Raw genomic sequence first — 141170 nt, forward strand, 5'->3', positions numbered from 1 at the left:
ATGTGTACTCTGCTGAGCAGCATCATTAAAGATGCATGAACTCTCAGGATCTCAGTTTCCGTGTGCTGCCCAGGGCTCTGAGCAGCAGCTCCAGCATTAAAAGTCTCCTTGTGCTCTTTTGCTTCACAGATGGTCAAGATCTGATGAACTCAGAGCACCCCTGAAGTCCGAGCAGGCAGGTACCGCTCTGGTGCACTGATGGAAGGACTTGCTTGGAGACGAGGCGTGTGGTGCTGGCTGTTCATGGGCTGCTCGTTGGGGTGCTGGTCCAGGAACCCAACAGTGTGTAGTCGCTCTCAGGAGAGGAGCAAGACCTGAGTGAAATCACCAGAGCTATGGGAATGGATGGAGATAAACTCCCCATGAATAAACTCATCTGGAAAGCCGATGAAGCTCCTCGGGCAGCAGAACTGGGGTACTGAGCAGGCTTCAAGATGTAGCATGGCCGGTTCATCTCAAGGGTTACGTGGTGCAAGTGCCTGCCCAAACCAAAGGCTTGGGGTTATGATTCTGGAAACTGTTTGCAGTTTCTCTGCCCCAGAGTTCTCCGAGGCCAAGTTTCTCTGGGAGCTTGTATTCAAAAATACGTTAAACAGTTGTATATCTAAAGAGAAATGCCAGGCACACCTTAAACACTTCAGCTTGTCAAATACCTGAATGCCACAGAGGATTTTATGGCTAAATGTTCTGTGCACTTTGTGTAAATCAGATTATTGTACAATATTTGCTTAAACTGGGGAGAAAGTTCACAGCTGATGACAAAGCCCCGATGAGTTTCAAGTACAGTGCACAGGAGATACTTGGAGTCCCAACATAAGGTGAAAGGCCATTTAATGGGACCTGTATGTGATAGGTAGAAAATGTCATGTTTCTCCTCTGGTAGTGCTCTGATCTTCCTTCTAACCACCACAGTCCTCTGCAAAATGGATGTTTGCTTTCAAAATCAGTGTTGCTCTCTGTATTTATCACCAGACTTAATAACGCTGTTAGGATTCTGTGATTTTTTGGGGCCTGGATTATCTCCGTGCATATACATTTTTTAATGGATGAAAGAAGCCAGAGGTTAGAGAAATGTGTAGCGTTGCAGGTGTTTCTTAGAATGATATAGACCCCATTTTGGTGATGTACCAGACTTGCTAGCATGGCTCTGCTCTGGGTTTCTGTGCAAGTCTCTGCTTTCTCTAGGTGTAGCCTGTGGGCTGGAGAATAGGAGCATGGCAATTATTTTCCAAATTTCTACCAGCTTTGTGAAATAAAGGTGAAGAATTGCCCCTGTTCCACAAGTGAATTATAGGCTGGATGATTTCTTCAAGGCCAAAACCTGAGAAATTCAAGGACACTATCAGGAGTGATGGCTTATTTCAGTCAAGGGAAGGGAGTGAACATGGCTGCAAATAAAATAGCATTGTTTTATCTCAAAGCTAAACCATCCTTCAGTAAAGTGCAGTGCTAAGACCTTTTAGGAGCATTCTGCTTTGCCTAACGTGATCTTTTCTTCCTAAAAGCCTTCAGCACTCCAGAAATGCCTGTTTTCAGGTAGCCAGAAGGTTTGCTTCTGATTCAAAGTCCTTTTGGAGGGTGTTTTTTGACATTCCCCTCCTCATGATTTGCTGTCACTTTTAGACTCCCAGAGACAGCATACATTGCTAATATGTTAGTCCAAGGAGCTTGTGCAGGACCAGAAGTGTTCCATGCTTTTATGTCTTGACTGTAAGTTTTATGTAGCCCTTAAAGCATCTTCCCCTCAAAGCTTCTCACAGGCACCGAGATACCGGGTTAAACCACCTTATTTCTGACCTTCAAAATTTCCAGCCAGATGCAAAGTTTGCACCTTGAGACAATCTTTGTAATTAATCTTCCCAACCTGCTGTGAAGAAGGTAAGTAACAGGCACTAACTGCCATCTGAGGATTGGAACAAAGAAACGAGATGCAGAGCTGTGGTAACGTAAAAGGTTTTCAGCCCCCAAACCATAGTCAGAAAGAAATGCTGTGCTGTCCAACTGGTCTTCCCCCAGAAACTGCTGGACTGGCACCTACCCCATGTTTCTCTGTTCTGCTGCTGCAGGAGGGGGGCCACAGCAGGGGATTTTATGCATTAGGGAAGATGTAGGGATTCACTGTGAGATTAAAGCTGCTGTTACCGAAGGTCTGCTGCGGCTCCGGCGGGCTCTGCTCCACTGCAGAGTCATTCTGGCTTGTGGCTGCAGCATCTGTGTGGAGTTGGGAGGAGGAAACCACCAAAGCAATCCTCCCCTTCCCTCACCCCGTCTCCAAAAGCGAGCCCCCATGGGATTTCATGCCGAGCACTCCAGTGACCCTATGGCCATGCTCACCTGACACAAGGGCACTGGAAGTGCCTCTAACAAAAGCTCTCGGTACAGGTATTGGTGACGAGGTGGGGCGAGAGGTGCCCGTTCCTTCAGCCGAAGGTGGAGGATGAGGAGGAGCACGCTGTTAATAACGGGAATACAGTTTCACACTCGGCGCTGGGCGGGCGGCCAGCTCCTAACCACAGGGATTTTAACTCATAAACTTGCAAGCTGTGGATCTTTGCCCACCAGTCTGTAATATTTCTTTCCTGTCAAGGCATGAAATCTTTCACAGGTCAGCCTGGTCCTGGCTCTTTACGCATTTGGAGAGGTTTACTCTCCAAACCGGCTCCTGGCTTTTTTTGTTTGCAAATGGGTTTTCTTCTGGGAAAGTCCTGGATGTTAACGCTGCACCACTGCTTTGGGTCAGTGCTGCTGATGGAGCTGGTACTGATCATTTTGAGGATGTCAGCCTTTGTGCCTGCAGGAAAGAGGAGGAATGAGTGGCAGCCTTTGATAAGGGTGAGTTGTACAAATATTGAGGGTTGATCCATTAATATTTTTCCTTCATCTGGTATATTTAAATGGTACAAACTGCTCTTGGCACCATCCCAAGTCTGAATTTTTCTGTGGTGGTGAGGATGCACTTGGATAACTGGTTGGACTGTTGGGAAGTCATTGTGCCAGTTTACTGGCTCATGCCCAGTTTGGCGTAGGCTTTCCTAGTGTGGATGGGGAGTAATGGTCCTCACGGTCAGGGCCCCTCCTGCCAGCCTTTGAAAAGTTGTTTTTTTGATGATTTGATGCTCAGGAATGAAAGATAAGTTACTTTTGACTTCTCTTGCTACAGTACTTTTTTGTTCTGCTGTACCACATTGGAGCCAGATCTGTGCACCCTCTCTTTTTGCCTCCTGGTCTATTCTTCATTTAATCTTTTATTTCCTCTCATGGCCTTTTATTGAAATCAGCATGAATATTCCAGATCTATCCCTCTATCTCTTTTAGTTCCACATTTCAGCTGTTACTTTCAGTTTTCCCTTGGTGTCCTCCTGTGTCATCTCTTCTCTTACTGATTTCAGCACTTTCCAAGCCCTTGAATCTGTTGTTTGTTTGGGTTTTTTTTTTTTTTTTTTTTTTTTTTTTCAGAGAATAACCAATGTCAGTCGTTTTGCTCATGTGTTCTTTCTCTAAGATAGTTTCACCACTGGCAGCTCCCTGGTTTGAGCATCGTTTCCTTTTCCTGTCCCTCATTGCTTCCTTTTGAGACAGTGCGCACCCCACAGCTGAATCACTCCTCCCCTGTCACCACCCCATGATTCCCCTTGCTCTGCACCACTGATTTCACAGAATCACAGAATCGTCTAGGTTGGAAAAGACCGTGAAGATCATCCAGTCCAACCATTAACCTAACATTAACCTAACACTGACCTTTCCTCCCGCTGTCTCTGCAAGGTCTTGTCCTCACCATTAAGACTGCAAGATTGCCCATTTCCTTCTGTTTCCCCATCTCCATCTCTCCCACCCTCATCTCCCTCACCCTCCCAGTGCTTTCTGTGCCTCCCCTGCCCAGCTGGCTTTGCCTCCTGCGCTGGACAAGCCCCAATGCTCAAAGCAGCCCCTGTTCACCAACTGTGACTAACTTCTGCCTTCGCTTCTTGTCTCATGGCTTGTTTCTTCTCTCCAGCCCTTACTGTGCCACCAGATGTTGCCCATGAGCATTGCCCAGCAGTGCTGGGACACCGGAGTGTCGGTTGCTCCTCTGCTTTGCAGAGACCCGTGCTTATTCACAGTAGGATTAAATATGGATATTCTCTGCTTGCTTGCCACAAGCCTTGCTTCTTAGTGGCAGCAACTCTTAGCTGGAATAAAGCACATCAGGAGACCTTGAAAGATCATGAAAAGAAAACTTTGCCAGGGAGTTAAAACTGTAGAGATGGAAGTGTAAATTGAAGAGGAGAGGGGAAAAATGGGGCAGCACCTTCAGGTGGTGCATGGAGCCACTGGCACAGCTCTTCCCACGGCACTCGGCTCCCGCTGCAGCCTACCTACGCTCAGCCAGTTTCTGCTTTGACAAGCTGTCACCACACAAGCGGACAATGAAGCAGCAATCACAAGCACACAGGCTCCGGATGCCTGCAGAATGAGGATGTGATTTTTACTGTCCCGTCACTTCTACATTTTCAAATTCCCAGCACAGCCCAAGACTGGCAGCCCCTTCTGTGCGTCCGAGTTACAGGGTCTGCTCAGTGTCCTTTAATCACTGCAGTTTATTCCTGGTTGGTGTTTTTTGTTTGTTTGGTTGTTTGTTTTTTTTTAATCCAGAAGACTCAATTGGTTGTCAGCATCTAGCCTGACCACTGAGTAATTTAGGTATTACAAAAGCACAAGAGAAAAAATCCTATTCTTAAACCTGGGTGAAATCTTTCCAGCAAATAGTGAACTTACCAAAGGAAGGAATTTGAGGGACCAAAACTACCTATGAAATTGGATTGAACCCTGGATGAGGAAGGAGACACTAGGACCTGGGTCTTTGAAAATGCTGGATGGTGCTTTTTATGAATCTTTACTTTAGAAATACCTGTTTTCTTAACCTAGGTCTTTGTAATCTTTTTAATTTGTACTCCCCCCCCCAATAAAAAAAAAAAACAAAAAACAAAAAACAACAAACCAAACGAACTTGATGCAGTGAATTCTGACTGTGTCAGAAAAAAACACAAATTTTATTTCTGTTCTAGCTCCAAATCTTTGTATTGGCAACCAAAGCAAGAGCTTTGATTTGCTAGCAAAAATGAGGATGACATGGATGCCTGTGGGCTCTCCCCAATGCTCTCACCCCTCCTTCTGCCCTGAAGATCTTTACCTTCTCCATTCCTGGGCTCTGGGCACCACAAGAGCCTGCTGACGTGGTAGCTGTCCTTATCTTCCCAATCGCAATGCTCATACCCAAATTTGAACAGAAAATGGGTCTCTTTTTTTTTGATCCTTTAACTGTTAAGATGCATTTCAGGTCTTTAAGCTGACTCACTGGTCTGGCATGGAGCCAGTTTATTTATGTGATTCCCCCCATCATTATCATACGAGCTTCAGAAAGCAGCTGTGCTTACAACACATTTTAAATAAACAGACAACTGAATTATGGACTTCAGAGACTGATCCAAAGTTGCTCGGCTCTCCAGTGCTCTGGGCTAAGGCTTCACCTGCCAGAATCGTGCTTCGGAAAGCCTTCTCCACCCCGTGCAGCCCAGGGCTGCCAGGGTCTCTGGCTGGTTAGGATCTAAGTCTAGTCTCAGATCCATAAATAACCTTTAGCTTGGTTAAAATTTTCCCATTCCTCCCATCCTGCACCTACATCTCTTTGGATCCAGTGAGAAGGAGGACAAGGATGTACTTTCTTCTCACCATCTTTGTTTCCCAGATGTTTGCATGTACAAATGCAGCAAAAAGACACATTTGTACAGTTAAGGCACATCTCCATGTGTCACTTGGTGACTCTTAAAACATGGTTCTGCCGTGTTGCAGCAGTAATATGTGAAATCTGGACAGAGCTCCCGGACATTCATCAGAGGGTATCTCCCACCTTAATCAGACCTTCACACTCTGGATGCTCTCTCACACTCATGTACAATTGCAAAGATCTGGGTTTATTACCTGTAAACAACATATTGTTGTGTTCAAAGGAGCAAGTCACATTTCAGACCAGAAGGCATTAGGTGAGCTAGAACGTTTCAGTGAAACCCCACAGCTCGATGGTCAGAGCTGTCTCCCCATTGATCTGTTAGGTCTGGGCGGGGGCCCTTCCCCGAGGAGAAATGATTAATCCTCCAAACTTTCCAGAACGTATTTCACCCCAGAAAAGGCAACCGATCCCAGACACAATATCTGACAGCAGCATGAGGAATCCTCTGTGCTCCTGTCCCAGCCCATGCAGGGTGAGTGTTGCTTTCTGGCCCAGGAGGCTTCTTGGCTTCGCTCCCAGCCCCGGTGACTGGCTTCGACTCCTGGCAAAGACTCTTATCTGCCTCTCTTTGTCTGTCTATAAAATGGGCATGAGGCATACTTCAGGAATGGTATTTGTTTTCGGCATCAGTCATTGTACTTTAAATCCTGATGTGAATGTTACATTGTGCTGGGGGAGGGCTTTGAGTTTCTCCTAAAAAATGCTCCGGGACCCCGTTCCTAGCACTGCTCTGCAGCAAACAGGAACCTGCTGCTGGGCTCGGCTATTTATGCTGAAAAAAGGGCAAAACAGTTTCTAACCCGGATTTCCTCCCCAGGCTTCAGCGCAGGCAGCAGCATCCCCCATCCCGCGCCCAGCCAGAAGTCAGGGCAAGTCCCGTCCCCAGCCACAGGAAGGCCGAGGCGTGGCTGCAACCTTCCACCAAAACTTGAAGACATTTTTTTTTTTTTAATATTTTATATTCCTTTTAATTACCCCCCCACCACACAGACAGCCCCACCCAAAGGCGGACGAGCCCTGCTTTCCCAAAGGAAGGGAGTGAGGAGGGGCGCTCCGCACAGGCCGCTCTCGCGGCCGCCCCGGGGATGCTCCGCCGCTCCGCGCCTTCCACCTGCCGGGCCGGGCTGCGGCGCGACGGCTCCGCGCCCCCTGCGCGACCGCGCCCCCTGCGCGGCCCCACCCCGGGGCGGAGCTGCGGCCGCAGCCGGAGGCGGGCGGGGGCCGGGGCTGTGCGGCGCCGCTGCCTGCCCGCCTGCCTGCCTCCTGCCTGCCTCCTGCCTGCCGGGGCGGCCGGGCCCGCTGCGCCGTGCGGAGCTGCCGCGGGTGAGTGCGGAGCCGGGGCCGGGCCGGGGCGGGGGATGCTGCGGGCGCGGCGCCGGGGCTCCCCGCTCGCCTCCCCCCGGGAGCGGGGTGTGTCCCCGGGCGCAGCCAGGGCCGCGGAACGCTCCGCGGGTGCGGAGCGGGGTCCCCGCCGCGGCCGGGGCAGCGGCTGCAATCACGCCGCGGAGTTTCGGTAACTCCAGCCCTGTGCAATCCTAGACCGGGCTGGCGAGAGTGGCTTGAATCAGGTAGTCCGCTGCCTTCCCCGGTAGCACCGGGCACCCGGCAAACCCGTCAGTAAATTCGCTTGCCCTTATCTCGGACGCGTGTACTGATGAGGACGCAGTTACCCCTCTCCAGGCAGTTTTTACTCCGTCGAGCGATCGGCGTTAGTGTTTAGGTGCGCGCTCGTACCCTGGGTCATCACGCCAAACCCACGGCGCTGAAGATGCGTTTGTTCGTGGATGGGTTTTGCTTATTGCGTTAAGAAATCCTCTCCCTCTTGGCGTGATTTGGGTGTGGAAGAAATATACTGGAGGTAGCATAAACATAAGCAACCGTAATCCCTGAAATGGCATCAGGGATTGCCAGCGCTGGTTTGTGTGAGGCGAAGGTCTTTCTGAGTCTCCTTCAGACACTGGCAGACCAGGCGAACTTCAGCCTGAACTTCAGCCCCTTCTCCAGCTCCAGGGTCTGAGGTGTCGGTGGTAGAGATGCTGTCCGTTCACTCTGTTGACAGGCCGACAAGTTCACGTTGTATCTTTGCTTACTTATTGTGAAAAGATCTGTGCTGTACTGTGGTAACTGCTCGAGGAGGAGGAGGAGGATGCTTCAAGCTACAATGGAGTAGTAGAGCAAGTGGCTTCTCACAAATTGTCAAGGAAAGCAGAGGGCTCACAAACCTGGGGGGGGAAAAACAAACAAACAAACAAAAACCAAGCCCGAACCTCTTGATTTGATCCCCACTGTGTTCCCTAACAAATGCGCAGGGAGCCCCGGGGAAGCCCTGCTGGGCTGCCCTAGCTTTCACCTTGACCCAGCCTTCCTTGACCTGGTGCCCTCAGCCCTGCCGTTACTGTTAAGTGCTTTTTCACAGATGGAAGGGCCAAGTGCTGTTACAGCAGAAAGCAGAAGGGGTTTTTCTGACTGGAACTGAATTTAATTTGTCAGGGGATCGTGTTTGTTGTGAAAGATGTCATGAATATGAGGAATACTTTTTCATTTATGTTTTTCCCTTCCTTGTTTAATCTCTACAGTATGGGTTGCGCCAAAAAGTGGTGGGTGATATTGAAAATACTCTTATTACATTATTTTTATGGGTTTTGCTTCATGTCCTGAGATCTCTCATGAGGTTAAAAAAAAAAAAAGTGCTTAAGTGCTTATTTTCCTTCTCACTTGAAAACATAAGTGACTATTTCATAAGAAAAATATGTTTAAAGTGTTGAACTTCAGATATCTGTGGTGGATGTGATGAAATGCTGAGATATCACGTCTTCTTTTTGCCATCAAGACCACGTGTCCAGGCTGCCCGTTTCTAACAATGTCTTGTTGTTGAGTCCGTCGTTCTAGGAAAAATGACTCTGTGTGAGTGTGCTGGTACCAATTGTACCGGCTCCTTGGTGCTTCTGCAGCCACTGTTGGAACCTTATTTTCCCTTGGTTTAATAATTTATAAAATGCCTGTTGCCTCTAGGCACATTTCATCCAGTAAGAAGAAAAACATCAACCAGTGTTTACTGGTTATGGAGCCTGAGGTTGACAAATAATAAAGCTTTTGTGGATGAGGGGATGCCTCATTTTTATCTTATATAAACTCATGAAAAGGCAGGGTTTGTGCTAAAAGTCTTCTAGGGATGGTGTTCCTTTCTTATCCTCATCCTTAGAAAATTCTCTTGCCTGCTGGTGACAAAGTGGGTTTTAACTGTGACCTTCCTTAACCTGTTTTTGGATCTGCTTCTCCTTTTTGCTTTTACTGATGTCTGACTCAAGTTTGGCATCTCTCGGCTATTTAATGGTTGTGAATTAAGATAGCAAAATCAGGTCTTACATCTTCACAGGCTTTGTTTCTTTAGCATGAAAGAGGTCAATCTCTTTTGGGGCAATAAATTACCCTCTCAAATCCTCTGCCAGATACTTATGAACCACTATCATTAACTGCGTTTTGAATCACTCATTGAGCTGGTGGGGGAAAATTGGCCTGCAGTTCATCTTGCCTCCTTTGAAACTGCTAAATGATGATTCAGTGACCTTAGTGGGCAAATTATATCACCAGCTAATTGGCTGAAGAAGAAAAACTTGCCTGATATCAAACAAACTGACTGCTACTGTTCTTCACTCTGAAACCCTCTGCTGCCCCAGGTGATACCTCCAGTTTCAAATACTTGTTGGGTTTTGTTGAGGCGCTGGAAAGGGGACATAGTAAATTCTTTCTGTTAGCCATAGCTATGCATGGTATCCATTCAAATTCTAGTGGATTTTGAAGGTATTGTCCCTTAAAGTATAAAAATCTTAACATTTCAAACTTGCCTTCCCCTGTGGATAGCCCTCTCCTCTTCCTCCTCAGATGATGAAACTTCTCACTGGGGTGTAATGTTTTTGGAGGACTTGGCTCTGCTGGGGGTCCCAAGCAGAGCTGAATTTCGGAAGGAGGTGAAAGCATGATGCAGGGATCGTGCTCATCACCTTGCTGTCTCCATCTCTGCTTTGGCAAAGACTTTTTCAGGAGTGATGATGTGCCTTCCCCCGATGTGCCTGGCAGCTGCATGGCAATGTGGGTCAGGATTAGCCCTGGCATGGGCAACCAAATGTGCTGTACGGCTGGTCAGGGCCAGGGAGAGGGGGACGGTGAGCTCTGCTGACGCTAACGGTCAGCCCGACCTCGCTGCTTGTTTGCTTGTTGAAACTAATTCAGGGCTGGTGGCTTCTCTGCAAGGAGGGCTGTAATTGCAGGTGAGTGCCGGTGTAGAAGCATTCACGCTCCATGCATTCAGCCTTCCTTGCTTAAAGAGCTGCAGGAGTGAGCCGGGATGTGTGAAAGGGGTCAGCTGTTGGCTTTCTGCAAAGCTGTTAGTCGAGTTGTTACACCACCTCCTAGGATGGCCCTGCCAGCTGGCTCATCCTTTAGGGAAGTTTAAAGAGGCTTATCACAATCTTACTAGAAATCTGTCGTCTTCTATTAATCTACTTGTCTCTTTTCATCTCCCTTCCATGTGCTCCCTTCTCATTCATCTCGATGGCACTGTTCTGCCTGCTCTGCTGCTGGTCGACACCAGCTGTGCCGCTTGCCAAAGTCTTGTTTAGGGCATGTTCTTTTGGAGATTGTCGCTTTGCTGTCTGGCATGTTTTTTCTTTATATATATATATACACACCGTATTTAAAAAAATGTTTTTTGAAGGTGATGCTCTTGAAAGGACAGCAGAGCCCGGGTGCTTTGCAGGCTGGGGTGGGGGTGCAGGAGAATCGCGGTACCCAAGAGTGGTCAGACTCCAGCTCTGAGTAAGCCAAAGCCCCCTCCTACGCCAGGTCCTGCCCAGCAGCGGGCTCAGCGTGGAGCACAGCTTGCCTTGCTGCTGGCAGCAGCATAAGGGACAGGTAATTGTGGATGTGAATCACTGCCGGTGCCTTCCCCTCTGAAATCAAGACAGTTCCCACTGGGGGGGGGGTAACGCTGCACTTGGTGGGAGCAAAGAGCACAGATGAAGGGCAGCAGAAAAAAAAAAGCTAAACTTTGAGAGGTGAGAGGAATGAATGCTACAGGCCAAGTCTCATGGCAAAGTGGGCAAGGCCTCATCAGCGAGAACTGGTGATACTGGACTGAGTCTGAACTCAGTGGTGCCCCTGGGCACCCCCGCTAGCTGGGACAAACGTTACTTCCAGAGTAATGGGGTTCTTAACGGACCTGTTCCTTGCAGGTCTCACAGAAGTGTGTCAATACTGGGGTTAACAGCCACGTAGGCACCAGGGAAGAAGAAGAATAGCTTGAGAAAGGCTAGCCTTAATACCCATACAAAGCAAACAAATGGTTTATCATTTGACATGGATTAGGTGAGCTGTGAGATGCCTGGGTGGGGAATGCGAAGCCTTTGACAAAGGTGGCTTGGCCATCCCTGCTTCCAGAGACAGATCCGCCTGCTGATGCAGGTACTGTGCTGCCAGGAGCTGTGTGTCTCCTCGACTTTCACAGGGATGCGCTTTCTCCTGTATAGCACATTGTTTGCTATCCTTGAGTGTTGCTGGCTGGCAGGGAACGTGATCGGTGTGGTTTTTTCCAGAATAGTCAGCTGATTTCATCCCATGGGAAGTGGTTGAAAAGCAGGAGACAGGTGGATTGGCATTCCTGCTTTGTAGCCTTCCCTAATTCCAGCAGGAGAAGGATAAACGGAGAAGTGCAGTTGCTGGGTACTTTTCTATGTTTGCATTTGAAAGAGCTTGATAGGCTGTGATTAATGAGGCTAAATGGAAGCTTGATAAATGGTAAATTCAAATGAACCTCAAACAAAAATGGCTTTATAAGGCTTTTGGTTGTGTGCAAAGTGCAGATTGTGGGTTTCATCTAGTGCTGTTTGGTTTGCGGTTGGCAGAGCGTGGTCGTCGCATGGGCTGTCCCGGTGCCAAGGTGTGTCCGTGTGTCTGCTGCAGGGATTGCTGCCGTGCAGGGGTCCTGCCCAAGCCGGGTCTGTGCAGACCCTCCTGCAGGCAGTTGTTTCTTTCCTGCTTTAGGTTAATATAATGTTTCATAATTTTGACTATGACATCTGCATCCCGGAGCCCCTCATGTCCCCATATCCAGGCTCTAATTAAGTATGCGCTAAAAGCAGCAGGCAGGCTACCATGGCCTTGCAGATCAGAACCATTGGCCTAATCTATTTTTAAAGTGAATTAAACTAGAAAAAGGTACTGCTACTCTAGAATAAGAAGCCACCTGGGGAGTTAACCCAGAATAGTTGTTCTGCTTTGAATTCACACCCTATCTCACTTCAAGATAACTTTCCTTTCCAGATTCTGTAAGCACAGAATACAGGGCATCACTTAAGCAAGATCACCCAACAGAGTCAGGATAATTTTCCTGAGGTCTTCTCTGCATCATCTTCCAGTGATCTGCACTCACTCCTTAAGTTAAGCATCCTTTTCTGTAATAGATCGGCCTTGTTTCTTGCTCTCTCTTCTGCAGAGATTTGCACTCCTTTCCCACCCCTGCCTCTGTGGTTTGCTGTAGCACCCCGACTGCCAGCTCCCCGCAACCTCTGCTCTCCCCCCCTGCCCTCTGTCTGGCTTTTGTGTTAGCTGAAGGCGGTGAAATGAGCATCCCGAGTGCTCATCTCCCCAGAGGTCCACGGCAAGATTGTGCAAAGATCTTTTCTTTAGGCTGGAAGGGACCTTATCACCTTTCTCGGTGAGTCAGTGTGAGCACTAGGTAAGAGGCAGCATCGGGTGCCTTTTTCTGAGCTGGGGCTGATAACCCGAGCTGGGCAGAGGTGGCAGGCGTAAATTATTTGCAACAGCTGACCTAGGCGCTGCTCTTGTGCTGCTCTCGTCTTGCGTTGGCTGGGAGGAGGAGGAGGGGGGATATTTGCATGATGTTTTCAGTTGTGCTGAGACACTCTGCTGTTACATTGCTCCTTCAGATTTGTCAAGCTCAAGTTAAATGTATATAATTTTAACATCTCATGATTCTTTGGGGGCTGACTCATGTTTTTTTGGCCTGAATGAATCATAGCTCTTGAACTCCATTGCTAAATTCATTATGCAACAATTACAGGGTTGGAAATGCCACCCTAAGTGCACACAAACAAGCTGGCAGCAATTTTCCCCTCCTTTCCTCTCACCCTGTGTTGCCAAGAGACCTCCCTTGTGAATTTGCTCATTAGCTCTGGCCTCTGCTCTGTAGGTAAGGGGCTGCTCAGCACGCTCTGGTCTTGATGCTTTGCCCTTGATCTGGAAGGGACAGGAGTTGCAGGTCAGGTGTTTCTGGAAGAGAATCACAGAATCATCTAGGTTGGAAAAGACCTTGAAGATCATCCAGTCCAACTGTTCACCTAGCACTGACAGTTCCCAACTACACCAGATCCCTCAGTGCTGTGTCAGCTTGACTCTTCAACCCCTCCAGGGATGGGGACTCCACCACTGCCCTGGGCAGCCCATTCCAACGCCCAACAGCCCCTTCTGCAAAGAAATACTTCCCAATATCTAGTCTAAACCTTCCCTGGTGCAACTTGAGACCACTCCCTCTTGTCCTATCACTTATTACTTGGTTCAAGAGACTCATCCCCCCTCTCTGCACCCTCCTTTCAGGTAGCTGTGGAGGGCCATGAGGTCTCCCCTCAGCCTCCTCTTCTCCAGACTAAACCCCGCCAGTTCCCCCAGCCGCTCCCCAGCAGACCTGTGCTCCAGACCCTGCACCAGCTCCGTTGCCCTTCTCTGGCCACGCTCGAGTCATTCAGTGGCCTTTTTGTAGTGAGGGGCCCAAAACTGAACACAGGAATCGAGGTGCAGCCTCACCAGTGCCGAGTACAGGGGTAAGATCCCTTCCCTGTCCCTGCTGGCCACGCTATTGCTGACACAAGCCAGGATGCCATTGGCCTTCTTGGTCACCTGGGCACACTGCTGGCTCCTGTTCAGTCGGCCAAGAAGAGAGGCAACAGTCTAGGAGGGAAGGCTGGAGATGTGCAGCTTTGCTCATTGGTGCCAGTTGCCTTAATTTTGTCCCAACAGCCCCACGTGACATTACGGCATCGTCATGGCATCTCTAATGAGCCAGATGGGGAAAACCCCAAGTATGAGGCATTGCTCTACAGTGACTCCATGTGGCAATATTGAATGTTGGCAGCATTTCACAGGCACAAATTCTTCTTGGTTACCTGCGCAGCAGCTCAAAGGTCAAATACGCATCTGAGGAGGAAGACAAAGGAAGGCATGAGCCCCATGCTGGCTGTGAAGTAATATCTACCATCATTTTCTCTACTTTATGGTACTAAGCTGAGATTTGGGGATTTGTGTAGGACTTGGTTTTTTATTACCGTGGTCTTGAGCAAGAGTTCATCTGGTATGTGAAATTACGAGGGGTTTTGTACTGGGTGGGCTTTGCTTGCTGACTTGCTTAACCCACCACAGCAGCTGTGCTGTAGATCTGTCAGTGGGATGCGGAAGGGCCATCTCTACCATCTGCAGGATCAGATCAGATTTCTGGCTTTAAGATGCCCATGCTACCAGAATTTGACTTTCACTACTACTTCTCAGAACAAGTATTCAGCTGAGGTACATACCGAATGGCAGGATGGGTACCTGTGCCCAGGAACACTTCCAGAAAGTCTCCCTTAAGAGCAGCCATTCTTCCTAGCTGAGCTCTGGCCTTTAAATCTCAGTATCTTTGGGAAGAGTGTCTCCCCTGGGCAGGTCTGGCTGTTTGCACATCCAGGCATGGCTGCACATTGAGGCCGCAGGGAAGGATGTCTAAACCTTGTGATTATGGGTGGATGAGGTTCTCCTTGGCCTGTGGCAGCAGAGCCTTAGTGGTTGTCCCAGAAATGGCAGAAGCAAAGTAAGAACTAGGTTGATGAGGACGAGAGCAGTACCAGCATTTCTGGTACCGTGTTCATAGTCAAGTTAACCTGAAGTATCCAAAATCATATTTTCAAACTAAGAAGTGGTAAATATTTGATGAAACTAAATGTCAGAGCAACAGTGTTGTCAGAGCAGCAAGTCAAGCCAATGTACCATCTCTGAGTGTGGCCAAGAGTAGATGCAGAAAACATAGAAAGTAGGGCATGTATGGTGACGTGCGGGTTGATAACTGCGCCTAAAAATAAGGTACTTTAGAAACATAAAATCTGCCTCGCAAGCAAGGCAGTGGCAAGCTGCTCTGAGTGTCTGATTTAAGACTGAAACTGGTGATGTTGGCACTGCAGAAAGCTGCTAACGTTTTGTTAGCATTTTGCTAGCAAAACATTTTGTTTCAGTCTGATGGTTTGCATCTAAGATAAGGCAAGTTATTCTGGAGCTGTGCTTGAGCAGAGGTGGAAGGAGGAGGCAGTGGTGGGGCTGTTGGCAGAGATGCTTTTCCTCAGCCCAGGCCCGCCGGCAGCAGCCTGCTTCTCGTGCAGGGTTTCTGCTGATCTGCATTTTAAGGAGCCTTTTCCCCCTTGAAGTATTACGGTTTAAACTTTCTAGAAGATGCACTTAGAATATTCCTGCAGGCTTCAAGGGAAAACAGTCTCGACTGCTGTGTGGAAACCATACCTGGTGGTGCTGAGCTTTGGTGCTGTTGTGAATGGGCTGATACTGGTACCCTGTAGCACCTATATGGTGCTACTTGATCGCATGGTGCAGGGAGGGAGGTCTGTTAGTGCTGGACCAGCAGCCTCAGGGCCCCCTTCTTGTGTCCTGATGGCTGACCTTGACCCGCAAAGGCTAGGTGAACAGGAGGATGAATTTTTTGTGAGTGGTGGCATGTGTGCAGTTTAGCTTTGAAATAAAGTCATTGTGGAGTTCATCAAGGTAAGGTATAAGGGCTGTGACTTAGACAAGAAATCCAGATGTTTGAGCCGTGTGGAGCAAAGCACCCCACACTGTAGTGTGGATAATTAATTTTTTCCAAAGTCTCACCTCTTTACTCTCCCAGCAGAGCCTGCAGGCACCCCACAGTTCCCTGCACAGCAGAGGCAGGTGGGCAATACCAACTTGGGTAGCTGTACGGGCTCCCTGATGGATGCAGGATGGGTCAGAGGGCACCTTTTTGTGTTATTTGGTTAAGATCTTTTGAGGATTATTGGAATGGTTATAGATAGGCTCAATAGTGTCTGTAAGCATTAGTGTTGAAAGCATTTTGTTAGCAATAATTAAATACGACAGCTGTTTAAAAAGGATAAATCAGATTGTTGGGAAGAGCAACCTCTCTTAAATCTCCCACAAAATCAATATTCCTTCTGTCAGGTGTGTAGCAAACACTTTCAAATCTTGCCAGTCGTTTCCAAGCCCACCACATCATCCTGACAGCAGCACTTCTTGCCAGACTTTCAAAACCTCTCTCCACGCTGCAGCGGGCTGTTTGGTGTGGTTGGCTCTGGCACCAGGGTGCTCTCAGCTGGGTGGTGGTTCTGCCCAGCAGGTGACATCTGTCCCATGGCCAGGGGGTGGCAAATGCCTGGTGCTAGTGGGCTGCATGCTCCTGTGGTCTGGTAGTCTGGGGACTCTCCTACCTTTTGCAGGAGCTGATGCATCCCCCTGGAGCTGACCTTGGATCACTGTGTGCTATGTCTAGGGGTCCAGCTTGGAAGTAGTTATTATCTCTTGGTGTTAATGTTGCTTGGGAGAAAACTCCAGTATGGATGAGCAGGGATGAGTCTTCTCTTGCACACCAGTACCATCTCACAGCATGTGATGTCCACTCCTCCTATCTGATTGTTGTTGTGGTGGCTTTCTTGGCCACTGACATTGTCACCACAGTGCCATAAAGCTGGCAGAATCAGGTCTTTCATTGGGAAGAGAAGAGCAAGGCAGGACTGTCTTCTGGTGGCAAAGAAACCAGTAAAAAAAATTAAAATAGAAGCATGTAGTCCCATCGGATGGTAACTCCCTGGGGGGATGCTGTGTCCCCCAGCCTGCTGCAGAAAGGCACGGCCACGGGGGCTGCGTAGCTGTGTGGGGGCAGGTGGGGTGCCCACTCTCGCTGTCACCTCCGGTGCGTGGCGCAGAGGTGACAACGGGAGCCGGTGTCCCCTAGGAGAGGCACATCCCTGTCAATAGCTGAGAGCCTGCAAAAGCCCTGCCGCTGAAACATCCCGTGTTGGCACGGCTTGAGCTGCTTAGGAGCTGTATATGGAAAATCCAGGCACTTATCTAGCTTGTTGCTGTGCCAGAATAGGGCTGTTCCCAGGATTACTTTTTTTTTTTTTTTTGTTCCACGGGCCAAAATGTGTGTAAGTGGCTTTAAACAATGGAAGGATTTCTGTTAAAAAGACCGGGGTGCGGGCGAATAGGGCTTTAATTTGTATCTTAAGGGAAGGGTGTGGGCTCTTGCAATGGTGTTTTTGAGATTATGTTGGATATTAGCTTTGGGGTTTTTTTCTCATTTTAAAGCCTGTTTTGGGGAAGAATTTGTTGTCATTTTTCAAATTACAGATCTCTAAAATGTAGTTTAAAATGTCAGGAAGGGGGATGCAGTTTTGGAAGCCTCCATGCATCTGTCTGTTGCAGGGCTGATAAAAACCGGAAGCTTTAACCAGAAAAACAAATAAAAGGAGGTAATATCACTGTCACAGATGGATCGGGCTGCTTTCCCTGCAGGTGTCTGCATTGCAACACACTCTGACATGTAATGTGCTGTGGAAAAAATAAACGGAGAGCCGAATCGGAGACTTATGCCCTCAATTAATTTTTGTTCCACATAATCGGAGCTGCTGCATGCCTTTCCTTCAATATTTAACTGCCTGGCTCAGAAGATGGGGCTGCTCTTGTGTGAGGGAAGTTGGGATTCTGTTCGTGTTTGCACAGAAATCCCATTCTGATCTTTCTTTTTTTTGCCTAAGGGCAGGGATCCTGCTGCTCCTCTGATGCTAGAGATAAATTTTGTTAGCAGATATTTTTCTTTGGGAGAGCAAAGGGGAGAGGGGAGTGGTGTGTAATGAATTCTTAAAGGAATAAAATTTCCTTGTCTTCAAGCATCGTCTTCTCTGGAGTCCTGTGTGCTGCCTCGAGCCTGTGTCTGTCTGTACAGTCTGCGGGGAGCAGAGGGGAGAGCTTTGCTCATGGCTTGATGTATACAGCCCTCATCTAAGGAAAAAAAAAGAATTGGTACAATTAGTGTGTGCTCTCTGTAGATTTACAGGCTCTTGAATAGTTTTCTCTTTTTGCGCTAGGTTAAAAGGAGACAACTTGTTTTGGTGTGTAGTTTGAAACTGAGCCCCGAACTTAGTTTCTGATTTTTTTTTTTAACTCCATTCAAAATCGGTGTTAGATTTTCAAGTTCAAGCTAACTGAAATATCCCTCTCCCTTCTCTGCGTGACAAGCTGATGGCCAAGAGCCCAGAGCATCTGTTTTTACTGATTCGCCAATCGACCTGAAAGCAGGAGGCAAACCCGAGGTTTCACCTTAGAAAGCACAAGGGGGCCGGGTGGTTTCTGCAGCTCGAAGGTACCCTCGAAGGTGCACCCAGCACCTGGTCTGGAGCTACACCTCAACCCGGGGGCTGGAAGGGCCCACGCTGCCCATGGGTGTGGGGGTGAGGCCAGCGAGAGCAGAGCTCGGCTGCCGCGCCTCGAGAGCCTGCTTGGTGAGTAGGATGCTGGGGAATTAAAATGGAGAGGGGAGGAAAAACCCCAAACTTCTCTGTGGATAATTTTTATGTTCACTACAAGTTCTGGATTTGAAAATCTACCCAGGCAAAGATAGTTTAATGTAGAAAAGTTGGCAGCCTTGGGAGCGCTGTGTGGAGCAGACATAGAAAAGAGCGTTTGCTCTACGGATTAAAGTTTTCTAAAACGCCTCCAAGTCCTGCTGCCTTGCACTGGGAATTGGGCTTAAGGAGCAGCTTTGCACAAGAACCATGTGGAGGGAAGCACTGAGTCGGTCCAGCTTTAATGCTCTGGCTTGCTCCTAAATCGTGTGTGTAAGCTGTGCTTGGGCTTGTGTCGTACTAAAGCAAAGCCCTCCGTGGCTGCGGCCACGTCCAGTGAACCCCAAAACACAGCTCTCCAGCTGTTGATAAGAGCTTAATGGCCAGCGTATATATGTCTGGGGACCACTACCAGATTTCTTTTGCTTGTCACTGAGGTGCCACTAGAAAGAGCAGCGTGTTTCCAAGCATGCTGATGTGGGGGAGGACTGCTTGGCGCAGAAGGTCCTTTTTTTAAGGAAGCCCACGATGAAATATTGGTAGGATAAAGAATGTATATTGTGCCGTGTTGAGTGTTTAGAGGAAATATATAGTGAAAATACTGAGGGGTTTTGCTCAAACAACTGCCAATATTGTTAGGAGTGGAACAGTTGGGAGGAGAAAAGAATGAATCACTTAAAATGTTCTATTACCAGTACTGCCTCCAAAGAGATCTTTTGACTTGTTGTTTTGCTTTTTTCTTCTTGGTTGTATTTCATTCCCACTGCTAGGAAAGAGCTCATTGAAGAGGGAGAGATTATCTGGAACTAGAGATAAAGCAGTCAAGCCAAAATGTTTTTAATTCTCTGGGGAAGAATTTGGCTTTAAATTTTGAGCTTTCCATTAAGCTAGAAAAATAACTTACACTGATGCACCTTCACCACCCAACTTACCTTTGCATCAAGCAGCAATGAAACTTCCTTTGCTGCAGATGCGTAAAACAGTATCTTCACTTTAAGAAGGTAATTGGGGCACAGATTAAGTTACTTACTTTGCATACAAGAAACCTGCGGGAAAGCCAAGAATCTCTCCCGAAACTCCCAATTTCTGATGAGATCTCTCACCCAGAAGACTTCTGTACCTGTTGTTCCTCACCAGCACTCCAGGGCAGACTGTAGGAGTTGTGTTCCCTGAGGGATCTTGGCTGAAAGAAATACCTTTTTTTTGTTTTGTTTTTTTTTAAAGTGATGTTTCCTGCCACTTTCCTCTTTATTTCTTCAGGAGGAACCATTCGTTTGGTAGGGCTGAGCATTTGCTGCTTAAAATGCAGCAGAAGCCCCAAGTGAGGAAAGGAGCTGTTTGCTTCGAAGATACCAGTGAAATTAAATCATGCATCAACAATTCTCATAATTTTCACTCCTCTGTGTGGTTAACCTGCGGGTGCTGTGGGACTCGCAGCACGGTACAGGGAGAATCACATGGAGCACACAAGAAGAATTTGCTACCAGAAGCAATAGCCAGAGCTGTTGGAGTAGCACCGCGGGACGAGTAGGGCTTCACCAGTGCCTCACAGCTGGAGCACAGGACTAGAAATAATAATCCTGAGGTGTGGTGTAGCTCTTGCAGTGAGTTTGCTGGCTGAAGTCAAGCAAGTGACTTTGTTCTGTATTCATCTGTTCATCAGTGGATGCTCTTGACCTCTGGAGAAGGGTTTGTTGCATATTATTTTGAAAGTACTGGCTTAGGTGTATGTCAAGCTGTTGTTTAATGTGCTGCCTTGGGCTGTGTTCAGGGTTCGTGTGTTACCAGCACCAGGTTTCTGACTTCAGCTTTGCTGTCGTCCCTGACGTGGCGGTCAGTGCCCGCTTGTATCGCAGGTGTTGCATAGAGATCCAGACAAGGCAGATGGTACAACTTGTCTGGCAAGGTGTGATGATACTAGAGAAAAAAATATTTCCATTTCGGAGAAGAAATGAAACCCTTCAGGAGGCTGGAAATGCTGCATTTTGAATTGCTTACCACCGCAGCCTTTCACCATGGGCATTCTCTCCTCCTCCTCCACTGGGCTTTGTAGGAAGCATGTTTGTCTTGTAGCATTGCAGGTGAAAACAGGTGTTTTGGGGCTGTGATTCCTCAGAGGGGCAGGCATGTCTCTTGTAACATGAACTCCCCTTCCCATTTTGCTGTATGGTCGCTGTTGGTGTCTGACCCTCTGTCTGTCTTCATTTGGGAGACCTGGTGGCTGAGTCCCGTTACAGGTGTGTAAGGCTACAACGGTGTGGGTAGTTGGGTGGTAGGGCATGATGCAGTGGCCTTGGTGATGATGCTCTAATGAAATGTTTTTCTGAAAGGCAGGAGGCAAGAGAAGCAGTTATAATAAGGAAAGAAACCCTGGTTCTAGGCTATGGTTGTCTTAGTATAAAAGACCCTCTTGTCTTGATGCACCCTTTACTAATTTAAAAAAAAACCCAACCAAAACTGTGCAAACCCCAAGAGCTCTTGATCCAGAACAGGGTTTGCTGTTCCCATCAGCAAGCCAGAAAAGGTTGAGTTTCCCATTTTCCTGGAGGTATTGCAGATTGCTGCAGGGAGCAGCTTGCGTGCCGGTGGTGGGGTGGGGAGTGCCTTGGCAGAGCCGGCACCGTTACGTGCTCGGCAGTGACACAGTTTAGGAAATGACTTGGAGCGAGTTCCTCTGGGGAGGGCGGGAGGGGGATGCTGCTGCCCTTCTCACCCCTGGTCTGGGCTGCGGGGAGGGAGGGAATGGACCTTGGCTCTCTGTGTATGGTCAGCTTCATGATACGTCCATGCTTTGGGCAGCCCCCCCATGTCCCCTGCTTTTTGTCTCTTGGGGGCAGTTGTGCCTTTCTTTTCCTGCTACTCCTGCCTGTCCCTCCATCTGTTACCTCCTTCTCTCAGTGGCTCTCTGGATGGTGTTACCCCTGCTGGGCTGCCAGTGAGCTTTTCCCTCATCCGGGAGAAAGTGATGAAGAGCTGCTTTGGTGCTTCCTCCAGACCTTGGGGAGATCCTGGCCAACAGCAGAAACAGCAATACAGCACACACATCTTTGGCTGCTTTGTATCACCAAGCAGTGACAATCCTGAAGATGATTCCTGGAAGAGAAGCCTGTGTGTGAATTCTTCACTGGTGCTCATTGCCAGAGAATGGGTTCAGCAAAGGGGCTGCAATGGGCTGGTTATCTAGCATTTTGTGGGGGACAAATAACACAGATTGGCCTTGGCCCTTGTATAAAGCAGAAGGAGTAAATATGGCAATTCCTCACCTTGCCATGGTGCAGGAGTTGACTCTTAGTGAAATAAATAGATCAGCCACCTCCTCTGCAAGCTGCCTATGTGCTCAGATCTGTGATGTAGGCTTTCGTGCTTAGTTTCCAATTCCAGCTGCGAGAAGATTTGCTTGAGGTGGAGAGGACAGGGCAATTTCTGTCACTCTTCGTGCCACTGACTTGACTTTATGCTGCAAACGCAGATGCTTCACCTAATCAGCTGGGCCCAATCCTGCAGGTGCCTCCTCACAAGCAATCCAGTGAATGAGAGTGATCTCCTTGACTTCAGAAGTGGCTGCTCGTGTACCTGGGTCTTGAGTTTTACCTTTGCTTGAAAGATGTACAACTTAGTTCAGCAGCTAGAGAATTTTTCTATTTCAAGGTGTCCCATTCAAGGGTTGCACTTCCAAGGTTTGTGTTTATTTTTTTTTTTAAGTGCAATAAAATCGATGTCAGTTGATGACACTTAAGTGAAGGGCTCTTGTGTTTATGTTCTGCTTCAGTGCCGTGCTGTGCTTTAAGTGCCTTGGGGAGATATGATGGAGGTTTTGCAGGTCGTAGCTCCAGGCTTCATTGTCTGGTGGGGAGATGAGGAGGCTCTTCAGCATCACTCAGCAGTGTGGCTGTTCTAATGGATCCAGCTCCAACCTCAGCAGTATTATGGCATAGTGTCTGCAAGTTGAATCCTTCATAGGAAGGTTGAGGGGGACAGCTCTGAAAGTGTACTGGAACAGGAAAATTAGTGCACTCAGTTTTCTCCTTTTCAGGATGCAAGTGCCAGCCTCTAAATGTGAAATGGGAAGAAGGGGAAGGACCCCTCCCGGCAGGGTTGGTGGTACAGGGTAGGTGGCTTGTTGCAACCACTGACTCAGTAAAACTCTCTTCACAGAATCACCGTCTCTTGTTGTGTTGCGAGAGAGTAACCAGTGCCCTGAAAGTCCTTTTGAGCTTAGTGAGGTGAGTCTTGTACTGAGGTGAGACAAAATATACAGGAAATGCAGACTTTTTAAAAAATGATTGTGTTTGCCAACCCTCACACGCCTTTTGCAGGGACTGATCTTTGACACAGTTCAGCAGGTCTTTCTCTGCCACAGCACCGAGAGGACAGCGATGGCACAAGCGCAATACAATAGCGAGCATCTCGTCTTCCTTTTGGCCCCTGAAATAGTCGACTGTTGTCCCTGCGGGGCCGTGGGCTGCGTGTGTCTGGCAGGATGTGCTCGGCACGGCAGCAGGCAGATCTGCTGAGCTCATGGAAACTCAGCTCGGTCGAACGCAAGGAACGACACTTTTTTTTTTACTTCTTTAAATAAAACAGAAACCAAAATGTGATGCCTTGCAAACCACAGGCACCCACACAGCCAGCTTCTGTGTCACTTTGCAGGTAAACAAATGCTGGGGCCTGAAACCGTGCTATAGTTAGACTGACCAGTTTGTACAATGAGAAGTCAATGTGCCATTTTCTTGGTACAGGGAAGAAACTAGGTCATCAGAAAACAGGCAGCCAGAGTGACGGAACCAAAGTCTGAGGCTCTGGGGTCTGTGGAGGGTGCTAGGGGACTTGTACCTAAGTCTGGGAGAAGTTGAGCTGTCACCCTTTCAGGAAGACCTCTCAGGGTGTCCTCTCTGCTCCTTTAGAGCTTCATTTGCTGGTTGGTTTGAGGAGATGCTGGTGTCTGGTGGTATAAGATGTTTCTTGGTGTTTGTGGATCTCCTCTCTCTGTTTCATTCCTCTCTGTAGGTCACTCAATTCTCCCTTTTGCTCTATTCCGAGAGGAGCTGTTGGAGGACAAGGTACATGCAGGAAAGCTGGAACATGGGCAAGCAGATGCTTTTGCTCTCCTTATAAATCTAATGTCCTGTTGCTTTTTCCAAAGTGCAGTCCTAATACCACCAAGAAACTTCCAGGGTTTTTTTTTTTTTTTTTGGGTAAACAGGGAAAACACTGAAATAAGGTTTCTTTGCATTAATAAACCTTCAGAGTTAGGTCCTCATTTCTACTTCAGGTGTGTTTTGGAAAAATATTTGTTCGTCTTGCAGCGAACAATGGCAGAAGTGGCCTGGAAAAGGATCAGGGTGGGAGTGCCGCGTGTGGTATGTCGAGAGGCATTTCCTGCCCTTATCTCCCCTCCTTCGAGGTATTGTAAATGGGGCTTCAGATCTGCAGCCTGTGTTACTGGAGTGGAGATCGCCAAAAAAGATACCTTCCCGTGAATGCCTGCAAGGGGCAGGAGCCCTGCCGAGTTCACCAGAGGTGGTGAAGAGCTTTCCAGCCCGGTACCTGTGCTTGGAAAATGTGTCTGCCCCAGAATAAAAGCTTTTTGGAAAGTGGGCTGCGTTTACACCGCTGTGTTGTCAGCAGAGTTTGTGGGGGCCGTGGTGAGTCCTGGCTGGTGGGGGCTGAGGGCAGGGGTCGGGGGGAGCTGTGCTGGGCTCTTATGCCATAGAGAAGCCATGACACACTTCCCTTGCTTTCCAGTGGCATGCTAAAGTTATGAGCTGGTATTTTCCATCTCAGGCAAGTGTTTCAATTTCTAGGTAGCATCTCTCATGAAAAACTTAGCAAGGATTTGGGTTTGCCCCTATGTGGAACTAAAGCTTTTTTTTTTTTTTTTTTAAATCTTAAATTCTTATGGGATAGAACAGGGTGCTGCTGGAGCTCCCCTTGGCCTTCTGTTGGCCACTTACTGGGTAAAGCAACTGCCCAGGACCCACCTGCATGCTCTGGCTGAGTTTGTTTGCTTTCAGTTCTCCAACCAATTATCTCACAGAGGAAATGGTGTGCCTCGCTGTCAGTCTGCTGAGATATTTATAGGTAAGGTCAAACCCCTGTGGAAGGTCTGTAGCAGTGTTTGGAAGGAGTGGATGTATCAACCTTGCAAAATTCACTGGGACGTGGAGGATGTGCTGCGTGCCATGGATGTTTCCCTGAAGCTCCTCAGAGTAATGCCTCCCCGACTGGGCTGCTTTGCCCTCTGAAGACGGATGAATGGTGGCTTTTCCTGGCTTGGCTGGATGGGAAAGGTTTGGTATCCTCACCACATCTTTCGTCTGGGTCTAGCTACCTCTCTTTTGCTGCTATTTTTCCCATAGATGCTTTGCATCCATTACTTACAAGACAGTTGCTTCCTATCTTTTGGGCAGGAGAGTTGAGCAAGGAATGGTTTCAGCTGCCTTGCTGGGGCTTTCTCAGGTACTTGTGAATATGTGAGCTCTCCACAGTCTCCCTTCCCCATCAACTCTTTTATTTCTTCCCCCCCCTTCAAGCTGTTTGAACCATAAAAGCTCTCGTTTCATACATGGTTATTTGCAGCTTACCTCGATTTGGCATGCTCACCTTGATGTGCTTTGCATGGATCTGTTTGGAAAAGACTCATTCAATTTGCTCGTGACATTGGCTTTATTTCAAATGCATTTTCCCCTGTTGGACTGCTTCTTAAATCTGGGACATATTTCCTTCTCCTGTGCAGCAGATGATTGGGTGGCTGCCCATGGGTTCTCTGGCTGATGGCTCTGTGGGTAGCGCTGCTCAGAGGTCGCTGGTGTCATGGTCACACCGAGAGTCTGGGGTTGTGATTTAACTGCTCTCGTTGTTGTGCTTGTGGACTCTGTACAGCAAAACCAAGATGAGCTAGTGTGTGATGAAGAAACCCTGAAAAAACAGAGAAACTAACACAACCTCCCATGTTTTTAAGTAGCTGAGGCAGTTTAAGTGTTAGTAATACCTGTCTGGGAGCCATATCCTATCTCTCTGCCTTCGGCTCGGGCTGGGGTGAGAGGGGGCCAATGGATGAATTAGAAGAGCACAGATGATGCTCCTGGTGGAGCTCCTCTGGGAAAACCTGCCTGGCCTTGGGGTGCCGGATGGGTAGCCCTGTGCATCTCCAGCCTCTGGCTTCTGGGTTATTTGTGCTGGGATGGCCTGATCTGGTGTCTGTGGCTGCCCTGGGCCCTGCCACTGCAGTCTTGGTCCCCTCTGCCCTGTGTTGTGCTACTCAGACTGAAATGCTTCAGGGAGGTGGCTGCTGGTGTGCGTCAGTGCAGCACAGTCCTGGCTGCTGTGTGGAGGACACCTGTAACGAGGGGTGATAGTTATGCTGGAAGGGGCCAGCTGGAGGGAAGGATGTGTCTCAGTCCTTGAATCTCTCCTGAGTTGTCTGAGGAGTGACATCAAACACTGTGAAAGATCTTTGCTTATTAAGACTTTCTTCTGCTCATGAGAGGGCTATACTGAACTACAGACATAAATGAAGTGCACTCTAAAATTACTGCTTAATCAAGAGGGTTTTGCTTGGGTGTTTGGAGAGGGTGAAGAGCAAAATCACAAAGGCGAGTGAGAACAACCAAGCAATTAAAGTGAGCTGCCTTTTGAGATGGTAGGTGTTGTCTGCCATGTTTTCCAACAGGCTGGTCATAGTTGCTTGACTGCACAGGATGATGCAACTTGATCCCTAACACTTTCCTCCTCATTTCAGGTTTCTACCACATTCTCATCAGAAGCTGGAATGGGCCCTTCCCAGCTCAGCCTCAAGATGCTGGTATAGCAGCAGGCAGCTGTGATCCCGAGGACCTGTGGTGGGACATTGTTTCCCGCTGGGACATCCTTCACCCCCTCTCTCGTGGCAGAAGCGATGGATGCCCACGTGGACCTCCTGACGGAGCTGCAGCTGCTGGATAAGGTGCCCACGCTGGAGAGGCTGCGGGCAGCCCAGAAGCGGAGGGCTCAGCAGCTGAAGAAATGGGCACAGTATGAGAAGGAGATGCAGCACAAGAAGCGGAAACATGAAAAGAAGAGAAATGCTGTTAACCGAAAGAAAGTGTCTTTTGAAGCCAGTGTTGCTCTGCTGGAGGCTTCTCTGAGGAACGACTTGGAGGAAGGTAACGGCGTTTTTATCTGGCAGTTTCTTTGTCGGGCTGTGTGTGAGGTCTGTGTAGTGCTGTGGTTGCAGAGGCATCTGTGTTGGCATCCATGGACTGGACTACCCTTGATGTGGTGTTGGTCTCTAGAGTGTTGCCATCTCTGATATAGCCGTGGGGTCCTCCAAGTGCTGCGTGACACCAGTGTTACCTAGATTGACATCAGCAGTGGGCACACGAACGCCAAGATCGGGCAGGAGTTATGACTGAGATTTAGGGAAAGGGAGGCGGTTGTCATCTCTTTCCTTTTCACACTTTCTAGTTCCAGAAGGTGTGATGCACTACTTTGCCTTCTGGATGTGCCTCTTAGTGGTTTTACAGAAGTCTGTCGCAGGGATTTACATGTCAGTGTAAATCTCTTCAGTTTCCCTGCTTGGGGGGATGGATTGAGAGCTACATAGATGTATGAATCTTTTCCCTATTCAAAATACTGAAAAGCATGGCTTTGCTTAATGCTTCCTATAGAAGAGAACTGAAAATTGTTCAGAAATTGGTTTAATTGCACCATTTCAAAGTGGATCAAAGTGCTTTGCTTTTGATTTAAAATCTGAAGGGGGAAAAAAAAAAGTCTAAAACTCAATCCCCATTAGCCTCAGCACAGCACGGGGGAAAACCTGTAAACTCTGGAGAGCTAGAGCTTACTTCTCTGCAGAGAAGTAAAAACATTTCTTGGAGAAGACTTGGAGCAGCCTTTGGGGTTGCTGCTCTGCCAGGTAGCAAAATCGATGTGATCCTTCTGATCCCTTGGCATGGCAGAGACAAGGGACATGCTTAGGAAACCTGGCCAGTTGAGTTGCATCTCTGCTGGTTTTCAGCATCTTTTGCAAGAAGCAGTTTATACTTGCCTGGTATGTGGGTGGAGGGCAAGGACCTCATCTTGTCTTGTGAGGAATCTCCCCAGGGTGATTCTCTGTTTCTGAGAACGCCTTTTGAGCGCTGTAACTCGTCCTCGTGCTCGTGTTTTGTACCTGTTGGGAAATGGAGCACTTTGGTGGTGGACAGTGGTGCCTGCCCGGGCGGTGTGTTACAAGCGTTTGCCAAGCCCTGCTGTGAGTCTCTAGTTTTGTGTGCGTTTGTAGCCTCTCTCTGGGAGAGCAGACCTGTGATAATGCCCTGGAAACTTCAGGCTTTTATTTGTTTCTTCCTTGCTTTAAAGGTTTAACAGTTGTTTCCAGCTCTTTGCCTCAGTGCATGTGTTTCTCACTTTGAACCATTGTAGTCTTCTAGGAGAGCCCTAACAGTGAAGCCAACTAGAGCCCTACTGTGAAATTGTGTCTATTGGCATTGCCTGTGCTGGCAGATTTATGACTTGTATCACCTCTGCCTGTGCTGGCAGATACTTGGCGGGTCATGGCTTTGGGTTTTGTACCCAGCTGTCCACCTGTGACAGTGCTGGGGTGGTAACAAGCGTTTCACTGTCCTCTTTGTGGGCAGCAGTGCCTCTGCTCAGTGCTTGGGCCGGAGGGTGCCGTAGGGCTAACAGGTCTGTCAGAGACCCTTGTAGTTTTGATTTCTGCACTTTCTGGCTTTGGATCTGGGCAGTTTGAAAGGAGGAAAGCTCCTTCACTGTCTGCTTTACAAATATTTTCTTATTTTGTGAGATGCCCAAATGTCGGAGGGTGTCTGTGCACCCTGACGGCGCTGAGCAGGCAGGGCTGGCGGCTGCTCGGGCCGCGGCACGGACGCTCATGTCAGAGGTCCTGTGCATGTCTTGCACCGCGTGTGGGCATGGATACTTTGCTGTTGGGGGTGCAGGAATTGAGCTTTCAGTTCACAGCTTCGCTCTTTGCCTCCTGTAAGGGAAAACCCATTGCTGCAGGTCTCTTCTGGTACTATAACAGTGTTGACCTCTTTCTGCAGGCGAGCCCAGGTAGTGGGCTTTAACCACCGGTCACTCTTTCTGATGTGATGCTGGTTACACCAAACGTGATAAAGGCACTTCCCTGCTTGGTGGAAAATCCACCTCTCCACCCACCAGAGAGGGCAGGGGCAGTGTCCCTGATGCCACAGGTGCTTCCCCTCTGTATCTGGATTTTTCAGATGCCTCAAATGTTTAAATTCTGTTTGTTTTGTGATCAATTAGTTTAAGTCCTAAAAATAGTGTGTGGGCATGTTCTGCTCCCTCTGTGCTGGGGACCAGTATGAAGGGGAGGAGGGGACAGAGTCAGACCCAGATGCCAAACTGGGAAAATTCCTTATCAAGTTCCCTAGACCACAGTGAGGGAATTTGTGGGCTTTTGGAGGTCCCAGGTGATTATTTTGGTGTGTGAATCATCTTTTGTTTCCATGTGGGAGGTGGAGGGGGAGGTGAAATATAAATGATTAAGAACTTAAGTTAGCATGAGGAAGGTTAGAGAGCGGGGGGTACAGCTGGCACGTGTCACCTCTAAGCTCCCTCTGAGCGGGTGTGCCATTTCCATTCTTTGTTACTTCTCTGTACTTTTGTATTTATTTTTAACGTTCTCACTCCTGAAGTGAGAGAGGGGATGGTAGTAGGCGCTGTGCAGTGAAATCTGGGAAAAGAAAGCAGAGTTGACTCTTTGTCCAGAAGGTGTCTTGTGCTGTGGCATAACCTCCTGATCGAGGGAATATGTCAAGCCCTGTAGGATGGAGTCAGTGGGTACAAAACCCTGCCCTGCTCTTCAGGGAGCAGCCCTGTGTCCCTGAGGCCCTGGACATGCTGGCTCCACTGTCTGCCTCTGCCTTGCCCAGGTGTAATTGAAAGAGCAGCGCTCGTTTTGCCGGGCTCTCATGTGCCCACGGGTATCTGCAGCACCTTCCCTTGTCCCCGTTTCCTTCTGCCATCAATGTCATGGCCACTGGGCTGAGCCACCCCAGCTTCCCACCTAATCTGTGACATCTCTGGCTCTGCAAATGTGACAGCCTTGGAAAAGAGGACTTCTTATCCCTGTAAGAAATCCAGGTTTGTCTATGGCTGATGAGTCCGCGGGTGACCAGGCGTGTTGCACAACGGCTGTATCTCAGTGTGGTGGCAGAGCAGGACTGAAGGCAAGGGCTCCTAGGGATCACCAGCCCTGGTGTGGGCAGGAGCAGCTCTTACCTGCTTGTTCCTCGCATCTTCTGTGACAGATCTGTCAAAGTATCCCAGGTTTATCAAACAAGCTGCTATTAAAAGCTCCTTTGGATCAGATCTCTGCTGACAGAACCAGGGTAGGGAGCATACCACAAACATGCTGGTGGCAGATGTGAGTGGACAGTCACGCTGGGGAGAAGTAGGTGATGGACAGCAACCCCAGACTGAGGGCAGCAGTCCCCCTGGGCTGCAGCATGCTGGCTGGTGGTTTGGAAAGCTGAAGCATGTACAGACAAGACAGTTCATGGGTGAGCTCTGAGGTGACAGCAGAACGCTCCCAGTTGCCACACTGGACCCACTTCGCTCTCCCCCACGGAGGAGCTGGGGAGGGCATGCTGTGGAGGGGCATCACACACAATCACTGTTTTAAGTGGAAATGTGTTCAGGCCCTCACCCAGCTCTAGGCATCATCTGAGCAGGTGTCAGGGGGACGGTGCCTTAGAGCATTTACAGGGAGCTGCAGTGTCTGCAACCACCTCTGGGCTGTCGTAAAGGTTGCAAAGGAGAGTTGCTTCATAATGCAATAAAGCAGTGCTTCATAGGCTACTGCACTAATTGCAAAGAAGTTGAGGGCTGCTGAAGGCTGTGGCCCTTCGAGGCCATCTGGCAAGGTGATGGACTAAAGCCATGGGGAGGAGGCTGGTCCCGCCGTTCCTGGGTGTGGCACCTCGTCCCCAAAAGCAGCCCCAGATGCTGCAGGGCTGTCGTGTCCAGCTGAGTGATAATGTGTCTTTGTATATTGCTGAGCTCCTATAAAAGCAGCCCCAGAGCACAGGGAGAGGAGCTCGTGTTCTGTAAAGCAACAAAAGATCCCAGAGGTGGGTATATTGGCTGCCTGTACAGACGTGTGGCATTTGCTGCCTCAAGTCCCTTTGCACACCCAGCCCCTTTGCAGGGGAGCTCCCACTCGAATGACAGAAGCTGGAGGTGTTTGTGTTAGCGGGGGGCTGAACTGTGTTCCCTTCATAAAACCAGTGCAGAAATAAAGCCCCCAAAGGGCCGACTCACCTTCCAGCGGTGCTGGAGGTGCCCTGGTTTCTCCTGCTCTGGGGACGAGAGCTGCTTCCCCGCGGGTGCCCGCTGCCCCCCTGGCCGTGGCTCAGGGAAGCTGCAAAGTCCTTCAGCTCCCACCTTCTGGCACTTCATCCTGCAAGGAAAACTTTGTCAGTGTGTTGCATAAACCAGCGTTCCTGCAGAAGTTTAACCATGCGGATCCTTACAGCTGGTGAGTCAGAGTGAAGGAAAACTCGGGTTTGATGACCTTGGACTTGGCATCCAAGAAAACGATTCCAGTTAGCAGAGCAGTGGGCGCAAGCTTGGGGCTCACAGGTCCTGCGCTGGCATGGAGATTTCCCTGGGGAGGGTATAAGTGGTCTATGGCTTACTTGTATAAATACATCCCCCATGTTTCCCTTAATGACGACCCTTAAATCTCCTGTAAATGTGTGGCAATGACAAGTGTGACAAACTCTTTCGGGAGCCATCCCCAGGCAGCTCCTAGTGTGCTCCCTTTGCACCTTTCTGGAATAAAACCAACCTTGTCATTTGCAAAGACACTTTAAAAAGAGGCCCTAATTAGTGTCTATAAATTGCTTTCTTTAACCTTTCCGAGTTGATGTGAACTGTTCCCTTGTTAGTAAAAAGCTTTTATGAGGTGCCTTAATTTTCCACCCACATTATTAGTCTCCTGAAGCTTTTTACATGGGGTTCCTGTGTCCATATCTATGAGCAAGTGCATTTATCTGTCTGAGAAGATTTTTCTCCTGGGTTTCATGCCCTTTGAAGGGCTCTGAAAAAAAAAGATCTCTTTTATCTCCAGCTGTATGAGTGTGTATCTGGGTATTTGGGGAATGACTCAAGTCAGAAATGAAAAGTTTCTTTTCAATAACAAAGGTGCTTCTTGAGTTTTAAACTCTATAGATGTGGAAACAAAAGCTGTCCTCTTTGGGAAGCTGCATGTAGGAGACCTTGGCAATGATGGATTTTGTTAATTTTGTTAATGGTGGTTGATATGTCTTCCAAAAGCAGATCCACGTATTTGGCCTCATTTAACTTGGCTTTTTCATGCAATCTGGATGTGATGCCAATGCAGGGTGGCTTGCATATGGCAGCTAACTAGGCAGCATCTGGGAGCACAAGCAATATTGAATATACAACTTGCTCTGTTGTCATAACAAGTAAATAATCTTTTTCTGACTTCCTGGAATTTAAATCAAGTGGAAAAATTATTTCCATTTTCATAAGAGCTTGAAATGCCAACTGTTTGGAAATTAATGCTGAAGGTCCATCTCGGGTTTTCTCGGGATGAGGCCGTCTTCCCTACCCAAATCTGGAGTCAACTTAAACATTTTGTGTCAAGCCCTTTCTTTAAACAAAAAAGTTTGCTCAGAAATACTTTTTACATTTTTTAAAATAACAAAATGAGAGATTTCCTTAACTTCAGAATGTGTTTTCTAAAATGTGACACCAGCTGTTGTAGAAGAGCTTTGGTTTCAGTGGGTCAAGCCTCCTCTTAATCCCTTTCAGAAGGATTGGGGTGTCTGTTCTTGGGGCGCTGGCTGTTGCGTGCACTGAGCATTGCTGCTTGCTGTTGCAAGATGTGTGAGTTGGGAAACAGATTCTTTCCATACCTACAGACCAGAAATTCTGCATCTGCTGTGTTTCTCGATTCCTAGCGAGGCTCATAGCACAAGCAGTCTCCCTCCTGCACCCCACACACAGTGAGCAGTTGCGTTTCTTGACTAAAACAAGAACTGAAACCTGCACACAAATGCGCTCTGACTGGCCTTGCTAAGAAAAAGAGATGTAGGGATCCCGGCTGGGAATTTTTTAATCAAAATTTAAACATGCCCCCCAGTCTCTTGCAGGCCTGGCTGCCCACCCCCACTTCCATGGGCACATCATTCCTCTTGCACCACGTGTCAGCAGAGTGCACGTTCTCGGCTCATGTGATGGACAGGTTGGTTTCACATCGCTTCAGTTTCTGGCTTTTACATGTGTGCCAGCTTCCACCGTTTCTGACACCACTGAACATATTTCTTATTTATCTTGCAACAGTATTACAAGATAATAAACACTGGATTTAAACTACTTGTCCCACCAGTAAGGACGGTCTGTTTAGATTCAAGGTGTTTTAAATTGAACAGGGATTGGCCAATGACTGTTGCCAATCCCAGATTTTGTCTCTTACTAGAAGTGGCTTAATTCACTTAATTGGCTTCTAAAATTTGGCTGCAGTGTGTTTTGGAGGGGAAACTTGGAACCAGTGTCTCCTTGGCTGAATGTACCACTAAATGCAAATTGGGCATTTCTTTAGTTTATTAGTGTTGTCAATGGTTGCTTCTTAATGCAGCCATGAGTAAGGAGTAGTCCCTTTTGAAAGGAGATCTGGGCAATGGGCAGTAAAGACTGAAACTCTTTGGGTTGTGCATCAAGGTGCAGTAGGTAGGATATGTAAGGTCACCATCTGCTCTGCAAACCCTGCTTGGCCAAATCACAGCAGGGAGAGCTCAGGACGCAACAGCCGCCTTTGCTGGGAACGTCAGGACTCTTGTCAGCTGAAGGCAGATTATTGATGGGACCTTAATTCAACCAGGGGCCTGGGGATGTTCATGCATATAACCAAGTGCTAAATCCCTGGCGTTTAACCTTTCCCTTCCCTGTTCTGGCTGCTTTGCTTCCAGTGATGTGGAAACAAGCATCGAAGCCTGAACTTCCCAGTATCTGCTGATAGATCAGTGACTTTCTCTAGCCCGTAGCTTCCCAGCTTGGTCTTGATTTTCCCAGAGATATCAGTGGCTGCTGTCCCCAGGAGGGGACCCAAGGCATGTGAAGTGCGGCAGTGGCTCTGGATCTGGGATGGATCAAGCACTGAAAGCAGCATGCCTGGCTGCCTGCTCAGTGGGATAACGGTGTGGAAGGGCTGACGCTACAGCCCAGGCAGCTCCTTGCTCCAGGGGCTGTGACATGGGGTTTCCTGCAGGCAACATGTTTCTTACTTGCCTGGCTGCCTTCCAGGTGTGTGCTGTTTCCTGTGCTCCGATTAACTGTGTTTTGTCCTACTCCAATAAGGAGAAACCAGAGAGCATAAATAGCAGCTCAGTGGGGGACCTCTGGTATCTTCGGTGTAATAAACTGCAGCAACCCGTAGTGAACTATCATCTGTCTTCCCACCTTGGCCATGACCTCCGATAGCCAAGACTCTGTCTCGCTGTGGTGCTGTGTTGTGATATCTAATCCAATTCTGACAAAAGGACGTAAGACATTAGCCTGATCATCCTGAGAGCTCACTGGTACCTGGCATTTTGCAGCATCATTCTGTTTTCAAGTGTATTTTTGTAAAAAAAAAAAAAAACAAACCAAAAACCAACACAAACCAAGAAACCCACAGTTCTGCAGCCAAGTTACTAACTCTTCTTTGCAAATGAATATTGATGGAGAAATTAGTATTTTTGGAGGTGAAGTCTTCTTGCAGGGCTAAACCTCACGTGACTGCTTTACCCTAATGCAGCTGAATACGCAGTGCTTGGATATAGTTTCTGGACAGGAAGAACTTGGCTGTAAGCTGTGGCTGCAGGCTCTGCTTTCTGCCCCTTCTCCTGGTCAAGGAGAACCTTAAAAGTGGATTAAATCTATTTTTTTTTTTTCCAGATTTAAATTCCTGCCTTTCTGGATTCGGACCAGCTCAGCTCCGCTGGTGTAGATTTCTTCCTCCTAGAATCATGGAAAATAGAGGTTGAGAGGGCCCCAGGAGGTCATGTAATCCACCTCCTGCCCCAAGGCAGGATCAACTATATCTAAAATGCTTGCTAATGAGGTTGGAGTTAGGTGTCTTACTGTATTTATAGGCCTCTCCACAACACAAGAGCATATATACCTGTGCAAGTGGCACTGCTTCTCATTCAGTTCTGCATATTTTTTGTATTTGCTTATATTTATCTTCCTTTATTTTGCTTTGCATCCCATCCTTATGCTTATTGACTGCGAGTTTTCCTATTTCCGTGGAGAATGCTCTAATTCTTTCTTTAATAGCAGTTGCTATGGCAGCTGGTTCAGGCAGTGCCTTATAACCTAATGCAGAGCTGCTTTTACATACACTTTCACTACTTGTTTTTTCCTCTGGAGCCTGGCCACATCTTTGGGAAACCTTATCACCTGCTGCAAATGTCTTGACAAAAAATTTAAGAAAAAAAAAAATCAGATTCTGGCACAACTGTTAAAAATGTGTCATAAGCTTTGCCTACCCTCTAACCCATCACCCAGAGGATGCTAAATAGGCCAGGAAGTGAACTGTTTAATTCTGTCTGCTGATGCCTTTGTAATCAAGAGCCAAGATGCAATCAAGCACCCTGCACTCCTTTTAATTCGGGGAACAAGAACCCATGTGCAGCTACTAGCAAGCGGATGCAGTTTCCACTGAGGTCCCTGCAATTTGCAACTGCTTATTGCTGAATTTGGCCTCTGAATTCCCTAGATAGCATGAGGTAAACTGACTGGAAATGTTACTCGTGTAGGAAACTGGCTTTAGTTGCTCTGTGTTTCTCATGCTCCATATACATTTTAGAGCAGTTTGCAGCATCTGTCAGTTTGGCCAAGGATTTTCAGCTCGATCTCTATTCCCTTTTACCTGGTGGTCTTGTCTTCTCTGCCTGGCTTTGCTTTCAAAGCGGCACAGAGGAGTGGTCCCTGCCTTGAGTATAAGACCACCAAGCTCTGAATATCAACAGGAAACTTCTAAAGTCTCATTTATTTTTGTGTGTCTTTGCCTGGGCTGACAAGAGAAATACTATTAGTTAAAAAAAGAAACCAAACAACCAACACCACCACTACCCACCCATTCTCACCCTCAACAAAAAAAAACCACTTTTTTTTTCCTCCTAAGGGCTACTGCTATAGTGTTCACCTCTAAAAAGCAGAGACTAGAGCAGGAATTAACCTGAAAGGCACTCTCACACTGTTCTTATTGGTTGCACCAGCCCTGTTTTAACTTGGTTGGCAGCTGATGGTTTCCACAGTAGGGAAGAGTTATCTGCACACAGCTTGTATTTTGCCCTGTGCTACACCTACATCTGTCTGGAAACATCCGTGTTTTGAGTGGGTGGGGGAGATTCTGGCACCTTCAAACTATTTCCACTCTGGTCTGATTCAGAGCAGCAAAGGTTGGAGATCAAGTGCTGATATTTGCACGATTCCGGTTGAAATGACAGTAGTGAGACACGATGGCTTGGTGTATTCAAAGTCTCTCAAATTATCCAATCTGAAGGATTCTCTGTGTCAAAACCATCTATTTCAATAAAAGCAATATTTTACCAGCAGACTATTATTGAAGAAAACCATGGAGTATGTGCACAGGAATGGAGCATCTCTGCTGCAACAAGGTTTCATTGCTGCAGGACATCTATGGCCTGTCCAACGGCCTGGGACAAGGAAGTCACCTGGAAATCCGTGTGAGTTCTCAGCCTCTTGGAGTTGGAAAGGAGCAATGATTCACAGTAAAGAACAGCCATTTCACTCATGTTAAGGACATGGAGAGAAGAGACTTTAAGCATCTGTCTGTCAGCGTTAGGGTCAATTCTCCTGTGTTGTCAGAGGAGATAGGTGAGATCCAAACTGGGGTGCCATGATTAACCCTTTGGAGAGTTCATCAGCTCTACTGAGACCAGGACATAACTGAGAAACATGGGGCTGGACGACACACGGCGCTCCCATGGAAAGTGAGTTTCAACCTACTTAGGAGCCCAGACTTTTCATGACTCTCAAACTTTTCAGACCTGGTTTAATTTTTTCATTTCAGATCCTGTCAGTTTGTCTTTAATTAGCAAGGCTAGAGCAGGGCTCCCCGGGAACTGAAATGGGACTATTCTTTTAATTAAAATTTTGGTTTGGTAGCTTGAAATAGCAGGCATCAGAAAGAGCGAGAGCTCCAGCAAAGGACAGTCCCTGTGGATCTGCAGTGACATCCTCCTGATTCAGGCAATTGATCACAGGTTTTCTTTCCTCCTAAAGCTGATGCTGTCAAAACAATGATGGAAGCCCTGAATGTGCTATGAAGCTCCAGTCCAGGCTGTAACCAGTCAACTTCTGACCTGCAGCATGCTGGATGCTGTGCCAAAACCACTATGTATCTGGGTTGGTAGGTGACAATGCGATGTGGAGGGATGCTGGAAGTCCATTTTCTTTTATTAAAAGGGCCAGTGAGTTTAAAATTTCATCTTAAAGGGCATCTAAGCAGGATTTTATGTGTGCTTTCATAGTAAATTTATTCTTCCATACTTTCAATCATGCAGTTGTGAAATAGCTACAAACAAGCTGCTGTTCTGTCCCCTGACCCAAATTATTCTCATCTGTGGCAATTTTCTATCTCTCTTCAGAGCAAGGAAAATTGTCCTTTGAGTACTGGTCACCTCTGAATCTGTAGTGTGGATTCAAGATTTGGGTTACCATTGCACTGTATCCCTCAGTGCTCTGAGATTTCCCAGGTGTTTAATAGCGACAATGTTTGCAGCATTCATCTGTCCAGTTATCCTAAAGGGAACAAGAGAACAGGAAATATTTCTTGTTTCACTTAGCTAGAAGGCAAGTCTTTGAATCTGAGTGACAATGTATGTTGACTGATTTCCTCCTGTGAAGTGGGATTGACAGATTGAATTGCAGCTAGAGGTGGAAGGATCTGTGCCCAGCGCAGTGCAAGGGTGATGAGACAGAGGTCTGGCCATCTGGTTTTGCTTGATCATTCTCTTGGGTTTAAAAGCTTCCAGAAACATGTTGCTTATTTCACCTTCCCGGACCAAGGTTTGATAGGAACACATTCAGCTAGCACTCACTGTGGGGGCTTCTTGTGGATCCCTGAGCATTTTGGCACAGATCTCTACAGGTATTTGGATATTTTAGTTTTTGCCAAAGTCAGTTTGGTTTGGTCACATAATGCATTTGTGCTCTTTAAGAAAACAGAGTCCATCTGAAAAATACTCAGCTCTTTTCTGCTAGGTGCTGGTGAAAAGACCACCTAGTTGAGCACTCGAGCCTCATAGCATTAAAATATACCGACATGACATTTTGTCCCCCTTGGGGATTGCCCCGACCAACACCAGGAGTTCCCAGCAGCAGTGGTAACAGCTCACCTCTTTGCTGTGGGGAGGAGTGGTTCCCTGTTCTGTGGGCTCCCCACCCTCCTCCTTCCCTTCCCACAGGAAGGGGCTGTGGGTTTTCCAGCCATGGAACAGGGAAGATACTGGGGATCCTGTTTACCTACCCACTGAGCTGATCACATCTGTTTAAAACTCCTCCTTGCAACATGCTGCTTATCGCTGTGGCACCTGGTTTGCCAGCTGTCCTGTCTCTGCTCTGCCCTCTGGAAAGAGCTGCTCATCGTGTGTGGAGGTCCTGAGATGCCACAGGTGGGATGCTGATGTGGGCTTCAAAACCCAGCAGGCTGATTCGAGGGGGTAAGACACCAGCGCTGGCTGCTGTGTAACTGGGAGATGAAAATAACAGCCTGGTCACCCCCAGACCATGCAGTCTTGCGGCTGGGGAGCAAGAGAAGGGTATTTATTCACACTGCAGTGGGCAAAGTTGCTCTTGCAGTTTTGCACTGTCCCAAAGCAGTTTCTGTATTAGATCCTAATAACAGCCCACTCAATATCAGCTCCTTGGGAGGTGTCACATAGTGTCTGACCTGAGCGTGAGCATGGAGGTTTGGTGAGACTCCTGCAAAGCCTTGGCTACGTTTATCATCTCTCACTAAAATATGAGAACATACGGCACTGGCTGTTTTGTTGTGCACATCCCTTTGCTCTTGTTGGGAAGTCTGAGCTCTCCACAACTGCAGTAGAAGCCTGCAGCGTGGCAGACCTGCTGTGTGGGAGGCTGCCCTCCCGCAGTGGAGAGGAGATGGTTCCAAAGCCAGAGAACCAGGCATTCCTCTGAGGGCTGTGCTTCTGCACGGGAGCCGTTTGCCTCAGCGTTACAGCTCTGAGGGCAAGCAGGGAGACAGAGCTGTGACTGGAGAGGGTTTGCTGGTGGAAATGCTTGTGGGGTAGGTGAAGGCTGGAGGTCTCCTTGCCAGAGCAGGACGCACGCAATGCAGGAGCAGGGCGAGCGGTGCAGCTCTGGGACAGCCTCCTGCAGCAAGGGAAACCTCATTAGATTTGGCACAACTTGTAATGTACAGGGTGATCATGTAAAATGCTGACTTGTGGGCTTAGGTGTTTAGCCTGAGAAAAAGGGTCATGGGCTGGGGGGGACCTGCTTTGGAAAATAAATGCTTACCTGTGCTCGTGCATCCCCTGGGATGCGCACAGCTCCAGACAGAGCGGGACTGGCAGGAGTGCGCAGGGACGCGCCAGGGCAGCCCTCCGCGAGCCTCTGGGGGAGAAGCCTTTGGCCTGCCGTCCCCCCGGGGAGTGAGTCGTTCCCGTGGGCTCTGGGGAGCGCCGGTGCGTGAGGAGCTCCAGGGGGCTGGTGCTGGTGTTAATGAGAAGCCTGGGAGCTGTGCTGGGTGTGCCAGAGGGGTTTCAGGTAGCGGTTAACGAGTGGTTGGTAGAGCCGGAGCCCAGGCACCCAGCAAGTCACTGAGTGGCCACATTTAACTAAAATTAGCCCCTTGTAAGCAGTGGCGGTGGCTGTGCATCATGGTGAGCTAATCTCCACGGGGAGAGGATTTGCTGGAGGAGGTGATGGCTCCCAGATGCTCTGGCTGGTCCAGGTACTGGGATCCTGGATCTCTACTGGGCTTCCTTTTGGAAGCCAGGCAGGATGTTCCTGGGGGGTGTGCGTGTTGTGTTCCTACAAGATTCAGCACTGCAAGCATCTCTGGAGAGCACTCACATGCCCTGGCTTAGTCCAAATGCTGGCTTGTATTGGGGAATACATAACCACTTCGGTGTGCATCCTGGGGGTGGGATGCCTGGGGTCCTGCTTATGGGCACAGCCAGTGCTTCAACCCAGTTCATCCTGCGTGGCTCTTCCCGCTGGCTGAAATGAGCTGCACCGAGAGCCTTGGTCTGACAACACAGCACCAACCTGCCTGTAATCAGGATAAGCCGCCCAGTGCAGGGAGAATGGTACTGCCAACGAGCATCACTTACTCAGTTAAATTTGGGGGGGCTTTTTTTAATGGCCTATTTCTTTTTGGACAGCTGCTTAACTGGGAAAGTAAGCTGGGGGAGGGAAGATGTCCTTATTTAAAAGGGTCTACCCTTAGCCCATAAATCTGGGCCAGATCTGCTGGTACATGCTGGCTGCTTTGTGCGACCCTGCTAAGGAAAGCAACCATAAATGTCGCTTTATAGCTGTTCGGTTTTGCTTGATGAATCTGGATCAGTGTCTCCCTCCTAATCAGGTTAGTTTTCTTCTGTCTACCCCTGTTAGGGGAAACCTAAACTGATTTAGCTATTCTCATCCATTTTCCATTTGCCTGATGGCTCTTTCCACAGGTCGGCTGTACCTTAATTACTGTTGTTTGATGCTGTAGCAGGTGACGCTCTAGTGTATAACTTTGTAAATCCTAGCCAATATTCACTGGTAATTTCTGCCGGATGATTTGTTTCATTTTTGGACAGATTAGTTTTAAATTGGCAAATACACTAGATTTCAAGAGAAGACAATTGCTACTAGCTGTCAAATAGAAAACACTAATTATCAATCATGTTCTATTGAGCCTCTGTTGAACTGATTTGCTGTAGAAAACATAATTTTCTTGGTACTCTATCTTCAGGAAATCTGTTTTTTGTGAGTTCCGCTCTCTCGATAATGGTGATGTATGCTAGAACATAGAAGAGAGGAAAAATTAGCTCAAGATTAAAATCTGTGACACCCTGGAATTTAAATCACCTGTTTCTAGGAGTACAAAACCATTATCTGTGCTGGTGTGCCATAAAATCCTTGTAGATGTGCATTCCTTATCGCTTCTGCATGTAAACCCTGTCTCTGCGCATGATTTACAGAGCTTTCCCGGACACAGCAGGGTTTACGGAATGCGGTGGCTTGTTTGTTTGCTCTGAATAGGCCCCAGTTTTGAAAACGAGCCTTGAGTTACTGTGAGACAAGATAAGAATAGTTGGGGGAAATTTCAGTGTTCCTGCCTCGCTCCGGGGCTTGGCTGCAGCGCTGCACTTCCCGTGACTCAGAGCAGCAGCAAGGCACCAGCTTCCTCTGAAATCACCCGTGTTTTGCAAAGCTGCTGGTACGGTCATTAAATAAATCAGGTTTTAAGCGAGTTATTCTCCACTGCAGTTGCGTGTGATGTCTAAAGTATCTCTCTGTGCTCCTGTTTTCTTTAATGCACTTGAAGTGACTGCCTGGAAGGACAGGTGGAGGCAGAGGGACATCTTCCAAAGAGGCTCACGTAGCCCTTTCCTGACTCCAAACTGTTTGGTTTTTTTCTCTCATGGTAAGTCAAAGATGGGTCAGCAGTTTTTACCAAGCTATTTTTCTTGTGAAATGGAAGTGTTATCTGTGAGGGGAGGTATGGTACCCACATGGACACATGAGAGCTGATCCATAAATGTGGCCGAATAGGACCTGTCAGCGGGTCAGCATAGCCTGGCCCCTGTCTCTCACTGCTTGGTTTAGTCCTGGGGGATATGCTTAATCAACAGCAAATTTCTCCTTCGGGAATACCAGAAAGGAAGGGATTTCCAGCCAAGAATTTGGGGAAGCCTTTAGTCCACTATTTGAAGGATGTCCTTGATTTAAATACTCTGGGGTGGAGGAAGGAGGGACCAGGTGGTTGCAAAGCATCGCAAAACTGCTGACAATGTAAGGACCTCTTTATAGGAGCTCCTGCTTTTCCCACAGTTCCTTGAAGGACCTTTTTCTGAGGAGGGGTTTCATATCTTGCCCAGCTGCTCTGGGGCTCAGGTCTATCTGAATTCCCCTCTGACCAGGGCTCTCGACGCTGGTGCTGGTGGGCTGGTGCTGGGGTGAAGGAGATGGCTTTGCCTTACATCTTGTCCCCTTTCCTCGGTGACTCTGCAGATCACAGCTGCCGTGATTTGTTCCTCTCCACCTGCAGTGGGGATGGCCTTGCCTGAACCTTGCCTGCATGTGCTGAGTGTTCATCTCTGCTTTTATTTACTAGAAATCCCCGGTGTGTATGTTCTCCTTTTTAATCTCTTCGATGCTGTTGTGCATTACAGGCACAAAACACCTGAAACCAATGTGGTTTATTGGGTCTGTCTAGAGAAACAGCCCTCTTGAGGTCAGCCCAGCTGGGGAGCAAGGCTTCAGCAGTGAAGAGGTTCATGTGACCTGTCCTGAAAGCTATCTGTGCCTCATGCCAAGCCTGATTGTCATCTTGCTCCTTTTAGCCCCTGCAGTTGTTCTATCCCCAGAGCACCATATGTGGCTATTTGATCTATGAGGGATGCATGTTTGTTGAGAAATTGCCCCTTGCTTCAGAGCTCCCAACTCCCTGTTCGGTGGCAGAGGCAGCGCCAGGGCCTGCTGCTCCGTCTTGTGTCCTTCAGCTGGAGGTATGTGGTGAGGCGTGGAGATCTCAACCCGCAAAATGCGCTCCGTCCCCTCATAATAGGTTGCACAGATGATGCAACTCATGCAACCAGGGCTCATTTTAACTCACGTTTTGCTGGTGATCCTCTTCTTCCCAGGTGTGCCAGATGGAGGAAGTATAATGGTCCTGTCGGGGCATGGAGCCAAGCCAGAGGTTACACCTGTAAGAGCTGGCAGCAGTCAGGGCAGAAGCGTGCAGCCTTCACATGCTCCCTTTTCAAAGGGGCATAGATAGAATTTGGTTCAAGGTTTGTAGGTCAGGTTTCCGTTATACAACTGTATTTGTTGCAGCTGCTTGTGTGAGATCCAGACCTTGTTGGATATTTCTGGTTTGGTGGGCTCCTTGTCCTAGGAATTATTCTTTATGATGAGGTGTACAGAAAGAATCAGGATCTCTCTGTGGTAGCACTAACTGGGGTGGTAATGGAGGCTTGGAGTTGGATTTGCTTCAGTCTGGGACATGTGGGAAACATCTCAAGAAGCATTTGTCACAAACAACTGCTTGGAAAGAAATAAAATTTTTTTTAAGATTGTGTTTTTTCCTGGCAAAGGTAGGACCAAAAACAGTTGAGGAGGGATTTTATAATTGATCGCAGATCAAGTGAAGAGCATCAGATCTCCTGCATTCCCCAAACAGGTACAAGTGCTCTTGGCACAAGTCACACTAAGCATGTGGATCTCTGCCCATAGTTGAAGGACAGGACTGGTTGTGTGAGCAAGGTTATACCCCCGGTTTAGTGAGAGTGCAACCCTGCTATTTCATCTCACAAGGGGAAAAATGGTATGTGGTGTCTTCAGGAGCCAGAGCAGCTTGATTCCTGTCCTCACAATGGGGAGGGCCGTGTCACCCTGGCTAGCCAGCCCCATTCCTGTTCTTGAAGGACGTACTCTTGAGGATGTTGACTAAGATACTACGGGCCTCTTCTGTTGGATGTTGGTCAGCAGAAAAATGCATGTTCTTTCACCAGAAGCTGCCAGAGTTGCTTGGTTATACTTAGTGCTGGAGATACTGAATTTTGGTTTTAGTAGCAGGAAAAAGTAGGGGAGTGCTGGATCCGGCCCAAGTGGTTGCACGGGACTGCGTGTCCTCCCAGTACTGTGCATGAGCCTCGGGGTGACTCCTGGTTCCCTGCGCTGTCACTGGGATCCACCCCTGCAACCTGTAATTAGTGCAGTCAGCATAACAGTGTAAGCACCCACTTAAGCATTAATTACTTTAATGAACTTACTAAGGTGGGTTTAGCTACTAAAGCATTTTGTTTCTGTTACAACTTTTAAAGTCAAAATATTAGACTGTGGAATCGATGGGAGATGATACAAAGCTCAAGCCTGGCTTTCCTGTTGTCTTAATGTTCAAAGTGTGGGTTTTTTTAGGTAATTTAATCATGCAGTCTTTTCTCCTCCACTGCACAGAAGCAGCTGTGGCCAGCAGCGTGGCAGGAAGGCTGAGGAGTCTCTCTGCCCTTTGTTCACATGCAGGTGTAAGGGATGCAGTGAGTACAGGGCAATCTGCCATTCAAGCCCAGAAGATGGATGTCACCTTTCTTGCATTGTGACAGCTAAAAGGTGGCCCATGATGTTTGGGCTTTTGTAGTGTTAAATATGTAATGACAAACTCCCTGATGTGAGGGATCTGCTGGTGAGGGAGCTCTCTTATAAGCAAACAGGATGGAATAAAATGGTTCATTAACAAAACTGGTTTAATACAGAAGTAGGCAGAGATTTCACCACTGTGGAGAGGAGAATGGTCCTGCCATTGCTGATGGCAAAGCTTAATGGGGAATTTTAATGACTGCTAATTATTTTGAAACCTGCAGTTTTCTTGGGAAATGTGATATACTTTGGAAACTGAAACTTTTCTCCACTGTTGTGGAAGGGAAAACTGACTTCTCTGAGCTGACTCTTGCTGAGGGGGGTGTGGGAGGCATTTGACTTGCAATACTAATGTGGAGAGTTGGACAGGGTCTTTCATCTGAGGACAGGAGACCTCCTGAAGGGACAAAGGGGGAAAAGTGGGAAATATTGCACTCTACTCCCTGCTGTTGCCTGCAATTCCTTGTTCCCAGCATCAGGGAGTTATGTCTTCAGTGTTCAGTGATACTGCTCTCATAAATGGGATGCTTTAAACCTGTGTAAGAGCTGTAAGAATGATGTATTTTTTTTTTTAATTTGGTGGTTTCAACTATGTGTTTTCTTAGTACTAATAAGCTCAGATGGAAATACAAAGTAAAATAAATTTTAAAAATCACTGTAGGCACTGAGGATGAAGTGGTCATCTCAGAAGCAGGATGAAACGTCAGTGACCTGGTCTGACGTGCTAAGGCAAAGCGTTTTCTGGAGGAGAACTTCAGCTTTTTCCTCTTTACATTAAGTAAAAGAAGGCTGTTAGAGCAGTCCTGTAAGTGTTGTGAGTCCTGAGCTCACCTCTCCAGTGTGCCCTGGGCCTGTGGGTTTGAACCCAGACCTCCCCTCCCATGAGGGAGCATCCCTGCTCCTCTGCCACCAGGCACACAGCTCTCAGCACTTTGTGACAGGGAGCTGGTTTTCTCTCTCCACCCAGCTCTGATCTGAAGGGGTTTTCCGAATTCGAGCCGTGTTCTGCAGATTAAAATTTTAAGCTGTCTGAGATGGCTTGTGAAAGTGGAGGAAGCACTCATTAAAAAGGAAAGTGCTCCTGACCCGTGTGTGGTTTCTTTCTTTACTGCATCAAAGTGCAGGAAGCTTAGGACTGGAGAGCTGGCAGCCAAAGCTGGCTTGTTTTGAGTTCGCCTGAGGCTGACACGTTGGTGTCTGCAGATACAGCAGGGATGGGCGAAGGCAACACATTGGACTTTTTTTTTTTTTTTTTTTTCATTCTGAAAAGTGTAAAGGACCTGTCAAGCTCTCCGGCTGCTTTCCGTGGGCTAACCTCCTGGCAGTCATGAAGCCATATTGCATCATCTGGCCAGGGAACACTCATCTGCTGCTTGAGGTGGTGGGAAGCAGAAATCACATAGAACTTGTGACAGAAGGAGTTTGAGAGAGTTTTCAACTTTGTGTGATGGAGCACGTGAAATAACTATTAAAACAAGATGGTCTGTGTGTAAAGCACTTGGCAGTCAGGTTATAGACCAACCCAGGTTGTATTGCTGCATTCCTGTTTGTTTTGACCTAATTTAAAGGTCCTTTCTGCAGTCTCTGAAGAGTCATGGAAGGGGATTTCAAACGTTCCACAATGAAATTAGGAAATGTTAAGAAAACTAACTTTTTGTCCACTATTATTTTTTTTAATTTAATTTTTTAAATGTGGATGCTCAAGATAATGAGTATTAAATTTGGATTGCATGACTAGCAACCTGCAGCAAGTTTATACTGTCGTCTTTATTGAGCAGACCATCCTCAACTGGATCAGACCCAGGGCCCATGAAATGGATGGTCTTCAGCTTCGGCCCCTGCCTAAGGGGACTAGTGTCCTCTGCGCACGGCAGCCGTCACACAGATTTCATTATATACCTTTTGTCAGGCCTGTCTCATTGATTGTAAGTATTACTGTAGCTGTGAAAACCCTGCATTTCTGCCAAGCTCGGCTGCTAACTTCTAATTCAACTCTTAAGTGTATGAAGTGGTTTCCATGCAGTCTGAATACCTTTGATGATGATGTTCATGGATAAACTCTCTTTGACTTCTCTGACAAGGGTCTGTTGGTTGCCAAGGGCTGGGAGAGCAGTCCCTGTGGCTCTCTGAACTATTTGGTTATGCTGAAAACAAATCTGCAACATGGAGAGCTGGGGAGCACAGGTATTTCTTGGAAGTGCCCCTGCTTGGTATGCAGTGGTACAGGGAACACCCACACCTCCAGTCCAGGTCCCGCTAAGGGGCGTTCTACCACTGGCTGTGGGACACTGTGTGGTTGTCTGGTGCCATGTGACAGTTCCCTGAGGCTCCTCTGCCCCACACCGGTGTCTGGTTGTCACGGGCGCTGGGAGGCAGCAGCTGCGTGGGGGTGACGCTCGACACTGGGAGTTGCTTTGGGATTGGAGGTGTTTGGCCTGGAGAGCAAACTGAATGCGCTTTTTTGTTAATGCAGAAAAGCAGATCTGGACTGTGTGATTTGTCTGTGTGTCGTAGGTGCTGAAATAAGGATTGGAAGAGAAGTGGTTTGAAACTCTGGGGGAATGCTGGGATTTGATCAGCCCTAAAAACTTGCAGACTTCTGGGATTTGGGCTTGTGAGAGGGGAGACAAAAAAGAGGTTTTTCTGTCTGGGTTGCTGGTGAAGATCAGAGATGGTTGTCAAACATAGGCTTGGTGACCAAACATGCTCCATTCTCCACCTCTGTGATGGCGTCGTTCCTGATTCGTAATTAAATGAAGCGTGTTGCCATACTGCAAGCCCTCCAGATGACCTTGCCCCCCCACCTCTTGCGACTTGCTCTCCTGACCCAGCCCAGGTCCTCGATGTGGTTATCAAAGAGGTGTGAGCTGAGTGGTGGAGACCTTCCCGAGGGAGAGATACCAGCCGAGAGCTGCTGCTGAGCCATGGCTTTGGTTTCTCTTTTAACTGTGCCCATGGATATTTTAAACAAACTGTCAAATACAAGGTTCACCTTGGGGTCTGGTGCTGTCGAAGTTAGTACTGAGACTTCAGCTGCTTTGCCCCGTTCCTCTTGATTGAACAACAGCGAGGACAGGGGCGAGGAAAGGAGAGTTTTCTTGTGCTTAAAGGGTGGAGCTGGGACATGGGACTCAAGGGCACTGTCACAGCTGTGCCATGGACTGTCACTGTGACCTTGGCAAAGAAACCTGAGCCTTCAGAGTCTTGCTCTAACTCGGGCTGAGATGTCACATCTGTGAAATGAGGCAAATACTGATTGTAAAATCCCGGGAGACAGCCTGGAGCTCTTGGAGATCTCTGGATGAAAGGCTCTGTTGAAATTCAAATCTCTGAATCATGTAAAATTTGCTGCTGAATAATTAGAGGTTGCAAGAACAGAAGGGCTGCTAAGGATCAGCCAATGCTTCTCTGGTAAAGTTGAGGTTGCTGCTAAACTTACGTGAAAGTTTTCTTTCTGTAGTGTTTGCTTTGTAAAAGGAAACCACAATCTTTCTTGATTTGACAGAAAAGAAGAAAAAAGGGGAGGACTTTCTGCTTTTGTAGACATTTCCCCTCCAGCACCGCATGGCAATGCAGCATTTCCCGTAAGAAATAGTGCTGTGAGCAGGGGGGGTGTTTTACCAGATCACACTTATACTGCTGGCGTGCTCCTGCGTTCTCCTGTGTGGGGTAATGGTGTGAGACACATCTGGGCTGGGTGTGACCTGGGGGCTGGCATCAGCTCCTGCTGCTGCCATGTCCATGTTGTACAGAGCTGCTTTGGAGAGGGCTGCGTTGCGGAGCCTGTCCCAGCACAGCATGCTTCTGCCTTGTGCAGGTGTTCAGACCTTGGCTACGTGGCACCCTGTCTGATGAATGCATGTGATCCGTGGGAACAGACTTAAGGATGTGACTTGGTCCTGGGTCTCTTAAAGACCTTCATCCCCAATACACTCCTCCTAAACTAAAGGGAGACAAAGTTGGAAGGAAAAAAAGAAAAAACAAAATGTGCTGATTGAGGTCAGAGTGGATGCTGCTGAAGGTGGAGAAGGTACTGAAACAGGCAGAGCAGCTGGAGCTTCTCTAAAGACCAGGACAAGGTTAGAGATGCACAACAGAGAAAAAGGGTCTGTGAAGCAGGGCAGGCTGAGGAGCAGAGAAGGGGGAGGTCCTGATCTGCTGGTGAGCTTCTGGACAGTGGGGAATCCTTTGGTATTAATGCAGGGCAGCTTGAAAAGCAGATATATATTTCCCCACCCCACCACCAAAACCTCTTTTCTATTACTTTAAATAGAAAGTTTCCTGTTTTATAATTGAGACTCTTAAAAACATTCATGTGATTCAGGTCAACATACAGCTGCTTAGCTGAGGCCATAGGATGCCTGAAATATGAGCTGGGGCAGAGGCTGTTGACTCTGGAACCTAATAACGCTTCCAAATGGCAATATGAACTATTTCCTGCTACACAGAGCATATTAGAGTATCCTCTTGCAAATACTGGCAGGCTGGCTCTGCGTGGAGCTTTGGGGGGTATTGCAGTTCTAGTCCTCAGATCACCTGTTATGTTATTGTGTTAATGTAACTGGGGAAGCTCTTCATGTACTCAGACAGCTGCAAAAGCTTACCCCCTAACACCATTGCTCCCTTTTATCTAAATACTTCTTAAGCTGTAATTTCTCTTAAAACCAAATTTTTTTTTTTCTGCATTTCCTTTTTGGTGCGCTGAAAGATTTATTTTCTAATAGCTTTAGTATAGACATGACAGGTGATGACTGCTGTGTGTCTCAGTAGATAGGTTTTGCTCCAATACATCAAAAGTAGTTTCTGACTAGGTATATAAGTGGGATCCTCTGTGCTACTCAGATAAAAGCCTTTAATGTTGTGTTGTCTGAATGGATTTGCATGTATTGTTGTGACTTCCGCAAAGAGTTTTTTTGTAGGAAGAAAGCTGGAAGTAGCCAGAGCAGTAGGAGAACAGGAGCTGTTGGTCAAACATTTACTTACTCTGTAGGTGCCCTTTGTCTAACTCTGCCTGAAACACAAAGGGAAGTAACATGTGTTGCTTGCCTGCTTGTACCCACTAAACCTGACATTTTAGGTGGGAACTCAAGAGATGGGGGATGCAGGTTCCTATCGAGCTGCTGCTGGAGGACGTGGCTGTCCCTCATCCCTCACCTTCTGTTGGTGTTCCCTGCTTAGGCCACTGGCTTGTGTGGCTCTGACCACAGCAGGACGATTCCTTCTGTGCACTGTCAGTGCCTTCTGCTGAGCACCACTGCACCCTAAAATCCAGCATTGCTCTGCTCTTCACTGCAGCTTCTTAAGTCATCCTTGGGAAATTTAGCCTTGGTCATCTTGATCCATACCTCCATAAATCTGACTCTTTTTTTTTTTTTTTTTTTTTTAAATACTCTTTAAATCAGCACCATTCAAATACCTACTCCAAAATGTGTCTCTCTGAGAGAAGAGGCTCTTTGGCAGCCCAGGTGTCACTGTTGCAGTGGTATTGGGGAACCTGCTTTCCTGGCTCCCTGCCCACAGAAATCCTGCTGGAAGGCACCTGAGCCCAGAGACTATATAAAACACTCTCCCTTTTAAAGCCCATCATCTGTTTAAAAACCATACCAAAATGATTTATTTATTTTTCCAGTAACAGCTGAGGAATGGGAAACCAAGAAATAAAAATAATCTCTGACTTCAGTTTTCTTTTATGTATTTGGTATGTCCTGTGTGGACCAATTTCACTATTAGTCTGAGCAGGAGGAGAGGATGAAGATGCTTTTGAACATGGCACTACATCCTCAGAAAGCTTTGTCAGATGGCAGCACCCTCTAATTTTTATTTTGCCTGTTGAAATGAATTTTGCTTTGTTTCTGCTGTGTCCTTTGAGCATGGCTGGTTGCAGATGAGTAACTTGCACACTTTATCTGAGTAATCCCAAGTGGATGGCAGCCATTAAAGAAAGATGCTTTAGCATCACTAGCACTAAGTGGATTATCAGAGCTTGAAGTCCTGTAGATGTAGAACAAGAAAAATATGGGATATGGTGGAGTTTGGGCTGTGGCCCATTTATCTGAGATGCAGCTGTAGGTGTCTGTCCCCTTACAGTGTTCTTCTTGGTGCTCTAGTACTGCAATGATGGATAGGGTTCAAAGCATAAAGCAAAGATTGATTGAAATAGACACAAAGACAGGGAGAAAGAATTGGACCCTCCCCATTAGATAAATGTATGTGTTGTTGACAACTCTCACTTGCTGTCAGAATAGAACTTGTGTACGAGCTGGGCCCCAAGCTCTGCAGGAAGAGCCTGCCATGTGAAGCAAGGCTCCTTGGGGCTAAGGAAGGGTATGTCCTCTTAAGCAAGAAGCATCAAAATCAGAAATAGGTTTTCATTGAGACAAGCTGCACCTGGGCTGAGTGTAACTGCATGAAATGTCCCTGCCCGTGTGAATATGGCACAAAGCAGATGGGGCTCTGCTGGCCTCTTTCCAAACTTCCCAGGTTTTGTGGGTATATTGGAAAGAATGTGTGTGCCCAGCTATAAACTAGGTGGGAAGTGTCTTACACAGGCTTTGAACCTCCCTGAGAAAGCTTGGTGATCAATCATGACAGGATGTATCAGTTGCTAGCTCAGCAGGCAAACAGGGCTGTATTTATTTTTAGGTGTACTAAATGTTTGAAGCTGTCTGAGTGTGGGGTGTTGTTTTCTGTGGGGGTTTTTTGTCTTTCAAAAAGCTTTAGGGAGCTGCAGAGTTTATCAATGGACCAGGATGAGCTATCAGTTGTACGTCGCAGGGAATGGAGGATAAAGCTGAGTAAATTCATCCTGTTACTGCTCAGGGTTTAGATATGCTCTTAAATATGAGTGTCATAGTATGCTGTGTTAGGAAGCTGGATGCTTTGCTGGCAGAGCGCTCATAGCTTCAATGCTGTTTTCCTGGCAATGTTTCTCCTGTGTAATAAATATCCCTGCAAAACCGTAGCAGTAAAAATGCAGCTTTGAAGTAGCTGAGCCCACCCGTAGGACCATGCCTGGCAGGCTGAGATCAGTCTTTCTAGACCTTTGCCAACACACCTATGTGGCACAGACACCGCCAGTATCTCACTACAGCTAGTGCTGGCAAGCGTTTCTTCTGCTACGCTGAGTTTTTGACTAAAGATACATTTGGGTGGAAGTGACTGCTAGCAATGTGTAAAAGCAAGCATTTTAATCCAAGTGAAACTTCATTTTATTCAGTGAAATCAGGTATAAACATACAAGACATTCTACTGTCGTAAACACCTCAGTGAAACAATAACTTTTAAAGGTGGCCTGAGGACCAGAAAGTGAACTAGAAGAGTTTAAATATTTTCAAAAACAAATCGTTGGATGCAAAGGATCAAGATAAACCTGGATTTTAAAAAAAATAATGTCCTGTGTGTATGTAAACTTGGAGCACATAGGTAAGCCTGCTTGCCAGTATGGACAGTTTGCCACTATATATTTTTGGGAGGAATCAGGACCTCCTACCAGAAAGGTGTTTGGGGTTTTTTTCCCACCCTGGTATTCATATCAGTTTCAATTGGCTTTTTTCTCTTATGAGTTGTTAATACTTGAGGTATGCAGATGCTGGGTATAGATGGGAGTGTAACAGTACCCAGAATTTTATGGTGTAGCTTATTGACCTAGGAGGAACTGCACTGACAAAGGCATTTTTTCTCCATGGACAAGTCTTCATCTGGTTTAGGAACTTTTCTGGAAAAGCTGTTTCTAGTATAAACTCAGTGGAAAGTAACATAAATGAAAAATGATGGTGCTGTAGTATCTCTTCAGGTGAGAGAGCGGATTACCCCACACTGAATTTTCCTTATGGCCTTTGCAGTGTTTGTTTGTTTTTTTTTTTTGTCTTCCCCCTGATTTATACGTCTTGGGGAGAATAAGTGAGCCTTTGACATGCTTGGGAGGAGAGGGAGCTCCTCAGAAGTGGGTTTGTTGTGTTTGGGGAGGAGAATCTGCCTGAGGCTGCCCCAGGACATGTGATGGAGAGTGACTTAAAACCTAGGATGTATTTTCACAGCTGTTGTGGGAGCTTTTTCCATTTAACACAGCACAGATGTGAATGATAAAATATAAATTGAAGATTAATGTACACCATCTTGGCGTGTGAGAGGTACAATTATAGGCAGAGCAAGCAGAATAATGGAAAATAGATTTGAGTGATTGTTCAGTTAATATAATTTCCAATGAATTATTCACAATTTGTTCACCCAGCTCTTATTGTAATCATTTTCCTTCCCTCATTTGCTATGCATTTGGAACTGCTTCCCACAACTTGTGCTTGACATGTAAGAAGTGTATCCACGCATCCAGCCCCTTCTCTCCACCTGCCCCCCACCTACACAAAGGACAGATTTTAAAGGGCTCGGCATTTTAGGCACTGAGCTCTCTTTAAGAAGTTAATTGTAAGTGTTAAAGTGGAGGTTGCTGCCTGCTGAACCCGCTGATGTGACCCATAAAAGCCCATTCTGTTGGGCTTGGAGTGACCTGAGCTCACAGAGGGACTCGCCGAGGGCCCATTTCCACGCTATATCTTGTGCATATTGGGGGGATCTTCCTTCCACGAGTGGTGTGCTGAGGCTTGAGCTGACAGAAGGCGATCAGCTGGCGTCGAGTGATTAGCCTGCGTCCTTGCGAGCTGAAGCGTATGCTTCCTACCTGTATGGCAGCATTCATGCCTAGGGGTGGGAGGAGAAGGTGTTGGGCTTTGCAGCAAGGCATGCGGCACCGGCAGGCTTGAAGAGGAGAACTTTGCTTGCTCGGGTCCCTGTCCCTTATGTTGTGCATTAAGTAGTAGAGTGGGTTGGAGACAGTGCCACAGCCCTGGAGCTGGGGGTCTGGCTTCCAGCACTGCAAAGCATCACACTTGTGCCCTCCTTTCCTATTCTTAAGGCACTGGAAAACCCACAAATGCACATTTCTCCTGAAGTTTATCAGAAAGGAGGACTCATTCTTCCCGGCCATGTGGGAGGGGCTGCTCCTGGGTAGTGGGCATGGAGAAGATGTCCATGTCCTCCCTCCACACCCCTCTGCAGCTCTGCCTGCAGGGAGCAGGGTGTGATGAAGCTGCTCTTTGCCACCCCTTGCCCTGCTGCTGGGGATGGTGGGTAGGAATTGGGGCTGTGTTCTGCTACAAGCTTGGTGGGACACTGGGTAAATCCCCTCACTTATAAAAAGGGGCATAGGTAATAGGAAATGGCAGTTCTTGGAGCCTTCTGCCTAGTTGTTGGGATGTGTTGTTTGGAACATGGGGAATACCGGAGGCAACATCCCTCTGACTGTAGAGAAAAGAGCCAGGACTCGTTGCTGCCTAGCCCTGGGCTTCCACTGCCAAACCCCCAGATTCAATCTTCAGCTTAGGACCAGTTGGAAAGGAGTTTGATCTCTTCTTCAAGCCATGTTTGCCTGGACTCATTGCTCCTATATCCATACCTAACTTCCTTACCTACCTGACTTTTCTGTGCTCTTTTCTGGTGTCTTGTGGTTGTCAGTCTTCAGTGTGTTGGGAGATACTGGGAAATGTCTTGAGGGCTGTGGTGAGCCAGGCTGAGGGCCGGTGGGAGCCAAGGGGAGGTGCACTGCAAACATGAGGGCTGCTGCAAGGGTTAGTGGAGAATTCAAAGCTACTTTAGGGTAAGAGAAATCCTTCTCTGAACCTTAACCCTTCAAGGACTCTTACGAGCTCTGTCAAGCCATGATCACAAAACCTTCAACACAAAACCCTATACTCCATAGCAAGCTAGGATTTATGCTGCTGCTTCTTGCCATGGAGGGACAGCACTTGTAAAGTTAATCTGCCAGCATCTACTTGTCCAAATCTCCATAATCAGGCAAAACATGATTATGGAGATGCATGTCATTAGAACACAATGGCTCTTAAATGACTGAGATTGAATTAATACCCTAATGGCAGAGCATCCAAAGTAAATAAGATACAACCAGATCCACTCATGAATGACTCACCTATCACTCAGCTTGGATTAGGAGAGCAAGAGCTTGGGGCTGGCCAGAAACAGTAGAAGCATAGTCTTTAAATTGGATATATTGGCTGGGGTTCAGCACTCTTATTACTGTCAAGCATGCAAGTGTTGGGGGGTGTGAGCTGAGTGTAGGCGTGGGCTTCCTGCACTGGCCTTTGAGCTGGAAAAAACTCAGACTCTTTGGACTTGCCGCGGTGGGGGACAAGTTTTATTCTTTGTTGTATTCTGCTTTTTTGTATCAGTTTCTTCAAGCAAGTGTCAATGCCTTGAAATTATTTCCAGCAAACGTAAATTCCAGCATTCGTTTTGAGTTGGGCAAAGCAATCCTGTGATATAAAGTGTTTGATTTCACTTCTGTCTGGTTTTGCCTTCCTTTCTGGTAACGTCAGACCAGTGGCTTCCAAACAAAACTTCACTTTGGTTTTGATTTGCCTTTCTTGCAAGTGCCTTTTCCAGATCTTTTAAACAAAGCTTCATAAATCAACACTGATGTCATTGTGGACATGTTTTCCGTGTTCTGCTTTGGATGCCAGAAGTGCTCTGTCCCCAGGGGCAGCCCTGGGGCTGTGCTGGGGGAAGAGCTCCCTCTAACAGCAGGAGCAGGGGCTGCGGGGTGCTTTGGGGGTGAGCAGCCTTGCAGTCATTTTGATTGCCAGCTCTGAAGATGGTTGTTGCCCTTTTAGCTTTGATAGTTAGCTTCCTTATTTTGCACTTAATGGTTGCATCCCTGACATCAAATAAGATGGGACTTGAATATCTGTTGCTACCCTGGCCCCAGGGAGATGATTATGAACTTGTCTGTGCTGTCAGTGACGTTTGAGGTGGGAAAAGCATTAGGTAGTGAAATCTCTGGAGGAAAAAGTAGGGAATGAGCAAGTAAACAACAGAAGATGGGTATAGATCATCAAGATCTGTCAGCAGTGTTGAATTTGAAGAGTTCCTGATGTTGCTATTAATTTACATCCTCTGCCAGGCTTATTGCTATTACCCTGTGCAAGATCTGTACCTCAGAGCAAACTTTATTTTCATCTAGGGGCTAACAACTTTCCATGTGTTTCAGAAATTTGCATTTTAATGGAATGAATCTTATCCTTTCCCCTGAAAGCAGTAATTAAAATAATAAAGCCCCTGGGAAGCTTTCTTCAAATACCCAACAGCTCATGTGAAGTGTCCAAAGCAACCCTGGTGTATTTAGATGTGCCAGGCCACTGAACATATTAAGCTTCTCATCCCAGATTGACAACTTCTTGAGGCAAGACCTTATCCCTCCCACAGTGAGATCTCTCTTATGGTTGTAACTCAGGACCCAGAAATACTGATTGTCTTTGAGCTCTCCGAGGCTTTGAGCAGAGGCTGCACTCAGATGTCGCAAGGTGCAAGATAAAAATGTAGACTGTTCTAGCACGACCATATGAAAACGATAGCTGTAATAGCAGTCTCCTTTAGAAGGAAGTTGGGAGAAAATTGTATGCTGGTGCTCTCTGCTGGATAAAACCAAGAAAGTTTGGTTTTTTTTTTCTCTCACCGGCACTGTGGCGGCTGCGGGTTCACACCAGCGTTGGGCTCTTGGCCGTGAGGTCTCCTGCAGCTCTACGCACACTGGAACAGCCCAGTGGCGCGGGTTGCCTTTGTCTTGAACTGGCCGGGGCTAGCTGAGAGCAAGAGATGTGTTAGGATTGCTGATCTGACTCTCATTTCCTCCTGTCTCCTTCCCTTACAGTGTGTTACTTGCTGAAGAGCAACATCAGCCCAGACCTGTGCAATGAAGATGGATTAACTGCACTGCATCAGGTGAGGCATGGGAGGAGGTCACAGTGCTCTGCTGCTCCTCGCTGTCGCATCTTCCCACTGCCCTTGAGCAGACCTGTCAGGGTAAACAGAGAGAGCTCTTCTATTTCATTTTTTTGCTCAGCTAAAGCAATGAAACTTTACCATGCTGTGCTAGCGATCCTGTTTCTTGGGGAGCAAACTGAGATCAAACCCTTCTCTTGTATCCCAGACTTTCCCCAGTGATAAGAAGAGCTCAGGAATCAGGGCTGGATTTCAGACATGAACATCATTTCTCCCACCCTTTAATCTTTGCAGGCCTGGGCTATAAACTCTTAAAGCAGATTACCTGAAATTTAGAGACTTTGGCAACCCAAGAGTCTTGAAACTGGTTTAAATAAATAATGCACAGGATGCTTGGAGAGCCTGCTGCTGCTCTCTGAGATTCAGGGATTTCTGAAAGTCTGTATGAGATGGCAACAGCTCATTGCCAGTGAAACAGAGAGTTGCTATAGTGGTGTGTAGGTCCGTGTCCTTCCATACAGCCTCTGCACTGATCCCATAAGGTTTTTTCTATTCCTCTTCCTAAGGCCCCCATCCCCACCCCTCCTTGCGAGTCCTGATTTTCAGTGCAGAAGCACCAGGAGAGTCAGCCTGCAGCAGGCCCGTGGGACTCGTCGTGCCTGGCAGCTGCCGCCTCCGCTGCTGCGAAAAACAGTGGTGCAGTTGTCACCCGTTCCGAGGGCGGAACGGGGACTCATGGTTTTCTTGCCATTAGTCCCTTCTATAAATGTTTCCACTGACGTGGGGTTTTGGATTCCTCTGCAAGTTGCTCGCTCTCCTCAAAGCTGGATGGATGTTTGCTTAAATGCAAACTGGCTTCTAGAAGAATACAAGGGGTGTTTGGGGGGGTGTGTGTGTCCCCAGCCTCTTCAAAGAGGGGTCATTCTGTGCACAGAGAAGTGTTGACAGCCTTGTTGCTTTCCCCACTAGGTACTGAAGCCATGGAAAATTCCCCCTTAAGGATCAGTTATTGTAAAGGTGCATTTGGGAGTTGCAGTGAGAACTTTGCATTCACTAGAATTACTTGAATCCCTGAGCAGAGAGAGGCTCCTAAGTGAACGCTATTGCCCATTAGTAGTGGCTTCCAGTGGAGGATGCAGTTACGCTTTTGTGATAACTTGGCTGTGTGACAGCTGTGTTTTTAACCTCACTTCCATATACAAATAGTAAACAGAAACAGAAATACATAAACTGTCCTTGTCACTCAGCTGCTAAAGTGCTGCTTGTGGGTTGTAATTCAGCCTCGTTACAAGCCCATACTGCAGTGCTGAGCTGAGTCTCCTCTGTGGGCCTGCAGTAATGTGTAGACCACGAATAGGCTTCTTGCACAAGAATGAATCTTATTTTAGTGTCTTTATGATACGCACATTCATGTCAAGAAGTGAGCATGAGGTGGATCAAAGACCAAATTCCACCTTCCCCAAAGGAAAGCGATTGAGGCCCTTCTTGCAGGCTGCCTCTGGAACTGTGGGGTGAATTACGGAATCACAGAATCATCTAGGTTGGAAAAGACCTTGAAGATCATCCAGTCCAACCATTGACCTAGCACTGACAGTTCCCAACTCCACCAGATCCCTCAGCGCTAAGTTGGCTCTACTCTTAAACCCCTCCAGGGATGGGGACTCCACCACCTCCCTGGGCAGCCCATTCCAACGCCCAACAACCTGTTCTGTAGAGAAATGCTTCCGAATATCCAGTCTAAATTTTCCCTGGTGCAACTTGAGGCCATTCCCTCTTGTCCTATTGCTTTGGTTAGAGACTCCTCCCCCCTCTCTGCACCCTCCTTTCATGTAGCTGTAGAGGGCCATGAGGTCTCCCCTCAGCCTCCTCCAGACTAAACCCCCCCAGTTCCCCCAGCCGCTCCCCAGCAGACCTGTGCTCCAGACCCTGCACCAGATCCGTTGCCCTTCTCCGGACACGCTCGAGTCATTCAATGGCCTTTTTGTAGTGAGGGGCCCAAAACTGAACACAGGAATCAAGGTGCGGCCTCACCAGTGCTGAGTACAGGGGCAAGATCCCTTCCCTGTCCCTACTGGCCATGCTATTGCTGACACAAGCCAGGATGCCATTGGCCTTCTTGGCCACCTGGGCACACTGCTGGCTCCTGTTCAGCCGGCTGTTGATCAGCACCCCCAGGTCCCTCTCTGACTGGCAGCTCTCCAGCCACTCCTGCCCAAGCCTGTAGCGCTGCTGGGGGTTGTTGTGGCCAAAGTTCATCGAGGTTGCTGGGTTTTTTTTCAGGACATGAAAGGTGCCCTGTGAATCATCTCATAATTTTGGGAATCTAACTTGCATGTCTTTAGATAACTGTGGTAGGTAACGTGAGCTGCTGAGAAGACTTATGCTCATCACATGCCAGTGTGTGGGATTTTCCCTAAGAAAAGGGAATGTCAGCTTGTCAGCTCATCCCTTGGTATGTGGTTATACTGGTTACACTGAATTTCTGCTATGTTTGCTCTTGAATATGGAAGACCACAGAACAGAAGCTGTGCACGTATTTGCTATTATTCCCTGCTGGTTCTGCCCCTAAACCATAACGCCCTTTAAAACACCAGTGACCTTCAGTCTTTCCAGTGTAGGTGTTCTGCATGGTGCCTTTCTGACCTGCTTGTGCTCAAATTTGGTGTTTAACTCTGTTGGAGATGCTTGTTGCCAAACACTGCAGGATAAAGTAGGTCTCCATGTCCAGGTACCCTGGTACAACTGAGCCGGGTATGAGCCCTAATCTTCCCCCAAAGTTTAAAACAATCTGTCTTCATTTCTTCCTCACCAGTGCTGCATAGACAACTATGAAGAGATAGTCAAGCTTCTCCTCAACCATGGGGCCAATGTCAATGCGAAGGACAATGAGCTGTGGACTCCGTTGCATGCAGCAGCTACGTGCGGTCACATCAACCTGGTGAAGCTCCTCATCCAGCAGTAAGTGGCTTTTGTATTTGTCCCCTTCTGCAGATCTGATTCTACCCACAGCTTCTGTGGATGGAAACCGAGACTGCTTAGTAACTTGCGAGATTGCAGTGGTAGTGATTATTCCCTGCTTTCAGGCTACTCATGGGACTCCTTCCTGCTTGGGGGAGAATGGGGTAGAGAAAGAAGAGCAGAAAGGCTGAGGAGACACAGTAAAACACCGGGTGACTTGACTCAGTTTCATGAAGCTTCTGGAGACTGGGCGAAGATTTGCCACTTTTTGCCTGTACTCTGGTGTGTACGTGCCTGTGTGCTTGCTGAACCATGCTCACTGGATAGGCAGAAATAGGAGCAGCCAGCAGGATCCACCCTCAGGCTCTTAAACATGACTTCAGGTCTTCCAGCCACAAAGAGACACTGATGTAGGAGGACAGCAGCATGTCTGTGTAGCTCAAATACATGGGTGAACTTTGTGACCTGTCTTACTGGCTCCTAATTAGTAACTTGTTAGCTTCTTGTAATACATTTGTTCCCCAGTGGTGTGATACAGCTTGCTTGCACTGGACCTTCCAGTTGACTTTACCAAGACCCTAAAGCTCAAATCCTTTCTAGCAAGGAAGATGCCAGCAAGGAGGAGAAGCCAGATGTGTTTTGAGCTGTACCATGTGCAGCATTTAATGAGCACCTGCTGTGAATCCTGGCTGGAGCAGATAGTCCTGACTCTGTGTGGAGCCCTCTCCTCCATTTCAGGGAGTGACGCTGGAGGGAGCCGAGTGTGCTCTGTGAGCGTTAACATGCTGCCTGGCACAGCTGTGCCTACTGCTTCTCCCCCGAGGAGGGAGACTTCTCCTGGGGATGCTGTCATCTGGGAGACACGCATTGAAAATTTGGCCTCTCTTCTTTGGCTGTGTAGTGAGGGGAGCGGAGCAGAGGATGCAAAGAACCCTTGGAGGACTGGGGTTAAAAAATTTTTGGATGGGGGGCATAAAAATGGAGCAAACAAGTGTGGAATGATGTAGTGCATTCCTGACTCTTAATTGAAGATGGGATGGGTGGCAAGGTGAGGAACTGGAGTTTATGGCCCTAATTGTCGTAGACTGCCCTGTGTTGAGTAGTTGCCAGCAAATTTTGGACTCCGGTAGACTAATGTCATGATCCCATGGTCAGTAACAGTTTTTCCCTGGACTTTTAAGGAATGGGGGGATTTAATTTGTTTGCTACAATCAAAGTTGTCCTTTACAGGAGGTGTCACATATCAAATTACTGGTTAAACACTGCCTTTGAGGGCAATGTTACTGGTGATAGGACCCGAAGCCTTAGAGACCATCAAAGGAAGTAGCCCACAAAAGATGTCCAGTTCCTTGCTTTTTTAATTTGCTGATTAAACTAATGCTGGTACTTTGCAAACGTGAATTTCAATGTAGTTTGTTCTGCTCAGGCAGAGGGGGAAAAAATAAAGAAACAGGAATCTAAATGCAAGTGGACACTGTCTGCTGTCCTTCCATGGCTGGTAGCTGTCAAGGTAGATCAGAATTCAGATGAGAGTATTTGACAGCTAGCTAAAACGGCACAGTTCAAAAGGTGTCGGAAACTTTCTACTGTGTGGGAATATGGGGACAGTGATCAATTTAGCTGGCAATTTTACTTCCAAACAGCAACCTCCAGGAGGCCACTTAAACAGAGAAGTGCTTTTGAATAATCAGACCCGTTGACAGGATATTTTTTTATTACTATTTTTTGAAAACATGCCCTTGACTAGATGGAAGGCTCCTCCCACCATGTAGCCCCTATCTTGCACAACTTTTCTAGACCTTGCAAAGTTTTCATTTACGGACCGCCGGGTGCCCAGATAACAAGCACCTGGTAATTGCTTGGCATTGTTATCCAGAAATTCAGCAAATTATTTGCTTCTGTCACTGAGAAGCTGCCAGTCTGTCCAGTGCCAGGATTAGGAGAGAACAGCAACAGCTCAGTGGCTCATGTGCCCCACAGCCCACAAAGAAGGCATAGGGTGCTGCCTTTCATCTATTCTGGAATTTGTCTTCCTCATTCATAGCTCCATGGCTTTGCTTCAAATCTATCTTCTCTCACAAAAATCTTGGTGACGTTTGGGCAAGTATTAAAACACAGTTAGTTTTTTCTGAGCATTTGTCCCAGCACTTGGCACTGTCTGCTGTAGGTGTCCCAGGCCCTTTCTCGTGTAACGCCACTCTCCCCCTGCAGCGGAGCAGACTTGTTGGCAGTGAATGCAGATGGCAACATGCCATATGACCTCTGTGAAGATGAGCCAACTCTGGATGTCATTGAGACTTGCATGGCCTATCAGGGTAAGGAGACTGAGTTTGTGTAAAATACAAAAATGGGTCAACGTAGTATTAAAAATTACCTTGTTTCTCAGCTCTTGATTTGCCTCTGGAGAAAAGCAGAGAGCTGCTGCCTAGCATCATTTCTTGGAACCTGACTCTGTCTAGTTTCTCTCATTCCTAAGTAATGATGAGGGTGAAGGACAGCTGTCAGTCCCCTCAGCCACATAGTCTCTGAAAAGGATGTGAGGTTTTATCAACCAGGAATTAAGTCTAACTTTACTCAACCAGCAGAGACAAAGACACTTTCCAACTCTTCTCTCACTAACTGGAATTTTAACAGGAATTACACAGGAAAGGATCAATGAGATGCGGGCTGCTCCAGAGCAGGTCATGATCTGTGACATTCATGACATACTTGCGACTGGACAAGACCTGAACAGGACTGATGCCCAAGGTGCTACGCTGGTGAGTGAAACTGCGGCAGCTTTGGTTTTGCCTTCCTTCAGCCGTAGGTTACGAAACCCGCCCTGTGGCAGGAGTTATACAAAGCCAACATGCACAAGTTACTGAGAGGAGTGAGGAAGCTATTTTGATCTTTTTCCCTGTTTTAGTTTATTGTCACGTAGGAACAGGCTCTGTCCTTGAGTACAGCTGACATAACTTAGTGTCTAACCCTGCACTTTGTGAAGCGAATCCCTTGTTCATGTGAGCTCTGTTGGATGTCCAGCAGCTCAGGTCCTGCAGCAAGGCTGCTGAGCTCCTGGGTCCTGTCTGACAGTGGCTGGTACCAGCAGCTTCCAAAGAAAGATGCAAGAAATCCCACAATGAGGAGCTGCAGAACATAGCACTTCTGCTGACCTCTGGGGAAGTGGGACTGGCAAGACTTCCCACCAACCTCTTGCTTCTCGCTAGTCTGGTAGTCCAATCTGACTCCTACGGAGGAGACGTGAGAGTCCATGGGAGAGTCATGGGTGCAGGATCTGGTGCTGGGCACTCTAGAGACTTTCTGCCTCCTTTCTGCTTTGCATAGCACCTGGCTCACACAGAGTCGATGGAGTGCTGCGTTTGTTCACATAGGATGGCATCTGCCCCCGGGCAGAGGAGAGCACCCAGAACAAGCGTACAAAGCAAGCTGGCATCTGATTTGACTGGACAGGGACCAAGAAGGCTGAACAATCCTAGTCCTGTTCCCTCCTTCTTCACCTGCAAACACGTCTCTTAAATCCTTGCCTACAGCAGTCCCAACTTAGGGAAAGTTCAGTAATGCTGTCATAAATGTTGGGATTTTCATACAGCCTTGGTCATTTTGACGCTTGGGTGCAGACATAACTGACTACAGGCCACTTGGTGTCATTTGTTTGATGCCAGACCATGGCGGTGTATTCAGGTTTCTTAATCTAAGTTGTTGCCTATAGCAGATACCAGAAGCAATAAGGGGAGAGCAGACTCCCTCCAAGATAAACTTGGGTGACTGAAGCTTTTATTGCAGCTTATTTTTTAACATGTTTTTCCCTATAACAAGGATTATATACATTTAAGCAGACCTCTTGACTTCCTTTTTTATATCATCCCCAAGTGATTCCTTGTTAATTCATATGGCCTCTAGAGGGTATGACCCAGTGTCATAAAATGTATGTAAAAAATAATTGAATTGCCAGAAAGCATCAGAATTTATTTCCAAATGAAGGTTTAACTTTACGTGGTGGAATTCATGTGAAAAATTTTCAAAATAAGCTTTCATCCTTCAGCACAGTTGAAATAGGATGAACTCTGAGTGGAGTTCATACCTTCAGAGTAGTGCATAGGTCAGTGTTTTGCTCAGAGATGCAACAGCAGACTGCAATTATGAAAACTTTGAGACACAAAGTATTGTGGGGGATTAAAGGAGACTCTTATTGATGTTGCCAAAGTGGTGGTTGTAGTTGGAAGCCAATATCTGAAAAATCTTATTACCTTAACTAAAAGTAGCTAAGGATTAAAACGTTTTTGATTTCCAAATGGTGAAGATAATTACAGTGTGAGTGGAAGTGCAGTTGCACGAAGTGAGTCCTGACTAAAGCAGGCTGAAAACCTGATCAAAAAAAAAATCATATCCACAGCACTTAAGTGGAAAAGATGAGACATTCTTTTGGCATGAGGAATGCAGCATTTAGTGGATGACGTTCTCCATTGCAGGCTTGTGTTTTGATAGTGCTGTTTCCCTACAGATTGGGAAGCACTTAGGAGCCCTTAATTTTAAAAGTAAAAACATTACTTTTCTTACCTATATAAGTTATTTTAAGAACTGTTAGGCAGTTTCCTCTCCAAACAGAATTACATGCAGGGAATACTGAGTTTTAATAACAACCTGCTTTTGACCTGATGACATCTGCCAAATGTGAAATGTGCTGCCTATCCAGATCAGATGTTATTAAAGAAATTCCACTGAAACTTGGTGTATAAAACCATTCGTAGCCCTTGCAGGTGGTTCACGCTCTGTTCCTTATCTCCTAGTTGCATATAGCTGCAGCCAATGGTTATCTGCACGCAGCCGAAGTCCTTCTTGACCAGGGAGCAAGCCTGGATGTTAAGGACTGGGATGGCTGGGAACCTCTTCATGCTGCTGCTTTCTGGGGACAGGTAATGATTTTGTTGCAAATGTCATGTATGAGGATGACATTTCTTTCTGCCTGGACAAATTGTGGAGTACTCTGCAAATGGAAAAAATCTGTACTAGGGCTGGACTCTCTGGACAGCACCAGATGGAGTCCCTGGGGCTCCATAAAGAATCTGTTGCTGAAAGTTCAGGGAGAGTGTGTCTGTGCAGTTGAAGGTAGGAACAATGTTTAACATCACAGACATACCAGAATAATTTGAGTTGAGCATGTGCACCATTGCTTTTTATCTTATTCCAACTTTTCAGCTTTGAGGAGGAAAGTGATTTTGCCTGAAATACCTCTGTCATCTTGGCTTTCTTTCCCTTTCTTTAGATGCAGATGGCTGAATTGCTTGTGTCCCATGGCGCTAGTTTGAGTGCCAGGACATCTTTGGATGAGATGCCAATAGGTGAGTTTACTAAGCTTAAAAAAAAAAAAAAAAGAAATCACTGAGAAAAGCTTTTCCCCCTAAGCACGCTGGAATCTTCACATGATGCTTTCAGAAGCATTGATGTAAGTTTTCAGGTGCCTTTAGATTCAAAGTTGCAGTTACTTTAACTGGGACTGAAGTTTTAAAGTGCCTACTTTGTTACTTCTGAAAACACTTCTTCCTGCTCATAAAAACAAGGGAGAAGGAATTTCTCAAGCACCAAGTCTTTCTCCTGTGTGTTTCAACTGTTAACCCTCTGTACCTGTACCTGGGAGTCTCCCTGCTCTTACGTTGTAGTCTTGAACCTGAGCAGCTTTTAAATTCAGCCCTAAGACTTGGGTGTCTAACTTTTGCTTTGATTCAGTGAAGTGTGGTAAGCTATAGGGGTTGGAGGGGAAAGAGAAAGCATACACAAGTCTTGGAACAGATTGGAAGTAAAAATGCTAGTATTGGACCATGTGTATTATAACCTTATGCCACATTTTCTTTTGGCGAAAGGTTTTCTGAGCCTTAATTGAAAAATTATTGCATCCTCATTTTGAAGGTTGAAAGTTTTTTTTTGGACACGTAAGTAAGAATGATATACTCAAGGTAGCTGCAGTCTGGTAATTACAGAAATTTCTTTTCCTTCTGTCTTGAAGTATTGATATAGTGGTCAGTATATCTCTCACCCTTTCATGGGTAAAGGCACAGCATGCTGCAGGAATGGGACAAAACCGAGCTCAACAGCTGGGTCATGGCAAAGCTGAGTCCCCATCACAATCAGCAGCTCTGGTTTTCTGCTCCTGTTTAGGCATCCAAACCATTCTGCCTCCCCTAATTTGTTTAGAGATTAATGTGCCTAAGCATATTCTGCTTAAATTTCCCTTCTCTTCCTCCTAGCATTTGCAGTTGTATTATACAAGGAAGGCACAGTTAGTAAGATGGTGTTACTGGTACCACATTTGAACTGTCTGATTAATGGCTTGGTTTGTGTGTGCCATAGATCTGTGCGAAGAGGAGGAATTCAAAGTATTACTTCTGGAGTTGAAACACAAACATGATGTGATCATGAAGTCTCAGATGAGGCATAAATCCTCCCTGAGTCGAAGGACCTCCAGCACTGGCAGCCGTGGGTAAGTGCGTTGTTCCCTGCAGGTCACCCGGCGCGAGAGCTTGGCCACCCAGATGTAGCTGCAGAGCACCCTGTGGTCGGCGTGCAGAGAACAACCCGTCTGTCCTTTCTGAGCAAACTCTGAAAGGCAGAAGCTGACTTTTGCTTGTTGAAAGCAGATCTCTGCTGAAGAGTGGTTCTTTCACTAGAAAGAGGCATTGTTTCTTGGGGAGAAAATGGCTTTTGTGCTCTTGTGGTTTAAGAACAGCTCTGAGCAGAGGCTCAAGTGGTGAGAGTTCACCCTGTTAAACCCATCATACTGGTGTTGGAGAATCAGTGCTTCAAGTGGATTAACTTCAGCTTCTCAATAATTTGTCTCATGGCCAGGATACTGTGCTCAGACACAGTTTGCACGGGTCTTTATATGATGTTTATTAGTCTTCAAAGCAGACAACAAAACTCCCTAAACAGCCCATGGGCCATTTCCCTCTATATTTACTCCACTGGTTGCAGAGTAGCTGCATTAAGTGAGCTGTATAAGATCTAACACAGATTTGCAGCACTACTTTAGAACTCCTTAAAATTCCTCCCACCTTTTAATATCCACACTAGTGCCTTTGCTTTGCGTGGGTGCCAGGAAGCTAAATTCACGTTCCATTCCAGTGGGAGAGGCTGTGAATTGCAAGGAGGAGGTGAGAATAGCTACAGGGTAAGAGGAAATGTCATGTCCTGCTCACGGTGTCGCTGCGCCTTCTCCCTGTCCCACAGGAAGGTGGTGAGGAGGGCCAGCCTTTCGGACCGAACAAACCTTTACAGGAAGGAGTGTGAGAAAGAGGCCATCGTCTGGCAGCAGCTGGGGGCGGCAGAAGAAGGAAGAAACTCCGGTCTCATTGGAGAAATTGGGGAGACTCGGTCTGACCAGGAGAATACAGACCCTGTAAGGGATTTTTTTCTCTATTATGGAAGTCACCGAAGAGGGCTGGTAGCACAGGTTCAATAGCAGTGGGTGCCCTGGGATGGAAGGTGGCTGAAAAATTGGTAAACCTCCTCCATCAGATGTAAGCAAAAGACCAAATTCTCATTTGGCATAAACTGGGATATCCCACTCAAGTGGAAAGACTGTTTTGGATTTACAGCTGCATAAATAGTTTTGAGATATGGCCCTAGTGAACCAGGAAGTTCAGAAAAAATAGCATGTGCATTTCTCTTTACAGGTAACAGACTAGTAATCACAAAAGAAATGCAATCTTGCTTTGCAATTACCTGTTTTAAATTCAATTATTGTCATGTTATATGCTTATCTATCTAACTTTTTTTTTTTTTTTTTTTTTTTGCTAAGTGAGCTCTTCTAAGTTTAATGTTCCATGTTCCTGGTTGGGGCTCACAGCATTATAGGGCCCTGTTAGTGGGTGAATTCAATGTTTGTGCTGCAGCACCTGTCTGGTAGAAAGGCTGAGTGTCAGCAGGCTTAGGAACTTGTCACAGAGATGAACTATGCTGTGGGGAACGGTGGAAGATGCCTTTCTTTCATGTTTTCTTGTTACAGAACTCAGTGTTGGAGAACTCTTCCCTCCTTCCGGAGTTAGCAAACAAAAGCACCCAGTGCGACTCTGAAATCCCGCTCCAGAATGGACTCATGGCATCTGCCAGTGCTTACCAGTACACATTTTCCAACGGGGACATTTGGAGTATGCACGCTGACCCTGACAGTAACCCAGGCCACATGCTGCCCTACGGCAACCCCGGCCTCCCTGACACACAGCAGTTCTGGGGTGCCTACAAGGAGCATAACCACACGCTCTCCGAACTGAAGCGGCAGCGGGCTGCAGCCAAACTCCTCAATCACCCTTTCCTCAGCACCCACTTTGGCAGTGGCATGGGAGGAGTTGCTGAGAACGGGGGTGAGGCCAAGTCGCACCTAATCGCATCCAGGACTTCTCCCTACAGCTCCAATGGGACCTCAGTGTATTACACAGTGTCCAGTGGTGATCCACCCCTCTTGAAATTCAAAGCTCCCATGGAGGAAATGGAAGAGAAGGTGCATGGGTGCTGCAGAATTTCCTAGTCTCATCTGCTTCTCACACCAGAAGAAACAAGATGTGGGTGGGCTGGTTGGCTCTATCGCAGCGGCCAGGTTGTCTGCATTCCAAAGGGAGAATTTGGTTATGGACATCCTGACTGTGGTGGCCTCATTCATCTTGAATTGTACTTTACCCTGCCAATTACTTCCACTGCAGTTGAATGAGTAAGGCAGGTGGAGCAAGGCTCTTATGAGAGGAAGGGATGTGCATCAATATAATGTAAAAAGGGTTGCCCTAGTCTTGCTCCCTGGGGAAGAAGGAAGGTATGGTGCACTGCCTCCCTGTCCTTAGGAAGTCATGAGATGCCTTGGAACAAAGAAGGGATCTGAATTAAAATCTTTGCATGTGAGCCTCTTGCTGTAAGTCACCAAGCTTCTGGAAGGTGACAGTTTTTTTCACTCTTGGGTAATGCATATATCCTGGAGGGGAGATCACCCCCCACACAGGGTTTGCAAGAGTAGACAGAGCTGTTTTCCATACAGCTGGATCCAGCACTCGCAGGGCCTGAGCAACAAGCAAGCGTAGATGCAGCGCTTGCTGTAGGAAGTTTGCAAGGTGTTATCTCCTTGCAGTGACAGCTCACCATCAGAAACTGCACACGGGCTGGGTCCAGTTCTGCTCGTGTAAACTCGTCACTGCAGACTGCCATCAGGTTTGAAGCAGAACTTTTTCTGGAACAGGCTTCACTCAATAGGCTTTAAAACTGATGTTGCAATAAGGGGCCCTGGCAATAGAATTTTACTGCAATAAAATACTGACAAAGGTCTATATTGGGATAAGTAATTTAAAAAACTTATTTGTACTATTTAGACTCTTAATTTGTTAAAACTGAAAAGACTTTTGCTGATCTCTTTCCTATTGATTGTTTGTTTACTCTGTACGCTTAACACAGATACTAAGGGCAGTATGCTTTGCATTCTGATTTTTTACTAGTTTTTCAGAACCACAGGGCTCAGGAGGGATGAGGAGGAAAGGCTTGCTGACACTAATCTAGAAATGCCGTGAAAGCATTTCTCATCTGCCTAGATGTTACAACACTTGCATTAACCTGCAGTCTTTGGCTGATAAATAACTGTTAAATCATTGCTTTGGTACTTGAGCATTGCTGCAGGGCAGGAGAATTTTTTTGTCTGTTTTCCAGCTCCCATGCTGAAGTCGTCAGCAGTGGTTAGTAGCTGTCAGAGGAAGTCTTAAAATGCCTCTATGTATAAGGGAGTTGCCTGGCACTGTGCAGTGCTTGGCCGAGCTGCTCTGCTGTAGGGCAGCTGGCACACCAACACCCGTGTTTGACTGTAGTTCGTTAGCCCTGACAGACTACCTGAGAAACACTAGCACGGTATAACCTGGGGCTTTGGCACTGGCTCTCAGCAAGTTAAGGCTTCGCATACCTGGGGGAGGTGAGAGTGCCCCATGGGAGACAGCTCTGAGAAACTGGCCACGGTTGAGTTAAATTGTATCTACAGAAGTAACTTGAAATCTTCAACCCTTTTTCTGCACAGAGGGGCTCTTGCACGCTATTTGCCTGCGTGAATTTGTGTCATCTTGGGCCGTTTAAATTCCAAACTCTGAAAACATAGGCCTGTTTGGGTCTCTGTGAGCCATCAGTGGATTAAATCCACTGCACATAGTTGTTCTTCAGCCAAGCAACAGCAAATGCAGCTTCCACCTATCTTCCTTTTGGCTGGCAGCTGTTAGACATCTATATTACACTTCACATGTACGCTTCCCCTGGGGAAATCCTCACAGCCTTTTATTTTTTGCTGGGCTATAAAAAGTTGACTTAGGCTGCTAGTGACTGTTAAGTGCTAACCTCTGCTCAGTGTCACATCTAGCCCAACACTGGGGTGATATATTATGATACAGGGCTCTGGGCTCTTCGTTCTGGGCTCCTCGAGGCAGCAGAGGTGGCTGTGTCACCACCACAACCACACTGTGCAGGAAACACTTTTGGACCTGTAAGGTTATTACTAGGCTGACAGTTTACTCTTGAACTTTTGAAGATACAATTCCCTTCCCTCACCAGTTTTAGGAACAAATTAGAAAATGGTAGCAGTTGATCTGATTTTTTTTTTTTATTTTTTTTTTTTTTAAATCTCACTTCAGTTAAAGGCAGGGGGTTTCTTTGTATGTCTGGAAACATTCAGAGAAGTTGTGCTTCCTCCATTATTGAAATGCATATGCTAAATATAAGACTAGGAAATACTTCTTGTGCTTGACTTAACCTTAAAGGATTTTAAAATTCTTTCTCTAGTAGAAAGAAGATGATCTGGTAACTGGACAGACTTTGCTCCATCTGTGTGTGATTAACAGTGGGTCTTCTGATTACCTGGAGAAGATTCTTCTGGGATAACACCAGGTGTAGCCTGGCTGTTACTGAACAGGGGGAGGTGATTTTTCAGATGCCTCTTCTCCCACAGTGGTGAGGATTGTCTCTCCACGTCCATCTGAATGAGAATTCTGGACTCAGTGTAACAAATATTGGTGCCTCTATCCACTAGGTTGTAAGTGGTGTAAAATTTGGGCCCCGCTGATGCCTTCCCTCCCTCCCAGGGAAGGAGGAGTTGGGTCCTTTTCCTTCTCAGAGCAATTTTGTGCTATCGAGTGTATTGAATCCTACCTAACCAACAGGACACTGCTGAATGCAATAGTTTATGGCTTGCTTTCACTGAAAGCTTTTTCATGCAGTAAAACTGTAGGAAGCCAGTCCATTTTAGACAAACAGCTTTTAGTCCATTGGTATTTCACTCTGTTTATTTGTTAAACTCCAGGAACTCATCACTCTAGCTGTGATCTTGAACAAGCTAACAATTAAATCTGCTATCAGGCAAAAGAGATTACAGGTTCTAGATTACAAAACATCCCCCTAATTGGACTTGTAATTGTAAAATTGACTGTAATACAGCTCTTCTTGCTTTATCACTGTAAGGTAACATGCTCACTGAAGTCTAGTGGTGTCTGATCAAATGTAATCAATTCTTATTCAGACAAGAATCACTAGTCGATAAATCTTCCAGGATATGTTTCACAGCCATGCCAAGTATTTATCTACCACTGGCTTTGGGTTGAAGTTGCATCAGTGTAGGACTTGCAAAAGCTGATGAAGAGTAACCTAAAATGGATTCATGCTTATGTGTGGGTGACGTTTGGGATCTAATGGTCACTGTCTGTGGGGCGCTGTCGAATCCGCTCAGGGAAGAAGCTCAGATTGTAGGTCTGGGATGAGCAGTTCTGTAAAGTGGATATTTAATCTGTTTCTGGTAAACCATTTGGCAGAGACAAACAGGCTTTTGGGGGAATAACAAACACATAGATACTCTTACATGTGCATTGTAGGAACCAACCTCTAGGAATAGAACTTTTTAGTATAAAGTTTAGCAGTGTTACAACAATAGTGGGTTTTTATATCTATGTGTTTTAAAGGCCATCCCAGTGGAAAGCTCTGAGGCACACAGCAGAAGGCACTTGGCTATTTCATGGGATCTTATGATTGCTAAAGAGCTGTAGAAACTCGAAATCATATTGTGACTGGTATGTCTAACATGGCTTATTAGAGGAAGATTTGGGGTTTTTATGCTATACTCAGTGTTTTTAGGCTCAATAAACATCTAAGTACAGATCTGAGATCACTCTTGTTAGCAGTAAGCCGAAGGTTGTAGTTGTTCATATAGACTACACAAAGATTTGAGAATGTGGATGTATTGATGGGTCTATTGTAGGCAGAGCTGCACATGAGAATTAACCTTTCTGCTTGCAAAATCTTTTTGTATGCTGAAGTCATGCTGTTTCTAGCAAACTAACTGATTCATAAGAGCAGCTTTACTTTCCACATTGAAAGACTTTTTTCAGATGGAAAAAAAGTCGTGTCTCAAACAGTGTCTCCACTTTACTGAGCTCAACCAAGAAAGTCCCAGCACTGAAATGTTAGATAAGGGCTTAAGTCCCATTGCTGGGACCTGTTTGATGTCAGACCTGGATCTGTATTTCATGTACAAAGTGATGCGATTTTAGCCCACTTGGTCTCACTTCTGTGGTGCTCCAGAACCTGAAAACCCTCCCAACTTTGGGAAGAACTGAGTCTAGCGGATGTGATTCTGTACCATCTTGCAGGTGTAGTTGAAAAACCACGTGGATGAGGAACCCCTGGTAGGGAAGGAGAAGAGCATGGCAGGACAATAGCAATAATTAATTGGTGCAATACTCAGTGGAGGCCAGTGAATTCTCTAGTTTATTGAACAGGGCTTTATTTCATGGGGTTGAAAGCACTTACAAGCTCCCAAATGGCATTACAACTTCTATTCAGTGTCTTTTTGCTTTAGTCTTGGAGCTCTGTTTACCCAAATCTTCTCTGCTGAAACTAAATCAGCAATACCATGAAATAGGAATATCTTAAACTGAGAAAGCAATAGCACTGGTCTCCAGTGAGCCACGGATGAACTCTTATCTGTCTGCTGGAAGGTGTTCTCCTTACGTCTGGATATTTCTGTGCCTTATCATACTTGCTAAAGGTAACTCAGTAACTAGTCTCTGGAAGGTTTGCGGTGACTGTACAGTGCTGGTTTTTAACTTGGAGACTGTTTTGCAAGGGGTTAACAGTTCAGAGCATACCAGATTTTAAAGTTTTTAATTTACTTCAATTTCTCTCATGTTCACCAGTTCTCTTCCTAAATACACAGAAAATAAATTGACAGGGTCTTCATTCTGATTTAACAGATCACATTGACCTGCTTTGTCCTATCAGTTCTCTACAGGCAGAGTCCAGAACATGCTTGTAGCAGCAAAGTCTAGCCTCTTACTACAGAACCTGGCTAATATTTAAATTTTTTGATTTGTTTTGCCTGTGTCTGTACAACAGACTTTACTGTCTCTGATTGTTCTTCAGCTTTATTCTGCTGTTTTCATGTTGGCCAAACTGGTAATGGACTTCTCAATTCCCCCACACAATGAGAGCACCACTGGGTTTTTTCAGGCAACATCTGCCATGGCACAATTACGACCTAGAATATTTTGCCGTGTTTCAACTGCAGAAGCTGTAGTAGAGGAGATTCTGTTTGAGATGTCTGTTCCCAAACCTACACCAATGCAATTATCTCCACCCCCAGCTGGAGGGAAGATAGGGATTTTTAAACAGTGCAGATGCAGCCTTAGTATTGCCACCTCGACATCTTTGCAGTGCGAGAATGGACTGTAGGAGTGTCGGTAACGCAGGTACAGCTCGGTGTGACTGCTGCATGTACGGGACATTAACAAATGACGGCAAGCCTTTTGCAATAACTTGTAATTCCATCCATCAGTAGTAAGCGATGTACAAATAAAACTTGATGAGATGTATTTTATGTGAAAAAAAAATAATGTAAGAACTGTATATTGTATTAGCAGCTTTGTGTATAAAATGGCATTTTGGCAATCAGAGTCTAATATATTTAAAACTTTTTTAAATAAAGGATATTTGATATTGTATGGAATTGACTTTATTGCTACTGTACGTATGAAAAGATGGTTTCCTAACATGTTGAAGCAATGCATAAAATCTTAAAATCGTATGTAAAACTCATGCCAAAAGGGTATGTCTGACAGTATTAGCACCTGACTCTGTCTTTAATAGAGAGATTGAATTTTTTAATTTAAAAATTATATTAAATCTCTTTTAATAATACAAAAATGGCCTTGAGTTTTATTTAATCCGTTTACATTTTGGGATTCTGCTTAAACGTCTCTACTTGTCTCTCGGCTCTAAGTACAGCCAGGAGAGGCCTCGAAGAGCAGCTCTAGCAGGGGGTAGGTGTAGCTTTCTCTTTTTCAGCAGGTACCGGGAATTTGTGACGGGGATGCGCAGGAAGGCCAACACCGTAACGGCCTTTTCCGGATTTCGCCGCGTCCGAGGCATTAGGCGCGGCCTCGCTAACGTTTCTCCGAGGGGGTGACTGGGGCGAAGGCGAAAGCACGCTCGCCCTCCCGGCCCCGCCTGACGGGTCAGCGGCACACGGAGCGGGGCCTGCGGCAGCCGGGGCCAGGCCTCGGGCGGGACCGGCCGCGGGGCAGCTCTGGGCCAGGCCCTGAAGGGGCTCGGCCTGGAGCCGGGGCGGCGTCCGACGGCCGCTCAGCCATGGCCGCCGGGGCGGGGCGGGGCGGTGCCCCGCTTCTTCCCCTCGGCCGGGCCGCGCCGGGCGCTCCGCCGCAGCCAACCGGGGCGCGGGGCGGGGCGCGGCCGCCCCAGTGGCGGCGGGAGGCGCCGCGCCGTTGGGATTCAAAGCCGCTATAAGGGCTGCGGCGGGGCCGGCCCGGGCGCGCCATGGCCAACCCGTCGCAGTGCCTGGAGGAGGGCGCCGGGCGCTGGCCGCCGCGCCCGCCCGGGCCGTACAGCGAGGCGCAGCGGCTGGCGCTGGAGGAGCTGGTGGCGGGCGGCCCCGAGGCGCTGCGGGCCTTCCTGCGGCGGGAGCAGCTGCCGCCGTTCCTCTCGGAGCCCGAGGTGCAGGCCATCGCGCGGGGCGCCCTGCCGCCCGCCGCCGCCCCGGAGCCGGCGGGCGAGCCCTCGGCCGGCGCCTCCCTCGACGCCTCCTCGCTCACCTACTTCCCCGAGCGCTCGGACCTGGAGCCGCCGGCGCTGGAGCTGGGCTGGCCGGGCTTCGCCAGCGGCGCCTTCCGCGGGCTGACGCGGGTGGAGGCTCACTTCCAGCCGGGCGGCGGGGACAGCATCTACGCCTGCAAGGAGGCGGTGCGGCGGCAGATCCGCTCCGCCCGACAGGTCGGTGACTGCGCTCCGCGGAGGGGCCGGGCGGGCGGGCTCTGCCGCGGCGCCCCCCGGGAGCAGCGCCCGGCCCGGGGCCCTTTTCCAGCGGGGCTGCGAACCGGAGCAGAAATCAGCGTCGGTATCGACGAGCATCTCCTTCCCGTGGCGCTCGGCATGGCCAAGAGGCTTTAAACCCCGCCGCCGAGGCGAGAAAGGCCCGACCGGCGGGCAAAGCTCTGAGCGCCCAGCGGGCGGTGCTCGTCCTGCCGCCGCGCATCTCCCGTGCCATCTCCGTTTCCCGGTGACGCTGCGCCAGGGACGGTGGCCAAGAGTTCCTCGGCGCTGGATGCGGCCCCGCCGCCACAGTCCCAGCCCAAACCACCACCACCACGACGCCGATCTTGCTCCTACTCAAAGCAGAAAGTTTCCTATTCCAGGTTCCCAACTGATGTGCTCTGCGAGCCAGGTTTGCTCACTCTCCTTTAAAGGATGTGACACAAAAAAGGCGTCTCTTATAAAACAGGGTTATCCACAGAGATAACCCGATGATTATACCCCCCTTCTTCACCTCATTAATTGCCCCTAAGTGATGTGCAGACCTGCTTGTAGCAGGACTTCCCTCCTACAGGAGTGGGTGGTTTTGATCCGATACAGACTATGGCTTAAAAATCACACGGCATGGTAACTTCTAACTGTTCTCTGTAACTTACTGTGCTACCTGAGTTCATAGCCTCTGACTGTAATTCGCGGGAGGGAACCGCCCTTCTCGTTCGCAGCCGTTCAATTGGCTTAGCTAAAATTTAAATGTATAGCTTCCTCTTCAGGTGGCCAGGTGAAGCAATCCCTGGCTCTATGTGTAACGTGTGCTCGCACATGGCACACCCTGAATCAGCCGCAGAGCTTAGTCCTTGCCTGCTTCTGAGTGCAGAAGCTTAAGGCGTGTGTGAGGCTGACACAAACGGTGGGCTTCTGGCCAGAAACGGTCCCAGAGGAAGCTCTCTTCTCAAAGGATCCTTATCAGGTAGATGAGATCGGCTTGGTGACTTGAGTAAACTCCCTGAAAACATGTTTCTCTAAAATGCTACTTGTTTGTATTGTTCTTGCTTGTTGCATCTTGCTAAACACCTTCCCTTGCAGCGAGCCAAGAGCCAGGCAAGCTGTTCATGCCAACTACGTGCCTGATCCAGGGAGTGGTTTTGTGGACACAGAACAGAGAGAAATTTTTGATCCCCTATAATTTACTGAATATCAGATGCTGTGCAATACTGCTCAATCATTCTTCGGGTTAATGCGAGGAATGGGAGAATTTCAGATGCTGTATAGCTGCTTCTCAGCTCGCTCAAATGGGGTTAGCTCAAGTGGCTAACGGGACACTGTTGCTGTCTTGTGTCTGCTATCCCAAATGGATGAATGGAGAGAAAAGTGTTTTCTCTTTCTCCTCTAAACACAACTACTTTTGCTCATTTTGAGTAGAAGTGTATTTTTCAGCTGCTAATTCTGGAATTAGAACTCAAATGTGCTGTTAATTGAGTAGTCATTTGAAGGCACCAGTGTTTCTAAGGGACTAAGTGTGAATTGTTCTGTTTTCAGGGGTTATTTTCTTACTCATCTGTCTTATCAAAAGCATCTTATCTGGTGGGTGGACAAAAGCACAAGAGACACATAAGAAGCATAAGCATAAACTAACTTTATCTAGACATATCAACGTGCCTGTGTGAGTTATACCTAAGAAGTCATCCATACGGAGCCAATGCCTTAGGGAGCAGGGCACAGGTGGGAATGCAAAGCTTAGCCTGTTCTTGTGGGAAATGTTTTCCCTGAGTACAGGCAATGCCACACACAGAGCTGCTGTGTTGCATGCACATGTCCTGGGTGTGTTGCAGCAGTGACCCTTCTCCATCAGGTAAGGACAGGTGCCAGGTACCTGCAGTACCTGCTGGTATAATGGTTGACTTTGATGCTGGTCTAATAGAATAGAAAAGTAAATCATGAAGCCAAATCCTTTATGCCTTTGTGTTCCTGGTTTTGAAGGGTGAGAGTTCTAGCACTGAAACAGTGTGCAGCGTGGCTCTGAATTAGCTGGAGAGATTGTTCATAAATGAACTGTTGCCTTGTCTTTGGCCCACTGAGACAAAATTTTCCCGTCTTAGGACTTGCCTGCTGTAAAGAACTGTTGAGTTGACTGTGAGGAAGGTTTTCTTGTCCAAGTATGGAATGAAAACTCGGAATATATTTAGTAAGAGTCTGGAAATTGTGTATTCAGTTTATATCTTGTCACAGAACTAGCTTATTTCTTGGTAACTTGTATAGGGACAGCATTTCCTTCCTACCACACAAAGAACAGTCAGTTGGAGTTTGTGAGATATTCAGCTGTGGCAGTGAGGAGGCCGTTCAGGCTAATTCTCCTGCAGGTGGTGGCTATTTGTAGCAGGTATGCCAGTCTGGGAGAACAGGAGTAAAGATGTTTTGTCTGGATTCCAGGTTCTGCTGTGATAGCTTCCCCAGTGTTATCAAAAGGGCAGATCAAGGAGATTACATAGGAAAGCAGGCTGTGAAAAATGTACAAAAGCAGCAGCAGATGTGAGGAAAAACCTCTTCAGGTGTATGCTTTCCACTCCAGGACAGAATGAATTTACAGAAACATTATGGGAACATAGAAATCTTGTATAACTTGCCAGACCCTGCGCAGCAGGGCAAAGAAATGTGCATTCTGGCCTTGATAGCAGCAGGAGAAAATGGCTGAGGAGGCAGTGATCTGACCTTGTGTAAAATAAAGACCCTGAACAAGTGTTGTCACTTTTCTTGTAGGTGATTGCCCTTGTAATGGATTCCTTCACGGATATTGATATCTTTGGTGACCTTCAGGATGCCTATAACAACCGCAAAGTCCCTGTCTATATCCTTCTTGACCAGGACTTTCTACCCCATTTCTTGGAAATGTGCAAGAATTTGGGGGTTTGTCCTGAGCAGGAAAGTGTAAGTACTAAATGTGGGTGGCTGTGGTTTATCTTTATGTCTTGTGGTACATTCTATGGTTATGGCTATCAAAAATACACTTCTATAAAACATCAGACTCCCTTGAAAGACTAAAGCATCCTGTAGTTTGATAACTGATGTAAAAGGGGATTTTCTTAAATGTTTCTCAGCTCCTGAAGATCAAGGCTCAGTATTGCATGGTTTCAGTACAGTATCTAATCCAACATGTGAAACTGCTCACAAACTCAGTAAAAACCATGAAGAAAAGGCACATCTACTACCTTATGCTACCCATATGTAGGAGCTACAGCCATGCTGTGCAACAGCCTGGTGTGCTGGGCGGAGTGTGCACTGTGAGCCTAGTCCTGAGGAAGCAACAATTCTCAAACATTTAATTTTGCAAGATCTAAGTAGCTTTAGTCTTTGGCTCAAGGAACTGCTTGCTAAAGAAAACAGAAACACAGGAAGCTCAAGGGTGGTATAGCTCTGGTAACATCTTATTTCTTTCCTAATACATAGTTTCTTCTTTTTAAGAGTGTTTGGATGATGTGACCCAGGTGGTTTACTTAATTTCTCTGAATATAAGCTGACATGTCTTGGGCAGGCTTATGTTCACCCCAGTGAGAGTTTCTCTGGATGGGGAAACAGCTCTAGCTTCGTAGGTCGTAATTAATTAGAACTGGCTGTTCTCTCTACAGACTCTCCTAATCTAACAAATTTAGCACTGTGTAACTAGTAAGGCTCAAATGCAGGCAATGTAAGGAAGTTAATTTCATTCCTATCTTCCATAGTGTACGTAGCTGCTTTTTGGTAGTATTGCAAATCAAAACTATTTGGAAGTTAATGCAAATCTAATGTTACTTTTCCCCTTCTTTTCTGAAACAGCTGATGAGAGTTCGGACTCTCACGGGGAACACATACTACATGAGGTCAGGTGCCAAAATTGTTGGGAAAGTCCATGAGAAGTTCATGTTAATTGATGGCATTAGAGTGACGACAGGCTCCTACAGGCAAGTATTGGGGTCTGCTGGTGCCTGATGAAGCTAAGGGGGAGTTTCTGCAAGAAGGATGTATTAAATTTGCTTTTGCCTGGTATTAATGAATGCCAATGGCAAGTGGCCTAGCTGAGTCTAAGTGGGGCTAACACAAAACTGGAAACAGCTTTGGAAAACTGGTTTGCACAACTTGTTGCTAATAAAGCACTTGGCTATGGCTAAATAGAGTTCTTCCTGAAGAAGAGTGAATTGTGTATTGACTTTCTACCTTCCTTATGCATGGTACTTCTGAGCTGAGTCTTGCTCTCTGTAATGGTATGTGTTGAAATGCACTGAAGATTAACTGTGAATCTTGGTTTGTTTTCAATAGTTTCACGTGGTCTGATGGGAAGCTGAACAGCAGTAACTTGCTGCTATTGTCAGGTCAAGTGGTTGAACACTTTGACCTCCAGTTCAGGATTCTTTATGCCCAGTCGATGCCCATCAGCCCTAAATGGCCGTCCAGCTGCAGGAACAGTGGGATATTTGATCATCTGATGAACAGAATAGAGTCCCCCAAAGAATATACTGTGGAAGACAATTTGAGAGCAGAATTTGCCAGATTGTCTAGTACTCCAAAGAAACCGTTGAAAGAACTAGATCTGGCTGAAGATACTCCTGGAGGCCAACCTTGTAAGCTGGGGCGTTCTTGCCTCTGTGAAGAGGAGTGGTTCGGTGATCAAGTGGCCATAGTGGAACGGAAAAGCACATCGACTCAAACTGGCCCATGGGAAGAGAAGCCTGTAGTGACCACGTGTAATGCTGCCACGCAGGCTGCTGCTGTAACGGCAGAAACTGGCACTCAGACGTCTGTCGCTGCTAGAGTGACGGGCACCCAGACTTCAGTTTTGCTGAAGGCTGCAGTGACACAGACACAGGAAGATGAGTACACAGAAACACCCCTGCTTCACAGAAAGTTGTCAAAAGAAGGATCTCTGTCTGGAAAGGCTGTATCAAGTTCTAGTCTGCGATCACTGTCTTCGTCATCATCCCAGTGCTCTCTTGCAAGCTCTACTGGCTCACTGTCTTCTCTCCGGTCCTTTGAATATTCTGGCAGTCACAGGGCAGAATATTTCCAAAAACTGCATAAAGAGAGGCAATTCCACTACTCTACTATCAGGTCGAAGCTTAGCCACATGGTGGATATCCTATCCAGGAGGGGACGTGCCCCCGACAACTACGTGACCCAATACACCGGAAGATGCAATCTAAAACAGAGGCGTGACATCAGTGCCAGCCTGCGCAGCCTCCGGGACGTTTCACTCTTTTCTCTGCATAAATGATTGCTGCACTGAATGCAGAACACAAAAGCTCCAGTCTCAAATTGCAGTCACTTTGTACCTGATGATTCTTCCACTTCCTTCCAGCACTTTTTCTCTTTGAATACATGTGTACATCACTCTCCACCACTTTGTTTCATACTATGCAATTTAAGCAATAAAAATAGAGGGGTTTATTTATATTGTAGCTACTTGCATGTTGTTCTTATATTCATGAGTAGTGAAGGTTCATTTTAATTCTGGATGTTTAACCTGAAAAGTCAGCTTGTTACTGCTTTCAGGGGTTGCTGATGCTTTGGCTTAACTTATGTAAACTTGGAAAAATCTGAGTCAGGCTTATCTTGCTCAGAGTGGTTTTGGAGATTTAGCTTACATCAAGGTATACTCAATTCTTTTTTCTTTTTAATGTTGGCTTTTATTTCTACTTTATCTTTGGCATGGGGGGAAACAACTTTTATAAGGAGCCATAAAGCTAATTTTGTTCTGACTTCAGTGATCTATACATTACTCTTCTACTAAAGTTGTGAAGGGTCTGTTGGAACAGTTGCAGGTTTTTATCTTCAACTGTATCCTTTTTTTCATTGTTTAAATCTTCTGAAATGGACTAAGCTAACTAGCCCTTCAGTTTGATCATCCTTTCATGCCTTTGTGTAGATACATGTATAAAAATTTGTGTGTGTATATATACACATCCTCAGAAGAGCATCTTTTCAAGAGCAAGCCCTGGAAGTGGCAGCTTAGCAGTCCAAGATAGCTGTACCCATTTTAGGTACAGCCCTGATGTAAATGTTTCCAGTGTTTGGAACTAGAAGCTAGATATATTGAACCTGTAAGACCTGGGATTGTATTGCTGAAGTGTTGGGTTTTTGTGTTTGTGAGTGGGAGATGGGGTGATACCTAGGGTTTGGTGTTGTGCTGCAGCACATCTGTTGTACTTCTTTTGGGATGACTTCAAAGAACTTTGTAACAAGTTGCACAAAAGACACAGAATTAGGACTCTTATTCTTAGCTCTGTGAAATGAGCTTCCAGTTCTGGCTGGGCCTAGGAATGTCTGAACCATCTTGCTTCCATTAAGAGACTTGTAAACAGGTTCCTTCTTTGGAATGAACTTGGGTGAGACAGTCACTGAGGGCACGTGACAAAGCCCCTGTTCAAAAGTAAACTGACAAATACACTATGAAATATTATGGGTTGTGTTTGCTAATATAGTACAAGAGTAAAAAAAAAATTTTTCTCCTTAGACTGTCCTATGTGAAATAATCTGTTTCCTGCTCTGTTTATCCTTTATCTACTACTAACTTGGTTTGAGGAGGTGAAGTGCCACTCTTTCAACATTAAATGGATTTTAGGTTAAGTTGCTTTGTTTGCATTATCCAAATATTTGTTAGTGGTATGCTGTGCATATGTGCACGTCTGTGCTTGCTGGATCACTTATCTGAGCAGTGTGTGGATTCTCTCAGCTCTAACCTGTACTGTTTTTCTTTAGACCTGCATCCCAGTACTTTAGTCACCAACCAGGCTGAATTCTGCCAACTCAAATCAGCCTGGGGTGTGTATTTTCTTCTTATTTTTGGGCCTGTGTGTCCAGTAGATGGCACATTTCAGCTGTTGTCTTGAATATTCTCGTAAACAGTAATGAATGGGTGAATGAATGGAAAAATATCCAAAACTCAAAAAGGCTGAAACTTCAGTGCAGAGAGCAACTAACTTCGGCATTTCTATCTTTGGAATCTATATGGACAAAAAGGCTTAGCTGCTTTCAGCGCTTGGATTTTGAAGCAGCTGTGCCTTCCCTAAAGCTGTAAGGCAGACGTATGAAGAGGTGCAGGTGGGGAAAAAAACTTGTTTGCACTTGTTTAAAAAGACGGGATACTTTTTTGCCCGATCCCTGGAGCTGAAACACCAGGAGCGAAGCAAGTTGCAGAGAGGGAGCCACAATGTGCCTTCAAAGCCATTCTCGAGTTGCGTTTTTAAGAGCCTGTGTTCAGCAGTGCTTGAATGTACCTAAGTACACGATGAATAGACACATGAATGTATGCGAGATCAACCTGTTTGCTCGATGTGCTTTTTAACTTTATTACACGGTGCAGCTGTTACGGTGCTCTCTGAGCAACAAGAAGCAGTTTACAAATAAACTCCTTTTGCCGCGGGGGTTTTCACCCGATCCTGGCCGAGCTCTGCGTTCCCTGTTTGGCATTTCGAGCCGGGGTGACTAACGCAGCGCTTCCCCTTTCGCCGGTGCCCTCCAGCCGCTCGGGGCGGGCTGAGCCGCGCAGCGCCCGCCCCGGAGAGCCCCGGGCCCTCTGGCCCGCGGAGCCGTTTGATGCGGGCCGGGACCCGGCCGAGGGCTGCGCTGCCTCCCGCTGCTTCATTCGAGGCTCGCGTCGTCTGGGGCTTCCCTGGGCGGGGGAGACTCCCGGCGCTGCCGCCGCAGACCGCCCCGCGAGTGACGCTGCGCCGGTGCCGTCCCGCTGCCGGCGGCCGCTCTCTGTCTGTCTCTCCCGGCGGGGGGCGTGGACGGGCGCTCCCGCGCGTGGGGCGGCCCCGCCGGGCCGCTATAAGGGCTGCGGCGGGGCCGGCCCGGGCGCGCCATGGCCAACCCGTCGCAGTGCCTGGAGGAGGGCGCCGGGCGCTGGCCGCCGCGCCCGCCCGGGCCGTACAGCGAGGCGCAGCGGCTGGCGCTGGAGGAGCTGGTGGCGGGCGGCCCCGAGGCGCTGCGGGCCTTCCTGCGGCGGGAGCAGCTGCCGCCGTTCCTCTCGGAGCCCGAGGTGCAGGCCATCGCGCGGGGCGCCCTGCCGCCCGCCGCCGCCCCGGAGCCGGCGGGCGAGCCCTCGGCCGGCGCCTCCCTCGACGCCTCCTCGCTCACCTACTTCCCCGAGCGCTCGGACCTGGAGCCGCCGGCGCTGGAGCTGGGCTGGCCGGGCTTCGCCAGCGGCGCCTTCCGCGGGCTGACGCGGGTGGAGGCTCACTTCCAGCCGGGCGGCGGGGACAGCATCTACGCCTGCAAGGAGGCGGTGCGGCGGCAGATCCGCTCCGCCCGACAGGTCGGTGACTGCGCTCCGCGGCCAGACCCCGCGTCCCGCTCCCGCCCTCCGCCTCGTCCTTCCCCCCCCCGCGCCGCCTTTTACAGAAGCCCCCGCGTTTACTCTCGACTTTGTTACTGCGCCGGGGTTTTCCCGCCACCTTTTGTATTTCTCTAACAGGTTCGTTAATCGCAGCCTTCTGTGCCCCGCGCTGATGCAAACCGAGCCCGCGCTGTCCCGGCCTCGCTCGGCTCCGCGCCGGCGGGCGGTGCGCCCGGCCCCAGCCCCTCCAACTCGCCGTGGCTTCCCCGTGGTGCGGCGGGGACACCCCGGCTCGGCCCGCGGGACAGACCTGCGAGGGCAGGGGCTGGCTCCCGGGGGAGGTTTCACCCGAGGAGCTTGGGCGAGTACCCAGGTCTTAGCATGAAATCGCGTGAGAATCTGAATAACTTGAAGACAAACTTCGTATTTTTCATTTGTACCTTTAAGATACAAATTTTAAGTGGGGAGGTGAGATACCAAGAGCGGTCAGACAATGGTTAAATTTTTTTACTGTTTCTTTTCATATTTGAGAAGTTTGAACGACTCTGGAAATAAGCTCACCTTTTTCTTCAGGCAATGAAAACACATCTGTCCTCACAAAAAAAACCCTCTTGCCTAGGAATCGGACACCAAATTTGTCTAACACAGAACTAGACCCCTGTTTTTGCCATATCTCAGGGCGAGGAGGAAACCTGAAGCGATACGTTTATTTTACCACTGTTCTGGTTCTTCTGAGATATTCTCTGCCCTGCCGAACACCTCCACCATCAACTCCTTGCTCCTGTTACACCAAAAGTTACTGATGTAGCTGCCGAGGCTGACAGCAATGTCTTTCTTTTCTGATGCACAATACTTTTTTTATCAGCTTGCTTCGGTTTTTGGAGAGGTGTTGAGTCTCCTGCTGCCTTGGCACTGCTCTACAGGTGGAGAAAAGGAGAAAATGCTCAGATTTCTGTAATTTCTTCTTGAAAGTGAAGTTATGTGGTAAAAAAGGGAAGACCTTTGTACAACCTTAATTAAAAAACCATGAGCAACACGGTACTGAACAGATGCAGGGGCTATCGATGCTTCTAACTAGTGATGAACTCTGATTTCTAAATGGAGAAAAGGTGTCTTTCTACAACAGTCTTTCAGGCTGGGTTGTTCACACCTATTGATCCAAAAAAGATACAGATCCTGGCAAAAGAAACTTCAATGCTTGCTGCTGACATTATAGTAAAAAATGAAATTCTACGATGCAGTAATAAAAATCTTAAATGATGTTATCTGTTATAAATCAGGCAAGTGACAACAAATTGGTGCAAATAATCTTTAACAACAATTTCTGTCCATAAATTCAATACATATTTTTTAATATTTAACTATACAGGGACACGAGTAAGTGGTAATAGTGAAGGGGCGATGTATATTGTGTCTCCTCTACTTCAGTGTGCCGTACTCAGTAATCACCTTTACCAAAATACCATTCTCTTCACAGAACTTTATTCCAATTAGTTATTTTTCTTTTCTCTTTCTTATATGTCTGTTAAATGTTTCAGAAGTGCTGTGAACAACAGAAGCATATACCGTATCACAGAAGATTGTACCATGTTCCATTACCACTAGGGAAAAAAAGAGGGAGGGGTCAGAATATTTAATTTGAAAGTCAAATTCCTCATGTGCCATCTCCCTCGGGATGCTGTGGAAACAGCCTAATGATCTCTTCTGAAACTTGTTGCAGATGATTGCCCTGGTTATGGATTCCTTCACAGATACTGATATCTTCAAAGATCTTTTGGAAGCTTGTAACCAGCGGCAAGTTAAAGCATATATCCTTCTAGATCAGTCTTCATTTTCCCACTTTCTAAAAATGTGCAAGGATCTGGGAGTTGACCTCGAACAGGAAAAGGTGAGCCTTGTTGTGTTTATAGGGATAGAGAGTTGATCCTCTTATGACTTTAATCTTTGAGCTATCAGAAGAGGAAATTATTATGCCTGCTGCCACAAAATGGGGTTTATGTAGCTCTAGCTCTTTCTTGGAAGATTTAACCATTCTCACATAAGAAGGCAGTTAATAGAAAAATCAAAATCTTTACACGTGGATGTTACAGGTGCTTTCTGAGCACAAATATTGACTATTCAAGGAAAGGCAGGAGGAATGTCCAGTTGCTAAAGCATGACTGGAGTTGCTCAGGCTCGCTGAGACTTTGAAGGCTTGTGGAGAAGCAGGTTGTCAGGAGTCTGTGGAGTTTGGGTCCCTCCGAGGTTAGGCAACAGGAATTTTTACAGTTGCATTCTGCACAATCAGTGTATGGGTTTGCCCCTTAATGCCATCTCTTTGCCTACTAAAACAAGACAAAATTATCATTTGGTTCCTAGAGGCTGGATCTTGTGGCACTGTGCAGCAACTTTTGCTAGTTCATCAGTGATCCTTATTCTTGTGCGTTACTCCTTTACATGCGAGCATTTAACTTTGAAATCCACGTGACACTTGCCATATCTTTAACAGCTGATGAGAATTCGAAATATCACTGGGAAAACATACTACACGAGGTCTGGTGCCAAAATTGTTGGAAAAGTCCGTGAAAAGTTCATGTTAATTGATGGCATTAGAGTGACAACAGGCTCCTACAGGCAAGTGCCAATTTCTTTCTGTTGCTTAACACGGTTTCTTTACATGGAAAGGAAAAAAAGCCATGTTGCAAAACTGCTTTCCTTATCAGGGTTTTTGTGTAATGTTTGTCCTAAAAAGAGCATGCTGCTCATCATTTGCATTATAAGAACAATTTAACAAAATGTGATGAAAGAGAATTTTCAGTTTAATACTTTGTTTACTATTTATTTTTGATTAACTCAGAGTTTTCTCCTTCTTCCTTTTCTAGTTTTACATGGATGGATGGGAAGCTGAACAGCAGTAACATTTTGATTCTGTCAGGCCCCGTGGTTGCACACTTTGACCTGGAATTTCGGATTCTTTATTCACAGTCAAAGCCTATCAACCTCAAAGAGTTATCCAGCTGCAAGAAGAACAAGGTGTTGGACCAGCTGGTCAGGATAACAGTGGCTTCCAGAGACTCAACCAGGGAAAACTTCCTAGGAATGGAGTTTTTGTATCTTAGAGCATTTGTAGGAAATCTAAAAAGGAAGCGAAGCTGGCTGCATGCCTCAAGGGAGGCAGTCTATATGTCAAATAATGCAATGCATGCCTCTCCGCCACTGACTAAGAGGAACGGCTCTCTAGTTATGAGGCCACACTGGATCGTAGAGAGATGAATTGCACGATCACTTGGTGCGAGAAGCAGAACCTCAGGAGGCCCATCCAGCCGTCCATGTCCAGTACTGTTTTACAGTATGTTTGTGAGAGCAGCTGGGGAACAAACCTTGAACTGAGAGAAAGTGATACTGGAATTGTGGTTTTGTTTGAAGACCACTGTAATGCAGAGCAACAGATACAACTATGGCATTGTCTTAGGCTCAGATGTGTTTAAAAAAAATACTCTAACACCTAGAAAGCCATTATTGACTTCTAGTATTCTGTCAGATTTTCATTTTTCAACCTATTCTTACATGTTTTAAAGCTGATGGGTTAGCAGTGTCTTAGCTCAGTAGCTCAAACCTTTTTGCAAGGAATCTAGGTATAGAAAATACTACTACTTAAAACTCTTCCAAAGATGAATATCAGGTCTGCTGTACAGCTCTGAAATCAGTCTCAGTTTAGTCTTGTGTTGCATGAACTCTCCACAGACTGTTTCATGACACAGAACTGGAGTACTCATAATCTAGAAACTAGTAGACAGTACCATACTACTAGTCCTCAAATGTCACATTTTCTTTACACAAAGCTGTGCTGCCAGGCAGAACGAGCTAACATGTCAGGCAAACAAGGCTTTCACAATGACTGAATTTCAAATTACCTTTTCTTTCCAATTAGAAGGATACTTGTATTGTTGGACATCATGCAATAAATGCATGCAAGGCATAGTATTCCTAAGAACCTACTATGTTTGTACAGAGCCAAATGAGACCATTTTCTTGGCATTATTATATATTACTATACATACTTTTGGGTTTCTTTATGGTTGCTACCGCTGTCTGATCTTATGGGAAAACTGAGTAGATCTGAAATCTGAAGCTGCTGCTACTTCTCAAAAGCCTTACTTTCACCAGCCATGAAATAACATGGAAGTCAGAAGCAGAACCGTTTATTTTTATGGTTTCATGCAAGCTAGATTTTTTAAAAATAAAAATCCATCCATTTCTGGAGGAAAAAAAAAACCAAACAAACCCACAAATGAACAAACTGTCCTCCCAAACATTTGTAAATAGAGACACTGAAGTTCCAGCAGCCTGCCAGTGCAGAAACTCTCAGCCCAACCACGGCAGCTGTGGCCAAAGCAAAGGTGCACCATTTCCTGAGTTGTTCTCGAGGCTCTCAGTCAGATATATGCTTGTGTAAGTGTCTTGTGGGTTCTGGGCTTCAAGGGGGAGGGTTAAAACTCAGCTGGGGAATTTCATCTGGTTCCATGCTGAACATCTGCAGGACAACATTAAACTGGACATGTGGAGCTTACAAAAATAACCTTCATGGACAGTGCCATAGTGTACTGATTAGGATACAACTAATCTGCAACCTTTTGCTTCTGCGCTTACAGTCATGGCAATGTAATAGTTTTGACTGTCCTAATCTGTAAATATTCAGTAGTCTAATCTTTTAACCAGATGTAAAGAAGTTTGAAATATACCTTTTTATTCTTATTTTCCATACACATAAAACATATGGTGTTTTAGTCTACGCAAAATATTGTTTATACAATCTTATTTTCACAATAATATCTGTATATGTTTTCTCAAATAAAAGTTTTTAACTTTGTTATTCATCTCATTAATAGGCAACTCTCTCCATGTGCTTTTTCTCAACAGTTTCTAATATACCAATAATACAAAATAATGTCATGAGTTGTGTTTGAGAGTGGGCTTAATCTGAAAAGTACATTGAAATAAATAACTAGAATTTTCAGAATGTCTTTAATTATATCTGAATAATCTCTTTTTCACGTGGTTACCTACTTAGCATACAGAATGACAGTGGAGGTACAGCGTTGTGAACTGCAGTCTGTGTGAATCACCACAACTGCACTGCCAGTGTGTTGTTATTCATGGAGAATGATTAGTAAGAATATAAAGCGATTATATATTTTTTTCTATAAGCATGATTTTTTGACAGCATTACTAAACTTATTAGAAGCTGTTTGTTTGTTTGTTTTCTCCACTCCAGTCTATACTTAGTTAACTCAAAGTCTACACCGGGTTTGATTCAATAACCTTGTAATGAGCCTGTGGTAAGGCACGGCTGGTGTGAAGGAATCCTCCGCGTGGCGTAGGGAAGCGAATAGCTTTCCTTGAGACGAGTGCTTTTAGCGGGCGGTCCTTAACCCCGCTAGATCCTAGGTTTTCCCCCAGGTTTTACACACCATTACCAGCAGCTCCTGGCAGGCTTGGCTCACGCATTCCCCGGGCCCGCGTTATCTGCATTTCACGCTTTTCCGCCGGCTCGGAGGGGAAGGCCGCGTCCGTCACACCTGAGGAACTGAGCAGCGGGTTTCCTCCGCACCGGCGCTCTGCGGCCGCGCGGGTGCTCCCCGCCGGGAGCCGCTCCTGCCGTTAGGATACGGAAAGGCCCGAAGGCGCCGAGCGCCGGTAACGGGCTGGGCCGGCAGGCGCCCCCTCGGCGCCGCGGCCCCGCCCCGCCGCTTCCGCCTGCCCCCTCACCCCAAGATGGCGGCGCCCGTGGGACCGGTGAAGTTTTGGAAGCCGGGTGAGGGGGCGCGGGCGGTGCGGGAGTGGCGGTCCCGGGGCGGCGGGGGTGCGTGTCGGGGAGTGCCTTCCCGCGCTGGCTCTGGCGAGGGCCCCGGCGGCCGCACGGATTTTAGACGCCGAGGGCAGAGGAGGAACGCGCTGTCCCTGCGCCGCCGGGGCCTGGCGGGCGGCGAGGCCGCTGCGACTCCAGCTGGGAGCTGCCCGGTACCGGGGGCGGCAGGGGAGGGGACGGAGTCCGCCCTCAGTCCTCTGGGGTGGGTGTGCTGCCCTTCGGGGGGGGGCTCGGCTGGCTGGAGCAACGCGCTGGGGAACCTGAAGAAGTTTATCAAAGGGAGGTGCGAAGTCCTGCCCCCGAAGGGGAGTAACCCCTGGTGCCGCACAGCGCGGATCGCAGCTCCGCAGAGCGGAGGGGACCTCGGGGCCCCGTGGGCTACAAGCTGGGTGTGAGTTATTGGTGAGCCCCGACAGCAAAGAAGGTCACCCTCACCCCCGGCTGCGAGAGGAGGAGCGCTGCTCTTAGGCTGAGGGAGGTGATCCTTCCCCTCAGCACAGGGAAGGCCGTATCGGGGTGCTCTGTGGGCTCCCCAGCACCGGAAAAATATGGGCTTCCTGCAGTAGGTCCACAAAGTGACAGACCAAAAAGCCAGTTGAGAGAAGGGAGCGTGCAACATGCAATGGGGGGCTGAGAGAGCTGGGACTGCGCAGCCTGGAGGAGTCTCAGGAGGATATATTGATGTATATAAACACTTGGTAGGGGGGTGTAAAGAAGAGGGAGGCAGACTCTACTTGTTAGTGCCTACTGACGGTACAAGAGGCAGTGGGCACAAGCTGGAACGTGAGAAAGCTTATACATGAGAAAACCCTTTTCTACTCTGTGGGTGATGAGGTTCTGGAACAGTCAGATGGGTTGTGGGGTCTCTAACCCATCCGATTGAGGACCTGAGCGGCATGCTGTAAGTGACCCTGTGGTAAGCAAGGTGATGTTCTAGAAGGTCTCCAGAGGTGCCTCCCAGCTCTGCTGTGGCTCTGTGATTGTTCCCTCGGGGTTTGGGCAGTTGTATACCTTCCCATTCACTTGTCCCAAAGGGGAGCTTGGTGGGTCTGGGTTTGGTAAATTTTTAAAAATTCGTCACTGTGTTGTGGTATGGTGGGGCTTGACTATTCCACAGTGAAGATTAGTTTAGCAAACAGCTTCTTAATAATTTGAATATTATAATAATATGTGCATATATACAATATGTATATACGTAGTACTATATTGACAGTTTTATATTAAAAAACACAGAAAATGCTGTGAAAGAAAATCTGTGGGTTATTAGAAGCAATATTTGTTAATTTCATTGATTTGTCAAGATCCAGATATTTAGATCCCTGGTTCTTAACTTCCCCATCTGTCTTGGGGACTGAATAGTTATTGGAATCATTGCTAATCACTCTTAAAATTGGATCAAATTGCCATAAAAGTTGCTTGGCAGCTTTGAATAAGGATTGCTTTCAAACAGTGGTGAAAGTGGGAAAAGCCCAACCAAGCAAATCCTACAAAACAGGGGAATCCTTCTCTTTGCTCTCAGACTTTTCCAGTTGAATCTGCAGCTGGAGATGATACATTTTCTTACTGAGATGAGTTTGTGTTTCTAGTTCACTTGCATGATTCAGCATTTTCAGTTGTCAGTAGTTTTATAGTAACCTGCAGCAGGAATAAATCAAGTTTCAGTTACTGAGGTAAATTCGGATCTGAACCAAGTGGCACATCTCAAGAGCAGGCGACGTTGAATGTTTATACAGTTGAGGTTAGTCAGGGAAGTTCTGTTACATGTCTGACCAGCTGGCTTAAAATCCATGGATGTAATTCTGAGTAGGATACTGAAGATATACCTGAACTGTTGCACAGAAAACGAAGCTCCCAAGATCTTGCTGTATATTTTTCACATGTTCTTTTTTTCTCCTTTATCTTCTTTTAAGAATTCAAATACTTATTCACATTAGATTTGCTTTTTTTAACCATCAGGGGACACATTTTATTTGAAAGAATTTCTGCATGTTTACTGTTAGCTAATATTTTGATTATTGTCACAGAAAAGTTAGTTGATGTATGCTGCTACTCATGATTCCTCCTTGTAAGGAACGTGTTTATTTTGGTTGTATTGTGATACACTAGGCAGAAGTGTGTTCTTCTAGTTAAAATTCACTTACATCATCTAGGCACGGAAGGTCCTGGTGTCAGTGTCTCAGAGGAGAGACAGAGCCCTGCTGAGAGTAGTGGCATAACCATCATCTATAATCCTTATGCTTCCCTTTCTATTGAACAACAAAGACAAAAGCTGCCTGTTTTTAAGGTATGGAAGTTCTTTTTGGTATATTAAGTCTATTGTATGATGTTTGACTCATGTCTTTTCTTGAAAGAGCAGTATAGAACCACTTTAAAATATAACGTAATAATTTTATGACCTTACTCTCTTCATTTGTTGGTCCTGTTTGACAACTGTTACTGACAGTTTTAAGGGTTTTATAGATTCATTCTACTTTATGTTGTACATATCATTTATAAATTTCAAAGAACTGTTTAGCTTTTGGCAGCAAACGACATGTGAAATGAGTTTGCTGTGTCTGTTAGATATGTAAATATGGTCATTTAAATTATTGTACATGTTTTTGATACTTAAATATCATCTTCTCTTTCAGCTAAGAAATCACATACTTTATCTAGTGGAGAACTATCAAACTCTAGTGATTGTTGGGGAAACAGGTTGTGGCAAATCAACACAGATTCCACAAGTAAGTGTCTGTTTAACTTGGTAAAATCGGGTATTCCCTTATGGCATTTTACATGAAACGTTAAACCTGCAACCCAGAACTGCAGTGTGAGAATGGAATTCACCTGTGCTCATGTGTGTGACCAAAAGGAGAGAAATAGAAGGAGAAAATAGCAGGAGCTGGTATATCTGTAATATAAAACCTCCTTCCACTACAATAAAGGACCATATTCAACACATAAGTTTATGCTGGTACAAATACTAGTCACTGTGCTGTAGTGGGTGTTTATTACTCTATCAGAATCATGTTTAAAATTTTGTTGAAGATATGTCTTAAAGAAGGAAAAAGGTACAATTTTTTTACAAACTTTCCTCTTGGAATTTTTTGGAATGTTGTCTTTTTTGTGGTTTTGTAAAACTCTCTTTTGTGACAGGAATGAAAATAGTCTGATAATGTTTGTTCTTGATTTTAACTCAAAAAATTGCAGACTAATGATGAATGCCACCTGCCTCACTGTGAGCACAGGGCTTGTGCTGCTTAGTTTTTTTCTTAAAGGGGTTATAAAATAAAGGAAAGAAGAGAAGAAGATGAAGTAGTTAAAAAATACTTGAAACCCAAAGAACTGCTCTTAGATGCTTTCTGAAAGCACCTGTGCTTAGGAAGTAGGTATTGTACTGTGTTACTTTCAATGGTGAGATTAATAATGCACAAAATCTCTGACTGATTTGCCTAAGGTCATGCATCATTTAGTGTTAGAACCAGGAAAAAGCACATAGTGTGGAGAGCTAACACCTTGCTGTAATCACAGCACAACCAATTAATTTCTTATCCTCAATATTTGTTTGCAGTACCTAGCAGAAGCTGGCTGGACAGCTGAAGGAAGAGTTGTTGGAGTGACGCAGCCTCGTCGGGTTGCTGCTGTTTCAGTGAGTTTCTCCACTGTGTCCAAATTTTCCCAGTTTGTTGTCATAATAACCTCCAATTTATTAGCAGGTTTTGCTGAATAGCAGGAATCACAACTGTGTGAGCTCCTGAATGAACAGATGTTTCCACTTCCTCACAGAACTGCTGGTGCTATACACTGAATTCAACATGATTAGTAGGTCTTGCCAGAGATTCTGAGTCCAGAATTGCAGATGTGGAAGCTTTGAAATAAAATTGAATGGTATCAGCAGAACTGTGTATAGAAGCTAGGGCTGTGCAGGTTTGAGCTATGATTGACTGTACTAGAACTGTGCTTGTGTGACCCTTAACTTCTGTCACAAAGTAAAGTAGTGATATAAATCAGTGTGCATTTACGTAGCCAGTAGAAGGAGGAGGAGGTGGTGTATCCCTTTCTAGCAATTCATAAATAGGGTTTTTAAAATTTTTTTTTTGTTCTTGTGGGATTTTTTTTGTTTGTTTTCTCTTGTAAGAGTGTGAGGGAAAAGAGGAAATTATTTTATTGTGAGAAATCTTTTCATATACATAGTATGTCTAGGCTAGCATAATGTCAACTACATGTGCTAGGAGAGGAAGGAGATGCTGAGGGCAATAACCTGTAGTCTCTGTTAATCCTCTGCACAGAAAGCATCTGGTGTTCCTTGACTTCATAACTAAAGCCAAACACTGACTGGGTGGGCTGAAGTTTCTGCTGCAGCATTCTTTTTGTACAGAAGACTGAGATGCCATTTTGTAACCCTCATTGTGCCTGTTCCTTATAATGCATTAAAGTGTACCTGCAACAAATCAGCTTGTGCCTCTGCTCAAAACGTCCTAGACTGAGCAGCTGTGCAGCCTACTGTTTCATCTCATCCAGTGGTCTTTGACCAGATCCAACGTGGTTAAGCAAACAGCCTCTAGCAGTGAATCTGCATCTTGTGCTTTGGGCAGGTTTGCCTGCAGTGCCCTCCCTTTTCTCCTTCACAGGACATCCAGCTGACAGTGCGTGGTTCTACAGGAGATACTGTGTACACTGCAATGATTTCTCACATGCCAGACTTACTTCTCTTTTCTCTTTCATGTCTTAACACATTTTTAAGCCTAAAATAAAAAGATTACTCAGTTAGGGCTTAGTATATAGGCACAGTAGGATTTTTCTTCAAGAATGTCGTTGCAAACTGTGTGGACTGTGTGGCTGTTGCAGGGACATGAGAGATATGGTTGATGATTTACTGCTTTGTCTTGAACTGAAAGCAGTGTTTTTAAGAGGTGTGCTTGTCTGTGTTCCCGTCTAGAGTATGAGGGTTGTCAGAAGTAAAGATAAGTAGTTTCAGAGGCATAAGGCATAGTTTAGAAATTCCTGAACTTCCGTTTGCATTACCCAGACTGACAATTATCCTGAATGCTTGGGCTGAAAGTGATTCAGTGATAAGATTCCGTGTGAAATCATGAATTTGCTGCCTGCTGGTATAGTTTAGAATGTCACTCAAATGACTGAGAGTAGCTTGCTTTTGGAATTCTGCTAGTACTAATGTATGTATTGTGGAGTTTTATTGTGTCTTTAATAAATGTCTTTCCAGCTTGCTGAGATTGTGGCCTGATAATACCTAATATTCTGTAGAGTAAGTCAAAATAGCTCAGGATTTTTAGCTAAAGGAGCTATTGGCTTAAAACTGGCCCAGGTAGTACTCTTCCAAAAATTGTTGCTTATTTTAATTATTCTGCCAGTTCTCTGTTTTCTGCATAGAAGATTATGTATTACAAAAAGTACAGTAGCATCTTTATTTAAAAAAAAAAAAAAAAAGACAGATCAGCTTAACTGGTAACTCTTTTTTGCATGCCACATACCTGTACTCTTTCCCTTTTCACATGCTAACTGTGTTCTTAAATTGCATTCCTGCAATTGCTGGTAGGTGGTCCTTCCCCAGCCTTGTGTCTGGTTGAGTGGCAGCCTTTGTAGGTCTGTCAGAGGACTTATCACAGAAAGGTACCTCTGTAGCATTCCTGAATAGAAGCAGTGTGAAACAGATTTATTAAGTTACACTAAACCATTTGAAAAGTTGTATGCACTGTTATGTCAAACAGAATTTTGAATGAGAACAAATAATTCTTTGGAAGCATTAGCTCTGTTCCTGTTTTGATGCCAGTCCTCTACGGACAAAATGAATACAATGAAGTGTGTTGTGAGCTGTCTCATGTTTATAAGAATCTCTTTCCTCAGGTTGCAGGACGAGTTGCTGATGAAAGAGGAGCAGTGTTGGGGCATGAAGTTGGATACTGTATTCGGTTTGATGACTGCACAGATCCACAGGCTACAAGAATTAAGGTGAAACATGAACAGTATGTGGTTGCTCTGAAACTCTTCAAGTACTTTTGCAAAATTAATGAGAACCTTGTGATGCTCCATAAAGAGTGCCCCAAAAGTGTGCTTGAAATGGCCATGGCTGTCCAAACCTTAATAAAACGAGTACGTGTTCAATTCTGCTAGTCTGGCAGCCACCGTTTTAAACCTGAAGGAGATTTTCAAGGTGGGTATGGCCAGATGTTGGTACAGTGCTAGTGTAACCCGATAAGTCACTCAAGAGTCAGTGAAAGACTGCGGTGAATCACAGCTAAAGTATCCTCACCACCCTAAAAATAGATTTTGATTAACGGCGCAGATAAAACATAAAATGAGTAGGCTAACTGGGAGTAATTTGATGTGGATTAAATAGCAAGCTTTGCAGCTGTTCTTTAGTGCTGTAAGCAATATTAATGTTGCTTGTGTTGTGTACAGACGAGAATTTGCTTTAGTTGTGCTGGAATAGCAATGATGATCAATGAGACAATTTACTCTGATTTTTTTTTTTTTTTTTCCTGAGGCTAGTAGCCCTTTTAAAATGAAAGAAATGGAGATGTTTGTTCATTAAATGCAGCTGAAATAATCTTTATTTTTTTTGAGTGTGATGACTAATCACTTGAGGTTGGAAATGCGAAGGTTTTTGCCTTGCATACCAGTTATTGCCCAGTTCAAGGCCACTGTTGAAGTCCCAGGTCAAACTACTGTTTTGATGGCTACACAAAGCTGGTGGGTTTCCCCTAGTTAGTATGAAGAAAGTATTAAATTAAAATGTTGCATTTTCTTGAAATGTTAAAGTTTGTGTTCTGGTCAGAAGTGTGTAATAGAGATTAAGTAGCCTCCTTTCAGAGGATCAAGTCTGGTTTGACACACAGGGTGTTATTGGTAGAGCAGATTTAGCCATGTTACAGACAAGAGTAAAGAAATTTCTACTGCCATGCTCCTATGCTGCCAATCTGTTATTTTATTCAATACAAAAATAACTAATTTTAAAAAATCCTATACTGATTAAAAAGCAGTCACTCTGCTTATCTCTGGATTAGCACTCAAATACATATTTGGCTTTTGTAGCTGAAAATAGGTCAATTTAATAGATCATTAGAAAATTGAAGGCAAGGAAAAATTTAAGCAAAACCCTAGAAAATCATCTGTAACAATCACATGAGTAATCAAGACTGCCTGTTTGGATTTTTAAAATATTTCTCTTTGCATTCACTTTTAGTTTCTAACTGATGGTATGCTGGTGAGGGAGATGATGGCTGATCCTTTACTAACAAGATACAGGTAAGGAAACATGGAATGAATACTTGCCGAAACTGCATTTTTCTTAGATGTGGTTATTATAAATTAAATACCAAAAGATGTGAAAATTATTTTAGGAGTTTGACTCCTTTATGTTGTAAAGACTGTTAGAAAATCAATTGATCACTACACAACAAACAGGAGGATTTGGTGCTGCGGATTTGTAACAAAAGTTAAATGGGCCTCATGGAGTCTGAATCTGTTCATTTTAGTTTTAAATTCATTTTTTCTTTCTGGTGCTAATAAATTAAAAAAACCTAACCAAACAAACAACAACAAACATAGGCTATGCTGGTATCCAGAAAACCCATGCAATACAGTAAAGATAGACTTTTTTTTCTACCCCTTTCCAAAAGCTAGCCTGAATAAAGAACACTATGTATGTACCACATGGCGTTATCTACATTTTTCTCCCTACTTTGTCACTGTGCTTTTTTTAACTTCCCCAGTTTTCTAAGCGGTTGTAAACAGTCATAGTCCAGCAGCAGATTTCAAATAATTATATTTCTATAAGACAGGAAGACACTGATTCTAGTGTCAATCAAACCACTTCTGAAATCTTATCTTTCTGCTTTATTCACAGTGTGCTCATGCTGGATGAAGCCCATGAAAGGACTCTTTATACAGATATTGCCATTGGCTTACTAAAAAAGGTTTGGGTTTTTTTTTTAATGTTCTCTGTAACTGTTTTCATTTTCATCCTTTTCGTTAAACTTCTGATCCTGATGGCTGTAGTGAACCCATTTGAGAGAGGATGGTTTCTAGTTTCTCTTTTATCCTGCAGCCTATTGTACATACCCAACTATTTACTTTAGACATCTGACACTCAGGATCCTTTATTTCCTTCCCTTGATGGTGAAATGTCTCCTTAGATTATATTAGCAAATGGGTAGTCTTCATTCTGCTGATGATGATCATGTGAAGTGATCTGATAGGGGGTTGTTGCTGACTTCAAGCTACTAAAGATCTGACTCCCATCAGAAATTAAGAGTAAACTGTAATGATTACAGACTGAATGCCCTTAAAATGAATGTATAAAACTCCAAACGTCATCCGGTTGTTAGATCTATGGGGTGACGTGGGTGCTTCAGTTCATCAGCTGACTTGTAAAGTATTTTTAAAGAAGTTATTGGTAATCTAAATGCTCTAAAACTTGGTTCTAGTCTTATATCTCAGAAAATAGTTTTTACTCTGGATGTTCTTGGTCTCTGTCCTAGGTTCAAAAGAAGCGTGGGGATCTTCGACTGATTGTGGCTTCAGCCACCTTGGATGCAGAGGTATAGCTCACAGATTTGGTTTGAAATTAAGTGACCTTAAATGACAGCTCCATGTCTATTTATATACAGCTTATCCTCTGTGCTCTTTGCTTCTTGTGAAGCATTACTGCTGTTTGAGTGGTGAAGAGAGGGAGGAGTGCAGGAAAATAATCGGCTGTAGATAAGTTGCTGTGTTTGGCTTTCATTTTGTATTAGCAAACTTTTTTGGAAGTGAATTTAAATATGGATCTGCTTTTCATATATTGATGCCTTTTTTCCTTTTATTGGCATTGTTATATAAAAAGATGTCCTCTTGGCTTAATGTAGCCTGGTAAGAGACATTGGTTTAGCTTTGTTTTGCTGATAGCAATAATTTGAGACAACCACAGACCAGTAAAAATAAGTGATTAAAAAGTAGACTTAATTTCAGTGAGATTTTACTATTTCCCTGATTGACTTTGGCCTTGGAAACTTATGTAATGTGACTAAAAATGTTTAATTTAATAATTAAATTTTGAGTAGGAACAGACGAAAAGCTCTCCTAGCCCAGAGCAGTGTTTCATCCAGCCTGATGTTCTGTCTGTAGCAGCAGCAGCCGTAAGAGATGCTGTTTAGGGAGAGCATATGAGCCTGTCCACCTGCTGTGGGTCTGTTCTCTGTGAGCTGCCTCAGCATGTGCAATGGTTGTAATAAAGATAATAGACAGTACTTTCTGCTGGTTCCTTCTTGTGTGTGTTTATGGACCTGCTGTTTGTTAATTTGTCTTTGAATCTGCTTGATGAAGCTGTAAGTCTCCAGGACATCATGTGAGAGGCAATTTTCATAAGTTTGCCACCTACTATGTAATGAAGTATTCTATTTAATTTCTTTTAAACCTGCTAGTTTCATCAAGGACCTCCTAGTTTTAGTAATGTAGGGGTTTTTTTAAAAAAACCCAACACAAAACAACCACAAAACCAAAAACTGCACCGGTTTTACTTTTTCTGTCATCTTTGATTCTGTAAACCTCAGCTGTCTTCTTAACCTTCTTCTCCCCGAGCAGAACCCCAACCTTTTCAGTCTCTTTTCATAAGGCAGCTACTTCATAGTCCATCATATTCATTGCTTTTTTCTGAACCTTTTCCTAACTCCGGTGTCCTTCATGAGATGTGGTGGTGAGAGCTTGCATGTAGCACTGAAGGTGGAGGTGTACTGAGATTTCCTTTAGTGGCAAATATCATATGCCATAAATCTTGATAGTATGCTGAGCTTTGCTAGTACTTGCACTACTGTGTATTCTGTATTATATTAGATAACATTGCAATAATTTGCCTTTGCAAAATTTTATCTGCCAGAAATAACACATTTCAAATAGCTTACAGTTAATGTGAAAATAACTTAATACGAGCCAAATGTTTAGTGTGACTATGTATACATTTGTTTAAATACAGAAAATTTATGATATCTATAATGGTCATAAAAGTTGAGATTCATTATTTGTGTTTTTAATGTGTATTCTTTTGCTGTTATATATTTAAAATACTTCATGGCAATAAATCTAAATTTCCAAAGATGTCTCGCAACACATAAATCAAAAACATACATAAGTCAGTCTGACCCTGCTTTTATAAAGTGAGATCCTGGTGTTCAGTGAGAGCTGTACAATTTATTTACTAATCCAAAAATGGATGAGAATATGGAAGCTGTACCCAAAACTTCTAGGACCAATTATTTCTATGTTTGTCTTAGCTTTGAGTTTGCTGCTGTTATAGACCCAATGAAAAGTTTATACATCTACTTTTTCCAATTGTATCAGGTGATTTAATTAATTTTATTACCCCTTTTTGATCTTTGCTTCTGAAAGTAATAAACATGCAATACAGTGTATTTGTGCTAAATGCCTGAATCCCAGACAGAATAGAAGGCAACAAAATCAAACTTTAAAATGTTTAAATTGGAACTTCTTCATAAATTTGACAGTATTTTGATAAAAACATCCAAGCAGTAGTAATTTAACTTCATGTCTTTAGGTTTCTCCTGCAATTCTTTGAAGTATCAAACTGAAAGTGTTTGTTTTTATTTTAATGTAGAAATTCAGGGATTTCTTTAATCAAAATGAGAGCGGTGACCCCAGCAAAGATACCAGTGTGATCCTTACTGTTGAGGGGAGGACATTTCCAGTGGACATCTTTTACATCCAGAGGTGTGTTCCTGTTTGATCGTGTCAGTGGTGATTAGGAGAGTGTGCAACTGGTGTTGTTTTGTCTAGGTTGGAGCTCAGAAATTCCCAGACCAACGGTAAGGAGGTGTAAAATTCAATTTGGGAAACATTTGGATATTGCTTACAGCAGCAAAAGTGTTTTTAAGCTTACTGTAGTGTAAAGGAAACAAATTAATTGCTGAAGACTGATTCCCAAGGATGCATCACGAGCTAAATGTGGTATGACTGATACAAAGCTAGCTCTCTATTTGTTCTGTATCATAGTGAAGAGTCTCTACCTATTTTTCTGCTAATGTCTTCGCTATTTTCTCTCCCCATAGTCCTGTTCCAGACTATGTAAAATCAACTGTGGAAACTGCAATGAAAATCCACCAGATGGAGAATGATGGCGATATATTGGCATTTTTAACCGGCCAGGTATAGACATAAGTTTTTGGGGTTTTTTTGCTTTACAATGCTGTATGTGGGGGCTTTGTGAAGCCACCTCAGTCTCCTGCTTTCCTTAGCTGTGCTTACTTTAATCTCGTTAAAGATGACAAATATTTCTGCATTGGTGGGATCAGAATTAGGATAGTCTGAAAAACTTTCAGAAAAGGCAATTATGGTCTGGATTTATCAAAGCTAGTGATAGATAATAGTTTTTCTCATTTAATGCTGTATGCTTATGGCCTTGTTAATAACTGGAACAGTATGTGGGTTTTTGGTGCTAGTCACACCTACGAAGCTGACGGTGAGTCATCATTATTAGCTAGGGCAAATGGAATTTACATTTGTTAGGCTTAACATCCGAAGTCTTTGACAGAAAAGCAAATTGCTGTGGGATAAAAATGTACTTGTCCCTTGTGCTGTATTTATGCCTCTCAGGTCACTTTGCAGCCAAGAAGAGTAAATGGGAGGTAGCTTATAATTTTTCCACTGAGGAGTTACCTTGAAAAGCTTCAATAACATCTTGCATGTTTTCAGAATAAATTCTTCATCCCCGTTATTGATTTGACTTTGAAAGAGTGAATTGCGTACCTGCATCTGAACATTTTGTTGCCTGTGTTTTTTAAGAGTGAAATGCCACAGCTGATTATCTGAGATTAAATGTGAAGTTGAGCAATAGGTGTTAATACTGTGTCAATCCTGATCAAGACCTACAGCATTCTACACAGTCAAAATAGTTTGGCCTCCCATTTTGCTCTCACAAGTTGAGATACACAGGAAAGGACACCTGCTTCCTCCTGAACTTTATTCAGTCCTTCCCTTGCGATTTTTCTCATCTGTTTGTGACATTGTCTTAAGTAACAATGAATATGAATATTCACATATATATTTAATATGAATAGTGATTGATGTAAGAATATTACAGAACTGAGGAAGCTAGTCAAAAGATGCTGGAGTTTGAACAACTAAAATTATATGTGGGTTAATTTGATGCATTTTTTCATATGTAAGTAACAGCTATGTGATATTAAAATGAAACCTCTCTCACTCTTATCCTTTCTTTGGCTCTAGGAAGAAGTCGAGACTGTTGTTTCTATGCTCATAGAACAGGCTCGGGCCCTGTCTCGCACTGGAATGAAAAAGCACCTCCGTGTTCTCCCCATGTATGCTGGGCTGCCTTCTCCTGAGCAAATGAAAGTGTTTGAGAGAGTTTCGCACAGCGTCAGGAAGGTAAGGCAACATATTGCCTATGTCTCAATTTCTACCACCCAGAAGGGTGTCTGCATTACACAGATTGTATGTATCGGGTTCACATCACGAGACTATTGCAGACACTTGTCATCTCCTAACGCTGCCTGTCAGTTTTCAGACTGAGAACCAAGAACATGTTTTCTGGCTTCCCTTTTCATCTTCGATCAGTCCTAGACATGTCAGTCCTAACTTTCCTGTTTACCTTATCAACTTCTCAATTTTTAAGTCTTCATACAGCCTTGTATTTGTCTATGTCCAGTTATAGTTCCTTACGCTCTGAAGTGCTCTACTTTTACCTGGGTGTGGGGTTTTTTTTTTGTGGTCTAAACATCTATGGCTGGTTTCCACCAATAATGGAAAAATTAGTGACAGACTGGTAAAGTGTTGTATTTTCACCTAAGAAAGAAGTAAAACTTGCTTGATTTTAGTAGAAAAAAAATCTTTGTTTTGACTTCTGCAAGTCTTGTTCTGTGACATTAAATAGCTGAACTATATAATTGGTCGTGATTAGTGCTTTCTGTGTAGGCAGAGCCTGTGTTGGAGCTGAGATAAGATGAGGGAATTATGCAGGGATGATTTATAATTCTTGTGCCTGCTGGAGTCTTAACAAGTAAAATTGGTCATCTGGTGTTGGAGAATGCTGAGTATAAATACTTCTTTTCTTTCCAGGATATGACATTAGTCAATTAACTTCCAAGATTTACAGGATATGACATTAGTCAATTAACTTCCAAGATTTACCTTTTTAATTTCAGGTGAAATAAGGATTAAATTTCCCTCTGTAGTCTAGGAACAATTATTTTTTAATATTTTAGGATGCATATATAAGTATATCTCTGCAGGAATAGCGAACGCAGAACACTTAATCATCTCTGCTTCTCTGCTATCCCCTGCCCCATTCCAGTGTTACAAGTAACAGTTCAATATAACTGAGAAGCAGAAAGAAGATATTTTGACTTCACTACTTAAGAACATTTGATTTACAGTCAGTTAATGTTTTTCTCTGGAAACACTGCCAAGTTTTACTTCTATGAAGAGAGAATAAATTTGAATAAGAAAATGACTGTGAAACTGTAAAAACTGCTCTTATTTCAAGCTGACAAGCTCTTTCTGCTGCATGTACAGCATTCTTTTGTAGAGTGTGTTTACTGGAACTGTCATATCTGAGATCTTTCAAGTGGCTTGTGTTGGAGTCCTGATGCACTGATGCTAGGGATTGATAGTGTAACTGAGATGGGAGAGTTCACAGTATCCTCACTGTGTCTGTATCTATAGGTGATAGTAGCCACCAACATTGCTGAGACCTCCATCACGATTCATGGAATTGCATTCGTAATTGATTGTGGTTTTGTGAAGCTTCGGGCCTATAACCCCAAAACAGCCATCGAATGCCTTGTGGTGGTACCAGTATCTAAAGCTTCAGCTAATCAGAGAGCAGGGCGTGCAGGACGGAACCGCTCTGGGAAATGTTACAGACTTTATACAGGTCAGTAATTTGATGTGTAGGGAAGGTGAACTTGCTGGTGTGACTTGCGTTTTTGTTTTACAGTGGTTTTAGTATTAGATAAAGAACAAAAAACCTGTATATTTTTCCTCTCAGTGAGAGAGAGAAATTTCCCTTCATTATTCCTCTGGCTTATTTTATTTACATTGTTCATATGTGCTAAGCATTGGACACTGCATCCTTTTGTGAAACAGAAACACAAACTGAGCAGGGTAGGTGCTACAAGATTGTCAGCAATTGCAAACCTGTAATGTTAATGCAGCTCTGGTGAGTCTACTAGGAAGTTTTATGATCTTGGCTTCTGAGCAGTTGCTTCAATTTATAATACTTATCTATGATGCTCTCTTCTGTGACAAGTCTCCTTTAGACTGTTCATCTAACAGAGGACTCTGGAAATCCTTTAGATAACTGAGGGAAAACTTATTTGTGTCCCCCTTTTCAGAGGGATAGATGCCAACCCCAAATGCTTCTCTTGAATCAGTGACCTTGGCACTGTACAAAAAATTACTGTTATAAATAAATCTGATGGCCAACTAGCAGTGTTCAGAAAGCCACAATCCAACTGTCTCTGTTCTCATCTATTTAATGAGGAAAGGCATTGCAGTTGAGCACTGCCATTCCTGATGTGTCTCAAGTTCCCTCTAGTTTTACTGGAGCTTTGAGACTTGGAGAGATCAAGCGTATTCTTTTAAAATGTGTGTGTGCTTGCCAGCAGTTGCCATGTTTAACAAAGCCATGATTTATTATCTAAATTTCTGTGTTCAGTAAGAATCAGGAGTGAATGTCTCCTGCTTAATATACCAAGCTTACATAGCTTTTTAAGTATTTTACTGGAGAAACCATGACTACACCGAGGTATTTTTTATATGCTCAGGAACTGGCCTAATGAGTTCTTTAAGAAACATTTTAAAGGAGGAAAAAAAAAAAAGAAGAAAGTGCACTGAGTGGACAAAAGTAGAGACTATGTACACTATCTTTGTCTTGGGGAAGGTCTGAGATAGACCAGAGATAGAAGAGGGTTCTGTCTAGAAATGAAGATAATTCAGGTGAAAATAATGTATTTCTTGTCTTGATTTGGAGTTTTAGACCAACATAGGGATGCATGTGCCTTTTTCTTTACTGTAGAAGTGCTGGTTAATGGAAGGTGCAGGAATTTTGACCTTATATGAAGTATTTTTCCAGGCTTAGATTTTATAGCAAGCATGCTTTTAAAAAGGCATTGTTAAACAAATTGTTTTTCGATCCTTAGTGTTTATTTTAAATACAGTTTTTAAACTTCCTTTTGTTTGAGTAGCTACTAAAAATAGTGTTCTTAAACTAGAAAGCATGCTGATTTTGAACTTATCCGTGTCCCTTCTTTAAAAACACGGGGTTTTTTTTGTAGTATTGCATCCTGACTTTTATTTTCTGATTTAAAAATATTAAAGAGAAGAGAAATAAAGCATTTCCAGATTTCTGTGAATAATTTATAACATTTCAAATTGAAATATGGGTGGGTCAACTACAGAATCAGCAGTGTAGTTAAAAACATTGAATCTTCTATTTAAATGAAAATATCTTAAAATACAGTGGTTGGAGGAAGATAGTCTTTGACTTAGTGTTCTTTTAACACCTGTGAAGTATTCATACTTGATCATTTTAACTTGAAATGGGTGCGATTCTATAATGTTGACTGTGTAGAGTGGCAATTGAAACTCAGTCCCAAATTGCTTTGTTTTCTTCTACAACAGAGGAGGACTTTGAGAAGTTGCCGAAGTCCACTGTTCCCGAGATGCAGCGCAGTAACCTTGCCCCTGTCATCTTGCAGCTGAAGGCTTTAGGAATTGACAATGTGCTCAGGTTCCCCTTTCTTTCGGTGAGTCCTAGGCTGTGAAGTCTGTCATCCTTCCTTAGTGTGAAGAAAGGTCAGTAGATGACATATTGATAGCCCACAAAACCATTAACCAGTAACCATCGCCCTGTTAATTTGGAAAGCATAACTCCTTGTCCACTGTCAGGCAGCAAAGTATGTTTTTGGGAATCAACTAGTGCAAGTAACATGTGACACCTTAGAAACAACAATTGTTTGTGTTCTAGAGTTTGCTGTTAGAAGTGTTGAGAAGTTGAGAAAGGCCTAGAAAGACAAACTGAGATTCTGCAAAACTGTAACTGTAGTCCCTTTGTACTGAATTTTTGAAGAAAAAAGGAAAAAAAAATGATATCTATAGAACTAAACCTGTGCTTGTCTGTTAAAAAGAGCAGTGCCAGTTCTTAGACTTTGCTTTCTGTAAGGTTTCTACCTACTCTTGTATTGATGTGAAAAACCAATGGTGGCATTAGAAGAGGAAGTGATGTAATTGTTCTGATCACAGCTGGCATCACTGTTGGACAAAGCAAGTACACCTCTTTTAGCTCGAATCTTGAGAGTATCTAGTGATGATGCTGAGCCCGTTGAGATGGTTTTGACTTGCAGCGCTGGTGGTCAGTGGAAGGGTGATAGGAAGAGTCTGACAGCTCTTTCTTCATTTTGCATTAATAGAAAGGTAGGTAGTTAGAATTTAAGGATTTTGCAATAGAGGAACATCTATGATTTTTATGAAAACTTGTCTGTTTCGATAACTTTAAACAATGCACATTTTTTCTTCACAGCCACCTCCTGCACAGTCAATGGTGCAAGCTTTAGAACTGCTGTATGCTTTAGGAGGTGAGAAAATTATGCTTTGCTTTATTTATGGGTATATTACAAGAGTTATGAAAAAAATTGTTAATTTGGATTTGGCGATTGGATGTTAATCAAACTTGCATTTGAGAACTGTGCTTTGAGAAAGCCTTGGCTGGTAGAAGCTTTTTGTTGGTGTGTTTTTAAGGTGTAACTCAGTCTCCTCTGAATTTACTTTCTTTTCCTCTGGTTATTTCAGACACGTAAGCAAGTAAAAGGCAGCAATAGTTTCTGGGAGGAACCTAGAAATCTATTGCGTAGAGTATAGACTAGAATTTAACTGTATAGATTGGGCACGTGTATTTGATAGCTGTCTGCTGTGTATTTCCTTGCACCTTCATGGGAGGAACAAGCTGTTCGTCCTTGCTAGGAACAGGGCTCTGAGCTGATGAGGGTGTTGGCTTGATTCTCTCAGGCAGATACTCTGTGTTTCTTCAGTCCTTACAGAGTGGTATGAAGATAAAAATGAAGTTCAGATGCTAATTAGACCAGTACATGAGCGAGACACTAAATTTACCAGCGTCCAGTTAAGTTGTTAGATACCCAAGCTCTCCGTGTGGTAATCTTTCATTTTGTGTTACTGTGCCGGTTGCTGGAATCATGTAAAATGGAAAGTAAAGGTTTGACATCTCTTTCACAATCAGACTGATTGTAATAACCTAGAATTTAGCAACCTTAATATAATTGCTACTTCATTTATTCCTTGGTCAGACTTTAAAGAGCATAGTGTATGTATTTTAAATTTTTCTGTTAGCGTGTTACATTCATTATCTGATCTTACCTGTGTGCAGGCACTCTGCCTAAACACTGTAAAATCTGATGCTTGAATTTGGGAGAGGACAGTCACTGGATGCTAGAATTAAACCCAACAGAGAGTGTGCTTCCCCATGGCTTAGCAAAGCAAGTGTCACACGTTAGTTTTCAGACCTTCTCATTGATAAGATTTTGAAGATATGACTGACAAAAGTTATTAAGAGCTAATCTAGTTATAATTTTAAAAATGAGATCTAGTCTGTGTCTCTGCTCTGAATGTAGTATGGCCTATGAGGAAAAGACTACACCTTAAGTAGTGTAGTGCTGTTAAAGTAGTGTTGTTGGGCCTGCAGTTGAGACAGACTTCAAACCTGTAGCAAGTCAAACTGTTCTGATTCCGTTAACTGTGAATACATGATGCAACCCCTAAAATAACCCCTGATCATTACTAAAGGCAGCACATTTCCTCCTGGATGAATTGGAACTACGTTTCTCTCACTCCATGTCTGTGTTTCCGTGCACAGCCTGTTGGCTTTTCCTGCTTTTAAATACATAGAAGCTCATTTGCATGCAGCTTGCAAAGAGAGTCTGTTCTAGTTTCAGTCTTGAACTTTTTTATTATAGACAAAGGAACAGATACACACAAGCTTCTAATGAAAAGAAGAAAGAGCTAGTCTAACAGACCCTGAGAAAAAGCTAGTCTAACAGACCACATCATTCAGAGCACTTTGCTACTACTTAGCTACTTAATAGAATATATTTTTCTATTATGTTCTCTGAATTATTAATCACAGCTTGTTCTCAAATTCAGTAGAGAGTCTGAACAATGCTTCAGTCATATGGTTCAGTTTTAGGTAGTCCTGCAAGGAGCAGGGAGTTGGACTCAATGATTCCTATGGGTGGGTCCCTTCCAACTTGAGCTTTTCCATGAATATGTGATTCTAAATGTGTTCATTTTGGCTTTATTCATTAGCCGCTGTTGGATACCTTTAACACTCAAATCACACTGCAGTAATGTTTTCAATTTCTTTTTGTTGTGGCAAGTGAAATGTATGCTGTCTAATTTTGTTTATAGGAAGAACTGTTATATTGTTGGTCTTTTTGACAGCTATTGAATCCTTTTGAATGCAGCAGACTTAAAGCAGAAACTTGACACAAGAACAAGTAATCAAAAATCTTATTCTCATGGAGCTGTGAGTCTGGCCACGATTTTGCTCTGTGCTGATTCAGTTCCATCTTGTAAAGAAGCGTTTCACTTAAGGCGCTTGGTTCTTGGCAACCTGCTCAAGCTTGGAACAAGTACCTTCACAGTGGCTCAGAAGCATGTTGCAAGGATGAATTCACAGCCAAAACCACCTTAGGGAAATGGAGAGGAAAGGTCAATAAACTCACTGATTAGCTGTTTGATGTTTTGGCAAAGTGTTATGCTCGTGGTAGATTCACAGGAAAGTACAGAGCTGTTACTCTCTTGGCTGCCCAGCTTTTGTAGCAGAGCAGAGAAGTGCTGATGTTGGTGTTTAAGGTAGAAGGAAATGTGTGTGCATGTGCGTGATGTACGGATTCGCTCTTCATTTTTTTCTGGTTTCAAGGTTTTAGGGTTTTTTTATGGAGATTTTATGTAAGTTGCAGAGGTGAAACTGCCCAGGCATTTGCAGGTGCAGTAAGGATTAAATTTTTCTCATGCAAGTATGAGCATGTATTTCATCATTTGCATTGTAATAGCATGCAAATGTGCTGTTTAGGGTCAGGACCCTATTGTGCCAGTGTGGTGCCAACAGAGAAACTTGTGCAGAGCAAACGCTCTTAAGATTGAGATAGTTCTGTTGAATAAACACATCACTGGTTTTAGACTGGTTATTTTTACAGTGACGCAAACTGATTACATCAGGAGTATCTCTTCTCAGCCTTCTCTTTCGATGCCCCTTTGAAAGTCTGAGTTGTCAGTTCGAGTTTATTGCTTTTAAGCATAATTTAGGAGGTAAATAAGCAGGTTAAAAGTGGCTTTATTTGTAGCTATATTTCAGATCCAGATTTTGTTGAAGATTTGTAAGTTGTCCCCTATCAGAAACAACTGCACTACCTAAGTTTGAAATAGTCTTTTAATCCCTCAGCCCTTCACATAGAGGTGGTTGTTACTTGAAACTTTTTAGTGCCAACAGTACTTGCATAATCTCTCCTGAGCATGTTCAGTAAAAATCTTTGTAATATTTTTTTCTACGATCTCCAATTTCCTATAAGTATATAGAGATACAGTGGTTGCTTCCATGATTATTTCAAGGAAATTTTTACCTATGCCAAACTAGTATCCATTGCAGGCCTTTTGTGTATATTCAGGCTTACTGCTACAAAGACATCTGTGCACAAGCTGTGTGTGTATATATATATATGCATGCAAAATTGCATTGAGATTTCTAGGATTCAGCAGAAGCCAAAGGATTTTGGCTTGATGCACCTGTATAAAGTTAAAAAGGTAGCAATTTCTCCTTTTTCCTACTTAGGAATGCAGTTACTTTTCTAGAGATGAAAGTGTATTCTAAGTTATTAATTGTGGTGTCACTTAAACTTTTCAAATTGCACTGGTCAAATGAAAGCTATCATACCTTAATTTTTGCAGTTTCTGTGACTTTGTGTTTAAATATATTCTTTCATCTTTTCACATAACCTGCCTTTTTTACCCATTTCTGAGGAAAATATTGTGACATTCTGTGAAATGCCTGTTAGGTTTTGTTGAACAGTGTAGGGGTGTGGTGAGTATTCAGTCACCATTGTTGTAATAAGTGAGATCATAACAAATCAAATCATAAAGGAAAGTAAACACTTGATAGAGGTATCTGTGGTTTTAGATATGCTGACATGAGTTATAGGATATCTCATTCCTTTACTTGATTTGTGGTTTTGCTTTTCTCTGTGAAACACAGATGAAATACAACTGTGGTTTTTGGCCACCACACAGTTTGACAAATAATATGTTTATATAATGCGTGGGCCACAGTTGTGTTTCCTCAGTCCACTCTGCTGTGGTTATTCATGCAATCTACAGCTCCCCAAAGTCCTATTATTGGGCTCTTGTTAGTCCCTTATTGTGTAGCTTTTCTCTTGTGCTCTGCCTCCTTGTTGTACCTCACACAACTTGGCTCACTTGCAGTTTTCTCTTTCAATTTTCACTCTTTGCTGCTTTCCTTAGCAAGCTCTTTTCTTCTTACTGTTTCCTGTGTCTGTATTCTTTTATTATTATTATTATTATTATTCTACTCCCTATGTCCTTTTGTAAGGGAAATGGTTTTCTATTTAAATCGTTCCCTGGAATTTCCGTGTAGTGCTCTGGATTAGAATATGGCCTGGTGGTTTGCATGGGTAAACCTTACTGCATGTGTTTGACTGTAGGCGGCCTTACAACTAAACTGGTAAATGTGCAGGGCTGCTCAGTGATAACTGGGAATCAAAAAGCATGCTGTCATGCCTACCTCCTGTACCATCTTCAGTAAAAAGGTTACAGTTGGAACATGGCTGACAGTTTAGTTATTGATTCATGAGACACACTAAACAGTAAAGAATCTTCATCAGCTGTACATCTCTAGTTTAGGTTATAGTAAAGTTAAATTATTTTTCTCTGTGACGTAAGGAGATGTGACTCAGAATAATTACACCCTACCTCACCCAGCAGTGCTTCCTGTTTCTACAGTTATTCCTGTTCCATAATTATGCCCTTTTTAATTCTTATTGGGACTCCTGCTTCTGGCCCCCATGAGCAAAGTTGTTGCTAAATATTTTAAAAGGAGATGCAGAAGTCTAACAGCTGATAGACACTCTGGCCATTGCATTGACACTGACTGCAGGTTTTCTACATCGTTGGCACTAGCAATGGAACTTGGTCAAAATGAAGATACTTATGTGTTCAAGTATGTTTGGGGAAAAAATAACGAAGGTGACCAGTGGGAGAGTAAATGGATATTAAGGAGTGCTTAGTTTAAGCTTAGTTTCATATACATCCCGCAACTCTCAGGTGCATTTGCTATATTTTAGCTCATAATTCTGCTCTTTAGTACGCATTAAATTCTTAAAGAAGACTTGCTGTGCTATTTTTCCTGTATCACATCTACAGTTATTAATATGCTGCAGGTTTGGATATGCACTGCCGTTTAACAGAGCCTCTTGGAATGAGAATAGCAGAGTTTCCTTTGAATCCTATGTTTGCAAAGATGCTTCTGGAATCCGGTAGGAGGAAAAAAAAAATCAGATTTTCTGTATAGTCTTGTGATGAGGACACTGCTTCTTGTAGTGTAGTATAAAATACTTGCTAAACTTGAAATCAATTGTATGCTTCATCTTGGTATGGTGTTTAGTGAAAAGAATTGGTTAAACTCATGGACCTCTCTAAGTCTAATGCATTTGTCTTTTAAGTTTTCTAGTAAAAACATTTACTGTTGTACTAAAAAAATTCAGGAGTTTCAGTATTTTGTTTTTATATACTATAAAAATATATTCTGCTTCTTTCCCTTTTTATTCTATATGGTGATAAGTTGAATGGAAGATTTCCTTTATTGAATTTCTCTATTTACCCCTCAGGAAATTTTGGCTGCTCCCAGGAGATTTTGACAATTGCTGCCATGATGCAGATTCAAAACATTTTTGTGATCCCTCCAAATCAAAAAGCTCAGGCTGTAAGTTCAATCATGTCTCATTTTCTTTTTGTTAGTTCCACATTTCTGGATTTCTGCCAACTATTTTATTGATACCCACTACAGACTGCAAATTTGTATGAAAATGAAGCAAGGTCTTGAACTGTACCTATTGGTTATAGGTAAAAGAAGAAACAGTAACGGTGGGAATCTTGGAGTCCTTTACTGGTGTTAAAAGCCTCCTTCTGAGGACCAGAAACACAAAAGATTATAAACCAAGAGTAAGAGTTTCCCAAATAAATCATGCCTCCCTGAACACCACTTCTTTTCAAGAGGAACAAAAAAGAAAGTATTGGGATGTAGCAAATTCTTAATAGGTAGCATGAGCCTAATTTTAATGCAACCCACTCTTGGATTCGGGGGGTTCATTTTAAGTTCATTTTTCTGATTTCAGTTTTAGAAGTGCTCCTGAATATAGCTGGGCTAGTAAAATATTGCTGTTGCCCAGAGGAACTACCCTGTGCAGTAAGAATTTTGATAGTCACCAGGAAATACAGAGACGATGGGAACTGGGTGTATTAGATATGACTTTTGCAAAAATCAGTCTGCCTGTAAAAATATATTTCTTCTTCTCCAGGCCAGGCAACACAGAAAGTTTGCTGTGGAAGAAGGTGATCATCTTACTATGCTTAATGTTTATGAAGCCTTTGTCAAAGTAAGTCAGTTCAAGTGTATATGGATTTGCAGGAATGGGAAACACTGAGGTCCTCAGTTCTGACTTTGGAAGTTCTGCATATAGCATCCTCAAAGCTGAGAACTTACCAAGTCTATTAAGTGATAGATCTGCTTTAAAATATTTTCTGGTCATATTTTGCCACAGACCTTCTGTAGTTGTTCTGAACAGGGAACAGAAGAATTTGGTTTGGGCACAGCATGGAAGTCTTATGGGTGGACAGCTGTATTTTCAAGGAGACTGGGATTTTTGAAAGGGCCTAGGAAAAATAGGTATCTGAAATTAATATTCTCTCATCTTCTCTATAGATGTATCAGTTTCACTGTTTATAAACTGCATCTAAATCTAGCAGTCTTTTTAAAAAATTGCCTCATTGACCATCATATCCTCTTTTTTAGTGACCTTAGGTATTTACCCTAAGGTTTTACACCAATCTTAATACTCTGTAAGCTGAGGTTTTACTTAATGGTTTTGAAGTGCTGTACCTATTTGGGAGAAGTATATTTTGCTGGTATAAAGCACTTCTGTAATAATTTATTTGCAGCAGTGTTGGGTTGAAGCAGTATAACCACGCAAGTGTTTAAAAGAAGACTTCACTCTCCCCAACCCTAAAGCAATCAGTCAGGCACCAACTGAAATTTTGCTGTTTAAATTTTATATCCACCTAATTCTCATAGAAAGAGCCAAATGCAGAGGCTCTTGGAGTAAGTGCTGGCTTCTGGTGGAATAGTTCTTTCCATGGAGAAGACCAGCGAGAACAGTGTACAGCAAAAGTTGTTTACATCCTGAGATTGAAAACAGACTAGTTTATGATATGGTGCTTTTGTGTGTGAAAATGGAATGACTGATGCTATTCTCTTTCACCACATATGAAGAAATGAAGCACATATCTATGAAAATATCCCATGGCATTTGTTCTACTGCTATTTAGATGATGTTTGAAATGTGTCTTGTAGTTGCTGGTGCTACATACCCTTGTTAGTTGCTATGTAAATAAGTAATTTTCAGGGAAAACAACAATAAATATGTTGTAGGAGACGGAAGAAAAACAGAACAAGGCTATGTGATCCAGGAGATTGGGTTTTGTTTTGCTGATGGAATTTCATTGTAATTTTTTTCTATTCTTCTCACTGTACAGCACAGCAAGAGCTCTCAGTGGTGTCAGGAACACTTTCTGAACTACAAAGGGCTTGTCAGAGCTTCTGTTGTAAGAGAGCAGCTGAAAAAGCTTCTCGTCCGCTTTAAAGTGCCAAAGAAGTCCAGTGAAGGTGAAATTATATATTTTTTTTTTAATGTGTTTTCCAATATATATTAAAGGTAGTTTCCAAATTGTCAGTCTGCTTCCTGCTTTTATTGAAGCCTTTGAAGTATTTTCTCCTTGGCCTAAAAATAATGTTAATTAAACCCCTTTTTTTTTTTTCCTGAAAATGACTGTGGAAGAGCATGTTAACCCATTTTTGCAAATAACATTTAGTCCAGTCTTCAAGTCCAGTCTTCATTAGTTAAGTTTTCTAGAAAGAGATTATCACCGCTGATTTTATATATTTAATGGACAGACTTACAAAAAGTCATAAATAGGTCACCTTGTTCCTCTTTTGATTCTTCAAAAAGCTGTTTTTCTAGTATGTTCAAAATGATGTACAGTCATTGGGATCTGACTTCCAGCTGTGCTGTGTGTGCTGCAGCTGGAACGACTGCTTCTCAGCACTTGTCTCTTAACTGCTCTGAAAAATCAGACTTCCGTGCTTAGCTGTCACACAAGGTTGCGTTAAGGACTGTGAAACTATCTTCATGGAGACACCAGCAGCAACAGTAGTTTCTTACATAGTAATTTTGATTTGCTGTGAAATTGAAGTCAAAAGAGATTGCAGGGTTTGTCTGCCTTCAAGCCTTTGCTGTCAAAGCCTGATGCAGTGTGAAAAGTTGTCCGAGATGATTAAGTGGCATTTTAGGGATTTTTACCATTTCATTGACTCATTTTACATAAAAATTATTTTCTTCAGGTGATCCAGATCCCGTTTTGAGATGCATAGTTTCTGGATTCTTTGCTAATGCAGCTAAATTCCACTCTACTGGAGCTTACAGGTAAATGTATATAGCTTCATTACAACCTTTGCTTAGTTTAAAAGCTTCTTTGACTGGATACATCTATCTAAGTATAATCAACAAACAGATGCTTCTCTAGATACCTGCAAGAAGAAACAAAATGTTTGATTTACTAAATATTTGAATTTTTGCATCTTCAGACTGCGTCAATGTTCATCTCGTCTCTTTGCAAATATAAATAATCAGAGTTATTGCTAGTAGGAAGCTGTTACTAATAGCAGTTACCCTGTGTTAATAGAAACAAGTACAGTCTGTGCTGTAGCACTCCCAACGCACTGAATAAAAGCATGGAACACTGCTTTTTCATTTAATATAGATAGAACTTTTTTAGGACATTTAATTATCATTTCTTCCTTTTGGCCAAGATTTAAGTCTGGTTTCATCTGAAAGCCTGTTCATTAAATGCAAATTTTTTAAATTTGCTCCAGCTCTTTCATTGTTGCCTTTTAGTAAACATTCTTACTGGGGATGGAAAGATCCAAATGTTAAGCAATAAATAGACACATGGTCTGAAATAGTATCTTGCTTTCAAGGACTATCCGTGATGACCATGAACTTCATATCCACCCCACTTCAGTGTTGTATGCAGAGAAGCCTCCACGCTGGTAAGTTAAAGCTGCTTTCACTTGCTTTGTGATCTTTACAAGACATCCTCAGCATCCAGACATTTTCATGAATGACTTTTCTCCATCTGTGGAAGAATAGATGTAAAAGGTCATGGTTCCCTCAGAGAGAATTCAATTGGTATTTCCTTTGCATCTTTTTGTAGGCAGTATCCAAATACATCAGGGAAACAGAGTGATGTTTAACTGTCAAAAATCCTGTAAAAGTTGGAAAGCAGAGTCAGGTGATCCTTTTTTAATAGGCACCATATTTTGCACTTCAAATTGCTCTTTGAGTGGTCTCTGTACCTAGGTAGAACTAGGATTCATTTACTTTTATTACACCTATTAAATAAATGTCCTGTCAAATAGGTGCTGCAGTAATTGCAAATGGTTTGCTAGGAGAGGGCATACATGTCAAATCCATTATGCAGAAAGTTTGAGAGAAGTTATGGCTGTCTAGCAGATAGAGGAAAGAAGTTGTTGTACTTTGGTATTAGCTCAGGTATTATAATTCCCTTTGTGTGTCAGAGATGCTCAGATAACCATTAGAAATGTGTTTCTAACTACCAGGTCAGCATGATCAACCTGAAGTATTCGGACTCTTGTCCTTTTTCCTGTTGCTGCTGAGACTTCGAAGGATAAAGTTGACTGGTGTCATCTGTTATATTTGAATTTGGGCTCCTACTCTGTTGTGTAGGGTTTGCAGGAGTGTAACCGACTGGAACTTGGCCATCAATTACAGTGGCTTACAAAATAAAAATGAGTGCAGCATTTAATTAGCTAAAGTAATTTTTGCCACTGAAACAAGTCTGATTTGCTACTGTTTTGCCTAGTTTTTTTAACCTTCTGTCACTGCTATTAAAAATAAAACACAATTTTTTTGAAATGGTAAAGGAATACTTTGCAGATATATTTCTGAAATTTTCTAGTTGACAGTAGGTAACATCCTGAAGGAGGTTGGGTTATGGGAGAGTGACAGACAGTAAGAAGAATAAATTGAGAAGTTGTTAATCCGGAAAGAAAGTCTGGTGGTCAGAGAGTACTGGAAGAATTCTTTACTCCAGCATTCACCTCCTCCAGGGCTCAGCTTTTAGATGACAAGCCCTCAGCGTGGAACTTCCACCCCAGGCTTGGGCAGTTCCAGACATACAGAAAAGCAGACCTGTAGAGGCTAGCTGGAAGTCTTAACTGGCAAAGCCTTAAAACTGTGCTTTGCTTCACAGCCTGTTTTGCTGTTGGTGGCAGCATTATTGGTAGAGTTTTTAGGAATACTGATTCTGGGCTTAAATCTCTTTCTGGACCCCTGTGTGGCAGAACAGACACAGAGCTGTCTTCCAAGGCCACATGGTATTGTCACTGCCAGCCTGAAGAAGCTGCTGACTCGTGGCATCCTGTAAGATGGGCGTTAAGAACTTACTCAGCAACCCTACTTCCAGTGCTACTGCTGCATGGGCACCCATCCTGTATTATGAGCTTCAATTCTCTGTTACGGGTGTATATAAAACATGTTCTCATTCTTCTTTGTTTTCCTCAGATCTCTCTTTAGGGTTATTAGTTGATATGTCTCAGGCTACATTTGCAGAGGAGGGAATTTTGGACTCTTTCTTTCCTCTTTGCTTTTGAGAGCAAAATACCAATTAAAGAGAGACCACAAACCTTGTGGGTTTGCAACTCTACTGTGTGTAGAAGACAGATAATGACTTATGGTCTTGGTTTCTAACCCTTCAGCGCGTGGGTCTGCACTGCTTCGGTAAAAATTACTTTCCATACTGAAGGGTGACTTCAGGAATAGCTTACCTGTGCTGGCAACGTGTTCATGCTGGCAGCAGGGATTGAGTCCACATGGCCAGCTGTTTGTAAAGCTCTTAGCAGGAGATGTTCTGGCAGTAGTTAAAGCTGATTTCTTTCTCTAATCCTTACCTGGTTTGTCTGCAGACAGGTACCAGGGATAGTCATGCTGTGATTTGTGCCCTACTTGTTATGGGTCCAGGGTTTTGGTGCTTTTGACATGCTTCCCCATTTTGACATGCTTCCCCATACTCTGTGAGTAACTAATATTCTGTGTTCCAAAGCATCTGTTATGAGTTCCCCTTGGCCCCATTATAAGAAATATTCTTTCTTTTATATCTTGCATCCATATATCCTGGTAGTATGTGAAGGTGGTTTTAATGGCAGTCTAAAGGCTGTCTTAATGCAGCGTGCTCTGAACAACCAGCAGGAAAGAGGTAGGACACTGTATTATAACTTAAAGACTCTCTTGTTGCTCAGTAAATGCTACCTCTGGCAGCATGTATGGGAAGCTGTCTAAATATGCTGTTAATCATCTCTTTCCCTGATTGCTTGATAGCAAACACTTTTATTTTTTTCTTTCTCCTAGGGTAGTCTACAATGAAGTGATACAGACTGCTAAATACTACATGAGAGATGTGACTGCCGTTGAATCTGCATGGCTCTTGGAACTGGCACCTCATTTTTACCAGCAAGGAACGGTACGAAATCGGCATAAAGCCCAAACGGTACCATTGCTGTATTAGCAGCTCTTATATCTAAACTTTTTAAGTGTTTATGTTTTGCTGTTGTCTACTTAATGGTACAAAAATGAATTTGGTTTTGTTAATTCTTTGCCTTTTTTTCTAACACATTTGACAAAGGCAGTAATGACCCCTGCAGGGTAGACCCCTGAGTCTTTAGTGGTTTTAAAACAAAGAAAGAGGATAATAAATTGATGCATGAAAGCTTTTTTCCTATTATCTAGCCAATAGACATGGTCTCGAAGTTACAAAATAGCGTATCACTCTGAAATGAAGCCTTCAACCATTTTACACTTAAATATAGGCACTTGGTAGCACTTCTCTGAGCAACAGTATAGCCAGGCAGTGGTCATACTTTGCACAATAATTTTAGAGGAGACTTTGCATGCTTTGTGAATGTTTGTGCAAGTCCTGAGCCTTTTTTAGAGCATTAATTATGTTTACTGAAAAAAAATCAGCTCTGATCTGTTCAAACTTGAAATGGCAAAGAACAGCTGCTATTTGTGCAAACCTTTATTGCAAATGCTGTTGTGTGTGATATACACACCTTTTCTCTATAAGTGTCTTTTAATAGTTGTCACAAACCTTTATCAATCATGTCCCATGTGAATCTGTCAATCTAGACCTATTCACTGGTCATTCTGAGAACTGGATTGGTATTAAATATTATCTAAATGTTAGTTATGCTGGAGCTGTTGATACCACATTGCATGTAAATACTGTACAGGCAAGATTGCCAAATTGATCTTGCATGTGAATTTCCCGTGGGAGATTAATAACTACTGAGCTTTATATTCCAAATTTGTGAAGCATTTCCATAATACTGACTGAAAAAATGCACTTGCATATCAGACCTATGCAAAACAGGAGATCAGCTCATGTGTATGAGCAGCCATGTTGCAAAAATGGCTATTTCCAGTTTACACATCTGTTATGTTATTTGACTTTTCTGAGAATCTGATGGGTTTTTTCTTTCACTTCCTGGGGTTTTTGAAAAAACGGAAGGCACTGTGATGCGTGGAGCACCTTAGAACATACCTCTGTGGTTACAGTGTACAGCAGCATTGGCATCTGTCCATGTCGTTGATTTGAGAGGGTTGGGGTTTTTAATGTTGAGCTTGGATAATTCATCTCAGTTATCCAGACACTTACCATCTATAAATGCACTTACTAAGTAACTGAATATTTTCTGCCTTTTTGTCTATAACACATTTGATAAAGGCAGTAATGACCCCTGCAGGGTAGACCCCATAGTATTTAGCTGCTGTTAGACATTCTGCAGGTATGATGTAAAAAGGAGATGAGCCAATCTTGCAGTTGTATCAAATCTGCTCCTGGAATAAATGGCCCTTGTGACTCACATATGTACATGCTTTAACATCCCATACACAACACAATATCCCATTAGGATACGACCTCTCCATGGGCTCAGTTTTGGGGTGAGGTGGGTGGTGTTGGGGAATGTGACTCAATGATTTGTTCGGGCAAAACTTGAGTTGCTTTCTGTAAGTGAAGAAGGCTTGTCTTGAATAGTACCACCTACCTGACTGAGCAAACGTGTTTTTCAAGGTGGTACTACTACTGGTGTAGATACTCTTTGAAATTACATCAGAACCCAATTTTTACTATTGCCATCCTTTTAATTTTATAGAGGTGAACTCATTTTGCAGCATGACCTAAGCATTGCTTTCATCCTAAAATAAATGGGAGCTCTGGGGGATAGTGCTGGTTTTGAGGAATATTATCTTTTCCAGCTTGGTCAGTTATCCTTATCAGCCAGAAGACTTGGGTGTCTTTATAAAATGTTTAAAAATTAGAAATGCTCCTGTTGTTTAAAGCTTTGAATTATACATGTAAATTTTGAATAAGCAAGTCATTGCAAGACACACAAATTTATGCTAATTTGTAGACAATCAGACCTTTTTTCTACTGAAGGATATACCTTTGTGCTAATAAGAGATTCCTGAAATATCAGAATTTTTATTCCTGTATCAAGTTAAAAACAAATTTCAACTGAATAGGATTCTGTATGAAAATATTTTCTTCCACAGCTTCATCATGGTCTTGGTCAGTTATGTCTCATTCCAAATTTTGCAGGACTTGCATCATGTTTTCATTCCACGTTTTTGTTGGCCTTTTTCTTTAAGAGCATAGAAGTTCAGAGGTCCAATGCAACTAGAGCTGCTGTGTTAATACACTAATTAAAATCTTGTACTTCATGTACTTACTCCTAGCATTTATGCACATGTTGTTGGGAACACGTTTTCAGTGCGTTTTTACAATCTGGCAGCTTGCTTCCGGGGGAAATTGTTCCTATGCTTGCAGTTAGGACAGAAGTACTAGAAGATGATATTTTGTACCAAGCCAGCGTATCACTTTGGGATGCATGCGGTTTTTTGATTTCATAGATTTATTTTAGCTACATCAGTAACAAGCAAAGCTTTGGAAAGGTGGTCTTTGATATTTGTGTAAGAATGTAATTAATTTGGGTTTAAAGACTGAAAGCATTCTAGTTGAACATTTTTCTGATTGTCTATATGTTAAGCGATTTTTGTTTTCTTTTCTTGCAGCATCTTTCCTTGAAAGCAAAAAGGGTTAAAGCAGATGACCACTGATTTGACATGACTTAAGTCTTGTGACATCAGATGCAGAACCTACCAGTGATTTCAAGCTGGCTACAGTCCATTCAGCAGTCAGTTCATTAGCAATTTGATCTTACATCCACTTAAATGTTTAAATGCCTGCCAGGATCTGTAGAGGTTTATGCATGACCAGCACATTGTAAACCTATGTAGAGCTTGCATTGTGGACATTTTATTCTTTGCCTACTTGACCACTGTTGTTAATCTGGGCATGTTGCTCCTTTTAAATAGGTAGAAAAACAATTTTAAAAGTAAGAGGACATACAGGACCACAAAAAACCTGAAACCTTCAAGAAGGAAACTGATTTCCTGGAGTGGTATGGCTGCCTTATGAGAGTGGGGAGTAGGGTACCCTGCCTCCTATTACCTAGAGCACTGTGACTACTACCGGCCAAACTGAGACTGACTCCTGACAGCGGGAGCTCAGGGCAATCAACTAGCCCTTGAAATGCAAGGGGCTGCCATGGAAACATTGATTTCATGTTGGACCATGCCAGAGTGGTGCAGCTTGTGCTCCCAAGCAGTAAAAGTCTCCTGCCTGAGGTCGAGCTGCCCCTGGCTCCCTGTGCTGTACCAGTCCTTCTGTAGGCAGCATTGAATTCAAATCCCTTGTTTCCATACATAGGGGTTGCTGTTTGGGGAAGGGGAGGAAGAGTAGCTCAGTATTTTTAAGAAGGATTAATTTTTTCTCAATCAGGGGACTGTACAGACATGTTCATAAACAATCAAAATTCACAGATGGGACTTTTTTTTTTTTTTCCTAACAAGAGAAAAGATGTTAGCCTCTCACTGCTTGGAAATATGAGAAAATTTCAGCAGGGGTATATCGTGGAACACCATTTTTTAGCCTCTATCATTCAGCAAAGATGAAAATGCTCTATACTTTCCTATAAAGAACATAGTCCTATATATTTCTTTTATTAAGAATCTGAAGACGCTTGGGACACTTCCTCATGTGTTACTGTAAGAGAAGGGTGCTCTGAACAGTTGCTGCTTTAATGGGGCCTCCATGGCTACTTTTCAGTAAAGAACTGTACCTTTTCGTGTTTTAACAAGATAGTTTGGATACACGTATTTATTTTTTCCAACCCTATTGATATTTATTTTAGAAATACATTGTTTGAAAATCTTATTTTTGTAAGGTAACTGATTTGATGAATATGTTTTTGGCATGTTAACTATGATTTTACTTTAAAAAAAAAAAAGTAGTATGTAAATAGGCAAAGATTTCTATATAGAACAAATGCCTTCCTTGTCACAGTACTGCCTTGAAAACTTTGAGAGCTTCTTCTTTACCTTCTCCTTTCCAAACACCTCAGAGAGAACATGTTGTATCATGTGCAATGTGTGATCTATCCAGTGTCTACGTACTGACTGCCAGCACGAAAGGGTGTACCAGGCTCCGTGTATGGCACCAGCAGCATGACAAACTGTGTCACCTTCCTTTTTTGTTTTCCCTGTTAACTCACCTTTGTATTGCTCCCTCCCGTAGTGTGGAAGCTCTTTGGGGCAGGGACTGTCACCTAGCCAGACCCGAGAGCACTGTTGGCACTTACTAAAAAGATTCAATGTGCGGTTTGTTTTGTTTTTTTTCTCTTAAAGGATCGGAGAAGGAACTGAATATGAAGACTTGTAAAATGTCTGTGTCTCTCTGTCCTCTGGAAGTATTCTTAAGAAAAATAAAACCCTTGAATCAAGGAAGCTTGTGAATGTGTCCCTTCAGCCTGAGTAGCGGGTGATTTCCCAATGCACTGGGCAGTCTTACTGTGCTGGTCTGAGTTGTGATGGGCTGTCAGTGGATGGCCACTTCATTTGCCAGCTCTGAGAATTTCGAATGGTTTTGGAGAACTCTTTTCTCCAGATGTTCTTTTACCTGGCAAAATTTTCACTTGGAATGATTGTGACTCCTGCTGAGTTCAGAACCTAGGAATGTACAAGCTTTTTAACATGCTGCAAGCAACTGTACTTTTATAAGAATGAGTGCAATAGGTCTTTGTAAACAAAAACAGAAATCGAGGCTTGTCTTTTTAGCAGTTTTACAAACTGTTGAGGTATTGCTGGAGGTGCAGAGGAACAGGCAGACTTTATACTAGAGATGCTGGCTAAGAGTAAGTGGGTTTGGTATCCAGATTGAGGTTACCTTTAGCAAAAAAAGCACTGCTTTGCATCAGAAATGTGGACCCTTTGAAGATGTTTGAAGACAGAGATTCAAAACTTTAAAGACCTGAAAAATCTCTTTACTTTGTAAAATTTTGGCCTACAGCTCTGTGCTGGATTTGTACATAACATTATGCTTTAAATAGCTTTGATTAAGGAGATGGGTAACAGTGCCTTGTTGTTGGCTGTTTGCTGCATAAACAATCTCAGTGCTGTTGTGGGGGAGGCTGGAGTCATTTGAAGATGGTTGTCAGGAGTTTATGAAACAGTTTAAAGATTTTAAACCTAGTTTTTAGAGAATGAGGTTAAAATATTAGGCTCTTGAATTGAAATGCTGCTTGAAATAGAAGTCATGCCACAGCTGGTAAGGAGACAGATAATTTTTTTTAAAAGTAAATTTACAATCCATTAAAGTCGAATTACTATGGGGAAATAAAGAAGCTATACTCCTCAAGTCCATCAGAAAGTGCTCTCAGTGTTTCTACTCATTACTTCAGTATTGTCAGTTATAGAATAAAATGAAGCTAAATTGGAATAAAAATTTAGCCAAGACAGTATTAATTGAAATATATTTCTCATCTTGTAGATTAAAAATAATTCTGATAAACTGATGGGAAAACAGTCACAACTCTACCTGGTTAATCTGAAGAAAGAGATAAATAATTAAAAGACTAAAATGGAAATAAATAAAGGAGAGGTAACTGCCAGTTCTTCTCAGTGCTTTATGATAACAATGTCTGTATAAAGGATATATAATTGAGCCATGCACACAGCAGTGTTCTCTAAAGGTACATCAAGGTAATGTGACGTAATTTGTTTTTAAGATGAGTTAATTTTATATATGTGTTCCAATAAGCACATTACAGACAGGCATCAGGGGGAAAGACACTTTCATGGCACATGCATCTTTAAATCAAAAAAAAGTAGTTTACCAGAATCAGATACCTGCATGACTCATCCTAGATCGGGTGGTTCAGATCTTTTCTGGCTCATGGGCAAGCGCAAACTGAATAGTTTCCTGTTCCAGCAGATGGGAAAACAGGACAGAGATGCTGGGATGGGGCAAGTGTTGGAGCAGCATTTCTGCATGAGGGATGACAGGGCTGTAAGACACAAGGAATGTTTCCGTAATTCCAGCCAGATTCTGCAAAGGTATTTCTGATTAGGAGGGAGGGCTGGGCTTCTCTAAATGTTGGGAGCCCTGGTCACAGGGAAGGAGGGAGAAAAGAACAGAGCAGCAGAGAGAGATCTGCAAGGAAGGTGCAAATAGGTGCAGGATTTCTTCATCGTCAGGTCACTTGGTGACTCACTGCGGTGCCTTGATTGTTCCCTGCTCTGATTGCTGCTGAGCAGGTGGTTACTGAGCTGCTGCCTGGGAAACGAAACTGGTGGGAAACTAAACTTCCAGAAGCTGATTGGGAATTGTCTGAGCCAGTTGTGATGTACTTGTCCCCTTTGTGTGACTTTTGTGATTAAACCCCTGACCAGCAGTGCGGGGGTCGAGGACCAGAGTGCTTGTTCATGGGGGGGCAGCTGCTGATGGGGGGCACGGATGTGGTGACCTCAGTGCTGTGGGGGCTGGGTGAGGCTGGGCTCAGCCCTTCGCCTTGCCATGCTGGAGTGGAAACCACCCAGACAGTACACTATCTTTGGGTTGGAAGGGGAATTATCTTCTGAAATGTAGATGTCAAAAGCATTCCTTATGTGTCAGCTGCTTTCTCCTAGCAAGGAAAATTGTCTGTACCTGTGTTTTCCACTAGCCCTTCAGAACTCCCTCATTTGGGAGCATCGATGTGCATCAGTAGCTGTTGTCATCCCATCTTTCTGGTCAGTGTCACTTACTGGACTAGTTCACCTCTTTCGAGCAATTCCATTGAAGGCAACTTGGAGCCAGTGTTTCTTACTGTAATTTCTCTTATTCTCTATCAAGTGGCTGTACTATCAACAATTGGCAAAGAAAGTCAACAACACAACTCAGCATTTAATGTAAGTTCCTCTACTGGGACTTAGAATAAAAATCAACGTAAGTAGCATATAGAAAAACTGTCCCTGTAACCAGTTTCTGATCCATTCTCAGGTTTGCAGAGCTTTTCCCCTTGAGAGCTTGTACGCAGTTTTTCTTCTGTCAGTTATTAACTTTATCTTTCTCTATAAACCTCAGAGACAGGCATTTTTGCCTTAAAACTAACTGCATTTTGAGAAAGGTGCCAGTAGATGGCAGGCATCAGTTTCAAGTAGCAGTATCTTGGGGACCAAGTAGTTGTCCTGTTCTTAAAAGTTTTTCTTATTCTTCAGTTTTAACATTAAATTAGTTTAGTGGTAAGTGGGATGAGAATGTGTAAAGGAAAAAGCTATCGGTGGCTGTGGGATAAAGTCAGTATTTGAAGTGCAGAGATTAGTGAAAAAGCCTGCAGTGCTGTGTGCCCCCCTGGTTTAACAATAAACAAAATGTTCCCAAAAAAACCCCAAATCCCAACCAATAAATTCTATAGCGGTTCTTTCAATTACACATTGAGTCATAAAAATGGCACCTTTGCTGTGAACCGTAGCTGGAGGTATGGCAGCGTGTGCTGGGTGGGAGGGTGTTAATGCTGCAAGGAGATTGACAGCATTTGTTACTGGCTTTTATACTTAGCTTATCCAAGTGACCGACCATAGCTGAAATTAAAAGAGGGTTTCTTCACTTTTTTATTCTACTTCCAGCTACAGCTCTCAGCTTTTCAATTAACTAAACTTTGCAGCCTTCTTGGTTAATAGAAATACTTTCATAATCAGAAAATGAAGGGCTAATAGAATCCTTTGGGTTCAAAATTCCAGCATGTGGGCTCTGTACATCCAGCGTTCCTCCTGTGGAATCAAAGCCTGAGGCTGGAGCAATGGGCCCCATTGACAAAAGCTATTCCCTGGTGTTTTACTGAAGTGTCAGGCTAAGGCTGCAAGTCTTCTTGGTTACCTGGACCTTTCTTCTTTCCCCACCCTGGTATTCTTTTCATTTCTCACTTTATAAGTAAGTTAGGTGTAGTAAAATGCTCTTCTAGTGTTCAATTGCTGAAGCTGTCTTGGTTGAGACTCAGCACTGACTTTGCTGATTTCCCTCTCTGAAATAGCGGTAAACTAGCAAAGTGTCTCCTTCCAGCAAAATTTTGTAAAACTGAACACCCTGGAGGGAGCTACCCATGCACTGGGGCCAGTTCTGTGTATAGATGCACATGGGGAGCTCTGGAGACGTGCGCAAGGCTCAGAGCAGCACAAGAAGTGCAAGAAGGACCAGAAGTCCGTGGCCTGCACTTTGAAAATATGTTTGTGTCCAAAATGGGGCCAGCCCAGTGACACGTGTGAAGTGACGCACGTCTGGGGCAGGGACGCACGATACTTCTTTCTGTAAGTGTCAGCTCCTGGCTCTGCTCGGGCAGGGGACAGCTGGGAGGTGCCCTGGTGTGGCAGCAGTCCTTAGGTGTGCATTCTCCTGGTGGTAGGTGGATCCAGGCCACCCTCCCTCTTGGCCTTTAGCTCCTTCCCCGTTTGTCCACACTTCAGAGCAGCAGCTGCCATATCCACCGCAAAGAAATTTCTGATCTGTGTTGGATTCTAGCCACTATTGTAATAAATGAAATTAACAGTTTAGGGCAAAAAAATTCTGTTTTGTTCACGGAAGCATGGTAGCTGTGATTTTTCTGAGGATGCAAAATGGCTGCCTGCTCTGTTCCAAAACTGTCTTTTTCAGGGCTGCAGTTTTGCAAGGCTGTGAGATGCAGAGGTTATACTTAGCTGTGTTGCCAATTCTGAGACCTCAAAAATTGCCTAGAAAAACTCCACTTTTCCTCCTTTCCGGAATCATAATTATAATTTTAAATAAATATATTTAATTTGTCTTCCAGTTTTATTTTACTTCTCCTTAGCAGTTCCCAGAGCACACAGCAGCACAAGGAGCACCACACGAGGAAACCCCTGACTGCCATTTGCAGTGTACACACAGGAGATGGCTGCAGCTGCAGATCTCACCCTCGCTGCTTCCATGATGGCTCCCAGGTCGGAGGGTTGTTCCCTGTGCTTTCCTCCTCCTAAGCTGGTGCTGCAGGGAGAAGCAGGAGGGGAAGAGGGCTTGGATAGAAGAGCTTTGCAGGTGGAAGAAGTCAGAGGAGGATGTTTTCTATCTGCGGGGTGAGTGGTGGGCAGCACAGTTTCCCATTGCCTCTCATGGATACCCTGGAAGCAGACAGGTTTCCCTGTAGTGCAAAGGCACAAGTTCTGCTCTGCTTGTGCAGCCTCTGCCTGCCAGGGTCCCTTCAAGGTCAGTGGGTCTTATGGGGATCACTCACCAGTTCCCTGTAGACTTTCCATCCTGTACTACTTTGCTGGGGGAAGCCAAAACTTACAGGAGAGAGAGCAGGGCAGAGAACAAAAAAATCACAACGGCGTCTTCGTTCCCTTCAGGCCAAGAAATAGTTGTTTATTGCAGATGCCTATTGGCAAAAAGATAATCCCGTCGGACAGGGGGTGTTTTAATGCCAGGAAACATCTTCTGTAAGCCAGGTTTTGCAGAACTCAGGCTATTTCTCTTTTCAGTATCTGGTGAAATATGAGGGTTTTGTAAGCAACCCATGAGCTGTGCGACAGCCCCGCTGAAGCGAGGGCAGGGAAGGAACCCTTTCAGATGAGTTAGGGCCTGAAAGAGCCGGGCTCATGTTCAGTCCTGCTACTGAGAGCAGAATCTGTTTGTAAGGCAGAGTTAATCCTTCCTCCTTCCTATTCTTCGCCTTGCCTGTTAGTGTTTTGGGAGGCCAAAGACTGTTTTCAAATGTGTGGGTACGCACATGGGTGGTCGGTGTCTGGGACAACAGGGCACAGACCTTAGCAGATGCCTTCAGGCACTGCAGGAATGGGAATGTGTTGGGGCTTAGGAGGAGAGTGGAGAAGCAAGACATGCCCTTTAACTAGAAAAATAAAAAATCAGCAAAACTGTGCCCCGGAAGGTGCTTGTCACCAAGGGGAATGCCCTTCCTCTGCTGAAGCCCAGATGCCTGCTATGGTTTCAGAGACTGCTGTTAGCAGGGAGGTGGGTCCCACACAGGGACATCCAGGCTGGCCCTGCTGCTCTGGGGGCTTGGGTTGGGGTAGTGCCTGTGTGAGACATTGATCACAGCACGCGCTCTGACATGTAAATACAGACTGAGACAGGATGACATAGCGATGGCCATTAGGAGCTGTCAGACCCGTCAGGATACCAAACAGGGCTCTTTGCATCTCCTGGGGGGGTGCTGGGCAGGAAGGACAGCACTGGGCAGGAAGGACAGCACTGGGCAGGGGGATCAGAGCTGAGCAAGGTGCCTTGTCTTGCTCAAAAATCTCTCTGGTTTCTTGGAAATTACAGCTGATGCTTTGCACCGCAGGAAGAGGCACTGATGAGAAAGTGGTGTGTTACAGTGGTGAAGGATTGATCGGAGAAGCCTGGAAGTCTCTTGTTTTAGATGGAGAAGCAGAAAGCGATTTCTCCTGCAGCTGCATGCATGGGACGTGCTGCACTGGAGCATTTCCAGAGGTGGTCATTCCCTGCTCTGTTACCAAATCTGCCTTCACAACTGACTGGCCAGTCTTGAGCACCCATGTGACAGTCAACCCAGGGCTTGGATGCACTATCTAGCTGACAGGGCTCACCATATAGCAATGGAGCCAGTTATTAGGGCTTGTGTATGTGCTTCTCATTTGCAGCAGTGCACATCTCTCTCGCTGTGGCAAGAGCAAACAGGCTGTCATAACCCCTTCGTCTGGCTAAGGCTGCCCACATGGCCATGGTGAGGTTGTAAAGCGTTCATGTCCCCTAGCCTTGAGAACACAGATGGATGATTTTCCATGCAGCTGTCCAGACTCACATTATGTTCTGGTTCTCATTCTGTCAGCAAAACATCTATGGAAAAAAACAATTTTGAGTAAATTCTTTAAAAGGCAAATTGCACCACTTGGGATCCCCTGTTCAAAATGTACCCACTGGTGCTGTTTTCTGAGCAGGATTTGTGTCACGTGTGGGTAGATAGGTGTATTGTTAGTGCTATTCATCTTTGCACCTTTCAATTTAAGTGCCATTTGGAGGCCTCCTGAGGATGTGCTGTGCCACAAGGAACACTTGTGAAGATGAGGGAGGACATCCAAGTGGAAAACGCTCGTCGTTAAATGAAGAGTGAAGGGAGCAATGGTGAGAGGAAGGTTGCATATACCCGCTTGGTAAGAAGAGCTGCTGGTCTGGATCTGCTCTGTGTCTTCCTGCTGTTTCCCATCCAAAAGTTTTTAAAGATGCCTCCTAATTCTTGTTACTTTATCACCAAGTCCTTTTAAATCTATTTAAGGCTTGTCTTGTTGTTGTGAGTAATGGAATACAGAGGGAAGATGTATTGTAGGAGGAGATCCCAGGAACTAGGAAAGCTAAAATATATGGGAACCCACTACTCAATTCTTAGTAATTTCAGTGAAGTTGCCATTAGGATTTGGAAGCTTTTCAGGAGCCCTTGTACCTAAGCAAGTAATAACTTCTGTCAAGACAGGTATTTTAAGCTTTACCAGACTTCCTGCATCACATGCAGTGACAGAGGAGTTGAGCTGAACCTAACAGAGCTTTGACCAGGTCACACAGCAGAGCCATGGAGGCAGACACAGCGTGAGCTCCTGTCATCATCACGGGTCTTCCCGAGGCAGGATTTCCAGGGAGAAACGCCTTCAGGGAGTCCAGGGGTACTATGGACTGTTTTGGAGTGGGCTGGTTTCTGAATTTTTACAAAAGTTAGAAGATAAACATTGTGTATCCAGAATTCTAGTCTGGAACGAGTTTTTGGTTGGAGACAGAAAGAACCAGAACATCTGAATTTTGCTGTTGACTTTGTTTCTCACTGGGTAAATCCACTTGTAGTTCATTTTACTGAAGTGTAAATACGGTTGAAATTGTATCTCCTACAGCAGTAGGAGACTGTAACGTCTGTCAGATATATTGACACCCACAAACACGATGCTTCTGGAAGGCAAAAATGTTTTTGGCAAGTGGGTTTGTGTGTTTGGAGTTTTCTCGCCAAAGCTAGCTGAAAGGTTTTGAGACAAAACTCTTCTTTCTAAAACTGGAATTAGCAGATTGCCGACATCTGATATTCCTCAGTGCTGAGTGATCTTTAAATGCTATGCTTGATTTGAATTGCACTTTTTTCCTCACTTCAATTTCTCTTTTAGGTTTTTGGGTTTTTACATGTCAGTTGTCTCCCTTTAACTCCTTCTTTGTGGTCACTGGAGGAAAAGTAGTAGAGAAAGGAGTTTTCCATCTCTCCCTTCTCCTAATGTAGTCGAGTGGCAGAAAGCAGTTTGCCACGTATCTCTCCTCCCCATGATTTTCCACTGCAGAAAGATGCAGACTTGCAAGTGAGGGTTGCTCCCCCTCCCTTTCTATTAAAAACAAAAGCAATAGAAGCAGAGTGAAACTTCGAAGCATAGATAAAGTTTTAAAATATTCCTTGGAAAAAAGATTGAAACTTAAAAATTAAGTTTCCTTGAAAAAAAAAAAGGTTATGGCCCCCTCTGCAACTGCCCAGCTATTTAGACTTCATTTCTCCAAGCTGTGCTCTGCGCACACATGTGCACGCTCACAGCCCTGCAACTCAATGGGCCTTTATAATGAAATTAAAATGCTGTTCTTGAGACTTTTGGCATTTCTCATTTGCTTCTGTGTGCCTATGTTGTTTTGGCTGGATTGTTGGTGTGACACAATCAAGGTGGGAAGTATTGAGAAAGCTCCTGCTGTCAGCAGGTTGCTGTTAAAATCTTGGTGCTTACGTGATGCTGAATAGGCAACATGGAACTCCTAAGTGAAGCAACACATGGCCAATACATAATGTGAAATGGCAAGAGGATCAAAATTAACGATTATAAGGAGCAACTTTTCTAGGCAGCTTCTTGTCTGAGGAGTGAGTATGGTTCAGTGGTTTGGAAGTTCTTTTAACATCTTTAAAGATTAAATCCCTCCGTCACTGTAATGTAAACTTGCATTAGTTATTTACAGCTACATGCATGAAAGGGCTCTGGGCGTGAGTCAGGGATCTGTGAGGTCTAACTTTTGGATGTCTGGCTCCTACAGTGGACACCACAGCTTGTGTAGGTGTCTGATCTTCCATGCGATGCAAAAGGACTGTTGATGCCAAAGGGTAAAGTTCATTCAGTTTGGTTAGTGGGAAACCCGCCTAAGATAGCCAGGAAAAAGCGAGTTTGAGGCAGTAGTCCTGGTGGAAGCTCAGCTCTTTGGGGTACTGTGTAAACTCTTACAGAACTGAGTTTCTAAACACCTCCTGTAAGGTGATGCAGACATATGTGAACCAATTCCAAAACTGGGAGCCCAGAACTCGGACACCAGTGGGATGCTGATGGCCAGCAGTGATTCAGCTGTGCAGGAGTTACGTGTCCTTCTGAGGGAGATAGACATAGTTACACCATCTCATTGACCTTTGCTAGTAAGTGTGCAAAGAGCTGTAAGGATGTTGAATTCCTGGCTTTAGCTCTTTGGGCCTCAGCACTGCACTCTGCTGCGAAACAGTCAAAATTGTAACTACAGGATGAGATAGATAAGCGGTAAATTCCTACCCTGTGTGATGGCTTGGTGTTTGATGCATTCATTTAGGAGGCTGTGGTGGACATTCTAAGCCCTATTCAGTCAAAAGTGATAAAACTCACCACCTCCAAGAGAGAGCCTGAGGGTGAAAGTGGGAAGCACGCTGTACCTTGGTGCACAGAGCAGCTCCCTCTTGTAAAAGGTAACCAGCATCGCATTGGCTTGGGGGAGGGCGTGTGGCTGCAGCAGTTCCCCAGGGAGCAGGGAGGCCCAAATCCTTGTACAAGTACTGTCCGTGCATTCAGCGTGAGTGGGACACTGGGCAGAACACCCTGCTTTGGGCTTTGGGACGTGGCAGTAGCTGGCACCATGCAGTTACTGCAACCTGAGAGCCTGTCCCTGTGAGCTGGGCGGAGTGGGCAGTGCCGCCGTGCTGGTCCAGACCTGGAGCAGGGGAGGCTGGGGAGCCTGTGATGCTGGCAGCAGGGACAGCCGGGCTTGGAGGCACTCAAGTAACAAATTGAACGGTGAATATCTTAAGATGACTTTGGTTTATTGTCCAGATCAGGTCAGCGGAAAAAATATTGGGAGACTGAACAAAGAGACAGGCTGCTTTAGCAGATAAATGGACTGATCATTTCGTATTGAGGAACAATCTCTAAAACATAGTTTACTGCGCAGCTGAGGGCTGAAGCATTTGCTGATGCCAAGAGCTCCTTCTTTGACCCTAGGCACGCGTGGAATTAAATGGCGCGGTGTTTTTTGATGGTTAAACTCCCCGAAGAAGACACTCCATTTGTTACCAGGGCTCTGATGAAGTAAAGTGTGGTTTATATGTACAAGGCCGGCCTTCAACTCATCCCAGAATGAATGGAGAGGTAAAATTGAATTTTACACTCCTGCTGCTATGATTAATGTAGGGGCTCTCCGCTCCAGCGGCCGGCCGCAGGAGGGCAATGCAGGCTCGCTCTGCGGGTGCCGCAGGAGCCCGCCCGCCTCCCGCCACTTATGCACAGGGATGCCAAACAGAGGGGAGTCTGCATAAATGAATAGCTGTTGTAAGAATAAACCTGTTATAGCAATAAATTCCCCACGTATCCATCTTAGCACAACCCTCTGATATGAGGCTGCACCTGACAAAGGAATAAACTTGTTAGATGAATAAAAGAGCACATATGCATTAAATCAGAGAGTCTAATGCCAGGAGACTGAGAGTGAGCTGCGTAGCGCTGGCCATGCAACAGTCATGCTGCACCTCACTGGGGAATGGGAAAACGGGTAAAGCTGCTTGAGGGAAATGCTCTGTGTTCGGCAGGGATGTGCAGGGCTGAAGAGCTTCTGGTGGCCTTTCAGCCCTGATGCTCCATCCTCTGGGGTGTCTTGGAGTAAGTAAGACCTAGTAAGTGGCACAGTAAGACCTAGGGGGTTTGGAAGCATCTCACAGGCAGGACAGGGACAAGGGCCCAGCAGCTTTGGAAACATGTATTGTCCTCATCCACTTCAGGGGCAAAGGAGTGGGTGAGACTTGTTCATAACTTCGTTTGAGACTAGAGTAGCTTCAGCAGAAACAAGCTGGGAGGCCAGGATCCTTGCACTGAGGAGTGGAACTCTCTGCAGCACTTGCCATTATTCTCTTCTTCCACTCCTGAGCCTTGGGTTTTCCTGCTGAGCAGAGAGGGTGGCTTGCCTCTGATTCCTTTCCCACTAGTTCTGGGGGGGAAACAAGCTTCTGTGAAACCCTTCAATCCTAAAAATTGTTCCCTGGCTATACTGCGTGCTTGCTGCTCTGGGGGAAGTCCTGCTGCTTCATCTACGGAGTGGTGATCCACCTCCTTCACCTCAACACCCAGCTTCCTTAATGAGAGTTCAGCTGGCTGGTCTACAAATGAATCCTCTCTTCTGGTTTATCCCCAGGTGTGGGGGTGATCTGGCCCCACTCACTAGTCAGTACACCATCTTCCTTTTGCAGCATTTGAACCAATTTTAAGTCCCTTCGCCCTACACAGCAGTGCAGCAGCATTAATGCTCACAGCACCCAAGGGCAAAAAGCAGTGAGAAGTCAACCAGAGAGAATTGGTTCACTCTAACTCCCAAGGTAGAAGGAATTTCCTAGAACAAACAGGACCTCAGGCCTGATAAAGGGAGGAGTTGGTGGTTTTTTTCTGCTGATATTCCCCCCCCACCCCCGGTGTTATTATTGGATGTAAGAACCAGTCTTCTTGAATGCTTACAAATGCTCTGCAGCACTTGCTACGGTCAGATGGAGAACAGGCCTGGTAGTAAATAGTTACAAGACTAAAACTGTATCATCTTAGTTTAGGTAGGAAGACACTCAGCTGTGAAAGGATGATGTGTTTATTGAAAATAAACATTTAGAAAGGTGTAAATCGGGAAAATGTTGGGCTAAGTACTGCAGAGGACTATTTCTATATTAATACAGGCAGTGGAGTGATTTCCTCAAAATTCACCACACCATTTGCCTAAAAATGTAGCAATTCAAGTCAATGGCCTACAGTAAAAGTAGAACAAGGCAAGCAATCGCCTTTCACTCTGCATCCCTGAGCCCAGGACTTCTGATGGCTAAAGATCAGTGTTGTTAACAGGAGATCAATGTGGAAGCCTGTTAGATCTGGCCTGTTAGATCTGAAATCAGTGGACTCCCTCCCACCTGTGTGGCTCCAGTGGGACTGAAAATGGAACTGTGTAAATCATTGATATTTTTTTCTTGATAAACTTAAATTTTAAATGTTGAGCATCAGGTAAACATTTTTCTACTTTGTATTTTTCTGTTGGAATGCAGAATTAGAAATACTGTTTTGGATCCTTGGAATGCAGAATTAGAAATCCAAAGATCCTATGAAATTTTTTTATTCCTGATGAATTATTTTGTTTTGCTCTTAGTTAATTTTAAATTTAGGTACATTTATAAGATCCTCTCACTAGAAAATGCTTCTCAGCTACAGTTGTGAACAGTACTTTGCCCTTACCAACTGCTGGGTGAAACACATGGGGTAGAGAGCCCAAAGCTCTGGAAATAAGCCTGGATGGAGGAGCAGCTATTTCTGTACCTGGGGATATTTCTCAGATGTTGAGCATGGAATAAGCTGTATGTCCTGGGGCAGCACCTTGTTAGTCTTAAAACCAGCTACCTACTGCTAGTGATGTGGCTGGAGAGGCTCCTTCATCCTCCAGCTCTTTCAGAGCAAGGCACAGTGTGATTAAACACCCTATGCCTTGAGGAGGGCTGTGCTCTCCAGGGTTCCCCCAAAACACCTTTGGTCTTTAAGTTGTCATCAATCTAAAGAGAGACATTTGGAAACTGTAGACAGCGCTGTTCATTTTTCCACACCACACAACAATAATTTTGTTTTGTTTTCTGAGCTACTGAGGTGGGAGTACAAGTTTTACTGTTGGTGAGGATGATAGACTTTCTGCTTATGAGCCTTTTTGCTCAGCTAGCGGGAGGGTGTGTGACTCTAGGGGACAGAGTTTGCATAGAGGGATGTTTTGGAAAGGTTTTGGTGTCAGGAAAAGTCCACAAAGAAACCATTTCTGCATTCCTACTGATGTAAAACCTGCAGCACTCATTTCTCTGTTCTTCCACCCAGACCAGTGTAAGCCCAGGGGTGGGATATCTACTGCATTTGTGACCCCTTCTACTATCAAAGGCATCTGTATCAGATATGGTTAAGACCAGCAGTGTTAAAACCATAACTCCATTATAAATGGAGCTTTTGGTAGCTGTCGGTCACCTCTCTAGTATCAAGAGGTGCAAAATATGACAAGCTGCTTTCCAGAGCCTACAACAGACTGTCACTTACTCCAAATCCAGGCTGGGATGAAACGTGTGGCAGTGGTAGAGGGCTGAGGGTCCATGTTAACAGGCCACATGTCTCCTGTAGTAAACCTGTGCCCATCCATCCTGAGTAGGGTGGTACGGCTGGGGGGCAGGTGCCTTTTGAACACCTGCTTCAACTTAGCATCTCTCCTCCACCCATCCCAGTGCGGAGCGGTGGCCAGCGGGCGCCCGGCTGACAAACAATAAACGGCTGAAGGATAACAATGAGTCAGGTGAAAAAAGGAAATTGTTTTTTTGACAATCTGCTGTTGGGGAAAGGGGGGTGGGGTGGTCAAAAGACCCTGTAAGAATGAGGAGCCTGGGAGAAAGGGGATAAGTTAACATTAAATGGGCATGTGGTGACAGGGGGGGAAATGGTGGGACAGCTGGAAATGCAGCAGGAGTCTGGAGAAAATCGATACGAGATAAGCGTTCCAGGGGTAGTGCTGTTCATCAGGTGACAAAGTTAAAGGCAGTGAGACACTAAAAGTGAGAAAATATCACTGACCCCCTGCAGTATTGATCAAACAGCTGAGACACTCAAGGCCAAAGTCACTAATAAAGTGAGACGTATCAGCAAGAAGCCCATGAGAGCAGATGAGCTGGCTTCCGAAGGTCTTAAAAATAAAATGTATCTGCAAAAGTTCTTGTTAACCATCTTGTATTGCTAAGTGCAAAGGGGACAAAGCATGTTTGTGGAGAGGTGCAGCCAGGGAACTGAGATGCCTGCAGGTTTGCAACGTTATTAAAAGAGGGTTTGTAAAATCAGTGGATTTTGTAGTGGAGAGAAAAGAGGAGCTAGTAATGCTGGAGAGGGACAGCAGTTCTGCAAGCTGCTGCTGACAGCTCTGCCAGGACACCTGCGGGAGCCAACCTAGCTCTGCTCAGAGATCTCGGGCTGGAGTCGTGCCCCAAAATTCAGGCTGCAAAACTAAATGGGTGCTCCTGTCTTAGCCTGTCTGTCTGAACTCCTGTGGTGATACCATTGCACATCTGCTAGTGACATCCCACAGAGCTGGAGTCTTGAATCTGGCCTTGAATCAGTGTACATAGGAAAGATGGGGATATTCGTACTGCTTGGTTTCCTTGTGGCTGAGGGATGCAGGTAATGGCAGGTCTCTCACAGGACCCAGACATTTCAAATGGGACCAATAACTCAATTAACAGTGGTTTATTCCCTGCCTCCTTCCCCTTGAAAGGCCTGAAATTGCGCCTGAAGGATTTGATGCCCTCATTTCTTTTGCTTTTTGAAATAGGTTCACACCAGCTTGGAGTGTTGGTGCAGCCACAACCCTCAGCTATCCTTGACCACCTCATGTACCAGAACTTGCCCCAGAGCCAGACGAGAGCATGCTTGTGGTACCCCTGCTGCTGTGGAGCTGGGGCTGGTGGAAGCAGAGGTCTGTGGGGCAGGGAATAAGCCTTGCCTGGCGTGAAGACCCCTGTTCCAACTCTCAGTCACTTCAAAATTACTTTTTATGGTGAGTGGACAGTGAAAAGAGAGAGAAAACTAGTTGCAGAGAGAATAAATGTGTTTTAAACTGTTGTCTGGAAAAGGTAACAGTAGAGAGTTGAATAAGACTGTGTAGTAGGCTACAGTGGAAAATGGAGTAACTCCATTTTTGGTTCTTGATGATGCATGCATGTAAAAAAGACAAAAAAAACCCCTCTCCTCTTTTCTTAGAGTTAAAGGGATCAGGAGAGTCTTTTCACCTCCTCTCTTTTTTGTGAGAGAAGTTCCCGGATGATTATTCTGTACTGGGAAATATCTAACCTGAACTCAGATGGAAAATCCATCATACTTTTCTAGGAGTCATTTCCAGCCTGTGGGCAGCTTCCCAGGGTCTCGCAGCTGCCGCTGAATGGCCCACAAAGGTTGCCAAGAGAAAGCAACTCGTAACAAGCTCGTTGTAAAAGGCTGACATTGGTACAGCTCAGGTCACACCTCTGCTGAAAAAATTTCAGGGGTTTTCAATCTGAGCAAGCACAGAAATGTCTGTCTAGAGGCATAGGTGCTAAGAAAAAATAAAAGATCCTAAATAAGACCTTTACTGTGATCTGAAATCCATCCAGCTATTTTAGAATAAAGTACTGTGCAATTGCTTTGTCCTAGTATAGGAGTGACCTTTATTCACTATATTTGTTGATTTTTTTAAATTATTTTTTTTTAATTTGTCCCAATTAAAAAAAGTAAGACTGCATGGTGAATTTTTTTTTTTCTAGAGTCATGGAATTAAAGACATAATTTGGAGTAATTATTTGGGAATTGCTGGGCTAGATAGTTTTCCCTGACAGATTAGTCCTATGCACAGCATCACCTGAAATCAAACCTCACTAGTTTGATTTATAGGTTCTTGTAGAGCAGGCTTTTTAGCTGAGTTGCTAGAGTAAAATCTAGCAGGAAACTTGAATTCTGGTGTTTCAGGCTTTTGGCTGCACAATGCATCCCCTGCACAACTGAAGAGTGGTTGAAATATTCGGATTAGTCGCTGACTAGATTCTCCAGTGCCGTTACCTGCACCTCAGTGTCACACCATCTTGCACCTTAGCAGACAGCGTGTTGTGTTCGTTACCATCCATCCATGTCTATATTGCTGTGGTCAGAGACTCACAGAGGGGCTGAGGGTGGAAGGCAGCTCTGGAGATCATCTTAGTCCAACCCTCTGCAAAACAGGGTCAAGTAGAGCATAAAGTTCATTCACTGCTTGTATTCCAGTAATATGGAATCATATATCTTGTATTCTTATAATGTATTCTGGTAATATCTGAAGTGAGCTGCATAGTGACCTAGTTCCACAAGTAAAGGGAAGGAGCACTAGACTGGAGGAAGTCTTTTGCTTCAACTTGCAATAGAAACAGCAGGGAGAAAAAAATGCAGGATGCAAGTGAAGTGCTTGAAATGAGGTTAGACACAGGTCCAGCTACTTCCTCAGAGGGATGTGTATTTTAAGTGAATAATTCATGGATATGTTCATCTGCACTGTGAAAAAGCAGCAAATTAGGATAACTCCTTCTGTTTAATATTTGTATCTTCTAGCAAAATCTTTGTTGTTTCACATACTTTAGAAGTTAGTATGAGACAGGAACTAAATGATCTGCTTGATCTCTTCATTGCTAAAATGTCTTTCTGTTCCAGTTCTTAGTGTGTCTAGGAACAGAAGTGTCCCAGAAATAGCAGAGAGGGTCTGTTTAGGCTATTTTGTTGAGCTATTTTATAATTATCCTAGCACTTGCATCATCATCTATTCACAAGAACTGTTGTCTTTGTGCACTTTCTTTTATCTGCTTTTATTGTGGTTGTTAAGATCCTGAATACCGGAAAAGCAGAGTTCCATGGGACTTGTTCTTTTGGCTCAGAAAGGAAAGGAAAAAAAACCACCTTTTCGTTAGTTTTTCTTGAAAGATAGATTTCACTGTCTCCTGTCTTTCCTCTGGCTTTTGCCCACCTTCTTGTGGAGTAAGGAAGAGAAGGAAGATGAAATAAGTACTAACGTAGTAACTGAAGGTATACATGTGATCCCTGTTGTAATGATGATGTAGTGTCCTAAAAGCATGTGTACTGTGAACAATTTTAGCACAGGAGCTGACAGGTCCTCCTGAGGAGGTTTTTGGGGCAGGTGGGGAAGAGAAGAGTCCACAAAGGAGGCTGACAGAGGGAAAGAGAATTTATGTAGCTCAGCTATAGGGAAGAGAGGTTAAAGCAATTGCTTTATGATAGCAGAAATATCTACACCTTAAATTTCTATCTGAAGACTGTAAAACCAGAAGACAGTGTTTGTTTTGATGGATAGGGTAACTGTTGCACATGCATTGCAAATTTTAACTGGGACGTTGACCATTTTATATGCAGCAAGGACAGATCAGTGAGCAAAGACAAATTTTTCTAATTAAATCAATGTGCGATCACTAAGCCTCATAATAAAACCTTAAATAAAAACTCTGAGGAGAAAAATTTATTAGCTTTGCAGAGTATGAGATGGGACAACTGTTCATGAAATACTTCTTTAACAGTTTAAAAAATTATTGACTTCTTCCTCTTCCCATCTCCCCATCCTGTCACATGACAGAAAAACTGGTAACCAGTACTTCAGGGTTGGTTTGTTTTTTGTTTTTTTTCTTTTGCTGTTAGCTCTTCCAGCATTGAAGTTTCAAACATTTAGTGGCAAAAGGAGGAAACCCCACTGCAACACTTTGCACCTCTGTCCCTTCAGAAAGGTACAGTTGTGCTTCTTTTCGTGTTTCCAGATGCTTTCTTTCAACCAGATCTCATTACATAAATTAGGAGCAACGATCAAGATTTTTGAAAAGTCGGTGGTCTTGGGCATGCAGCTACTGGGTGCACAAGGATTTCTTGCACACCCTGTTGAGTTTTATACTCTGCTGAGCCTGTTAAGTTTTATACTCTTACTGCCTAGGAAATCATCAGCTGAGATGTTTGGGAAGACAGGAAAAATTATGAAGGAGATCGAACATCTGCCAGGATCGCCCTGCAGCAGCACACATGCAGGAAGGGGTGTGCTGCTGACCTTCAAAGAGCATCGCTCCTCTGCAGTAGGCTTTTTACAAAAAACCCGAACTTGACTTGTTAACTTTGCTAGCAGGATCACAGAGGGGGTTTGTTATGTCTATTCTTAAAACAAAGAGGCTTTTTTTTTTTCCTTTCAAGCATCCTCATATTCATGCAGCTGGGTTGTGGCTGTAAGCATGTTGCATCAGAAGACTATTTACAGTTATAAGGACTGAAAACCTCACCTGTCTGGTGATCTATCTTTAAGTGATCTCTCTTATCTGCGACCTAACCAAGCATTTTAGGCTTTCAGCAAGATCACCTTGCTAGACCTGTGTCACAAGTAATCCAGAGGTCTCTTGCGGTTGGAAGGACCAAGGCCATCAAACCCTCTCCAGCTTTGTCCATTCTAGTTCATCAGTTGATGAATTAGTTGCTGTAATTTCTGTTTTTTTTATACAAGACCCCTCAATTAGACAGTTTGTCTACAGGTATTGGAAGTGCAGGTGAGAGTGTAGATGTTGCATGCACCCTTCTGGACCTCCACCACTGCTTACTCCATCCTGTCCCCCCTCCCAAAGCAAAGCTGAGCCCCCACCTAGTTTGCTGCTAACGTGGAGGCTTTCCCAGGGCTCCCTCACGAGAAACATCGGTCCCTCCTGACTTAAACTGATGGGGTGTGAGGAGCTGGGCAGCGCCTCGTGCCTCAGTGAGGCCAGCCCAAGCAGTGGGATAACAGATGATGTGCCAGCGCCGGAGCGCCTGTGAGTGCCGTTAGCCCAGGGCTCGTCCCGCCTGTTGGTATGGTAACGGCCTGTTATTTAGTGGAAGGCGCCATCCATAGCACCATCCAGCTATTTGTACTTGTCTAATTATTATTACTCTTTGCATTTTCTTCCAGTGGATGAGTAATGGAAGAGGGTTAGAGGGAAGGGAAGGTGCAGGGGGAAGAGAGCAGTGATTTGTAGGATAGGTATCTCCTCTCAGGGCGGAGGACATTCATCTTGCTGAGCATCCACAGGCAGACCCGGCTGCTGGCGTGTGGTGTTCACAAGAGGATGCCTGTGTGGGTGTCAGCCCCGGTGACTGACAGGGCTTGGGTGGGGGCTCTGGGTGTATTTAAGGTTGTTTTGTTCTGTGAGCGCCAGTTGTTCATGTTTTGATTTCTAAACATTCACCAACAAGCCAGTTGTTTTGAAAGCGAGCTGTCTCCCAGTGAGACCTGAAGAGATGTAAAAATGACTTTTCAGATCTTGATCCAAGCTGTGCTCATTATTGATAACTAGAACCTCCCACTTTGCTGAAGAGTTAGTTTAATGAATTAAACTAGATTAAACAGTCTTTTTCTCTTCCTAGAGCCAAGGACAATTCTAGATTTCTCAGGGCAGAAATCTTTATCCAAACTAGGAGAGCAGATTTAGCTTTGTAACAAGACTTCCCTTGGTTGAGCATGTTGGTGACTGCAGTAAAGCACAGTTACCCCTCGGGGCACAATGGTTTTGTTAGGACATATTATGGCCTTATCTAGGCTGGGTGTAATGATGGGTGGGAAATAGACCCTTGATGCATCTTTTTTTTTTTTTTTTTTTTTTTTTTTGTATGTGTGTGTATGCATTTACTTGCCTCCTGACAGTCTTGCCTGTTTGTTTTTCTCTTGACCTAAAAGTTTCCAGAACAGTGCTGCTGACCTCCCAGAGGGATCCTCTCTCTGTTTTTCTATGGCCTAATTTGGAGTCAGTTGCTCTGTTTTAGTGAAGTTCATAGTATTTTGGCATCCTGGAGCTTTACAGGGGTGGGGAGAGAGCATAGTGTTTTGTGAGAGTGGAGAATAGGGTATGAATTCCTACTACATAGAGAGATGACTAAATGAGAAATCTGGACGTGTCAAAATAGAAGACACAGTCCAGTATCAGCTTGACTAAGCTTTTGTTAATTGAGCATTTTTGTTTCACACAGATCATCTCTGTTGTCTTTAAACACTGCACACTTGCAACAAGTAGTCTAAATCACCGTTATCGGTGAGTGGGTTGGATTTCTTTGGCCACAGCCATGTAGCAAAGAGCAGCTTGTAGCTTCTGTAATAGAGCTTGTACTTGATGCAACAAATCTTCCCCTTGTTTTGAGTGATACTTAAACATCTAGAAGCAAGAAAGCTCAACAACATATTGTCTGGCTCTTGTTTCACAGGTGTGAATTACACATGGAATATTTATAGAGGTAATGAAGGAATTTATGGAATATCTATGGATGCAGTGCAGGAATTTATAAATGGTCACTTTTATTTAATGGAATATACACTTTTATGCAGCTATACAGAGAGCTTTATGCTGATTTTTTAATTTTGTTTTTATTTTTCCATCTATTTTTTTCCTGACTGATTCCTGAGAGGAGGTTTCTTGAAGTCTGCACAAACTCATATCATGCCCTAACCTGTGGTTATAGAGAATTTCATACTTCTATTGCTCTCTGTGGCTGTGGGGGATCTTTGGGCTGCTCTGATAGCAGAGGCTTCCACTGTTGATGCAGAGCCATGTTCAGCAAGGTGAGGCCTTTACAAGTCAATCAAACACATCTTAATCCACTCCAGAGAGGGCAGTGGGTAAAAACAGCAGCTGATGTTCAGCATGCTCTTGGTTTCTATGAAAAATCAGGAAGTATCACCTTTCAGTAAATAAACAGTTGTATGAGAAGGAAGATGCTGGGCCTGGACCAAAAATAGAGGGGTTCCTACCAAGGGGTAACACCAGCCTGCTGTATGCACTGATGGTGACTCAAGTGGGAATTTTGGGGGATGCTTGGTACTCAATACAGCCAAAAGCCAATGTGAACAAGCACAGATTTTCCACAGTGAAAACAAAATCCCTTGAAGACCTTTCCTGCCTCTCCTCTCTTCTGGAGGTGTACACCATATTCCCCATAACACTCTGACCTCTCAGGACCTGAAATCCACCTGGGGAAGGCCACCAAGACACGGTGCTGGAAATTTGCCAGGGTGGGGATGGGAAGCTTTTTTGAATTTAGTCCTTTGACAGAATAGTCAAAAAATATTGAAATTCATGATGGGTAGGCACCGAATCAGCATTTCTTTCTCTTGAGCAGTCTTTCTGTTAATGGCTAACAGCCTTGTAAACCAAATATCCATTCATTTGGGGACAGGAAGAGTTCTGAAGCTCCAGAATAACAAAAGGTATATCGTTTCTCACAATCAAAAATCACTGAACTGCTCTAGCAGCACAGGTGGCTTCTTTTCTTCAGGTGCCACCAAGATGGCGGCATCCGGGAGGGGATGAGGCACTGGGAGCAGGGGACAAGGGCTGGGTGTTCCTGTGAGTGTGGGGATCAGGGCACAAGGTCTGGTCTGGGAGCAGGGCAGAGGGGCTGCTGGCAGGGCAGAGGGCTGCTTGGGTTGTGCCCGTTGCCAGGCACTGGAACCCGCAGCTGGAACACGGGCCGTGACATCCCACGGCTCTGCCATCAGAGCTGCAGGGCCAGCTGTTCA

At 44.7% G+C, this 141170-nt stretch overlaps 4 protein-coding genes across 6 annotated transcripts; all 4 read left to right on the forward strand.

The window, feature by feature from the left end:
- Window positions 1–6987: 6987 nt before the first annotated feature.
- On the forward strand, window positions 6988–72691 carry PPP1R16B (protein phosphatase 1 regulatory subunit 16B). Its single transcript, XM_074920327.1, has 11 exons — window positions 6988–7090; window positions 26159–26561; window positions 55514–55584; window positions 58397–58542; window positions 60754–60857; window positions 61177–61301; window positions 63330–63455; window positions 63806–63881; window positions 64888–65017; window positions 65764–65932; window positions 66542–72691. Exons 2-11 carry the CDS (start codon window positions 26315–26317, stop codon window positions 67058–67060), a joined length of 1713 nt encoding a protein of 570 aa, XP_074776428.1. The 5' UTR covers window positions 6988–7090; window positions 26159–26314; the 3' UTR covers window positions 67061–72691.
- A 598-nt stretch (window positions 72692–73289) lies between these two features.
- On the forward strand, window positions 73290–80917 carry LOC141966783 (protein FAM83D-like). Its single transcript, XM_074919869.1, has 4 exons — window positions 73290–73818; window positions 76612–76779; window positions 77665–77789; window positions 78145–80917. Exons 1-4 carry the CDS (start codon window positions 73366–73368, stop codon window positions 79094–79096), a joined length of 1698 nt encoding a protein of 565 aa, XP_074775970.1. The 5' UTR covers window positions 73290–73365; the 3' UTR covers window positions 79097–80917.
- A 640-nt stretch (window positions 80918–81557) lies between these two features.
- LOC141966784 (protein FAM83D-B-like) lies at window positions 81558–87396 on the forward strand. Its single transcript, XM_074919870.1, has 4 exons — window positions 81558–82138; window positions 83880–84047; window positions 84648–84772; window positions 85021–87396. The coding sequence occupies exons 1-4, from the start codon at window positions 81686–81688 to the stop codon at window positions 85409–85411; spliced, it is 1137 nt and encodes a 378-aa protein (XP_074775971.1). The 5' UTR covers window positions 81558–81685; the 3' UTR covers window positions 85412–87396.
- A 228-nt stretch (window positions 87397–87624) lies between these two features.
- On the forward strand, window positions 87625–120285 carry DHX35 (DEAH-box helicase 35). 3 transcript variants are annotated; one of them, XM_074919865.1, is made up of 22 exons: window positions 87625–87953; window positions 90158–90291; window positions 90638–90730; window positions 91558–91635; window positions 93852–93956; window positions 95191–95252; window positions 95854–95923; window positions 96488–96547; window positions 98596–98708; window positions 99047–99143; window positions 100224–100382; window positions 101679–101889; window positions 103638–103762; window positions 104536–104590; window positions 109478–109573; window positions 109925–110019; window positions 110615–110692; window positions 111849–111978; window positions 112714–112795; window positions 113350–113421; window positions 115799–115937; window positions 118523–120285. In XM_074919865.1, exons 1-22 carry the CDS (start codon window positions 87914–87916, stop codon window positions 118565–118567), a joined length of 2139 nt encoding a protein of 712 aa, XP_074775966.1. In that variant the 5' UTR covers window positions 87625–87913; the 3' UTR covers window positions 118568–120285. The 3 variants fall into 3 exon arrangements, with proteins under 3 accessions (XP_074775966.1, XP_074775968.1, XP_074775967.1); XM_074919866.1 differs by having other exon boundaries at window positions 87626–87953; window positions 115799–115910; XM_074919867.1 differs by lacking the exon at window positions 90638–90730 and having other exon boundaries at window positions 115799–115910.
- Window positions 120286–141170: the final 20885 nt, after the last annotated feature.

Source organism: Athene noctua, chromosome 16, assembly GCF_965140245.1.
Source record: "Athene noctua chromosome 16, bAthNoc1.hap1.1, whole genome shotgun sequence".
In the NCBI taxonomy this organism is placed as follows: domain Eukaryota; kingdom Metazoa; phylum Chordata; class Aves; order Strigiformes; family Strigidae; genus Athene; species Athene noctua.

Bases quoted from the DNA above. Each gene is read 5' to 3' on its own strand.
- PPP1R16B (XM_074920327.1), top strand. From the start codon at position 26,315: ATGGATGCCCACGTGGACCTCCTGACGGAGCTGCAGCTGCTGGATAAG. The intron at 63,456-63,805 runs GTAATGATTTTG...CCCTTTCTTTAG, and splicing joins CTGCTGCTTTCTGGGGACAG to ATGCAGATGGCTGAATTGCT. The intron at 65,018-65,763 runs GTAAGTGCGTTG...CCTGTCCCACAG, and splicing joins TCCAGCACTGGCAGCCGTGG to GAAGGTGGTGAGGAGGGCCA.
- LOC141966783 (XM_074919869.1), top strand. From the start codon at position 73,366: ATGGCCAACCCGTCGCAGTGCCTGGAGGAGGGCGCCGGGCGCTGGCCG. The intron at 76,780-77,664 runs GTAAGTACTAAA...TTTCTGAAACAG, and splicing joins TTTGTCCTGAGCAGGAAAGT to CTGATGAGAGTTCGGACTCT. The intron at 77,790-78,144 runs GCAAGTATTGGG...TGTTTTCAATAG, and splicing joins GTGACGACAGGCTCCTACAG to TTTCACGTGGTCTGATGGGA.
- LOC141966784 (XM_074919870.1), top strand. From the start codon at position 81,686: ATGGCCAACCCGTCGCAGTGCCTGGAGGAGGGCGCCGGGCGCTGGCCG. The intron at 82,139-83,879 runs GTCGGTGACTGC...AACTTGTTGCAG, and splicing joins AGATCCGCTCCGCCCGACAG to ATGATTGCCCTGGTTATGGA. The intron at 84,773-85,020 runs GCAAGTGCCAAT...TTCCTTTTCTAG, and splicing joins GTGACAACAGGCTCCTACAG to TTTTACATGGATGGATGGGA.
- DHX35 (XM_074919865.1), top strand. From the start codon at position 87,914: ATGGCGGCGCCCGTGGGACCGGTGAAGTTTTGGAAGCCGG. The intron at 99,144-100,223 runs GTATAGACATAA...CTTTGGCTCTAG, and splicing joins TGGCATTTTTAACCGGCCAG to GAAGAAGTCGAGACTGTTGT. The intron at 103,763-104,535 runs GTGAGTCCTAGG...TTTTCTTCACAG, and splicing joins TCAGGTTCCCCTTTCTTTCG to CCACCTCCTGCACAGTCAAT.